Here is a 142,873-nt window from a genome sequence, read left to right as displayed (position 1 = left end):
CTTCAAAGGGATTTTCTGCCCGCGAAAGCCATAGAGCGTGTGTTTTTTTTTTTTTTCTTCTTCATTTGGGGTCTAAGGTTGGTTTGTCTCCACGCAACGGCGGGCGGCTAATGAGAACGCAACCGATTCGCAAGCAAACTTATTTTTCTCTGCAAAAATGAAGAGCTTTGTTTGTTCAGTATGAGTAACGGGGTGGACTGCTTTTTTTTCCCCCCTAGCCATTGTGACGACATAATGTGCATTATTATTAAACTAATACAGAACTGTGCTCGCATGCGTTTCGAGAGCATCAAGGGCTGTTGAAAACACATCCGTCGACACTTCACTTTTCAGGAGTGTTCATTTCACCAGCACATCTGATATATAGCAACTCAGAATGTACGAGTGAGTTACAAGCTTTTGGCTGCTGGTTTTAACATGCACCGTTTTTACGAAAAGTAACTCCAGCTGCTTAAAATATACATTCATGAAAACTAATATAAACATAATTAAATGCAAACTTAGACGAGCTTTTGTGTAGGCCGTGATATGCGTAACAAAACCCTTTGTTAGTGCACATAATGAATGTACAAACTAATCCAAAAAAGGTCGTTCCAGTGTTCGAGGCTCAGATTTGGTTATTTTAGGTTTCGTTTACAATCAAGCGCAAATAATTCATCATACAGTGTTCTTAAAGATGACCAGCAGAGTTTAAGCTAAAACCTTTACATTTTTTTTTTTTTGTTTTTAATTTGACTTCACATAAAAATGAAACCGTCTCACGTCATTCCATACTTGACCTTATTTCTTCTGTGAAACACAAAACAAGATTTTTGATTGTTGAACGTAATAACGAAGGCACCATAAAAGTGCTGCAAGTACCTCTCAGTTCTGTGTTAAATGTCTTTTAATTTTTTCTCAAATTTCACCGAACGTCTCAAATGAAATCTTTTGAGGAAAAATTGTATCAAAAACAAACATGTATCCCATCAAAACGCTAATTTGACGTCAGCGTTGAGATGCGCGCTAAAAATATGTACCATTATAATCAATGTCCTAAAAGAACAATTGAAGCAAAAGAGGAAATTTTATGCAAATTGCGATGTACATTTTTTTATTTTTGTCACGCAAAGCTGTTGTACACCTTTGGCAAACTTCTGTATTGTATTTCTTCGTAAAATAGCAGAAAGTACTTATATGGTGCACATTTGGACCTCGGCAGCCTTAATTTTATTGAATGGAACAGAGCAGCGTGAACATTGTTCTGAATATCGTCTTTTGTGTTCCACAGAGGTAGGTCGGTAATACAGGTTGATGTTAGTTGAATAAATTGACAATTTTTAATTTTGTGGTTGAACTAATCAACTAATCTTTCTTTTTTTGAATACATACTCCAATACAGGTTTATGCAATTATAACATGACTGTTCTGTATCTATTAGTCCTGTAGCACTCTGTACATTCCACATGGTGTTATGAATTATGTGTATATATATATATATGTATGTTTTGGGAGAATCTTATTTGATTGAAGCATTCTACCTCTTTGACATATACATGATGTAAACTACTCTCTTGCTTATAAAAATATAAATCTATATTTTTGGAGCAGTGTGTAAAGAGAACCTAACAACGTTAGAGCAGTGTTTGCTTTTCACAAACACACTGAATGGACCTTAAAATACAAAGTAGTGGGTTGTACATTATTCTTTTGCTATGTAAACACGATTTCAAAGACCAGAACGAAATAAAAGACTAATTTTGCTTTAGCTTCTTCGTTTTCTTTCATAATTTCCCTCAAGTGCAGATTTCCAATTAAGCCTTCTACGGTAAGCGCTGTTCCGGCTTGCCGTTCTGTGACAAAAATACCGCTTTAAACGGCTCCAAAAAAGTAAATTAAGTGGCAACGGTTTTCTCTCCCTGACAACCAACAAAGTGTGAACCGCAAAGTCGCCACACATTTGTGAACTGAAGTCTCGTTTTGAGTCTATCTGGCAGCAGGCGTCGGGCCGTGGGCGTCTGGAGACAGCTGTGAAAATGGCTGCTGTTCGAGTGACTGTTCGCAGCCACGAGTTTGATACGGGAAGTATTTCGAAATGTCAATTTATTTCTACGCAATTTGTTGCTCGTATCCGTGTCGTGAATTTTTTTTTCCTCTCCCCACTTTTAGAAAACTTCTAATGTTCTACTAAGACTTATAGCTGTCGTTGTAGCTGTCGTGGGTGTGATTATTATATTTAATTGAAACCGTGACTCTGTTTTCCAGAGCCCTTTCATTCAACGTATCACAGTATAATGTCTCTCTTTGAATACCCATTAAACTCAATGATCAACTCGAAGAAAATGGCAGGTTTCAAGGCTGCTGCTGCTGCACTCGTTGTAATGATAGTGCTTAAGTATCTGTGAAATGCTTCTGGAAAGCAGCTTGACATGTCAAAACTGTCACAGTTGTTCTTTCTATCATGTGCTTGATTTGAGCACTTCAGAAACGGATGAAGAAAATACTCTAGCCGCTCCTTTTAATCTCTAATAAACGGCTCGGAAGTGCGAGGTTCGGCCAATAATTCAATTAAACCTGGCCTCTGTGAAACGACTCCGTTCAATCTACAGCTCAAATGTTTTAGTGATTCAGAAACGTACACAGAGATTGAATTTGATTCTGTACAAATGAATGATTCGGAGTCGGTTCTCTTGAGTCGTTCGGTTCTCGGACAAACGGATTGTTTTTAATGAATCGCAAACATACAGTGCAACCATTGATTGATTGCTAAACGAATCACTGACTTTTTATTTTTGTTTAAATGACCAGCGTTGTTCGATTTTATGAACAAATCATCGAGGCTTACACGAGCCAGTTTTTGGTGAATCGAAGACATGCAACACTGGCAGTGTCTTCTTAAAGAGATAGTACACCCTAAAATTAAAATTCTGTCATCGATTACTCAACCTCATGTTGTTTGAAATGCATAAGACCTTTGTTCATCTTTGGAACGCAAATGAAGATATTCTTGATAAAATGTAACAGTAAGGTTTTACCGCGATCTAAAAACATAGCAAGGACATCGGAGAAAAAAAAAGTCCTGAATGTGTTCTGAACATGAAGGTTTGGAACGACAAGAGGGTTAGTTATTAATGACGGAATTGTAAATTTTGAGGTTATTATCCCTTTAAACTTAAAAATATGCTTCTTATTAGACTGTTCTTTAGTGAATAAAAAAAGCTGTGTAATCAGTGTTGTCTAATTCTTTAACGCACAATTTATGAAGTGAATCAAAAACATGCAGCATAATGAGTTTCATCTGGTTCTCAAATGCAAAATTCACTCCTATGGCAGTACTATTGCCTACAATTAAATCGTATGACGAGTGATTTTTTGTTGTTGTTGATAGTCAGATTCTCTGACAAATTACTGATCAGGAACTATCACTGTAGTCCGATCCCCAACGAACTTCTAATTTTTGTGAATCATAAAGGCATAGCATGACTAGCGGTTGTCTGATTCTCAACTGAATGAAAAGTATTAGCCAGTTCTGTTTCCTGAATCAGAAACACAAAGTGTAGTTTCCTGATGAATGAATTGCGTCAGTGGAAGTCCAATTGTCTAATGAATGAGTCTTATGTGACCGTTTTTTCCAGTGAATCAAAAACACACAGCACGACCAGTGTTAGTCGTATTTTCCAATGAATGACTCTTATTGAGCCAGTTTTTGTTAGTAAATCAGAAACGTGCAACGCGGTCAGTGCAGGTCCATTCTTAGCAAATAATTCAAATTTTTCAAAAGCAATAATAAATCGGAGTGGGTGTACGTCTCTATTCCTCATTCACTTTCACTGTATGAGAAAGAGCAGCGTCAACATTCTGCAAAACTTCTTTTTTTTAGTTCCACGGAAGAAGGAAAGCCCTACGGGTTTGAAATCGCACAAAGATGAATAAATGCACTCTTAAAAATAAATGTGCTTCAAAGGTTCTTCACATCGATGCCACTGAAGAACCATTTAGCCAAAGGTTCTTTAAAGAACCTTCTTTCTTTTTAGAATCTGAAGAACCTTCTTTCACCACAAAGAACCTTGTGCAAAAACACGGTTCTTTATCAAGGTTCTTTACGGAACCATAAAGCTTCTTTTATGGGAATCGTGAAGCACCTTTATAAGAGTGCGTTGCCAGAATTTCCAGTCCTTACTAATAGTAAGTTCTGGACTCAACTGAATACATTAAACTCCCTTGCTCGTGTTCCTAAAGGTTCTCAATGGGAAGCCCATTATAAGGCAGTCTATTGATTATCCCAAGCTCAATCCATTATGAATAATTACTTGCCTTCATGGTGATTATGCACCCTGGGAATAATGAAAAACACGTGAGAAGGCAGCGTGGGCTCCTGTTGATCTCACGCCTCTATCGCTCTCTCTCTCACAAACACACGCGCGCACACACACACACACACACATATAAACCTCGATTCTCCACCGCAGCATTGCCAAAGGGAGCTGAGCTCTCTCTCACGCACATGTTCCTCTCGCAATGTGAGCTGCGATAAGATGAGATGACATTATCCGCGCATCATGCCAAACGACACGGACGTGCCGCTGTCGGCGTGCGCTCTGGGACGCGGCTCGCGCATCTCCCTGGCCACCGTCTACTCCTTCATGTGCGTTCTGGGAACCGTCCTCAACCTCCTGGTGATCTATTTGGTGGTGACGTTCAAGAAGCTCCGCACGGCCAGTAACGCGTTCATCGTCAACGGCTGCGTGGCGGATCTGCTGGTGTGTGCTTTCTGGATGCCCCACGAAGCCGTGGCCACCTCCACCGGGACTTTCCTGGTGATCGGCTACCAGGCGTTCAAAGAAGCGCTGCTGTTTCTGGGCATCACCGTGTCGCTGCTCTCCCACTCGCTCATTGCGGTCAACAGATACGTTTTGATCACCAAAACCCCTGCCGTGTATCAAAGCCTGTATCAGAAGAGGAACACAGAATGGATGATCGCAGGTTCGTGGTTGGTCTCCTTGGGCTCCTTGTTCCCGTGGATCACATCCTTTCGGTATCTGCCCGAAAGGTGCCGGGACGCTGAAGACGCTTCGTTGGCGAAGGGAACATCTGTGTCCGTTTTGTCAAGTCGGTTTGCGACCGGCACGCTTGCGTTTACCATCATCGGACAGACTTTGGTTGTGGTGTACTGCTACTTTAAAATCTTCCGCCGAGTGCAGATAAGCGTGAAAAGAGTCAGCATTTTGAATTTCCAAATCGTGAACAACCTTCCTTATTCGTTCCCCAGGAAGGACAAGCGACTCGGCTTTTACGTTCTCGCAGTCTGCTTTATTTTCATTCTCACGACCGAGCCCATTTTTTGGGTCCTCGTCGCGGGACTCTTCGCCCCGGTGTCCGTTGTGCTTTGGACGTCAACGTGGATTGTGTTCTGCACTATATTCGTGTCCAATCCCTTTCTGTACACTTGGAAGAACGAAGAGTTTCGGAAGTCCTTCAGGTCTGTGATGAGAGGAGACTTCTTGCGGGGCTCCACGGTTGGAGTCGAGCCCATCACCATCAATACTATTTCTCACATCTTCCCCAGACAAAACAGCCGCAGGGCATTTCTGGGTGAGATGAACTGAGCTAGAGCTGCGAAAAAGCTTACGACTTGTACTGTGGCCAGATTTCGCTCGTGCCTGTCCAAGATGCTTCTACAATCTGCTGGTGGTTTTTTTCAGTCACGATGAGCCGCATGTGATTTACAGTGTTTTGTAAAGATTTTGTAACAGTTTTTTTTGTGAAGTGGTTTTTGCACAATTGTGACGGCTTCACTGCCACTTTTTAAATGAGAGATGTCTATGAATGTTCAAATAAACGAGAAAAATCGCAACCTGTGTTGTTTCTCATCTTTATTTTTTGTAATAATTGTCGATGATTAACTTATTTTCTTAATTTGTTTTAATTTATGAATTTATTTTAAATATTAAAAATGAATATTGAATATTTTGTATAAAATATTAGCACGTAATTTTAAAATATTATTTTAATTTAAATATACTGCATTTATTTTTTTTAGCATTTTATTTAATGCATAAAATGTTAAATGTAGTTTATCGTTTTGTATTCATGGTGTATTAAAAATATTATATAAAATGCTTAGTTTATTTAACTGTATTTTATGTTTTAAATGGCGATTTCTGTATATTAAATTAATATACATAAAATGTATACAATTATGTAAAATGCTTAATTTTTAATAGTACATTTTATTTTAAGAGCCAGTTTAAAATGTCAGTTATATATTATATTTAATTTTGAACAAATCTACGTGAAGAACATTAATAGTTATATTACATGAAATGCTTAATATTTTACATCAAACAGCTTGTTTAGAAAGTATTTTTTATTTTAAATTAATCAGTACTGTGAAACAATCATGATTAATAATATTGAAAATGTTTTTGTGTACATTACATATGTGTTGTGTTTATTGTGTATATATATAAACACACATACAGTATATATTTTAAAAATTTGATTTTATATTCATATTTAATATATTACCATTTTTCTTAAATGTATAGCATATGTGTACACACACATGTAAAAAATATACTTATGGTTAATCGTTTGACAGCACTAGAATTAATATTCATAGTGCATTAGTCATTTCTATCAAAAGCTTACTTTTTACTTAACAGCTTGTTTAAATGTCAGGTATGTTACTGTATGTTATATATTTATGCATCGGGTTATCACATAATTTAATAATTATAGATATTAAGTACATTAAGTAAGCCAAATTCTCTTATGTTTGTTTTTAGTTCAGCATTGCACATAGTCGCAAGGACATCTGCCATGTAGTGAAGTTCAGCGAAGAGAATGGGTTTTCTGAACCCTGTTGACACGGTGATAAGTTACATCCAGCCATATCCGCACTTAAACTCGCTTACATAATCTTCCATCTCTATTGTTAAAAACCTGAGCAAGCATCTGTGCGGGGAGAAAGGTGACACTGATTTGTTGGCTCCAAGTAAAACAGTGCAAGTGAAAAACAGCATTAGAAAACACGGCACTTTTATAATCATACTAACGTCTTTTATTGCATATGTGCCTAAACCAATAGCACATATATTTAAATGGATAGATTACGTTATAAGGAGCAAATAAAACCCTTCGGTTAGTCGCATCACCACAGCTTCCAGCTCCGGGAGTTTTGCGGCTTCTTGTAGTTTCAGCATTTCTGGGAAAATAAATGATCTACCCACGTTTAAGGCGGGAGTTATTTTAATCTGCACTGGCAGTTCGTAATGGAAACGTTTTCTTCGAAGTGTACACGAAGTCCTTTCCTGTAAAAGGGGAAGAACCCCTTTAGGACAGCAGAGGGAGCCTACGGAGGGCTGGGGAATTCCTCCGTGGTTTATTTGGAGAGCTGAGGAGGTGGACTCCGATCCCTTCCCCTTCTCCTATAAATCAGATCCAGAGCTGAATGAAAGAAAGAAAGCGGATTAACTCAGTTCTGTTCACTTGGAGCTCTTTGATTGTTCTTCAGGACAGCATGGATCCAGCTTTACTCTTGACTCTGCTTCTGCCGGTTGCCGGTGAGTTTATACATTTTCTTTAGGCTTTCTTGCAAATGTCGGTGTTTTAACTACGTATGCTAAGTAACCTGAATATTTTAACATATTTTAGTGTCTTACCATCTGCTCTTCTTGTAGGCATTGCAGCTTAAGGGTTGTTATAGTTAACTACAACCAAACATTTTTGTCTTAATCGTTCAAAAAATATATTGTAGCTACATTTTCATATAAAAAAAATTCAACATGCGCATCGCTATTAAAACTACTACTAAAACATTAACAAAACATGTATGCAGATTTGAGCATTATAAAACATGTTTATTTTATATAAGACTAACTGCATATTATTTGATATGTTTACATAATTGTGCATTATAATGTTTACACTTCAATCAGTTGCTTTGTAATTGTGTTCATTTTTAATTATCGATGCACAGAAATTCTAATAATGTCATAATTGTAGTACTTTATTGAATTTTGTGTGCAGTTCTATATCTCTTTATGATTTAATTACATATCAAACATAATTTGCACAACTATTTTAAAAAAGGGAACACTTGTGTCTCTTAACTAGTTGGCATGCATTTTACTAGAATATTAACCATTTATTAGTAGTAATGAAGCACATGTTAATGCCTTAGTCTACATTACTACATTCCTAACCTAAACTTAATAACTACCTTCCTAACTATTAATACTATTAAAACAGCAAATTAGTTTTTTTGAGGAAAAAGTGAATTAATAGTGAATAAGTCTATTCTAAAGCGTTACCATAAATAAGGCTTACTGATGAGTTAGCGTTCTCTTGAATAGTTGTTTCCTCTTCACTGGACCTGCCGCCCCAAGTTCTGTTCAAAGTGGGCGAGAGGAGAGAACTGACCTGCAACATGTCATCTTGCCCGGAGAAGGTGAAGTTTGTTTGGACCCCATTAGAAGACAAACCGATATTCGCTACTATCGATTCACGGGACAAAGCATCTGTGATGGTCTTCGACAGTGTGAGGACGAATCACGAAAACACCATACTGTGCAAAGCAACCTGTGGGAAACAGACAAAACAGGCCAGAACAACTATTAAAGTTTATTGTGAGTTCCTTGTATGTTCTCGGTTTCATTAAAACTTCAGTAGGTTTCATAATGCACTGTTAGCAGAGACCGGGGTAAGTTGTCACACATTTTACTCCAGTAAATATTACTCAAAGTAATTTATGAGAGAGCATATATGTGATCCTGGACCACAAAACCAGTCTGAAGTCACACGGTTATAATACAACAGTGCATTTTATGGGTCAAACTGATTGATTTTTCTTTTATGCCAAAAATGATTGGGATATTAAGTAAAGATCAGGTTTCGTGAAGACATCTTTGATTAGTAATATGCATTGCTGAGAACTTTTTTGTACTTAAAGGTGATTTTTGCATCCCTGGAATATAGATTTTATATTGCCAAAATAATGTATAACAAGAATGTCAATATCAATTAAAAAAATGGTTTTGTGGTCCATATGTAAAAATGTTCTGGTCAATTTGTGTAATCAGACATCCAAAACCAAAGATATGTGACGCCTGGCTCCCGGTCTCTTTTATTTATTTATTTTGTAATGCTACATATGAATCACACATATGCATGCATTTTATGATTTGTTTTTGCTTGTTGACTAATATTTAAATCTTGGAATGCATTTCAGCTTTTCCAAGTAACCCGGTTATATCTGGATATGATAGCTTGAAAATGGGTGAGGAAAACACCTTGCGCTGTGAAGTATCTTCAGTATACCCTTCGGAGTTCCTTACAGTGGAGTGGCAATACGGAGACCAAGTTCTCAAGAATTACGAGGAACATTCCAAAACAGATTCATTTCCCTTTAAATTCACACCTTCTAATGAGGATGATGGGAAGGCATTAACGTGCAGAGCATCACTGGTTATGGATGGTATACCAGCTGATGAGATGACCAAGGAAACCTCTGTACACACAACAGTTCTCAGTAAGCTACACTTGCATGCTGTATATTAACATTAACTATTTTTTAATTAAACCCAAAACGGATGTGGGAATTATACTTCCTCTCTCAAGAAGATGACCCCCATGATCATTCGTTTTTCCCATTGCTTTCACAGCTGCACCGCATAATGTTAAAGTATCTGGAGCGACCGCCGTCCTGCTGGGATCCAGTTTAACTTTGACCTGTGAGTCCGAGGGCAAACCGAAGCCTGCATTTACATGGATGGTTCTTAAACCAGATGGCCGGTCTGTGGAAATGGGAAAGCATCGACAGCTCTTCGTACAAGACGTGTCCTTAGAGGATGCTGGTACTTACCAGTGTGACGTTAGCAATGATTTGGGAAGTCAAAATGTCAGCGTTTCAGTAGTCGTTCAAGGTTAGTGGTTCGTTTAAAGGCATAGTTCAGCCAATGAATGAAAATTCATGCCATTGATCATTGATTCATGTCGTTTCAAAACTATAAGACCTTCGTTTAACTTCAGAACACAAATTAAGATATTTTTAATGAAATCTGAGAGCTCTCTGAACCTCCCATAGACAGCAATGGTACAACCGTATTCAAAGAGATATAGTAAGGACATTAAAGTAGTCCACTGACAGGGAAGAGAAGAAAAATTGTTAATTAAAGTTATTTTTGTTTTCTTTGTGCACAAAAAGTAGCTTCACAAAATGGTAGTATCCTTGCTATCTATGAAGGGTCAGATGATCAGCCTCTCTGACCTGAGTTCAGTTAAACAAAAGCAAAACTGCTAAAAAAACATGAAAATTTTTTATTTTGTTCCCATTTAATCAATTGTTAAATTTCTTGGCAGCACCTCCTATGGATACCTTCATTGTAGCAAGTCCACAATCCACTGTGAAGGAAGGAGACTCCGTGAGCATTTCCTGCAATTCCAGCATTGTTCCAGTGACACAACTGGTGCTCAGCAGGAGGGTTAATGGTGTAAAAACTGAGCTAAAGTCTAGTGAAGGGGCAGAAACATCAGTTACCTTCAATTCCGTCAAGCTGACTGACTCTGGCATGTTTGTGTGTGAGGCTTTCAATGATTATGGCAGTCAGGAGACCATTCTCAATCTAACTGTTGAAGGTAAGACCTTGTACATCTGGCTTTAGTGGTTAATGCAACATTCTCCCATAGGTCTGCTGAGCGCAGTTATAGTGTGCATTGTAATAGTGTGTAAAAGTACAAAGGCAGAATCAGTTGTAGTCTTTTATCTCTTAAAGACACAGATTATTTAAATATGAGCTTGAAGTTTAATACTATGCAAATTAAGTTTGAGGCACTAACTCAGTTTTTTTCTTCCTTCACAGCTTATTTGCTAGAAGTGGCTCTTCAACCGGAAGGAGAGGTTGTGTTGGAGAAAGGCTCAGGCCTGATCCTCTCCTGTCAGGCTTCAGGTTGTCCTCAACCCAAGTTCTCCTGGAAGAGTCTTTCAGATATGCCAATCCTCAGGCAAGTTAAGACAGATGGCTTCCAGTCCCAGCTGGTTTTCGATCAAGTAGAGTTGGAAGATGAGGGAACTTACCTTTGTGAGGTCACATGTGGCTCAGTCAACAAGTCCAAAGAGACAGAAGTAAAGGTTTTTTGTAAGTATCTGGAAAAGTTTACCATCCAGTCTCGAGTTTACATAAAAAGCAGTTTGTAGTGGGAAAGGACCTCAAACATTATACTAGTCCTCAACTATGGACCTCGAGATCCAGTTTAGCTCCAACCCGAATCAACCACACCTGAATAAGCTAATCAAGGCCTTCATGATTAGTACAAAGTCGCAGATAGATGTGTAATCCAGTATAGCTAAACTCTGCCAGAAACTGTATCTTAAGGTCCAGAGTTGATGGTCCTTTACTAAATAGTTGGAGAATGTATGATCAAGTTTTCAACATTTGAAGGTAAAATATGCTAATTTCTGCATCAGTAGCATCACTAGATGATTTGATTTGATTTCCAAAGATTTAAAAATTTCCAAATGAAAAAGTTTAATAAGAGACTAAAAGTATGAAATAGAAAACCATTAGCGTTAACGTCTCAGATTTTGAGTTTCAATTAACCAGCTGTTTAAATGCGAGTCATCCGTGAGGAGTAATTCAGTATTTTGAAATCTTGTTCTAAAAATAGCTCGTTTGACACTGATTTGATGCAGGAAATGAAGCATTTATTATATTTTCCAGAATGGAAATGAACAAACACTTGAGAGGTTATCGAAATGGATAATGCTGTCAAGATTTAAAAGTCCTGTGATAGAAACGTTATTGCTTTTGAGGTCATAGAGACTTCCATAAAAGGTTGTGTTGCTCTCGGCGGAAAACAACTCCTAGAATGTGTACTCTTAGGGAGTTTTGCTTTGTCTACATTACATGTTTTACTACATATCAACTGTCATCATTCAAGGTTTTCCTTAATTGCGTTGTATTTATTAGTCGTGAGTATTTATACTTGTTTCATTTTTTCTCTTATCAGCATTTCCAAAAAGTCCTGTTGTGAAAATGTCTGGATCTTCTCTGGTGGGAGAGATGATGAAATTGACCTGCACTGCTCTGGACGTTTTCCCAGCCAACCTTTTCCAAATTCTGTGGATGGACGGAGAGCGAGAAATGCATTCAGAAACTGGGTCATTTTCAAGTGGTAAAATAAATCTGACTTCAGTGTATTCTTACCGGTTAAAGCCCGAGGATCAGGACAAACGCATCACCTGCAAAGTTTTTCTGGAAATGCGTGGTGTGCCAACTACTCAAGCAGTAAAGACGGCATCTGCTACACTGTCCGTTCATTGTAAGTCAATGCATTTCTTTGTTTCTTTTAAATATGAATTTGGGTTTTTAAACATTTTCGTTTTTTACAGATCCCCCGAGAGCAACCAGGATTACTGTGAGCCCACAGATGGAGTTAAAGGAAGGAGAATCTGTGACCATTTCATGCCTTTCCAACAGCTTTCCAGTGGGGCATACAGTGCTGAGCAGGGTGACGGATGGCATACAAACAAAGCTTATGACCAGTCATGGGCTTGAAACAGTGTTAACCATCTTTGGGGTTGAGCTGGATGACTCTGGCGTCTATGTTTGTGAAACTTCCAATATGTATGGAAGCCACAACGATAGTGTGGAGATTACAGTGAAAGGTAAGTTTACCAAATTACATCTGGTCAAAATTAATCAGCATGTTGTATCATCTCAAATATCAACAGTTATTTGAGATATTTGAGAAAATTTAAGAAAACTTGCTCTCTATTTTGCATTGTTCTCCTTTCTATAAAACAAATATGTTTTATACAGATATGTGTTTTTTTTTCTCTTATTAAGTTGATCATGTCTAGTCAACTGACAATTATTATGTCTCTCTTATCCCAGCACCACCCAGGAATACAACGGTGGAGATCTTTCCATCCACGGATGTTCAGGAGGGGCAGAATATCACCATCTGTTGTCGCTCCGTGAGCTTCCCTCCTGCTACGGTGGTCCTCAGCAAGCTGGATGGAGAAAAAAATGTCTACTCTCTTGATGGTGTATTCCTGCTGATCAACCTCACTCCTAACGACACAGGCCTTTATCAGATCAACGTCACCAATGACCTGGGTTACGAGACTGAGCTTTTCAATATCAGTGTGATGGGTGAGTAAATCTGGTTGCATATCATATCAAGTTAATGTGTTTCTGAGTACACTGACTACATTATGTTTGAGAATTAGCACCATATCCTAACCAGACGTGACACAACTGGTCAGGTTTTGCACAAATTGACATAAAATCCCATTTAGTGGGAGAATATTTGATGCTTAATGTGAAGTAGGATTTTGGACCAATGAAATTTCACTGTGGTCAGTACTCCCCAGGTGCAAACCAAAACTGCATTTTTGTGACATTTGATAAGGGAACAAACTTGTCATGTGATATACGGCATCAATTGTGTCGCTTCACTGATCCCTGACATAAATTGCGTCGCTTCGGTGCCGTTCACAACTCCTTTCCCATAGCCTGATGGGCCAATAAAGTGTCCATCAGATGGATCTCTGTGAAAGTAGTGGGTCATCCTGGTACTTTTTGCCTTTTTGGAATTTTGGAAATATTACTCATATTCATTATTTTATTCAGGCTGTATGCCACATTAAAAGTTATGGTACAAACCATAAAACACACTGTACTTCAATCCATCACAGTCTCATTTTCTTTCTTGTCAAAAATTGAATGTGGTGCTACCCTGAGGTACCATGTCAAAATCCGAGGGTAGATTGACAAAATGTCTCAGAGGTCCTCTCTATTGCGATTTGTTAGCACAAGCAAAAAAAAGTATATTCACAGACATTCTACAGCATATTTCCAATTTGCCAATCTCTTTGACTTTTCGTTACAGAGAAAAGAGTCAACCCTCCATTAGACTGGAATGACTTTCTAATGCCCGCGATTTGCCTGGGAGTTGCTTCTGCTCTGCTCGGTGTTGTGGTGTACGTGTGGAGAGCTAGGAAGAAAGGATCATACGACCTTACAAAGTGCAATCCGAGCACTGTGTAGACTGTGTTTACATTCCATGGACTGTTTTGGAAGCAGCTAAGCTCGGCTGAACTGTCTTGTCAGGGCCCAGGGCCACCCTAAAGCGAGAACTGCAGGTGACCGAATTCATCACCTTGAACATCAGGTGCCAATAACCCAGCTTGATGGGAAACTGCATTCTCCGCAGTCAGAGACAATCAATGTGACAGTGATTTGCCATGCATCCCATGAGAAAAGAAATCGAACCGGAGCGGTTTCTTTGTGGTCTTTGTGTTGGGACGTGTCAGCTGTTTTTGAGACCACCTTGTCTGCACTTAAAGTGTGAAGTGTGAAAGTCTAAGCTTGAAATACAAAGGAAAAACACTGTGAATCGTAGCTTTAAACATTTTATCACTACATGAAAATAACCACCAAGTTTTAATTGTTTTGTACATTTTAGATGTCCATAAGAGTCTGATGTTCCGAAGTAGATATTTTGTCCTAAAATTTTTATAAAATGCTTTCAATTTAATATTTATTAAACTTGCAGCTTTCTGTCATTTGATCCCGGGGAATATTTTATGGGAAAATCCAAGGAAATTTCACTATTGCAGGAATCCACAGCGTCTGTTAAAGCTTCACTTTCTCTTTTGATATTTGATATCTTTTTCTCTCATTCAATTTCTGTTTAGCACAATAAAGATGGGATGATTTGGAAAGGCATATTCACACACCAAGCCATTTCTGAAATTCCAACAAGACGGGAACAAGCTGAAACGAAACAGGAACTAGCACACCTTCCAAAAATAAACCACTCCACATTTGTGCCTCCATCCTTTCAAGTCCAATCAGACCTTCTGAATAACACCCCCATCTAGTTCCTATTTTTTTGTCCTGCAAATTAAGACCAAACGATTTAAAATCGAGTTCTTTGCTCCTTTTTTAGTGTCTTATATTGATTTTTTTTTTGTCAGGGTTGCTATAAAAGGCTGTTGCCATGGTGACCATCCAGAAGCAATGGGAAAGGGGGGTGGGTCGTGTTTTCATGTTCTACAGGGAAAAGGAGAAGCAAAGGTGCGAATGAAACAGTGTTCTCTCAGAAAGATGGAGGGCCACTCGCCCGCTTCTTTTTTTAACCTCTTCATATTAAATTTAGGACAATCTTTTTGAAGAACCAGCAGCAAGTAATGTTCTTACTTCAGAAACATTGCAGTATTTTATCATACTTATACTTGTAATACTAATATTGGTCTTTGTTTTGACACTATACACAATACATATGTTTCCAAAGAGGCTACTGTTTGATTTAATGTGAGTAATAAAAGTGACGAACGACTGAAATCCTGAATTTTCAAGTGTGTTTTCCAATATAACACTTACCACGTCCTTATGACTATTGTACATGAAGTGTTTTCGAACATGGTGATTATGTGAGAATTGTGTGTTTGCAGTGTAAGCGCCATCCTTGTGAACCTACTATCAGAGTAATTGGATGATGGTCAAGAACATCTCATTCTTGTTCTCAGAGTCTGTTTGGTGACATCTGATTCTTACAGGTGACTCATGTTTTTGGGAACGCTTCAACGGTGATTAATCTTATCTTGTTCAAACCCTGTACGTATCAGGGTTTCAGACAGTTTCAGACAGTAATGCCGTTGACTACAAGAATCAAATATTTAGGAATAAGACTTTTTTTGGTATTGCGTGGTACAAATGTTGTTTGCTTTGAGTAACAATTCCTGGTTCATTTTTAATCGAAAAATGACTCCTTGATTCACTCACTATGTAAATATGACTCAGATTCAACATATTTATCTCCAAAACCATGATTCATTTTCATGTTCTTAAGATCTCATAAGAGAGATCTGGTTATCATTTAGTAAAATTAAGATGAACAAACTCCTAACACTGGCCTGAATTTATTACAAACATAAATGGTGCATTAAAATATGGCTTGTTAAAAATGGCTGTTAAAAATCCAGCAAAACAGTGCTTTTAAAACCAGTTCAGATGCTACTGAGTTTAGCGCCAATGAAAACTCTGAGGACACATAATGTTTCTTCAGCAGAACAAGTATATTGTTAAAGCAAAATCCTTTGAATGTGCTGTAGTTCTCTTCCCCACAGTTTTCAATTCTGTCAAAAGCGAAACATGGCACAGCTTGACTATGGTCTGCTATAATAGATAGTGGGTACTTTCGTTTCAGACCAGAAACCATCTTATCAACCACATAGCAGCATACTAAATCCACTTATAACACCTTAGAAACTGCCTAGCAGTGCCCTAGCTGATAATTTCAAGTTCATTTTCCTCCAAAGCACCCTTAAAGTGAATCACAATATCATCGTTTGCTTGTTTTTTTGTTGTCTATTGTGGTAGACCCTAATAGTTACAGTATGGTTTTTGTACTCTGTTTGCTTAGACGAGGGTAATGAACCACTGCAATGACATTTAGCACAAACCCGAGGACGAGCAAGATCGATAGTTTATACAGCTTGCGAAACCAACATTACTTTGAAAGCTTTCTTCTGAAGAGTTTGTGCAAGACTGTGACACATTCTAACCCCCGGGCCCCTAAAAGCCCCTGCTTATGCAACCCTCCTGTGAAAAAGAACAGCAGCAATGATTTGTGCAGAGTCCTGTCTTTTTTAATCACTTAAAGACACTGGTATTTCCTGGTTCTCAGCTGCTGTTTGTACACTGATCATCTCTAGAGCGTAGCGGCTCCGAACGCCTCCACGCCAGCTTGTTTGTTTGATTGCCGTTTAAAGAAAAACAGAATATTTATGGAGATGAACCCCCTGGTTCAGCAGATGGCGTTTGACCCGGGGTCTCTGCGTTCTTGCAGCGCATCCTTTGCCGATCAGCAGCTTTTTTACAATGTCCCCAGTGCTTTGTCTTTTCCAAGAGATCTGTTGTGTTTTTATTGCTTCTCCTATATGCATTTGCATTATAGATACACACAAACAGATGCAGATAAACACTAAACGGCACACAGCTGAATAACAGGTCTATCTGCATATTAAATGGAAGACGTTCTCTTCCAAGAAAAGCAGTCAATAACATGAAGAATGTTTCATTTGGCTGGCAAGTTTATCGGTGCAGGTCAGAGGAGGATTCTTTCATCACTAACAGACTGTTTCATGCTGACTCCCCAAATGTTGCTTTTGAACTTCAGACAATGCTGAGGGATGTTCAAATTCCATGTATGGCTTTGTAAGACAACGTCCAGATTGATGCAGTAACATTAGTTTTGTTGGCAAAAAAAGATGTAAATGTCAGTCTGGGTATATGACTATGATTCGGCCTTAAGTATGCATTTAAGAGATGCACATAGAAATGCTTTACTACAGTAGCAGCAACACTGGTAAATGAAGATGTTATGAATAGCCTATAAAAGTATAGCTAAACTGAACGAAATTGTATACTTAAACCATTCGAAAATAGATAAATCCAGCCAGTAGCTAATGCTAGTAGAATCTAGACCCATAAACTTTTAGGGCTTACTTTCCTTTAAAAAATGATTTTATCTGCGAACAGCAATTTCCTAAATATAACCACATATTCTGTACAATTCTAGAACCAACTCCACTTCTGTTTTTACTTGAACTCCTGGATTTCAGAGCGACGAGCCCGGCTCGCAACGAAAGACAAACGCGGAACGCCACTCGGGCATTAAATTGTTTATGCGTGTTTTTGCCGTTATGATTTGAGGTGTAATTAACAATATAAGTTTCACTTCGAATTTAGGTTAGGTTAAATCATTTTAAGCAACAGTAGTTATTCCTGCTTTGCTTTAATAACAGCTTACAAACTTCGCCGTTATGTAATGTGTACTCACGCACACACCGGTCTAGCCCACAGCCTATAGATAAGCATGCGTGCCTACATATTTACAAGAGTGGTCTATTTTTAATTTCAGAATGACCTCGAATATCCACTACCCTCTCTGAGCAATGCATAAACACCTTGTGAAACGTGTGTGTGTGTGTGTGTTTCACCTCGACACACTGGAAACATCAAACGTAACTCTTTCCGTTGGCATTGGCATTTCTCCAAATTTAGTGAGGATACGCATAATGCATTTGTAACATAACATGTTAAAAACCTCACGTCGTTCCACAGGAAGCAGAGGTTGACTCTATCAGCCTTGACCACAATACGGCCGTGTGACCTCTCTGTGCACACGGTGTCCATCTTCAAGACAGTGATTATAGAGACACGCTCGGTGCGAAGCTCGAGTTGCTAACCTCAGCACAAACCCTGCCAACCGGTACAAACTGCGCTTGAGTTGTTCAGCGACTGTGACGCTGCGATCCCAAGACCCGCCTGTCAGAAAAACGCTTTTCGAGTGCTCCTAAAATACTTTTGACCCCGTTTATTGGTTTTAACCAGAACTTTGGAAAAATTGGGAAAACTCCACACATACCAATCATCATTAGAGATGTTTGATATTATTTCTGTTTGCGTTTGAGGAACGTTCAGTCTCTCAAAGCGTATACTTTTGGAAGGAGACACTGTTATTTTTCTAACCAACTGGACTTTTGACTCGTGCGCTTAGTGGGACGATACACCAGACTTGCATTGAAAGAGCTACGCGGCTTTTGAAATAGTAATGGTAAGCAAACCAGAAAATAGGATTATGGCTGCCATTTTAGGTACAAATCTGATTTTGAAAAGACCCGAGAGTAATAAAAAGTAATAATCTGTGAAACAAAAATGCTTAAAATAACGCTTGAAAATGATTATTTGTTGCAGCACGTGCAAAAAAGCCTGTTCAAGTCCCTTTAACATGGGAATGTTATTCAAAAACACCCCCCCTCCGGCTTTCGCACCCCACTGGCTCTCGCTTTCTTTCTTTTTATCGGATACAACCCGACCAGAACAAACATTCGTATCTTCCTCTTGTTTAATTTACAGTTAATGCAGCCAAATAGAGGCCTCTCGCGTTTAATGTTTCACGCTAGAGACGGTCCAGTTCAAACCGTCTCTGTTATACATCCCCAAACCTACGCGATTTCGACGTTTGTGTTCTTAGCTTGCGTTCGTTTTCTCATGCAAATAAGCAGCCGTGAGATGAGATCACGACCCCTGGGTTTTGGTGAAACTTGGTCAGACTACAAAGTCCTCGTGTTTTGGCTCTGTAGACGCTTCTGAAAGGCGGCTCACACCAAGCGCTAACTATAGCCATGAAGTTTTAATCAAAATAGCTCCCTAAAGGGAAACGGTGACGGAGAAAATGCGAGAAGGGAGGGAAACGTATATTTCAATGCATTCTTTTGCAAAAAAGCGTTGCATTCCAGTCAGAACGCTTCTTTCGTTTTTCAAAGCCTTTCAAAGCCAGAGAAACTTTGTGTTTGCTCACAATGTCTTTGTGTTTTCCAGAGAAACTTTGGCTCACGAAACCCTTGCGTTTTGCAAAAAAAGTTGCATTCCTTTGCCGAAGAAATTGTGTATTCCTCACAAACATCGTGCTCGGTCACTAAACTTTTGTTTCTCAGCGAAACCTAACAAACCTTGAGCATTTCCTCAAGAAATTTAACGTTTTCAGTCAAAAAAACCCTTCGATAACCTTGAGTTTACTCTCAAAACCTTTGCATTTGCCCACAGAATGTTGCTTTGCTCGCAACGCCTTTGTGTTTTCCACAGAAAATTAGCGTTCGACCTCTGTTTTTAGCACGAAATGGTGCATAAAAAAATCTGCGTTCCCCCAAGAAACCGAGTTTTTCTAAACACTTTGCACACACTTTTTTCAAAACCCGTCGTTTTTCAAAGAAATGCTACGTTCGTTGCATTTTCTGAAGAAACTATGCATTCACCGGCATATATTTAGCGTTCCCATGAAAAATGAGGACCTCGGTTTTCTCAGTGGAAGCGACATTTTCTTGGAGGGACTCAACTTTTGCACGAGAATGCAAAAGCACTGAAATAATTTCTGTTGCCATAACGAAGAAAAATGAGGAATATTTTTTTTCCCGCGGGTGATGAACGTTAAACACATCGTTAGCCAATCACGACCCGCCTGAGCTTAAAGCGCTAGAACATTTAAAGCGGAAGACCACAAAACGGCAACTTCTTATTTGAAGTCTAAACAAAACGCTATCGTTCTTTAGCGCGACGGCGCCTTCAGTTCTTGATGTGAACGGGCCTTATCTGAGGAAACGTTCAGTATAACTAATTTAAGGATTATGCATGGTTTTATGCATTTTGTATCCCACGTGCATTTGGAGGAACAACCAAAGAACGCCCAGGAGGAACGTTTTCGTACTTTTTATGTTGTCCTTTTATGTTAGGAGATGCTGCACAAGTTATTCCTCGCATTAACCACTAGTTAAACTGCGTCTGGGAGGTTATTATTAGAAAGAGCCTCGAGTTGCTGATATTTCCCGGGCCAACAAAAGCCCGGTCTTCTCATGCGTATGGATGAGATGAATGAATGAGACGCTCCATGTCTTTGACAACCTCACTTTGAAGCCTCCCCCGGGCCCTTTAAGACGCTCGCGATTCAACGCGATTGTTCGGATCGATTTTTAACACGCGTCCAAACGTCGATCCGAATCCGCTCGCGTTTCAGCCGCGCCAGGTCCTCGTGGAAGTCACCGAGCAGCAAGAAACCAGCCTCTTTTTTTTCTCTTTTTCAGATGATCGGCGCTATATAATAGAAGTGTCATTTCTCGAGGAAAGCATATCGCGAGTGTCTGGCGATCGTGTCACACAGACTGCGCTCGAGCTCCCATTCCCGTCTGCTGAAGCAGTTACCATGGGAACACCCTTTTTTCCCCTAGCATTGAGGGAGCATTGAAGTGTTGTTTTGAAGTATTTGAAATGCAGGTCTTGCACAGTATAGCGTTTAGTCCCTGTTAGTGTCTGGGCGTTAAAACTTGTGTTTCACTAGCTGTCGACAGCATTCAGATTAATGCTTTACAACTGAATAACCAGGTTGTTTTATTGTTTTTTGTTAGGCCTAAGTCATTCATTAGATTTGTTAGTTGTGTAGATGCATTTATTTGTCATTTAGTTTAAAGTTTAGAGGTATTAAAAAAGACCACACGTTTTTTGTAGTAATTTTTTGTAGTAATTTTTGTTTCCTGTAACAACGGGAATAGATCTTTATTTTTCTTTGTAGAATTTTTTTATTTTAATATTTTTTACAATGAATTTATTTAGGCTTATGTGTTATAATGCTTCAGAGCAAACATTTGTTGTTATAAATTCAGTTTTTTTCTACTAAGTTTTCTCAAATCTGTGCCTAACTGTAATAGACCTGAGAAAAGAGCGACATCTGGTGGTGTTTTGTCGGCTGACTTTTAAAATATATTATACCAGATGAATAAATTCACACAAAATATTACTTATTTGTAAAAGCAGAGCACTTCTGCCTCTTCTGTCGACAGAAAATATGTCCCAATATTTAAAATATAAATTAATGAATTAAAATGCTCATAGTGCCCCAACTGATGCGCATTCGTGGAGCCTTATATAACAGTTCTTAAAATATTAAAATGTTAGTTCATTTAACATATTCATGACATCAATGCAAAAATACACAAGAAAATATTTATGTAAATTTCTGAAAAATAAAAAAAATATATTACATTACGTTACAGCTGTGCATCCATGCATTTGTTAAAATAATATTCTTAATAGTCAGAACTAGGAAGTTTTTTTTTTAGAAATACTAAGACTTGACTTCAGTAAGTAGTCTGTATAATTTCAGCTTTTTATATATATATATATATATATATATATATATATATATATATATATATATATATATATATATATATATATATATACACACACACACACACACATATACATACACACACACACACATATATATATATATATATATATATATATATATATATATATATATACACACACACACACACACACACATATACATATATATACACACGTGTGTGTGTGTAAAGTTATTCAAACAAACTGTGTGAAAATGTCATGAAGGGATAATTAATGATATAATTGGATTATAAGACAGATATCTCGCCTGACCTAGCGTGAATGAACGTTTTACTGCTAAGTGAAATGAAACGCGCGAGTATTTATTCCGCGGCCGAATGAATGAACGAGGAGGTTTCTGCTGGTTTAGTTGAATCCTGCTCCGGGTCAGTGACACGACGCACGCGACGTCAGGGCTCCCCGCCGCCTCGCGTCCAGACGCTCGTGAAGCCGCAGCGCTGCCCGACGGCTACCGGAGACGCTCGGCGGAAAAAATGCTCCCGCTATCCATCAAAGATGACGAGTACAAGCCTGCCAAATTCAACCTGTTCGTCAAGATATCGGGCTGGTTCAGGTAGAGACGGCAAAATACTAAACATTTCACTCAGTTTCACGCGCAGCCGTCGGCTAAGGCGGTTAGCATGCTAGTTCGCTCGCGAGACTTCATTATAAATCAAAACGGGGTCTTTTAAATATAACAAAACGTGTTTTTTTTAACACGGTGCTAAAATGTAACTTAATAGCTGCCGTAAAGAAGCATACGGCTTCTGTTATTATTATTATTATTATTATTTTTCTCAGCTTGACAGATGTTAGCAGGACGAAGTAAACATTTGACACAATCTATAACACCGTTCGTCTAACCTCATAAAACGTGTTTAAAACGCACCCCGCGACAAAACCGTGCTATCGGGAGATTTTCTCATTTGTCATTTTATTTCGATAAACCACAGCAGTGTTTTTGCTTAGCTGTGGGTTCAACAGCCGGTCTGTCCGGTAAGGCCACTTTATAAATGAATCGGTCTCAAAGCACTTTCTTCTTTTGTCTTTATGTGTTTCCCCCCCAGATCAATCCTTGCCGATAAAACCTCTCGCAATCTGTTTTTCTTCCTGTGTTTGAACCTGTCCTTCGCCTTCGTGGAGCTGCTGTACGGCATATGGAGTAACAGGTAACAGTAGGGGGCCAAACACAGGGATATGCCACGTAGGTCTAAATGTGGGATGAGCTGGCGTGCTTTTGTTTTGGGCCCTGGCTTCTGTTTGCATTGTTTTGATTTGGGGTTTCTCCTGTAGTCCTCCTCGGAGTGAGATGGGCTGTTGGTCAAAGGTTAGCAAACACAGGATGTGTCTGGAAACCTATTAAGGTGCCTGTCTGTTCTAGACAGCATGCTTCGGGGGTCTAGGTGTGTTTAAAGGTTCGAGTACGCCTCTGATGCCTGAATTATATACGTTTTACTTGGATCTCACTTGGTTTCGAGAGAGAGACAGCTGGAATATTTTATATATGACTCTTGTGGGGGAAAACCCGCTGATAAAAGGAAGTGGTGTTAACCATTTCTATGCCGCTGTCGTATACGAACAACTATGTCTTTCCATATGGGCACTGGCACAAGGGGATGTAAAATTGTTTAATAAATTTGTTAATAACATTTATATTGTGTATATAATATATAGCTTACAGTAGTTTGTAGAGGCAGACTGTAGTTTTAGTTAATGTGATTTTAGTTGACGTTAAAAATACAACAGAATGGAGCATTTAAGTGTTATGCAAATGAAAGAATATCATAATTTTATTCTTGTTGTCTATTATAATAATTTATTTAATATGCTGTAATAATGTAATAATATTATACAAAGAATTACACAGTCTCATGAATCAGAGTGCAGGAAGTGAAGATTTTTATTATTATTATTAATAAAGAAATAATAATACCACTAGTAACAAAATAATAAAAATGGTTTATATATATATATATATATATATATATATATATATATAATGCTGTCTTTCATTTAATAATATTATTAATTTAATAAATTTATATTGTACAAACAGCAATGATTTGTTATTGTTATTATTAATTACTCTACTAATAAAACACTTATGCAATTTGCCTGTTTAAATCATTATAAAAATATCATTGTATCAGTAAGAGTATAACAGAGTTATTACATTCTTCTTTTATTTTTTTTATTGAATGTATTTATGTTCATTTATTCAAGTAATGTAATTTTCCATAGTTTAACACATTCAAAGCTAACTTTCAGCAAATCTCTGTCAGCATGAATGAACCTTTTGGGCGGTTTTATTTTTGCCTGTAAGTGAATAATGTCTAACAAAAGGCCCTGCGTAACGCGACCGACCTCGATACTGAGCAGGATGTGTTTCTCAGGTTTCCTGATAATTCAACACTTCCCTTTTTTTTTTTTTTTTTGCGTTGGTTTGATTCTCAGTTTAGGTTTGATATCGGATTCCTTTCACATGTTCTTTGACTGCACCGCTCTCCTGGCAGGCCTCGCGGCATCAGTCATTTCACGCTGGAGGTCCAATGACTCCTTCTCATACGGGTGAGAGAACATTACGCTTTTGTGGGTAGTATACCGATGACACACGTTTCCTAAAAACGATGCATTCGCTTCTGCCTGGGTAGCGCGGACAGGAAACTGCGTGTCGTGGGTTTCATCACTGGGTTGTTAAGCAAGTGCACTTGTTTATTTTTGTAGGTACGTCAGAGCAGAAGTGCTCGCGGGATTCGTGAATGGCCTTTTCCTCATCTTCACCGCCTTCTTCATCTTCTCAGAAGGAGTAGAGGTGTGTGTTTGAATAAGATTACAGTACGGTACGCAGATGTTTTCTGTTGAATGATGGCGTCTCGTCTCGTCACCAGAGGGCGCTGGAGCCTCCAGATGTGCACCACGAGCGCCTGCTCCCGGTGTCTATAGCAGGGCTGCTGGTCAATCTCGTAGGAATATTCGTTTTTCAGCACGGAGGACATGGACATTCACACGGCGGCGAAGGTAATTGTCTTGCATCAAATAAGCATATTATCATGTTTTTAATTAAAAATATTCCCCCTCAAATTTTATTAAGATTCCGGTTTATGGGATTTTTTTAATCGTCGTTTTAATACTCGGCGAGTAAAAAAAAAAATCACAAAAAAAATATTGTAAATTTATAGAAATAGCTAAAAAAAATCCTAGTTGTTCTGAACTTTTGATCAGTAGCGTATATATAATTTAGAAAAATAATAATAAATAAAAGAAATCTTTAATTGTGTGTGTGTGTAAAGCACTGAATGGTATCAAAATAGGAGAATAAAGTGTCATCTTAGCTTAAATAGAATCTGTGTAATCAAATCGATGATAATCATAAGAAATGAAGTGTCCCTAACTAAGCAAGCCAAAGGTGACATACCTCCCATCTGTGACAGAATGGAGAAAAAAAAACCTTGGGAGAAAGCAGGCTCAGATGGGGGGCCAGTTCTCCTCTGGACCATTTATTTTTTTTTCTAACACATTTTATATTAAAATGTGTTATAAATGCTATAGGTATACATATCTATGTGTATATTAGGCCAAGTTCACACAGCAGCAGAATACTGTTGTCAATCTTGCGTTCGAGTCTTTAATACGGTTACGTTCACACACCGTTTGGTTATTTATGTGTGTCTCAACCGCATTCTCTAACCCAACTTATACCTGTAGTTTTTCCAGACTCACTACCGTATTCTCGAATCTCACACGCTCGTGTGATCAGAACCGGACTGGACAACTAGTTGTCTTTCACGCCATATAGAGAGAGCCTCTCTGCCACACAAACATGCATCTACCCTGCGTTACGTGTTTTCATGTGTGTTTTCGTTAACTTGCGGTAAAGGAGTAGTAAGCTGCGTGTCGTAGTTTCATCCCGTCTGTTTTGTGCTCAGCGCGCGATTCCAATACTCTGCTCTCCGCCCAAATTTAAAGGTGCTATAGAATGGATTGATATTTTAAGTAGTTCTCCGCTATGTGGCTTAAGAAAGGGTAAAAAATCTCCAGAAATAGTCCGTTACAACCGTAGGATGTGTCTTTAGAACGAAATGATTTTTCATTTCAATAGCATACATAGCAGGAAAGAAACACAGGGAGGAAAATTATATATTTATATTTATATATTATATTTCAGTACTTTCTCACGCAGTGATATCCTTGGGTAATTATACAGTATATAACATGCAGGCATCAGGGAGCCGCTGTTAATATGCACGTTCTGTAACATGATGTTTATTTCCATAATCTGCCGTTTTCACTTGTTACCTGCAGAGCTTCTGATGATTCAGTTGGCGGCGGGTATGTTATGCAAATATCGGGGGCGACGCTTCACCATATACAGAACTATTATTATTTAACTATACCAAGTTAAATAGAGTTTTGCATTCTGTGGCACCTTTAAAATCTGCTGTTGGTTAATGAAAGCGTGATGTTTCACTCACGGCTAAATTGCACTCTTGATTTGTCAGGAAGTGATAAGGTTTCAGTTTTGTGGACGTCGCTGTCCTTGATATTACTTCGGTCATTGTTGCTCGGTGCAGACCATATTCTAAACACAAGAATGAACGAGACATTTAGAGACTCACAGCTGTTAAGAAAGTACTTTTGTCAATCCCAGATACAGGACTGACAACCGTTTTCTGCTAATATGAATAAATGTACATGTATTTTTATTATCATATAAAATAGGGTCGTCAAACCGATTAATCACGTCTACAATAAATGATTGCAATTATGTAATACATGTATGTGTACAGAGTCTATTTATATTGATATATAAACGCATACGTAAATATAGTGCTATATATTTATGATATTTAAACATTTTGGGAAGCGGTTAATCACGATTAATTAATATGACAGGCCAAATATAAAACAAACTATAATATATATATATATATATATATATATATATATATATATATATATATATATATATATATATATATATATATATATATATATAAGACTGCATATAAGTATTTTTTATATTACTATATATATTAATGATCATGATAAATTGAATCAAATGTTTATTGTGTGTATATATATATATATATATATATATATATATATATATATATATATATATATATATATATATAAGTACAGCATTCTATAAATATATATTGTATATTCACAAATATATATTTAGCGTTCTGTGTGTACTTAATTATTATTTGCTGAAGTAAGCTGCATTGTTAACTTATAGACTTGTCCTCTTATTTTTAAGGTCATGGCCACAGTCATTCTCTATTTAATGGCAGTGTGGGACATGGACACAGTCATGGAGGCCACGGCCACAGTCACGAGTCCAAACACGGACACGACGATCACGGACATTCACACGGAGGACACGGACATTCACACGGAGGACACGGGCATTCACATGACGATCCCTGTGATGGTAAGTCCTGCCTTACCTTATTGATTTGAGTGCAGTTTGTTTTATGACCATTATAATGCATCAGATGTGTTCCTCATGCTGTGTGAAAATTGTCTGTGTCCTCAGATGACCACTTGCACACACCGGGAAAGGGCTCCAGCAAGCAGATATTACAAGGTATGTCTGTTTTCTATGTTTGTTCTCCTCCAGATGGCACTAGAGATCTCTTTTGTCGCAATGTTTGCCAGGCACCAGATATGAAAATATTTACAATCATATCTCTCGGGTCTAGACAGCTTTTTCCTCTTGTAGGTGGACAATGTTATGAATTCCTAATAGATGAGGTCCTATAGTCATCATTTAAAAAAAAAAAAGAAAAGAAATCTGAAGTATTTTCTTCATTTAACTACTTGAAATGAATGCTCTGAGGTGACTGGATGATGGACTTTTATGTGCAAACGACCACCCCAACCTCTAACCTTTGACTCGGGGCAAACGGGTTAACTCTGACACCGGAGCAAACGCGGTACACTGTCGCTTTAAATCTCTTTGTCAGAGCTTGTGTGGGAAAGAGCAGAGCGGAGAAAGTAGTTTGTCCCCTTCACCCTGGCACACACAGAGAGAGAATGGATCCTTTGGGAGGCCTGCTCAGGGGAGAAAGAGCGGGGCACGGAGGGGAGGACCGTGTAGAGAGGGGGAGGGGAGGAGAGGAGGTGACAGTGCAAAAGGTTACGCCGCCTCCATCCAAGCCCAGGGACCTCTTCTCCACTCCCTGTGATGAATCGCAAGTGGATCTTACCAGCCTCCTGTCCTGAGGGTTTTCATGTCTGTTTTGGCTAGGTTTATTACGCTTGGCATAATTATTAGTATTAGTAGTAATAAAAGGAATATATTTCTAATAAAAAATATATATATATATATATATATATATATATATATATATATATATATATATATATATATATATATATATATTTTTTTTTTTTTTTTTTTTTTTACATCTATCATTTTAATTATTTAGAAAAATGTATTATTAATGTTGAGGTTGTTATTGTAAAAACAGATTATTAGTAGATTCCTTGGAGAAAAATTGGTAGTATTATTAAAGAGAATAAGATATTTTAAATCCAATATAAATGCTTGCATATGTAGCATTATAATATTTCTTTATGTATGTATTGTTTTACAATACCATTAATTGTAGATTAATTATGGAAAAGTAATGTAAATCTTGATTAATAATAATAATAATAATAATTAATATTAGCTGTAGTATTACTGAAATGAAGATATTTTTAATGGAATGTAAATCTTTTCATATTAATTTTTACTATATTTTTAATAATTGTTATAAAAGTTATTATGCAAAACTCTATTTAAATTTATTAATTGTGTTCCTGATACACGTAACATTGTTTTTTCTTGTTTGTACAGTGTGAGCTGTGAGTACTATGAGCAGTAGGCCAGTATCACTATTAGAACTTTACTCTAAACACAGCCACTGTTTCTAAGGACACAAAGAGCTCCAGCATTCTTCTTATTTTTCTAGTATTTGTTTTGACCACATTTGGACAGGGACTTCACTTATTAGGCAGTTTGCTCCATTACTGCGGTCGTGCTTTCTGTAAAACTGAAAGTAACCGCACGTATGTCATCTCATTCTGAGGGAAGGAAAGGACTTAGTGGACCGTCTCGTAGCGTGCCGTCACACCACAGTCCACAGCTATTCTCCAAGAGTCCAGGACATGTCGACTGACTCACTCGTGTTGCTTTTAATATGCTAGAGCATGATATGGACATTTAGTCAGGCGGGACGGTCCTGTAGGTTGACCGTTCGTTGAGGGATGCACTCGTATGACCTGTTTGTGGAATGACCTCATCGGTTCGAGGGTTACCGCTAGAGACGGTATCCAAGACAGCGGGATCGTTCCGTCCGCAGCAGTCGTGTTTAAACATGGGTACTAGCAAATGTTATGTCCTCATCCCAGACACAATATTAAAGGAACACTCCACCTTTTTTTTGGGAAAGGCTCACTCTCCAACTCTTATAGTTGAATTTTACCGTTTTGGAATCGATTAAGCCGAAAGGTAAAATTCTATTGAAATAGGAAAAATAAATGTATTTTTAATGATTTGTAATATTGATGCAACAATTAATTATTTTAAAGTTCATAATATTAAAACTAATCCATAATATATAAATATTAATATACTTAAATATTATAACATTTTTATTTAGCAATGATGCATTAAATTGATCAGAATTGACAAAACATAAATATGCCTATATACATGAATTATAACAATATAAAAAAATTATTATTATTAGAATCACATAAATTAAAGTCTAAAATATATTCAAAAAGAAATAATTACTGTTTTTCCTATATTTTATACTTAAAAACTTTTAAACAGTAGTGTGTATTTTTATTTTTGTAGATTTTGTTTACAACAATAAACGTAAACCCTCCTTTTCTCCTCATTTCAGGAGTTTTCCTCCACATTGTTGCGGACACGCTGGGCAGTGTCGGCGTCATCATATCAGCCATCCTAATGCAAAAATACGACCTGATGATCGCCGACCCCATCTGCTCCATGCTCATCGCTCTTCTCATAGGAGTGAGGTGAGTACGCTATTATAAGCCCTGACCTCTGTCGACTCGACTCGAGACAATCCTCCACCCTCAAACCCCACCCAGAAACCCTCAACAGCACCTAACACACATCACACAAAAGCCACTTCACAGCGCCCTTCACCAAGAGCCCCGTGAAGCCGTTGGCGCTCCAGCCTGGTGAATTACAGGATACACGCTCCGAGGGCGGAGGCCAGAGCGCTTTCTCAACATGTGGCGAACCCAGCATGCGACTCTCTCTCTCATGTTTTTTTTTTTTTTTTTTTTTTTTTTTAAACAACTCCAGTCAATAGGGAAAAATATTTAGCATTGCATCACTTTATAAACCTGTCCGTACTCCTGAAAATGCCGTCAGCTGCTTTTATGGTGGTGAGCGTGCTTTATTTTGTGTGTGATGTAGGTAAATGTATGTAAAGGCTGTGGAAATTTAAGCATGTTTAAATTGCAGATGTCTTGTGGTTACTGTGCTCCAGTGAAGAGGCACCGTTCGTGGCCCCTTTTTTGCAAAATGCACGATTCTGAGCAAAGCCTTTCCCGCATATTCATCTCGTCCCTCCAACCCCCCTCTCTCTCCCTCTTGTCCGTGTTTGAGGCTTTTCTTCTCCTGCTCTGGAATGTGGTGGCGATCTGTGAATGTTACTCCAACAAAGGCATCTTTTAAGATGGATTTTTCCCTTCTCTTTGTTTCTCAAAAAGGGGGGCTTATGTCATCGAGACCCAGTCTTGGACATTTTTTTTCCCCCCTCTTCTTCAGTTTTCCATGCCGTGGATCCTGAGAATCGAGAGTAGGGCTAAGATTGTGGATGCTTTCCCACATTGCACCTGCGTGACAGCGTCTCGGTCTCATTCAGGTGCAATCTGGAGGCCGATCAGGGATGGCGCATGTACAAAGGTATCGCACTAATATGGAAAGCCATTAAATTCCAAAGCAGATAATTAAAAACAGTTGCAAACCAGGAAGAGCTTGTTAAAGAGCTCGTGAAGCTTAAGATGCCTCGTTCCTGTGGTCCATCTGCAGCTGTTTTGTCTTTTGACTGATTTTGTTATGAGTAGACGTATTGGTTTACTGAGACTAATTCTGACTCTTCTCAGTATTAAACACTAGCATATTGTACAATGTACACTACTGTTTAGTTTTTTTTTCAAATGTTTTGAACCAAGGCTGCATTTATATGATCAAAAATAATTTTTCCCTTGATGCAAAGTTAAATTTTACTGTAATCAGGGATGCACGTACATTTTTCAGTCTGGTTCTCGTGAGAGTGGATCAGGTTTTGTCCACAAGGCTATTGGTGCTGTAATTTTTAAATAAAAAAACAAACACATTTTTATAGGAATCTAAACATTTTCAAACCTAAAATGAGCTTTTATTTTGGCAGGTTGCCAGAAAGTACATGCACTGTTTTGTGAAGTGCGTCAATAAATGAAATGTCATAGTTTTTTGTTTCGCTCTAAAACTGGCAGCGCATAGCCTAAATAATTTTTATACAGTTGTTATTATTACAGTTAGTCAGCCTAAAATGGTGATTGCGCATTAACAGCGGTCAACCATGTCGGTGAACAAACATATTTACACAGCACATTTTTTTGCCCACCCATTTATGCAATATAATCTTTTATAACATAAATGTCTTAAAAATTCAAATAATTTTTTTCCACTCAGTACTATGTACTATGCATTGCATTGCAGAATAAAACTATGGCATTCAATATTTCCGTATCTGCTGTATGCTGCAGAAATGGTAGTATGCTAGCAAGCTATTCCAGACATCACCCAAGAAAAGTGATGTGTTCTCCAGAACTGGGCTTAATGTGTTTGGGGAAGCACTGCTGTTATGGATATAGATTTATTAAACACACGATACGCCAGTGTGAAAGATGGTACCGTGGACCATAGCATGAGTTCATCTGCAACTCTAGACTCTCTTACGCATTTGAACTTCATGCCTGTGTATGCCTGGCGCAGCAGAATCATTTATCGCTCGAGCCTTGAGAGAGAGAGAGAGATAGACCATAATCGGCCGCGTGGAATGTCTGTGGTTCCTCGTCTGATCGTTAAGATGGACTCTGCTTTGTTTGGACAGCGTTTTTCCCACGTACCCCTCATTGTGAGATTGATAATCTCAGGAGAGCGCCTCGTTTTGATCCAGCCGTCTTGCTCGCATTTTGGATGTTTGACCTTTCGCTAGGATGATGGACCTCTCCCTCATCAGCCGCACCTGAGGCGTGACGCATTTGCGCCGGACTCTTTGCGAAAGACCCCCCTCCGTGCGCTAACCGGGGCGTGTTTAGCTAAGGCCTCTCTGGGTGTGGTAGGCTTGTTTTAGGGGGATATCTGGATACGGCTGCAGTGGCGGTACCCTGTGATTAGCTGGAGGGAGCGGAGGAGTCCTGCTGCTGTGACCTACAGCAGTCCCCCACCACCAGAATCTTCCAAAGACCGCTAATCGCTTTGGGTCCCAGCCTAAAGCCCGAGGAATGGGCGCGTTAAGAGCGTTAACAGTAATTAACATTTGTTCTGGCCATTCTAAGCTGGGCCTTTGAGGATGGATTCATTTGTCAGGCCTCAGTGCAAATGTGTTTAAACGGCTCTCTGAAGCTGTGTTATTTTTTTGACCTACTGTATTTTTTAAACATAATGCACTTTAGCACTGAGCCGGCCGGTGGCTACTTAACACTGTGTTTTTATTTTTTATTTTTTTTTGCTAGTTTACAGCTTATTTGTGCAGGTGGGGAACAAGACCATGTACATGCAACACTGTATTTAACAACCAGCTCTGTATATAGTGAGCTATGTTAGTTAGGGCTGTGTCTTTTAGTCTCTGATTTCCATTGGGATTTACTTCATTTTCACTAATTGCAGGTTATTGTTTGAGCTACTTGAATTGGTTTCATTTTACAAAAAGCAGTTATTATTAAATTTAAAATGTAGCTTTCAAGGTTCTAGCTTCAAGTCTTAAGTTTATGTGGCAAATCTCTCAAAAGTAATTTCATCCCTAAATTAGAAGAGGAGGAGGTTATTAAAAAATATCTATGTTTGAAATTAAAATCTTTTAAAATGTTTTGAGATATTTAATTTGGTTTTACACCAGTTGTCTTGTACATTCAGACGGGACCTTTCGTGACTATCAACTATGTGGGATGAAGATTTTAGTATTAGTGATCATTTGTAGAGCTGTTCAGAAGATATTTGAGCGTTTGCAGACTCTATAAACTATAAAACGAGCTCTTGAATCCAAGCAAACGTTTTATGCACAAGACCTAATAGCTATACAATCCTGTGGTTATGGCCATAGCTTGAGTGCAGTTGGTTCCTAGCAGGAAAGCGTCTAAAGCTTTTTGTGGTGGAATCCCAATAATTGCTTGCCCTAGAAATGGAAAAGTTTTGGTGGGTCCTATTGCATGTAAATCTCAAGTTAAATGTACCTGTTCTAATTCCCACCGCTTCAGACTGAGACCTCACTACAGTCACCTCATTCTTGCGGTATTCCTGGTGTTGTAAATGTTTCTGTGCTCCAGTTAGGTGCTCAGGTTGTCTGGGGCGTGATAACCAATCATTTCCATGTGGTTTAGAAGTGTGCTTTTACGAGTGGATGCTTTTTGCCACGTGACTCCAAGATGTTTTCCTGGTTTCCAGAAGAGTGCATAGGTGATTACTAGCGTCCTTGCAGAAATATTTGATCCTGATTGTCACCCTGACCTGGATGGTGACTTTGTGTCTATGTCACTTGCCAGCTTAACCTTGGTGCTCGCACGTAATTGTGTTTCGGCCAGCTGAGTCACTCGTGTAACTGCATTACAGAGTTTTCAGGGCAGGTTAGTCGTCAAGCCTCAGCGAACGGTGAGTAAGAGCGCCTCCGTTTCACTGAACAGGAAGGAGTGGAACAATAGTATGATGTCAGAAGTCTGAGGTACCCTCATCCAGTACTTTCCTGTTTTCATTTTATTGTCCAAAAGAGGGACACAAACACCGGTTACTGAGAGGAATGCACAGTGGCCAGTTTTATGATGCCCTGTCATAGTACATTGATGGAAACTTGTGCTAATTACTGAAGAACCTACAGAAAGCTGAGATCATGCTACACTTAATCTAAAACTGTATTTTTACACTTAAATTTGTTTTAAAACTATATATATATAACAACAGTACATTTTTCATATATATATATATATATATATATATATATATATATATATATATATATATATATATATATATATATATATATATATATATATATATATATATATATATATATAATTCTAATTTGTCAGTGTACCAGACTTGATACATTTCATTTTTCAGGTGTACTAAAGCTAATAGATCCAAAAAGGGACGAGACAGACCAATCAGGCTCCTGTTTCATGTTCCTATATGGATTCAGTATAGATTACAAGCTTGTTCACTTGTAAACATTGCTTGGTCAACCACAGTCATCTTGAGGGAGGTATTGAACTGAAACGCTTGCATGCGTTGCACTTTAAACACACCACCTAATGTTACTTGACCACAAAGACTGCTGAGTAGTCAGTATCACTATAGATTGGTCTAGAGCATAGTGCTTATATTGATATTACTCTTAATATAGGGCAGTGAAAGTCTCGAAGCCTCACGGGTCAAGACACAATTATTGTGAAATCAAAGCCTTGTGAGTAACATTGCTGTTTTTAAGTTTTATCAAAACAAAGTTGGAACAAAATATTTTGAAGGCACACACTGTTGCAGTTTTTCAGAGTTTTTAGCAAGGTCAGATGTTGTGAAACGTGTCTTTTATGCCACAGTTCAAATGAGACAACGATCAGCTTCTCCACTTTGGCGTGTCCCAAACTGAGGCTGGGGTTTCAGGGAGGAGTTCAGGAGAACATGGGGGTGATAGAGTAGATTAGGGACCGGGGGAAAAAGTCCAAACCAAGGAACCCTCTAATGGTTCCCAGATGGAGCAGTGGTCAGGCCTCAAATGTTTCAAGGAGCACTGATGACTTTGTAAGATGCTGGCCTAGCCAAGACCGAGCTTTGATGGGGCAGAAACGGCTGACTGGTTAGGAGAGAAATAGTCCTAGTCCTTTCTTAACCGGTCAACCGTTTCTGCCAAGTGATTCTTCAGCAGAATGAATGGGTTTGGATGTCTGTCCTGGTGTGCTCAGGGTTGTTTGCCGGCTCACACACACTACAGCTGTTGGAATGACATCAGCACAGTATGTTACTCCACCCCGACCATAAGATGGGCACGTTTATGTTGGACCACATTAAGCATGCCCTGAAATAATCCGAATGAAAAGAGTTCTTGTTTGTCATGATAATGACAGAATTTCCTCTCCTCAGCTTATAACATGCTCTAACCGATTCATAACCAGTGACGTCTTTATGTGTGGCGTCCTTTCCTGTTGCCAGAGTTTGCCTAGTACTTGGCGCTCCGTTGAGCTCATGTCTCACAGAACGGTGACTTATTTCTCGCCTCCCTCTTTCCCACAGTGTGGTTCCTCTGCTCAGGGAATCCATTGGGATCTTGATGCAACGGACGCCTCCTTCTCTGGACCATACCCTTCCTGAATGCTACCAAAGGGTGAGTCATTTCCATCTTCTGGATCCTATTTATGAAAGCTGGCTACTTGGTCAAACAGAGTTAACCTGGGATATCAAATGGAACTGTTCACACCTGGTATTAAGGTGCGTTTTCATCAATCCCATCACAAGTGGACAGTTCTAACACTAAGGTTGCACATCTCTGTAACTGAGACAATGATCCGCATCTTGACATGTAGCCAAAGATGCAATACATTAGATACATATGAAGCAGCTACCGATGCGATTCACTTCTATTACAGTCCAGTGTGATCTGTTTCTGATTTAATTCAACACAATACTATTCAGTACTTTAGGATGCAATGGAAAAAATATGATGCTATGCAATTCAATATTGTACAGATAATTAGATTTTCTTTCTTCACTTCAGACAAATAGATATGTTAATCTATATTCTGTGACTCACAGGACATGTCTTGGTCTCTGCAGTCTAGTGACATTTCATATTCATGTAGCAGCAGTACAAACAGTACTGCTGCTACATATGAAATATTGGTCACAAATGATTAGTCACTTTCTAAATAATAAAACTATAGCACATTGACTAATTAAATATATAATCCTTATCCTGTTGCAAGATGGCAGTTTCAAAACTTTTGGCCGAAACAGTTGTAGATAGCCAATGATGGTCCAAGCACTCTACTGAGCAGCAGAACCTTCTCAGCTTTGTTTGCTAACTTCTAATGTTCCTTGCAGGTCCAGCAGCTTCAGGGTGTCTATAACCTCCAAGAACCTCACTTCTGGACCCTTTGCACAGACGTCTACATCGGTACACTCAAACTCCTCGTGGCGCCTGACGCTGATTCTAGATGGATTCTCAGCCAAACGCACAACATTTTCACACAGGTGGGGACTATTTGAAAACACAACTCTACAAACTTCATCTTGCTTGATGAGAGATGTTTCCATTACATGATCCATTAAATTTCCATTACGTGATCTTTTCTGCCCTGTGCCCAGGTTGGCGTCAGACAACTTTATGTTCAGATTGACGTGGCAGCCATGTAGAAGTCTGCCACACTTCTCCTGATCTTTGGGAGTCCCGGGACCAAAGGCCTTCTGTGCTGCTGTGGGGAAATTCTCCACCTTAACCCATCTCTTTTTGGGTTTCTGTCGCTCCACTTCCATCTTGGATCAAGATGGAGCTGGTGCAGTCCAGCAGTCTGACTCCACTCTTGCCAGAAAACAACTGACCAGCTGCAACAATGTGATGCTTTGAGGGGAAACAAGAACTTGCAACATTATTGCACCCTCTCGATCATTTGAACTTTTTGTATTTGAAGTTCCCCAATTGCTTTTGATTTTTATGATCCCATCAAACGGTTTATTTTCCTCATAATTGCTGACCTTTCCCATCATCAAAATGGGATTTTAATTATCAGTGGTATGAATGTGGAGTTCAGTGGACATTTGTAATAATAGCAGTATGTGATTTATTGACTCTGTTTTTGGACTCTCGTTTTTTGGTTGTAAAGAGGTGCAGAATTTGTTCGCCAATGCCATTATATAAACATAAATATTTCTCTGCATTTCTTAAGTGCCTTTTTAAAAACGATCATGGACAATCGCTTGGATCATGTTTGATGGTCAACATGAATGCGATGAAAACTGGATCTTTATGACCTTGAGTTCTGTCTACAATTAAAACATTCCTTTGCATTTGTTTTTGCTGTTTACATATGGTGTAAAATCTGTCCTATAGACGCAGCTGTTTTCATCCATAAGTCAGATGAATGAATTGAATGGAAATCAACAGCTTCATGATTCCTCCATGAATGCACAAGAAGGTCCATTAGGAGGCAAGTCCAATATATTTGCAGTAAAATGGCAGACCTTATGGTTTATTTCAGTAATAGGTGGAAACCGTTAATCAAGGTTGATCCTGTCTACACGCAGGCCTACCAGGTTAAATGACTTTTTCTTAATACAAATAAATCATCTTTTACTTGGCTTTAGTTGTACTTAAACCAAGTTAAATTAAAATGAATTCTGCTCTGGAATAGGTTGAATAAACAACATGAACATTTACACTTACATTTAAGAAGGCTTTAAAGGATGAAGAGTTTTGACATATGATTTACAGGACAGTATTATGTTGTTGTTTTTTTCTCCAGCATTTTAATGCTGGGTAGAAATAGTGAAAATATGGGTAGGGTAAAAAAATTAATTTTTTATTTTTTTTTACCTTTTGTAAGAATAAACCATGTTTCTTTGGTTATGTGATGTGTTCTGCAAATAAAACACACACTTAGCACAAGCAAACATGTAAAATATCTTAAAGGGGAAAATATCTTATCATTGGCTAATGGCATTGAAAACCATATCTCAGTATTGCATGAGTCTTTTGTCAACATAATCAAAAATAAAATGGTCATTTCCAGACAAAGCAATATGAAATCATTAACTTATAGTTTGATGCAACTGTAGTCAGATCTAGTACTTTCAACTTTCAAAAACTGTGAACTCTCCAAGACACTGTGCCTCCTTTAACAAAACAAAATGGTCCCACCGATGCTCAGACATGATCTGGGATGCCATTAAAAATAAACTATCCACTTGTTCCTTATGCTGGGAATCTTCTGATAGCTGTAAAAACATGAATGAGCCGTTTAAACCAAAAGCATCTGCCTACTGTATGGAAATAATGGGTATAATCAGATAATGTGTAATATTCTTAAAATCTATTAGACAAGAACAATTTCTTCTGTCGAAGGTGTAGCCAACGATATATACTCACTTGAACCAGTAAATGTTTAATGAAAGTTGGTAAATCTTAGGCTTTGCACTTCAACATCAGTATAAACCAGATGCACATCTGTAAACCAAATCATCTCTAAATGCAACACATGAACTCAAATTTGTCTTTGTATAAATAAAGCAGAGGCACCACTTTCTGACAATAGCTTTGTTCACTTTATATGCAATTCATGCTGACAGAAATGAAATGAGAGACTACAAACAAAACCACAGATGTAGATGAAAACAGTCAAACCACATGTAGGGCGTCGATGTGATCAGTGGCGACGAAATGAGTGTCTTTATTTTACGAAAATCAATCTTCATCCATTATGACATGCTCAAAGGAATCTTAGCTTCTGCTTTTATCTTATTTACATTCTTGCTGAGAAAGTTCCATTAAGAAAGGCTCTTGGTACTGAAACATTATGCCAATTTTGAAGAAAGCTTAATTTCAGTGGCACTAATGCAACCCAGATGCAGTTGGTCCACAATAACCTTTTCCATTTCCTCTATTTTAATTCCATCATTTACTTTGTTTGACAGCAAGAACATGACTGCCACACGTCAAAATAATCGTCCCACTCCCAATCTAAATCTTGTAATGAAATTCAACCCTGGCCTGACCAGTGCTTAAAGGTTAAAGTGGTCAAATTTGTTCTGGAATAACAATTATGTCATTTGCGTGCTCTCCTGACCCTCCGGCCAGGAGCACTGGAAAAGGAACTTTTTTTATGAAGAGCAGAAGCTTCTTGGATATCAAGAAATGTATGTGGAACTATCGGTCATCTTCAAAGTCTTCAATCCCTCAGGACCGCTGAAGAGTTTCAACATGTCCACCTCCAGAGGGTGAAGGTGTCCGCTGATGATCATTGAGTGAAGTGGTCCTCCCAGTTCACTCGATGCCAACTCTTGCAGTGTACCAGAACGGATGGTCTGGTCCTCAGCTCCGACCCGAGCCAGACCAACACACACCGTGTCTTCAGTCATTGCTGCATTGAAGGAAAGAACACAGGATAAACCATGAAACCAAAGCTCACAAAGCTTTCAATCAAATCTAATCCAATTTTCCATCAATGCTTGCCAGAGTTGGCCAGATGTCCAGATGGTTTAACTACAAAGTTCACAAACGTTTTCATGCATTTTAAAAAGATTTGCAAGAGTTACCCAGTTCTTCAGCCCGATCCCGTCGGTTCTGTAGTATCTCCAGGAGTTGCTCAGATGCCTGAGCGACAGTCATGTATCTGGGAGGCTCGTAAATCTTTCGACCCCTAAAAAGCGAGAGACTGGTAAACTTGACAGTGAACAGTAGTATCTGGTGTTTCCTACCAGGTTGTCTGGATCCTGGATGGTGTTCAAATTAGTTAATGCACTGGAACCTTAAAGGATTAGTTCATTCCTGAATTAAAATTTCCTTTTAATTTACTTACACATGTGTCATCCAGATGTTCATGTTGGTCTTTCTTATACTAAATCCTAATATTGTTTTGGGAGTCTCCTACAATAGGTTTACATGCATGCAAGATGAAAAAAATTGTGGAGCTAGTGCAAGTGGAGAATTTGTGTTTAAAATGTATATAATTTTTTCGTTTTTTAAAACATGACAGATCATTTGGCTAGCTTATTCTTTGGCTGGGATCGTGTAAAACTCTTACAATTTTGACGTTTAACCCTGTCGAAAGTCCACTATATGGAGAAAAATCATCATTTTCTTTTTTTTAAATAAAGAAATAAAGAAATGAACATCTTGGAACAAACCAGTGAGTAAATTGTTAGGAAATATTAATTCAGGTGTAAACTAATCATTTAGGTTGCAGTTGGTCCCAGGAGATTGAGCAAGTAGGTGGCCATTAATGCTATTTACATCTGAGCTTTAGAGTTAAATACTTTTCATGCTTTACTTAAGATGCATTAACCATTAATGGACCAACAGTCCGTCCTTGATGAAATCAGTCAACTTAAGGAAGTCGGAGACATGCTTTGAATTTTTTGGGGGCCGTTTCCCCTTCCAAGCAATGAAGGGCACCAACCTCACTGGACAAGCATCTGACTGTGACCAAAATCATGCAGCATATGGTTATTCCATTTCCGAGTAATGGTACAACAGTGCCAATAAATCTGGGAGACATTAGCACACTTTCCAGCCTTAAACAGGGAGCATGCACCAGGCCTAATGCTCATCTCCTTATAGCGTACATAGTGGAACACTAAACCCATTTGGGGTTTATGCGGATTGGATATAAAATTACACAAAGTGCATGACCAAGGGGGGAGATAATTACAGGACACCACAGAGAGAGCAAGGAGTTAACAACCGTCTTCTACGACAAGAAATAATTCAACACCAGTGAAGGTTTTTCCGAAAGACTTCGAGTTCAAGTTTGAAACCAGACGACGAAGTTCACTGTTGCCGATGAAACATATTTCTGAAGGTTTTAGATGGGAAAATTATACTGTGGCAGTTCTGGAGGCGGCCCAGGGAAGGTCCATGATAACATATCATGCGTCCAAGTCAAACAAGCTGCCACGGTTTTTACTTTTGTTATTTTTTTCCAACTCAACCAGTCTGCCCCCCAGCAACTTGCATGAATGTTAACTGGAAACCACTAAACGACCCTCCTGGAAAAGCACCACAGACAAGATATAAATCAGCACAACCCCACAGAAAATCAGAAAGTGAGAGTCTTACCTCATTAAATTCTCCATGGACTGCTCTTTGACTTTGATATCTGCGAAACAAGGGAGTTGTAAGTGTTGTACGATACAATAAGCTTGGGTTTTATAAACTAGGCCTCTCTGGATGTTACTGTCACATCATAAATAGCAGGTCGCCCCTCCGTCTGGGGCTGTTAACCCCACGCAGTCTGGAGCATAAGTACATTTTCAGACTGCACCTGAGAGGGCCTCATATTGAGAACAAAGACAAATGTATAAATCACGACTAGTCATGTTCTCGCTCCATGTCTGCATCGAAAGTGTCTACGTAAATCCTCAAATGTTCATAAATAACAGACCAATCAGATAAAAGTTCAAGGCTAAACTTCAGACACAGTAAAATGGGACAATTTATTTCTTTTCTACTTTCTTTATAGATGCAAATTTGGTAACCTCAAAACTGATTTGCTTGCATTTAAGAATAGCAAAAAAGATAGATTGACAAAAGATTCAAGTAGGCTAGATATCAGAAAACAGACCAAATTCATTGTAAAATAAGACCAGCAAATTTACACAGAACAACCACCCAAGCAAATTTCTGAATAAGGAAAAAATAGAAATGGACAAACTAATATAAAATTAATAATTCATTATTCATTTCTTAATGATTTTTGAGAAAAACAGAACCCAGAAAATTTTCATAAAATTCACAATTAATGATACTATATACTAAAACAATTTATTTGCAAATTTAATGAAATAAAAAAATAAAATAATGAAAGAAAATATAAAGCTGATGTAAATCCATAAAAATGGAATAAATAATTGATTAAATTAATGATATTTGTAAAACAAAATAGTGGCTGGAGAAGCAGTGTAGTGAATCAAAAACTGAAAAAAAAAACCCTTCACAGACGCTACATTGGACTAGACTTTTTTGGAATTACAAATCGAATTTTATCTTTGAATTTAATTTAGAAACACTAGCAAATAAATTGACCAATATTTGCCAGCTTGATTAATAGCCCGCGTCTTGTTAGCAACGTTATGATGAATGGATGCAGTGTATAGTCCCTGTGTTTTGTCTCTGTGTGTGTGTGCTTTTGTTGTGTCTGCAGGTTATTGTGTTAGATAAGCGCGCTTGCGGCCAAGGGTGGACAAGGGAGGTGTCCGATCCCCGCCTTCCTCTGTTTGCTTTTGAATAATGAGGTTAATAACCCTGATCCCTCTCTTGCTCATTTTGTCCTGGTTCTTGCTCTCTAACTCCTCAGCTGGGAAGCACCTGGGGACTCCCGCCCCTCCCCCTCTGTCCTGCCAGCCAATAAGCAGACAAGGAGACAACGATTTTTACCAACATTCATTACCAAAGATGCCTTCCAATGGGAAATCCCACTGGTACCTTGGAAAACGGGGGTTTATTAAGAGTTGTCTGGAAATCTCCACGGCACAGATATAAACGTAAATTATTTGCGACCATCTGCCTTGGGGGGTACCAGAGCGTTTGCAATGGGCTCAAGTTCAATGTGCGCCCCGAAGGGAAATGCCTATTTGATGGGACGTCAAAATAGGGCGGTCGTCTCATCTGGTTTTGACACATTCATTGCTACTGTGACATGCTTAAGGACGTGAGCCAAGCGACAAAACGGAGAACCTGCAACATCATATAACTCTCTAATTAGAATATCTTGTCCACAAAACCTCAAAGGAAGCGCTTACCCAGCAGGCACAGCGTGTGCAGGCCCATGTCCCTGTTCTTCTTGATCTTATCGTAGAAGCTCTCAGGTCTCCATGTGTCCGTCCAAAACACAATAGACACCGTCTCCCCAAAGTTGTACAGCTAAGGAGGAAAATGCAACCACGTTCATACTTTATTTACTCACACTAGCTCTTTTTTTGCATTGGTTCAAGAGTAGTCAGCTCTGTTCAGCCACCGACAAGGTGCTTCCTGTTATTCAGTAAGCATGACATCATTCTGAACACTAGAGTGCTGCACAGCTGACACAACAAAGTGACATTACAGCAAGCAGACTTGTTACTGGTTACTTTAGATCGTACAGACTCTCTGAAGCTTATATTAGTGAGATATGAACACATAGAAGTCGTCCCACATCTTCCAAATCCAGGGGTGTCCAATCAGGTTCCTGGAGGGCCAACGATTTCCAACACACTTTCTTGGACGTTGAGTCTGGTTTAGGTGTGTTTAATTAGGGCTGGAGCTATACTCTGAGGGTCAGTGGCCCTCCAGGAGCAGGTTTGCATCCCTGACCTTGATTACGGAGGTCAACTAGAGACGTAGTTGAACAAACCAGTGGTGACTATTGGCATCGCTCACCCAAAAATTTAAATTCTGACATCATTGTGGTACTCTCGTGAATTCATATTGACTGACATGGAAGAGAAGAAACTGTTGGATAAAGCTACAAAAAATTACAAATGGAACCGCTGATGTCACATGGACTTTTTAGTGATAGCGTCTTTTCTGGGTCCGAAAGAGGGTCAGAAAGATTTTCTTAATTTGTGTTGAATGAAGGTCTTACAGGTTTGAAACGACTTAAGGGTGAGTAATTAATGAGAAATTTTTAGTTTGTGGACATTTTTATTTTTTATTTTATTTTACATTTTTTCTTGCATGTCATGTGCAATTTGTCTTTTGAGCATGAAAAATGTTTTTGTCCACACAATGAAAGTCATTGAGTTCCAGTGTTTTTGTATCCCACTGACTTTAATTGTATGAACAAAAGCAGTTAAATCATTTATCAAAATATCTTTTGTGTTTAGCAGAAGAATGGAAGTCAGTCAGGCTTGGAACGACACAGTGACAGAAGTTTCATTTTTGGGTGAAATACTTTTAAATTCAGCATGTAAATGTGAATGAAAACAATGAAAATTCACCTTACCTATTTTTAATACAAGCTGATCATACTGCTACCAGAATTGATCCACGCAATTTTGAATCAAAATATCATAACGCGATCTACCGGTGGAACGTCAGACTTCTCTTTAGTGACATACTCTATATTATCGCCAATCATTGTCTGTTTAGATCACACTTTTTCTTTCAATATCCTGCAAGACCTCTTTCAGATCTGCATCTATCCAATCGACAACCAATAAATACAACCAAGTTCCCATGAAACTTCTTTTTGTTTTTGATAATGCATTTCACTAAGACATACGTCAAAATGTGGAAGATAAGATCGGTCACTACTTTCCGTCACAAAACGAATCCTTCCAATACATTCTTTGGAAACAAAGCCAGATGTTACTGGTAACACTTTGGGTGTAGAAAGTCTCAAGTCATGCTTTTTTTGCGGAACCAGTTGTTGTCGATGGCTTCCAATTAGTGCATCTTGACTCGACCAGTTACTGCAGTAAGCGTGCGTTAACCTACCAGGTCCCTCCAGCAGCTGCGGCAGATGATTTAGGACCTGCTTTTCCTGGCTAAATAATATCCTTTAGAAATGGCACCGCTGATCTCAGATCATCTGAAGACGCCCATCGTGAGCTTAGGGCGGCATCTGGGGCCTCTTGGTACACAAAGCTGCCCTGACAGGTCAATACAGGGGGCTGTTATTGATGGCCAGTAGGCTTCGTTGATAGACTCCGCTGGGATGCCTACAGCACAAAGGCCTTAATGCCGTTTGATCATTTCCACGAGAGACTGGGCCTGCATGATGCACATTGGCGAAGTACATTCTCTAAATAGTGCATGTTAACAACGACACCGTAGGGAAGATGCGGTCGCATTACCGAATTTTCGGCAAAATTCTGAAGGCAAATAAGGTCTGTCAGTAAACGTGTAGTGATGTACCAAGCAGAAGTCACTTTCAAATCAAACTACTTTCTTTTGGTCAACGCAGTGAATCGCTTTGAACCAGTTGCAAAATCTGCATGGGAAGATATATTTTGCGCTAATAGTTCCAATAATGGTAAACTTGGGCCTTACCTGCAATCCACAGCAGCCCACCGCGTTCATGATGGAGGCATTGTGAATAACGCGATACTGAATCCCAGCATTCAACGCTCTCAGAACCAGGTCGCTGTGGGTCGTTGCTCTGAAGAGAAGAAGAATCTTTCTTACTACTGTGTTGCGCCGTTTACAATGTGGAAGTAATCCGAATTGCGCCAGAAATGCTTATCCTTTCGATCTTGGGTATATCATTAAACTTTATTAAACCCACACATTCTTAAGTGCAGGAAAATAAGGAGTCAGACCCCCATTCCCCTCCCGCTATGTGGGTTTCGGTGGTTAGGCTGGAAAAACGCTGGAGCCAAACGCGGCTCGAAGCTCAACCGTGACTAGAAGCGGCCCGGGACGAAAAAGCGCGACGTAATTAGCTCATCACTTCTGGAGGATTTCCAAAGTACCCACACCTCAGACATCCACATCCCACTTCTCGTAAGAGCGATAACGTCGGAGCCCTGAGCTTTGGTGCTCAACCACTCTGTGGTTCTTCAGGCACAAATGTCCCAAATAATAGGAAACATTTCCATTATTTATCTTCTGTTAGGCTGCAGAGAGTGTTTTCCGAAAAAAGGAAATTTATTTTGAGGAGAGCATGCTTTCAAGTGCACTTAATTATAATTGAGGAGTTTATCAGCCAAATAAGTCTGAACATTTCCAGTAATTTATCATATCATTTCTTTTCCAAACAATGAAATGTAACTTGGACTGGCCAGCGATAAAGCTTTCTGATGAAAGCCTGGGTTTTAGGTTTCCAGATGAGTCACTGCAGTTGTGGGATCGTGGCATATGTGATGACAAGTTATGGGTGAGTCAAAACAATGGTAACATGTGGTGCATCATGTGACAAATATGCATAGAAACCTCATAAATGAAAGCTGTCAAACTGTACTGTCAGGAATCCTTATTGGTGGATAATTTAGTTCAGGATACGGAGTAAATACATATGGAGTAAATATGACTCTGGCTACTGTAGATCTTGAAGCAGTTAGTTAGTCTTACCCAAAAGGATCACCAACCACTAGAAACGCCACATCACTGACATCTGCTCCCTTCAGGATCTCATCCGCCTGTTGTTCCACCATATCTCTGTCGGCCAGCAGCAACTCGCGCCCATAATACTCCTCCTGAGACAAAACACAATGGCACCATCAATCTGAGTATGAAACATCAGTATTTCTGATGAACATATATTTGAACTTCACATCTGATTGTACTAAGTATAACTGAGGATAATAATTATATTTTATTCATTTAGCAGATGCTTTTAAGCAAACCGACAAACAACAAGCAACATTATGAATAAGAAACCAAAATTCTTTATGGATGAGCTAAAAACAAACGTGCTATCTCTATGCTAAACATTTTTAATTTCAAAATAATATAATTTCTTATTTTTTTGTAGGCACAAAGTGTCATCGTGGTGAAAAATATCTTATTAAAGTCATATGTGTATTAAATATATATATATATATATATATATATATATATATATATATATATATAGAGAGAGAGAGAGAGAGAGAGAGAGAGAGTATACTAATAAATAATATATTTATTTAATATACTATAACATTTAATTATTAAAAAAATTATTAAAAAAAAAAAAAAACATTTGTCCACCAAATAATCAGTGTGGTGCAGTAAGTTGTCCATTTTGTTGTGTCATATTAAACAGGAAATGACATCACAGAAAATGACACCTTTGTAGTTTAAGGGTTACATGTCAATGTAAGTAAAGTTCTTTAAAATATAATATTTTGAGCTTTTTATGACGAAACACTGCAAGTTCAGGTCAAATTCAGTAACCCCCTAAAACAACATTCACAATGTTCATGATTTGCAATAGATATGTTTGAAAATGTTTATTAATATTTTATTTTGAAGTATTAAAGCATATTTTACGTATTTGTAAAAAGTCTAAAACATTTTTTTTTTTGGCACGTGTGTTTTAAAATACATTTTAAAAATAATAACAATTTTATAATTTCAGCCATTATTTATCATCGCACAGAATATTGCAGAATACTTTTAGTTTCTCCCTGTCTGTGATGTATATAGAGCTGTCAACTGTCAGGATTCAGATCTTATATGTTTAATCATTCACATACCAAAGCTTCCTTCCCGACGGTCAGTATGGACGTGTAAGCCTCCAAATAAACGCGACTACACTGCCGGACGATCTCTAAACCTTTAACAGTGATGTCTTTACAATCGCCCAGACCAAGACCGATGAAATACAACATCTCTAAACCACAGATGACAGCGGAACGCACAACGGCTAAACCATATATGTATACACGCTTTAACACGCAAAAGAGCTGCCTGACGAGATACTATTATGTTTATATGACGCTGAAAAGCTTGCAGAATACATTTAGCTCTTCACCGTTCTCTGTTACTCTGCACTCACATGGCGCCACATGCAGCAACTGACAACCGGCTGCCGTAACGCGTAGTGTAGTTCACGACAGTGTCGTACTGTAACCACAGCAACAGAATAAGCGGCGATGATTGCTGGCTTGACTAAATCACTAAATGTAGTGTGTCTAGGACGTATATAAATCCTGAAATATATTATTTACAGACAATCTTTTTAAATATATGGGCTATATATCAGAGCTTTATATATATATATATATATATATATATATATATATATATATATATATATATATATATATATATATACATATAGCCGTATATGATGTGTCTTTGCGTGATTGAAAATAGTCCAGACAGCTCATAAAATTGGTGTAAAATGAAGCCTGGGCAATTAACGGGGAAACTCTCATTAACCTTAAAACCACACATATTGTGTAATTCATTGCAAAAGTCTGGATAACTGGCAAGTTCAGGGCTATTTGCTGTGCTGTTTTCGTTTTATTTACTTTGTAAAGCCGTCAGTTTCACCCTCAAATTGCAGAAAAAAACCCATTATGATGATAAATGCGCACACAATCTTTTCCCAAATACCACAGAGTGCAACTTTTTAAGACATTCTTGGTTGTTGATTTAAGTCTTGTGCAGCCCTCCCAGTTTTTTTAGGACTGTTTATGGATTTATGATTGTTTGGAATGCTTAAAAAATGTGCGTAAACCTTTATGATAAAGTGTAAAAGATTTCCTCGTGTTATCTATTGATTGAAGCTGTTGTAGATTCATAGGCCTCTACTATGATTCCTAATGTGAGTCGGGATTAATCCATGGTACTTAATAACCACGGTTTAGCAGACCTTGAGCTTGACCTGTTTTATTTGTAGGTTAATAGGCTGTGAATTAGGGTGAGGACCTTTTGTTACACACAGCTGATACCTGTAATGAATGAACACAAAGTGCAGTCAAAGGTCCTTAATCTAAATATAAGGCTTACAAGCCCTAAAGGCTCACGGACCATCTGGTCTCCACCCCCAATGAACTTGTAACGTGAAGTCAAACAAAGACATTTCAGTTTTTTTTAAGGCTGTCATGTACTGGTTTGATTGACGTGTAATTATTTAAATATGTTAGCTTTATTTAGGAGAGTAAAGTAGAGTGGACCAAGTGGCTCAGAAGTCACATGGCGGCCATCTTGGTCTGTTTCCAAGTGCATCTCCTAAGAATGTTTTTTTTTCTCAGAAACTGTTTGTGAAACGCAGGTTTAGAGGTGGAGCTCAAACGTTTTACAAAGGGAATGTAAGGTTTTGTGAATGAAAGCAAAGTTTTTTTAGTTGAATATGAAGTTTCTTGGGGAATGCAAGCACTTTTGAGTGAACACAATGTTTCGAACACAACATTTCTTGGGAAACATTTTTTTAAGTGAATGCAGAGGTTTTTGGTGGAGAAGAAATCATCATCATCTTGAAGAAATGCAACGTTTATAAGTGCAAATATTTTTCAAATAAATGCAAAGTGGAGTATTTGTATCAAATGTGTTTTTGCTGAAGTTTTATGTTTCCTATCGCCAGATCACTTTATTTGTTAACTTGTTATTTGTTGTTATCATTTAAAATAATATTTAAATAAACTATTAAAAATATAATTTAGTAGTACAAAAATAGAAGAGAGGAAAAATTGTTTAAAATGCGCAGTAAATATAGTCTAATGTATAGTATATAAAATATATGTTTAGTATATTTTTAAAAATGTATTAGAAGAAAATACAATAAAAAAAATAGTAATACAAATAAAAGTACTTTAAGTAAGCTACAGTGTTATATTGTCATCATAATACAGAAGTACACTGTCATTCTTATGCGTACCGAGCTCTTGCTCTGTTTACTAAAGTTGCAGACAGTGCATCGAGGCGCCGTTGTTTACCTCAAATCAAACTGACGTGTTAAACACATCTCAGGCCGAGAGGTGTGTGTGCGAAAACGTATGACTCGTCTCGAGGCCTCTCCAGTGGAGCTTCCTCACCATTTGTAAAGCGCAGAATGGACTCCGTCAGTCCGCATTGTGCCAGGCAGAATGGGCTTAGTGGAGCCTGGCAAAGAGAGGTTTTTTTTTTTTTTTTTTTTTGCGCTGTGGGCTTTGGATCCGGTGCTGTCCATTCCACTGCCAGCGCTGCTCGCTGCCTCCCAGCTCGTTGCTACGGCAACCGGACCAGGCCAGCATCTGAAAACAATTTGGTTCTTAATGAGAATTTACTTTGCGCAAATGGTGGGAAAATTGGGGGTGGGAGAGGGCGAGGAGAAAGGGGGGAAAGAAAGGAAGGAAGGAATGAGGCGCCTGGATCTCGCATGCTTGTCTTGAACTTCTGAGGAAAGCTAGAGAAATATCCAAAGTTTTATTGAGCTTTTTTCTGCTTGTGTTGCTTATTGATTTAAAAATCTTTCTGAATACATTCGATTGGTGTCGTATGAGCCCGTATAAACATGACAAAAACTGAGATCACTGTTTTTAAATATTCCAAATCATAAGTGGTAAACATCATTCTCGTCCACTCGTTTCTGAGTGCAACATTATGTAATGCGTCTCTTGATGTCCTGTGTGTGTATGAGGGGCATTCAGTTCTCCGATGGATGGGGAACGACGCCAGCTTCTGCTGGGATCCCCCCTTTGTACCCATCTCCCTTTTCCCTCATTTGTTTGGGCCCAGTCAGCCAGTAGCAAATTGTCCCAGCAGAAAGAGCCAATCTGGTTGGACTGTGGCGAGAGAGGGTCCCTACAGAAAAAATTAACTCTTTGTCTGTGCCAGGGTTTGGTCGGACCACCTCTGCATCAGCTCAGAGGACCCGGCGCCACTGTAAGACCAGAAGGGGCATGAAGGAGTGGAAATTTGGGGCGTCTTTGGACCAATAAGTTTGATTCCCGAATTAGTCTTGGTGGGAACTAATTGGGTGTATGTCACAAAACATGTCTGGGTTGCATTTTAAAGAATTTAGAAATTAAATTGTTATTTATTTCATTTTTTAGACAATTGTTGACGTACAGTAAGAGTACTGAGCTTAAAACTGAACGGAAATCAGGTCACATTTTACCTCCAAATAAAAAGAAATCTAAAGGAGACAAATATTTATACATTTTGAATTTAATCAGGTGTGTGTGAGAAACAATTAATATCATCACTTCTTTTAGCTTCACCTCGGAGTCATTTTCTTTTTTGTTTACTTAGTCACTGTTTTATCTCAAGACTTAAAATACCAGCTCTGTGTTATCTTGGAACCCAAAATACGAAGTGAAGTTTGTTTGCTTAGCGATATAAATTATTAGCATACATGACATCATAGTTTATGCTCTGTCGCTAACGCCTTATGATTTTTAAACCAACACAAAACCCCAAGGCCTTTCTAAATGCACACAAACAATCTCACAAACAATAAATATCTGATAATGCCTAGATCTGGTAAAATAAACCAATAACAGGAAAAACGCCCCCCTGTTTCCTATTCCTGTGCCCCGGGCGTGAATATTCCCCCAGCGTCCACTGCCTTCTCCCACGATTCTCGGTGGGAAGTCTCTGGCTCCTTGCGTACGTCGTCGCTGCGAGGCAGACATGTCAGGGGAATACCGAAGAATGTCTTTTTTGGGGTCTGTTGTGTTTTCACTGCCCACCTTTTCTGCGTAATCCTCCCTCTGGTTATACATAGCTGACAGCACGAAGCTCTGAATAGCAACTAATAACCAGTGGGACAAGAAAGAGAAAACGTCTGCTGATCCAGAATAGTTACGGTCTGCTGCTGTGAATGTAAGTCATGTGTCCAAGTAATACAACTCAAGCTACCATCAAAACTTACTGAGATGTTTCAGCTTATGAGTTTGGAAGTCATAATGTGCGTCCAGTTGATGCGGTCGGGGAAAAAATGGCCACGTTGGGTAATTTTCGCTATATAATGCTACATTTAGGATAACAAAATATGCATTAGATGTATAATGAATGTATTTTTTAGCATTCTTGAGTTGCTATGGGGAACGCTAGGACGCTAGTAACTTCATAAACACAATTAAATGAGACAAGTTTCATCACTAAGTCTTTGTCATTAACAGCAGAGCACAAAAAAAGACAAAAAAATTATGTACAAACATAGTCATTTACAGTTAAAATTGATTTGATCCTACCATGATTCTTTAAATTGCATGCCTCCAAATTAGAAAGTTTCAAAAGCATGGCGAAGTGATCACTATTTTTAATCAGCATCTGTACACGAAAAACTAAATTCTTCACAGTTGAAACTGATTTGATTCTACTTAGTTCCTATTACTGGCTCGAAACTTTGTCATGCAAACCACTCATGTTCACAAACTCAGCAAAATATCGCAAACATTGTTGCAATTTTTCGTCAACATCGGTACATGAAGAAGATGTACAAACTAAATTGCACTATTGTCATTCACAACTGAAACACATTTTTGAAAAATGATTAGGTTCTACCATAATTCTTTAAATTACAGGCCTCCAACTTTGTCACATAAATCACTCAAAAAAATCATGTTGTTATTATTCATCATTGTCAGTAAAAAAGCAAAAAAGCTTGCACACTAAATAATTTCGTCGACATTAACTTTTACAGAAAATTATGACCAAAACTGATACTATTCTGACACACAAGGGAGGTCAAATTCTGAACCTTGTAAATTATCATTCCAACATGACTAGAAGGCAGCATCAGTCTAGGATTTCGTAAATGTAAACATATGAACTTTCTGCAATTTGAGTGCAGTTCTGATAACATCCAGAAGGTGTGAATGGACGAGCCCTGCTTTATTCGTACCTTGGGTAATCCCAGCATTTTGAGACATAGTTTGATGCGTCAGGTTTCAGATGCCTCAAAATGAATGAGCATGCGTTATTAAGGATATTCACCATGTCTAAACAATGTAAGGTCATGAACGCGATTACACTACAGGGTTTTTTTTTTGTATTGGCCTGGAAAAGTCTGAAGTGACCAGGAAGAGCCTGTGGAATGCCGTCCGCTTCCAGTCAAGGGATGCACTATCCAGAATGAGTCACTTCCTCAGAAGCTGACCTTTGTCCCGTTGAGTGTTCCCTACAAATGCCATAGACATCGACACATCCTTCCACTAAAAACCCCAAAGTAAAAGTGAGATTTAACAGTTCGCCGATGTTTCGGATGTAAGGACTCAAACAACAAAGAGACGCAATCAATGCCATGCCAAGTGCATACCTAGATTATCAGGTCCAGGATGCTGCCTCAGCAACTGTTGGAAAGTCCCATTATAGTGTTCGAACGCAACTTCAAATATTTTGCCGTATTGGGAAAGTTCCTGAAGAAACAGCGCTCACCTGATTTTGGCGGCAAATCAATGTTTGCTACCTCAAAATACAGGACTCGGTGGCACCACATGGCAAAGCAACTGAGGGAATGTGTGTGTGTGTGAGTGTTGTCCTGCACGGAGAGCTCCTCTTAGCATTCCGTGTAGTCTTCATTTCCCATGCAAAGCCCTAGTGTTCAGTCCATGCCTCCTGAATGAGCTCCTTTTGTGCGGTAATTGGAGATCGTTCTGTGCGGCTAACAAAGAGTTGCTGGGCCTCTCTCGTCTCTCTCCTCTGCCCCACTCTCTATTTTCCTGCCATCTTTCTTTTTTTCCTGTCCTCCTCATTACGCCCCGTTCTCTTATCTCTTGTGTAACGTATTGCGTAAAGATAGTTCAAAGCGTCTGTTTTCTATCTTTGGAGGAGGCCGTGTGGTAGCGAGTGGCTTTCGTCGCAATCTTAGCATTTATTGGATTGGTGTTCCGTTTTTGCGGTGCGCCATTTCCCCGGTTGCCTCAATCAACAGGCTTCTGCAATTTCAGCTGGATGAAGCACAATTCCACAATCCCAGCTGACCAAACATGGGGAAAAGCAGAAGAATCCGGTTCGAGTTATGCCTTAAATCCGTTTCCGAACCCAACTTAATGTTTGCTTAGCAGGCCTTGCATGGATGTGAATCAGAGTCCCAGACGTTGAGGTTTTCTCTGTTGAAAATACATCATCTTTTTGGTACTGATTAAAACGCCAACCATGGAAAATCCACAGAGTACACTCTGAAGTACCTTAAGAATAAATAAGTACACTCTTGACAGTCATAATATAAGTGTTTACTGGAGCTGTAGTTGTTGACCCTCAAGACTTATGACGCTCATGCCGCTATTGTTATTTTTATTATTTTATATGTATACATAGATGCCTCATTAGTGTCCTCTGTATATAAGCTGGCCTCCATTTCGTCAAAGCCGGTCCTTGAACACTTGATTTCAAGCTATATATCTGAATATATGCAATCGACTTCAGCAGATGATTTTAATAAACGAACACGATACATGATGAACCTGTTAGCAAGGACAACATTAAAAATTTGCATATTTTAAAACCTGTAATATTGAGCTCTTTTTGCGACCAGAAACTACACGATGTTCACGGAAATATAATTGTTTTTACTGTGCGTTTACCCTACCATCCAAATAAAAACCTTTTGGGCATTAAAGGGATAGTTCACTCAAAAAACTTTAATTGTGTCATTATTTAACTTCATGTCGTTCCTTTGATCATCTTCAGACTATTTTAACAATGTTGTAAATACCTTTCTGGGCCTTGAATGTTTCAGTTGTTTTGCTCTCTATGCAATCTCTCATATTTCATTGAGAATAACTTTGTTTGTGTTTCAAAGGTGAAATTTTGTCTTGCAGGTTTGGAACAACATGAGGATGAGTAATTAGCGACAGAATTTTCATTTTTGGGTGAACTATCCCTTTAAATCTGTTTAAGATGAACATAGCCAAATTGGCTAGCATCTATGAATAAAAAATGTAGATATTAACAGTTTGATCTGGTGTTAGATGTTGTTTGACAAAAAACTAATGTTAGCAACAATAACTGCATTCCCTGTTGAAGAAAAAACAGCATATGATGGTTAGGTATGTTTAGAAGCTGAGATGCTGGTTTGAGCTGGTTTAAGTTAGTCCTTTGCTGGTTTAAGCTGCTCCGACCTAACCAGTATATGTTTTTTTTTTCAGCTGAGTTATCCAGCAATGTTTAACATATTTAGCCGCTAACGGTTGCTAGATGCTAATGCTAACTTGGTCAGCAATATCTATTGGTCAATTAACTCTCTTGTTCAACTGTTAGCATCCATATTTCTAGCCATGAGACTCCAAAGATGGCGATGGCTTGAGTTTGGGAGCATCTATGTGGCTATTGTCTCACTAGCTGTAATCTCCTCCATTATGATCCTAAATCATTAACCCACACCAGTCAACAGTCTCTTCACAGTGACTTATTATAGTGAGTCATTCCAGAAACAAGTAAAAAAAAGAAAAGAGGCGATCCTGCTTGAATTGAGTCATGTTTTTCACCCTCCGTAGACTGCATCCATGTGGATGTAGATAGTATCACAGCGTCATTTAGAAACGTCTCAGCTGGTTGTAGCGCTAAGATAAGAGCGTCTGCTACTGTCGGACGTTATCTTTCAGACCATCCCAGGAATGTCACTTCCACTTACACAGCGCATCTTTTAAACGCGGCTGTTCAGCAGAAGTCGCAGGCTGTTGTTTAAAAGATTTTAGCTCACTTTCAGTGCTTTGTTCTTGTTTACGCTCATTCTCTGAGCTGCATGTGTGTGTGTGTGTGAGTGAGTTTGTTTGTTTGTGTGGTGCGGTCAGAGAATGAGAAGTCCTAAATGATTCAGTTTCCTGAATTCGGGACAGTCTGTTCAAAGGAAATTCAAGTACATTGTAAATAAACAGTACAGTGTCTCACTGACATTGTAAGCTGGCTAAAGCGAAGCGAGGTTTCCTGTTCCTTTGAGCTTCACAGTGTTCCTGCAGACATTTACATTAAATTAACTTAACTAGATTCATATCTTTCTTTCTGAAGACGTGAGCAGTTGCTGAATGTGTTTTGACTGGTTGCTATGGAGTTGCTAGCGTAGTAGCTTCTTATGTGTTCACTAAGGTTTTTTCAGTGGTTGCTAAGCGGTTGCTAGGGTGATCTGGTTGGCTGCTTACCTGCAATGAACGCCCACCTTAAAATCTCTATGGTGTTCTAGTTTCTTCCGTTTGACTTGGGTCCTGCATTCAATAAAAAGGGGTTTTTCACCTGGTTTGTATTTTCTTTAAGGTCGAAACAGGAAAGCCAAAAGCATGCTGAAAACGCGCTCTATATTTATCTAATGAGGAACTAATTATTGCAAGCAATAAAAAAAGGAAAAATAGAACAAATAAAATAAGAAATGCATGCATTCTATAAATGAATCAAATGTATAAAACACTGCATATTTCTCACTGCGTCAATCAAATATATTTAAGAGGCAATGAGAATAAGAGCAATGAAATAATAGGAATATTAGATTTAAGAGCTGCCCAGATGCAATATACTCTTACACTGATGTTTTCTTTCTCAGCTGTTTGCTTTCACCTAAATGACTGTTTATAGAGATACTTGCAAAGACATTTTGTGTATTTAAACGCTCAAGGCCTGCAAAGCGTCAGAAATAACTTCATGTGCGCGCACACACAGCAAATTTAATTCCTTTTCTCTGCCGATTGCATTTCAGTGTCTCAAATGGGTGAAAATTACCATTAACTACTCACCCTCATGTCATTTCAAACCCATGAGCAAAAAAATAAGATATTTTTGACGAAATCAGAGAGCCATCTGACCCTCCAAAGACAGCAATACAACTGAAACGATCCCAGGTCCAGAAACACATCCATGTCTGGCATTTTCACTTTGGGTCGCACTAACTTTGAGCTGGCTTACCGTCACATGAGCGCGTATGTTCCAGTGACAGATTGGCCCACTTGTGTGTGTAAAAGCACTGCATGACCTTTGACCCCTGTGTCTGGAAACTGCCACAGTGTTACTGTAACGGCAGCGCATTGCGGTCTGGGATCCTGACCGCTAAACCCTGCCTTTCCCAAACATAAACACACACACACAACTGATGTGCTGATGTCTGCAGCCGGCAGCGGATAAGAAGCGAACACACACAAACAATTACATACAAGACCTTCTATAGCGTTTCAGTTTTTACGCGATATCTTCACGCTGTATGATTAAAGTTCATATGCCATGTTGCAACTTATTATATTTCTAAAGTTCATCCAGAAATCATCATTTATTCACCTTCATGTCGTTCCAAACCATAGACAGAATCTCCGAATTAAGCTCCTCTGTGTTTGTTATGAACACTTTTAGACACATCTCGACTAGACGCGTCCATCTCAAACTGATGACTGATAACTCAGAAAGGGTTTACTGTTCTATTAAAGCCCTATTTAAGTTCTCAGATGTTTTGTTAGTTTATGACCGATGCCATTCATGAAGAGGCACCTGGCTGAGAAACTGTGAAATCGATCTTCAGTGAAACGAATGATGTTTACCGGATTGTGTGTGTTTATTGTTTTTATTGTTTTAATCTTGCACTGAAAGTCTTAAAAAGCAATGGAGAACCACAACAATGGATTATTCTGTTTGTCGAATCAACAAGCTCTGGACATCTTGCAAAAGAGTGTATTAAGCTAAATTGATGGTATCTTTTGTTTAGGGACAGCTAATCAAATTCAAGTGAACCCTAGAGTTAAACTTATTTTAAGCTTACTTTAATGGGTTTTACTTTACAGATGTTAGGTTTTAACTTAACGCAAACCCGCAGCGGGTTAAAAGTCATTAAAAAAGAAGTGATTCAATCAAGTCCGCTACAGGAAGCAGTATAGCACTGAACTATGCCTTGATGTCTGTTATCTGATGCAAAAAAGCAGTCTGCTCTCACAGCACCAAAATGATTTCTGTCTTCTCAACTGACAACCTTCAACCTTTAATTCAGTTAAATTAAATAGATTTTATTTTATTGCATTGATTAACATTAAAAAAATTTTTTTTGATGGTCCTACTTTTTTCATCAGTTCATTAAAAAAATATTTTCAATAATAAATGATGTAAATAATCATCAATTTATTGGATTATCAATACATTTTCATCATCCAATCAGTGCTATTTATAGCATCGAGATATTATTAATAATAATCAGTATGCCTTTATTTTAATTTTAAATGTGTTATTTTTACATTCATTTATTTTACATTAAGATGAATTGAAATGTTGCCTTGGCAACTAGCTGAAATAAAAAAGGATCCTATACTTTATTTCAGTTTTAGTTAACTGTAATGAGCCTGCACCGCCATATGTGACTCCGACTATTGTCCTCTTCTCTATACCATCATGACAAACAGCATCTTTTGTTTTTCCGCCGTCAGCATCTGGTCATTAGCTCTTTCCGTTGTCGTAAGAGCGAATTGAATTTTAATGACCAATAAGACGCTTTAATTATGGCATGTTTACATATCTGCTGCACAGACCACGCCCCTCTCTTTCTTTGCTGTTTGTTTGTCTGAAAGATTTCCACCGTTGATAGGCTTGATTGTACAGGCGCACTCACTTACGAACGCCAGGACACACACACGCAAAGTATCGTTCTTTTCACTTTCTATCTTAGGTCACTCGAGCCACTTCCGAGTTTCCATATCCCTGGTTTGTGTGAGTAAAATGATCACGACGTCCCTTTTCTTCTCACTTCAGTTGCTCTTATCCCAGAATCGGAGGAGGTATAAACAGGGGAACTCCGTCTTGGATGCAGACGGGTTTTCCATCACAGTATTCCCTTGTACCTGATGCACTGCTGCTTCTTTCTGTTTTCACCTCTTTCTTTGATTAACAGCGTGGATTTCAGCTGCGTGGCTGTTTTCCGTTCTGGGTGTTTGCTCAGACCCTTTTAAATGTGGTATGCAGGAAAAAGAGACAAATAAATGATAAAAATCTCTTCCGCAAACATTAATGACCAGACTTACATCCCTTGATTGTTTCCCTTTTTCACTATTTCATAGTTTGGGGGGAAAACACCTTTTTATCGGCCCTCTCTGATTATAAGGCTGGTCTTTATGTTTTATACACACAAACACACATACATTTGTGTGATAATATTCACAATATATTCATAACTGCTACTCTTTGCGAGTCTGGGCCTCAAACAGCATTAAAAAGTCAGATTGATTGAATGATTGATTGATTATCAATGCATCTATTAATTGATTTATTAATTTATTTCAATTAATTTATTTTTGATTATTTTATATACATAGATTTATTAATAGTTACATAGAAATACTATTTATTTATTTAATATATGAAGGTATAATAATAATAATTATAAACAGTATAATAGTTTATTTTTATTTAATATATGAATGTTTAACAAGTTAAATGGCAGTACATTATTTATTTATTTAATATATAAAGATTTACTATTATTTATATAGATTATAATTGTTTATTTTATGATTTAATATATAAATGTTTATCAAGTTATATGGCAATAATTTTTTTAATTTAAATGTTTAAAGTTATGTGCCAGTACAATGTTTGTTTATTTATTTAATAAATGTATAATAATATTTATATTCAGTATAATGGTTGGTTTGTTTAATATATTATAAGCCAATGCACTATTAATTTGTTTATTTTATAAAGGTTTAATAATAGCTATTTGCCAAATACCAATACAATAGTCATTTATATTTAATTTATTGTAAAGTTTCGTTTTTTTAATACTGATTTTTTCCACATAAAGGTTTAATAACAGCTCAATGCAATTGTTTTATTCATTCATTCGTTGCATTCATTTTCCTATATTTTGTTCAATAATAGTCATATTCCAGCTGTTTGGTTGTTATGAGTCAGAATGCACCTGTGAATCAGTCTTTCTGTGACATAATCATCTGTTCTTTTGAAGGTTTGCTTCTGTGAAGAAAAAAAAAAAGACCCCTCGTGAAGAGGAAGATTCACTTCATCCCAATGCTTTTCACCATCATTACTCACAGCCCCTCTCTTTCTATCTGGCTTTTTTTTCGACCCTCTCTTTTATGTCCTCTTCAGAAAAAAAAAGAAAAAAAGTTGCCTCTCCGCTGTTTTTCCACAAATGCCTCTCAGGGAGGCCTCCAGGAAATGACCATTTAGAGGCATAAGCCATTTTTCCTCTGTCAAGAGGCGTGCAGCTGATGGGAACTATCTATAGATGACTTCAGAGCCACGATGCACGTCACATCTCCAGTGTCCTTCGACGGCTCATGGCTACAAGGCACGCATTGTCCGACGCATCCCACCAACCATGACTAAGATTATCAGGAAAGACATCAACATTTCTGCACCGTGATTAATTGAAATGCAACGCACCGTCACAGAGTTCTGCGGGTTCTCGCTCGAACTGCGCGGGCAGCTCATTAGTAAATTACAGGCTCCGGATCCGAGCGAGCGGGGTGGGAGTCTCCTCCCTATGGGTGTGCTTTTGCTCGCTCCAATTCAGCGAAATCCCATTTCCATTCCTTTAGCACGCTTGGTTGGATCCCTTAATACGCCGCCCACCCTCAGTTTCCCCCTAAAGGAGCCTCACTCCGAGTGCCCCATCACTAACAGCCCTCTGATAACCAAATACTAGGGATCCTTCATTCCATGCCTTCCCACATCTTCCCTTTTTTGTCTCCTTGTCTTCCCTCTTTCTGTTTCCTTCCCTCTCGAGAGTTTGAGCTTTATTAATAGCCCCGCGGTGACCGTTGGGTCCCGCAGCAGCTGGAAGAGTCGCCCAGACTAGAAAAACGGGCATGAAATTACTGTGGAAATACAGGGGTTTAAAAGTTATTTAATTGATTGATTGGCTACAATATCGTTCAGTCAGCAACTGTAATTCAACAGAAGACGTGTTTGAAGCATTAAAGTGATTCAAGTATAAAGCTAGTCTAGAGTTAAGTCTAAGGCTGGGTCTAAAGAGTTAAGGTCCTTGCAAACTAAGTCCAAACTTTTTGTATGCGTTTTAAACTAATTTTGTCGTATTTGTCATCTGTCTTTTCAAAATGTTTGCTACGTGTGCTAAAGCGCAGAACCTGGTCTGAATTATAATTTTTTTTTCCGGTGAAAGTTTCGGGAAGCATTATTGATTATTTATTAACAATTTCAGACCTTTAGTCTCATATTAAAGGTACCGTAAGATATTGATTGACTGGGGTATTAAAAAGTGGTCACATTAGCACAATTTTAGCGAAATTGTAAAGCAGCGTAATTGTTTTACAAAATTTGAGATTTTGTAGGAGTTTGTACATTTTCATGCATAAGGAAACGTGAACCAGAAGTCTTGCACATTGACAAAAAAAGGCTTAACACCACGATAATAAATAAGGTGGATACTTTTTTAACAAACCTGAGCTCATAAAAATACGTACCTCTGTGCACGTACGTTGATAAATGTACGTATTGTGGCTCAATTGTGCTGGAAATACACAACAAATCCAACTCTAAACCTACACTATAGTGTTTACAAATGCAAAAATGATCTAAAAAAGCATTTGTTGATGCAACCGTGCCATTTCAGCTTCCCTTTACACAGATGTGAACTGTTTTGTCCAGTTAAACAGGATGCACACTAACCAACCGTCTATGAAAACTCATAGATATGAAGCTGGATATGTGTGATGCTAACGTTCAAAAGCATCAGTTTTCGAATATCCCAGCATAATAATATTGCTTTGAAGTCATTACTGAAGTCATTCAAGTAATTGCCGAACATTATTGTGTGAAAAATAATACGTTTTACTGCCTCTAGTGTTCATTTCTTTTGGGAACTGCAGTGATATGTACTTATTGGTACGAATTTCGCGTCTCGCTAAAAAGTGCACCCAGGAACGTTTTACGCCATGAGACCAGGTAACAAATTAATGAAGTAATATTCAAACCAAATATGGTACCTACAATGAAGTCTTGAATTCTGTATCCACTCAAAGGCGAATAAAAAGAGTCGTATTTTAAAACTTGTGCCAGGAACAGTCGTAATCGTTGTCATTGCGCATCGGTAATAACGGCAGACGGATGCCATTGAATAATGATGCCGGGACAGATAAAGATGCCGTACATCTGGGCTGGCTGTGTGCCTGCATCCAGTTGGAGTGTGGCTGATTAGATTTGGACATCATTGATTATGCGGTGATTTCATTAAAATTCATAATCAGCTGAAATAACATTGTGGCTGGCTGGTCCCTCGAGATTAGTGCTAATTAAACAAAAGGGACGCAAGTAAACAAATCTCCCCACTGAGAAAAACAACAACAACTAAAAAAACAATGACAAAATTAGCATTAGTATTTTACTGGTTACACTTGGACTTGCATTGGTTTCATTGGAAACCGTAAAGGACGTTTTTGTTTTTCAGTGAGCTTGTCTATCGCGTGCTACGTCAGGTTAGTATGAAAATCACAACTTAGCTAAAGCCTACTGGGAAACGAGTCAGTTGCGTTTCTTTGTTTCTCAAACATCCTATATTCTCCGCAGGACCCTCCCGCGAGCTCCGTTCTCTTTGCATGTCAGACCTCCTGTGTGCGATGTAGATTCAACATTGATGGCTGCACGGATGATTTATGCTCCTTTCATACGCAGCATATGTGTTTTGTGAACGCTGACGTTTTTTGCTTCAGGTTGAGGCGTTGATGACTGGATACACAAGCGCTTTGTGTCAAGCGCGTTCTTTCATATTATAATCAGCTTTCCACTCAAACAAATGTCAAAAATATGTAAATTATGTCTGTATTATCTGTTTAAAGTGCTGTATCGTGGTCATTGGGCTCTTAATGATGAAACACGCATTTATCAAAACAAACCTGGTGAATTATTAATGAACTCGATGTTTTGTTTGTTTTTTTTGTACCAACGTCTTCTAACGGCTAAAAATTGTAGTTGAATGAGCTTTTCTCCTGTATGTATAGAATGACAAGTCTTTAATGTATAGGCTGAATGTTAATTCTACGGCTGAGCATTAGCCATGAGGCTTCGTTTCATAAGCATGCGTAGACATTGGGTTAAAAATGGACGTTGGGATGAAAAATTGTGTTGCTTATATTAGAGTTGATGGGACACCAGGTGGCAGATGGATATTCCATAATTGAGCAATTTGAGTGAAATATATACACTTGATGAACACCTTTTAGTGGTCACACATGGTATATTTCCGAACAAAGTGGAAAACATTTTCAACGAAGCCTAATTTGTTTAGTTTGCCAAGGTCATGGGTTCGATTCCCATACTTGACATTTACATACTTCGTGTATTCTAAGCTATAATTATCACCATAAACGTACGGTGAAAATGTTCATGGTCAGTTTATGGGAAGGTTGCATATGGCATTTTTAGAAGCATGCAGTTACTCCAGTGTAAAGTTTACTTTTGGATATTCCCGGGATGTGAACCCTCGTCCACCTGGTATATGGCACTGGCCACATGATTATATGACGGGACAGGGAAAGGCTTTTGTGTTGGGGTTGTGGTGCTGGATTATACCAAAAGGAACCGAGTGTAGGAAACCAGATTGGAAAATAAGAGGCAGTCCTTCAACAAGACGGTCATTACAGCTGTGAGTAATGGTTTAGTCATCTGCCATGCATCCTGGAACATGTATCCTTTAATGTGCAACACTCAAGAATTCAGTCTCATAGGGTTATAATGGAAACTCTGTTGTGTTTTAGCGTGCAAATGGACTTGAAGATGCAGGCTTGTTTTGACCTATGCTTGGGCGTAATATTGGATTAGGCTAAGAGGAGAGTGCTATAGCTACAAGAAGCACGTCTGTGACTAAAGGAAAGCTTTAGCTTCTCAGCAGGGAGGCTCAGGCCGTTATCTGAGCAGTCAATCTGCAGGAGGAAATTAGACAATTGGTTGAGAACTGGGTGTTTGTGAGATTCACAATAATGAGATTTCGCCTCTTTTTGGCTTTAAGTGGTTAAGAAGATGTTATAGAATATAGAACCCATGCCATTTTTATTTGAGTTTGTTTATATAATATGTTCAATTAAATTCTTGTTTTTTAATATATGTGTGTTTATATATCTGCATCCAAAAAAAATGTTTACATAATGGGTGTGGGCATATATATAAATATACACATGTACGTTATATATTTAAGAAATGGATGTAATATATTTATATTAATGAAAAGCATGCTCACTCAGGTTGAAATCAAGAGACTGAATCAGCCATTGCACAATATTCCACTTTCTTATCTTCAAAAACTTGTTTTGGATTATCGTTCACTGCAATTTCAAAATGTATGCACATTATGTAGTATATAAAGAAACACATTAATGCAATTCTTACAAGAATTGCATTCATTTATTTGACATATGTCATATATGTTAAAACTATATTTATATAATACTGTATTCATTTTATTCAGTCTTCTGTCATCTAAGCCTCTGATATATCAATATATGCATCAGAGCGCTGGGTCTGGGACATCGTCATGCATCTAGATATTTGTATCGAATTGTTCAGGAACAGTGTTGTAAATACAACTTGACCACCGATGTCCGGTTGTGTCCTCTTTTGGAAGCACAAAGTAGTTTCACTTTCACAACGAAACACAGCGTCTCCAGAACATGGCGCCCTCAGCAACACTACAGCGAGAATAAAAGTTATTTAATCTTTGCAGCTTTTCGGGATCTAATCTTCAACAATTCACACTTCATTTCTTTCTGTGATTTAAGTGCATCATTGGGATATTTAAAGTGCACTTTTTCTTCTACTCGCTCTCTTTATACTACAAAGCATCATAGTAAAACTAAGTAACATTAAGTGGCCCATATTTGGAATAGCCTGATGAAACAATAGCTTTGTTTCAGTAATAACAAGTAACTTGCTGACTTCTTTTTTTTTTAATAATGTGAATAATATTTCAGTAAAAAAAAGAATAACTTGTTTCTACTTTGTAGACTTTAGAGACTTGAGGGACTGAAGAAAAGCGAGGAAAGCACGTCCCGGACTCGTAATGTTTTTTCAACGGTGTCTCGTGGACGCGCCTCTCCTCGTCATGAGAGAAATCAAAATACGCACTACTGTCTGCGATGTATATCTGCTGCGGGAAATGGCTGTTTTCACGTGTACTGACTCACATAATACTGACTAAGCCACCGCGTCCCTCTTTTGTTGTTCATAATGCATTCGCTGGTTTTGTTTGCATCGACCGCCCTGGCAGCTGACAGTCAGCTGTTTGAACAGCTATTGTGGATTAGATCTGATCGTCACCCAGCGCAGGCTGTTTGCTATTAGGTTAGCATCCAGCGCTTATGCTGCCCTTGATAAACAGTCAAACCAATTCTCAAGGGATGATCAAGGTCAATCTTGGTTGATTGACTGACTGATTGATTTGTGTGTTATTTATTTATTGTATCTGTTATTTTTTTATATATTTATGTAAACGTTTCTTTTAGTGTTTGTATTTTATTGCTTATTTGAATTGTTTTCTTATTTTGTTTTATGTTAGCTGTTTGACAGTTTATGTGATATTTTTCTCTGCTTTCCATTATTTATGTATTTTTGCATTCATTTATTCATTTATTAATCATTGTTTATTTTAATGTATCTGTTTTAATATTTTATTGATGTTTCATTTTCAATTATTTTTAATTATCTAATTGTTTATTATTAATGTTATTTGTGTTTATTTATTTATTTTAGTGTTTTTATTTTATTGCATTCTTTTTTATTTATTTCATTATCAATTTATTTATATTTTATCTATTTTGTGTATCTTTTTTCTCTTCAATGTTTCTGTTTTCACTGTTATTTTTTTAAACTTAACTGGATTGTTTGTTTAATCATTTTATTGGTTTTCATTGTATGTTTTTATTTTAGTATCTTTTTGTTTATTTATATATAACATTTATTTGTTTAGTTTTTTATTTATTTCACTTGCTATTTTAGTATCTTATTTTCTTTTTTTTTTAATATCAGAACATCATATCAAGCACACTTTCGAATTTCAAAGAGATTGCCTCAAAACGACAGATCAGTTCATCTAGATGAAAGGGTGCTGACATGTTTACCTTGCTTGTCCTTTGGTAGACTGACTTGTTCCGTTGTTGCAGCTGAACTGAGATGAGTTCTGAAATTTGAGAGGATAGGGAAATCTGTAGGTCAGTGGTCAGCAAATGATGGTGTTTTGATTTTACCCAGCTTCTCCGATATCTTCTTACGTAACGCTGGCCGAATCGTGTGTGTGTGTGTGCGTGTGTGTGTTGCGTCCTGCGTTCCAAACACAAAGTCTTCTATTGTTCAGATATCTGCAAAGCCTCTGTAATAAACAGGTCGGCAGAAAGGCTTAGACTGAGCTGAATCACGCTGCGGCCGGACAACAAAGAGCAGGCGGGTGGCTTTCAGACTCTGGCCTCCACGCTTGTTTCACTTTCCTCCGGCCCTCATTGCCCTGGGTGTGTTTGTGCTGATCACCATGAAGTTACACCGACATGATTTTACATGCTTTTCACTAGACAGATTGTAGTGGGCTTGGCCAAGAGTTACGACCAATGTAATGCATTCAACGTGCATTTAAGAATTTCTACATTTAAACGTATAGAGTTTTGTATTAGACATATGGCCAAACAATATATGTGTAAATATATAAATATATTTTAGTCATGAATGTACAAGGATTACCCTATTTATATATACATATATTTTAACTTTATAGTATCTTTAACCGTATATTTCAACGTATATATAATTATGCCTAAACATGCTTATATCAAAGAAATGAACCTTGCTTTGATGATTAAAAAATACTTGTAAGGTTTTCATACTAAAAAGCATTTTGCCGTAATAATTATTAAAACATATTCATACAGAAAAATTGTAATATATATATATATATATATATATATATATATATATATATATATATAAAAATCTTAATGCTTGTCAATACAAAGTTTCTCTCACTGCAAAAAAAGGTCATAATTTACGTCTAATTCTTCGTCCACACATCTGGCCGTGCAGTGAATAGATGTCTTGAGGTGTTCAGCTTCGTCTTGCTCAGTGAACCTGAACAGAAACAGACGAGAAACGCCGTTCTTCGGGACACATTCCTCGCTGCTCCAGCTGGGCATGTGGAACTAATTACTGTCGGGGAATTTACACAACAAGTGAAACCCAGAACATGTGCTGTGTGTCACGGAGCCCTGGCTCAGGTCTGACCCACCTCATCTCATGAAGATGCGTACCAAAAACTTGTGGTATAGATTTTTTGGGGCGGGTTTATGCTACGGGACGGATAGCTGTCGGCTAGAGAGTATCATATATACTCGAAAACTGTGTACATGCACGCCAACAATTTTCTATTATATGCACTATTATACTATTTATAAGCATTTTCATGAGACTACTCTGGCTTTCAACGGACGGGTCAAGGTTTTGAGAACGAACTGTTTCACTTTAACGGTTCGACCTGCGGCTGGTCTGTCGTTTGCGAAGCCGTTTAATTTTCCTATCTCTCTTTTCAAACAAATGCGTCTGGAACAACTAAGAGTTATTTGTGGCGTGTTTTAGGCGGGCAGCGTGACCTCGGAAACCGAATATAGCTGTCCTGCTCGCTTTCCCTCTTTCTAAGAACAATGTATTTCTTTATCGGTCACTTTTCCCACATTTGTCAGCTAAATCATGTCGTCCTGTGTAAACCCCTGGACGGCCTTGTTAAAATAGCAGCGTCATGTGTGTGTGTGTGTGTGTGTGTGTGTGTGTATGTGTGTGTGTGTATGTGTGTGTGTGTGTTGGCTAGCTGTAGCCAGTCAGTTCATTTGTTGTTCATTTGTTGTATCCTGAGATCATATTCCCCAGGAATGCTTTATGAGGCCCGTTTAATGTAGTGACTACAAGTTACAGCCATTTTTATCACCCGTGCCTGAAGGGGCACCAGATCTTTACAATTTTTAAAAGACTTTCTGTTCTGCAAGTGGCCTACATCTGGATTATTAAAAAGAAACTGTTGTTTCATTATTTATATAATTGATTTTATTATTAAACCTATTAAACCTTTATTATATGACTAAATATTTTAAATTTATTTGTAATTAAAATATTTGAATTATAAATGTATTCGTCATATTATTGTTTACATGTTTAATTGTTGTTCTTATTACCATTTTATAAATACATTTAAATCACAAATACTATCAAAATTAGGCATTTATATAATCATTTATACATAAAAATAATTTATTAATACATTCTGTTATTTAAATATCTAACTGTTGTTGTTGTTGTTGTTGCTGTTGTTTATTTAAACAATGTAAATAATACATAATATTTTTCATTATTGCTGTTATTATTATTAAGTATTATTATTAATAATAATATGATACATTTATTAATAACACTTATTCTATGGTTTAAAGAGCATTTATTTCCTATAATGTCATTATGTAATTCTATAATTTCTACTACTTGTATAAAAATAACTATAAAAATAATAAAAGGCTCTAACACACTTTTTTAACAGAAAATAATATGTGTAATAATAATAATAATAATACGAGCTGGACATTTTTACTTTTTTAATCCTAAAACATTGCATTTAAATGCATTACTATACGTTTTTAAGTAGGGAGAGTTAAATGGATATTGTTTGTGGACTTGTTTTCAACCCAGAACTCTCAGAGATTCATGCGAGCCATGCAGTGGAAACAGGATTTGTGATATTTTCTGCGTGGGTCAAACATCCTTTGGCTCCACCGCTCATCAGTTTGGCTCTAATTGTGAAGCTTTGCGATCATGAAATGTGAACTGCAGCTGCAGGGGAAACTCTCGCATACTAAGTGCCGAAGTATCCACAGATTTCGCGTTGACTGACTTATGCGCGAATCGTGCACCACGCTCCGGAACGCTTTCCACGGAATGTTTCTTTAATTGTCCGTCGTAATGGCCGAAAACCATCCGCGTTTAGTCAGGAATGGGAACGAATGGGGCGCAGAGTCGACGGGAAACACATGGCATGTTAGGTGAAAGGCTGGGAAGGGGAAAGAAGCAAATGTCACGATCTCTCTGTGAAACGTAGCGCAACCGCAACACACACATCACGTGTGGCGTCGGCCGCTCAGAAATGTTTTGAAGGACTTTCTTAAAAGACACAACGAATTCCTCTGGCCCCAACGGGACTATTGGCTTTCCTGAAGCGGTGAAACCGTACCATAGGTGAAGTCAGAGAAACACCATTAAAAATAATGCGCCATCTTCAACTTTGTCCCCAGGCGCTCCAAAAAATATACAGCTGCAGGATTTCTCACATGAGGGCCGAGGAGTGTGACCTTTGACCCCTTGCAACCTTGACCTCTCGATCTGATCTTTGAAGAAGCCGCTTTAATGAGAACAATCGCTCTTGAGGACGTGTCTTTAGGATTCTGTGACTAAACAAATAACACAGAGAGACAGGTAGTAACTTATTACGTATAATCTGGAATAAAGTCTAGTTTTGTGCTCATTAGATGGCTATACAGCATATTCCAGGATTGTTTTAACACTTTATCGACTTCCCATGACCACATTGATTTTTATTTGAATTATGACTTAAGGTCACTGCACACTGAGTCTGACATTTTTGTGTGCGTTTTTCACTTTTTCATCATCTTTCCTATCAAAATGCATACTGGATTTAAACTTTATGTCGTCTGATGCTCTTTTACTTAATATATTTACTTTAGATTTTAAAAAGTTGTATATTTGCATGTTCGTGGTTCTCTGACATTGGCTAATAAGCAGAAGGCAAAATATAATTTTTTTTTCCCCCAGTAATTGTTTTACTTTGAACCACTGCAGTTCCTTCACAACCCCAGCTTGGAAAACTTGGGCGTAATAATGTTTAATGCACTTCATGTTGTTGATAACAAATGGAATATACTCGTAATAAACAAGTTAAGTCAAAAGTAATCTAAAAGTAATCCAATTACATATGTGATTACATTACTAACTGTGTATAATTTGGAATCAGTAACTGACTACATAACAACTACCCAGACAAGAGACCCTAGTAATAAACTATTACTATTACTGCCCAAGCAACCACTCTGAAAACTAGAGAAACCACATAGCAATGCCCTAGCAACCACTCAGAACAACCAAGAAACCACAGAGCAACCACTCATAACACCCTGGCGACCAATAACAATGAACCGAACAATCACTTCAGAGGATGTGTTATTAGCGTTCTGCAACTGAATACCCTAGCAACCGCCCAAAACACCCCAGAAACTGTATATTGATGCCCTAGCAATCACCAGAGCTACTGTATATTGATACCCTAGCAACCATGCAAAACATCTCAGAAACTGTATGCCTATACCCTAACAACCACCTAAAATACCCCAGCAACTGCATATCCATACCCTAGCAACCACCCAGAATACCCCAGCAACTGTATGTTGATACCCTAGCAATCACCAATGACACATAGGTATGTATATATGCCAAATTTGACCTCTCTGGATATGTTGCCGCATTCGCCATTTTGGAACAGTCAACTTGGCATCATTCACTATAATAATCAATGATTTAAAGACATACATGTGTGCAGTACTTGCTATAGTAGATGCACATATGTCTTACGTATCGCAGCCCATAGAAACAGTTGCTAATGCGGTATCTACGTGTATATATCTGTCCTAGAAGCCACAGAGTAGCAATGCCTTAGCAATCAAACAAATAGGATGTGTCTTAAAGATTTCCTGACTGAACACCCTAGCAACAGCCTAACAACACATAGAAACACCCTAGCAGCCACGTGACAACACACCGAAACACCCTGGCAACCAACGAAATAATGACCAGTCACTCTTGAAGATACACATGCAAGATGCCATGAGTGAATACCCTAGCAACAACCTAACAACACAAAGAAACGCCGTAGCAGCCACCAACAAATGAACAATCAGTCGCTCTTGAACACTTGAACTTAAGCAACCACTCATAATGATATCAGAACACTAGCAACCTCATATCAACACCCTAGTAACCACAAACTTTTTAGTCTGTTTTTTCCCAAATGATGGTGATCAGACATGTGTTTTTCTTGTTTAACATCTGAGCGAACGCCATGGAAGAACCTGGGGGTGAGTTCACACGGGATGGATGAACAACGACGTACTTTCTGGGGTGACATTTCTCAAAACATATATATAGCAAAATGCAGATCACTCCTAACTGGACGTATCCACTAATCCAGCTATGAAGCTGTAAATCCCTGACAGATCAAAGCAATTTCCTCACAATAGTCCTTTGCTCTGGAAGACGCAGGCTGCTGGACCTGTACTAGGGCTTTAGGGGCCACTGAGAGCAGCAGACCCGAACATGAGATTAATGCTGAGCTGAAATTAGGGCAAATGGGGGGTAGGTGAGCGGTCATGCCTAGCCAGCCCACCCGGTTCAGCTCATGGTGTTTGGGGTGAGTCTGTTCACAGCTGGGACATTCCCATAGGAAGAGACAAAAGAACACAGGATATTGGGTTAATCTGAATTTAGCATGATGTGATTTATTTGACACCATAACACAAATCAGATCTATTTCTATAATGAACTATAATTAATGGTATGGTTTATATTCAATCTCTATATGTATTATTATTAACCAACAATAATATAATATTATTATTGTTATTATTATTAAATAGTGCAACTGTGTAAAACATATATAGGCATGCATAGACACACAAACACACCTATTTATTTATATTTCACCTCTATATTCTAAATTATTTGCATTTACATCTATATGACTTATGAATATTTACAGTTATTTTTATTAATTATAAATATTATAAATTATAATTTATAAATATTGCTTGTATATATATATATATATATATATATATATATATATATATATATATTAATAATAATATTACTAATAAATAATTATTTGTTATGTGTGCGTTATATATAAATACATATAATATAAATACAACAGATCTTTTTATAAAACCCTGAGAAAAAAATCTAACTTTTATTTTATTATTGTGTGTAGAGAATTACGTTTAAAAGCTATCACATTATCATCATGAGAGTGTTTGAACCGACGCCAGCGTTTCCAGCATATTGTTTTGGAATGTCTTGGAGAGCTTTGGATGCTGTGGAATAATAAGAGGCTAATGAGACCGAGGGAAGAAGGGGGAGGGCATTGAAACTGGTGGGCTGAACTGCAGAGAGGGGAGAATTGACTCTCCGGTCTCTCTCCAGTCAGAGAAAAATTACCCTACAGTCCTCCACACGAGACTCCAGCGATGCGATAAATACCGCACCTTTGATACATGCACCTTCGATATCTGGCCACATCGCATAGGTATTGCAGGATTAAACGATCAAGACGTTTGGTCTGTAATTTAAAGGTAAGGTGAACTCTTCTTACCAGACTTTAACTTTCTAAATGTCAAGCCACAGCGATCTTAAACGCCAGTGAGTCTTAGTTTTACAATAAAGTTCGTAATATCGCGAATGGCGTTTATATATTACCGTAACGGACGAGTTAAATCGCGAATACTACTTTTTCGTTGTAATAGTGGCATCTCTTGTCAGGTCGTAAAAAAATCGAAAATGTCATAATTAGTATTCGCCAAAGGATATCGCGCATTCAAATAACAAATATCCTATTTAAAATCTGACACGTATTAATTCGCGCCATACTTTTTCGCTCCTATTTCCACGTGAAGTTATTTTTTTTTTCTGGCGTGCAAAAAGTTTTTTGTTTATTTATTTTTTTTAAATCCCAAAAAGTACATAAGTGCCATAATCTTTTACATTTCTTCCATATTTGTTTTTTTTTTTTGTTTTCCAAGTTGGCTATTTAGAATGTTGTTTTACGGTATAGCACTTTAATCGTTTTTATTTATTTATTTTTTTTATTTTTTCTCTTGGTTGTGGCATCTTTTGCCTGTCCTCTAAATTTGACATTGGCCACATTGCTATTAAGAAGAAGACTCTGAAATTCCAGAAGCGAACACTAAACATTCGAATTCGTTACATTTTAGCGGGATTATTTAAAATTATTTCTCGAATGTTTTCTTAACCAATCAAACTTCTTAACCAGTCGTTTTCACGTTTATGCATCGCGAATGGTAAATGACATATTTTAAAAAGTTACGTTTTCTAATTGTTTTGTCACATTTAAGTTTTCAGTGAAGCTGTGTTTATATGTTAATGACATAAAGTTAATATTATGGTATTATACCAACATACCGTTCTAGTGGTCTAATTTACCGTTATTCATTTCTTTTAGTGTTTTCATGATGCAGTTGTGGGACTTGTGGACCACATTCGTCCTCTCTAAGGATTTTTACCTGACTTGAGAAAAGCTTGCATACATGACATCATACTAAGAGGAGAACTGGATACCCAGCTTCCCAAGTCCACCAGCACCCCTCTGTGGCCTGTGGTGGGTTGCACGTTGGATTTAAAACTACCAAGCCAGTGCGAACCATGGATGACCTAATCGCCAGACACTACAACTTCACTGGGAAATTTCGCAAGGTCGACAAGGACCCGGGACTCAGAGCGGACTCTGTCGTTTTCATCATCGTCTGCTGCTTCATCATCCTGGAAAATGTTCTGGTTCTCCTCACCATTTGGAGGACCAAGAAGTTCCACAAGCCCATGTACTACTTCATCGGCAACTTGGCCTTGTCAGACTTGCTGGCCGGGGTGGTGTACACTGCGAACATCTTGCTGTCGGGGGCCAACACGTATAAGTTGACCCCAACACAGTGGTTCTTCAGGGAAGGGAGTATGTTTGTGGCTCTGGCCGCTTCGGTGTTTAGTCTCTTGGCCATTGCTATCGAGCGACACCTGACCATGCTGAAGATGAAGCTCCACAACAATGGCAAGACCTGCCGGGTCTTTATGCTCATCAGCACCGTGTGGTTCATCGCTGCCATCTTGGGTGGCTTACCAATAATGGGTTGGAACTGCATCGAGAGCATGAACAACTGCTCTACAGTCTTGCCCCTCTACCACAAGACCTACATCCTCTTCTGCACCACTGTGTTCAGCGTCATCCTCATGGCCATTGTCATCCTGTACGCCCGCATCTACGCCCTGGTCCGCACGCGGAGCCGCAAGCTGGTCTTCCGCAAGGTCGCCAACGGCCGCTGCAGCAACAAGAGCTCGGAGAAGTCCATGGCCCTCCTGAAGACCGTCATCATTGTGCTGAGCTGCTTCATCGCGTGTTGGGCGCCGCTCTTTATTCTGCTTCTGCTCGACGTGGCCTGCCAGATCCGCACTTGCCCGATCCTCTACAAGGCCGAGTGGTTCCTGGCTCTGGCCGTGCTCAACTCCGCCATGAACCCTCTGATCTACACCCTGACCAGCAACGAGATGCGCCGGGCCTTCATCAAGATGCTCCACTGCGGTGTGTGTGACCAAGCGGCGGGCAAGTTCTCCCGGCCCATCATGGGCGCAGAGTTCAGCAGGAGCAAGTCGGACAACTCCTCCCACCCCAATAAGGACGAGCCTGAATACTCGCCCAGGGAAACCATAGTGTCTTCTGGGAATATCACCTCTTCTTCTTAAAGGGACTTTTTGTGTACATTTACGTCTCGAGTGTGTGTGTGTGTGTGTGTGTGTGTGTGTTGGTGTGCAAGTGAGTGTGTTTGTCTAGCGCGCTCGTTGTTTGTGATCCGTAACGGTAGTGGAAGGCTGGGAGAAACCAGGATTTGTTGGAAGTCTTGGCTTGCGCCTGCATTAAAGACTTCGTCTTCTGCGGTTCCTGACAGATCGCCTGAACTTTTCTGCAACTTAGGGAAGCACTTAACCAACCATTGTTCAGTTTTTTTTTTTCTTTTATCCCTGTCAAATGGAAACATGTAGACAAGCACTTTTCGGGGAATTGCTCCTTGAGAACCAACATAGGCATTACTGACTCTGTCTAAAATGGATTGATGTGAAACATACTAGCTTGTTATGGTTGTTTGTACTACATTTTTGAGATTAAATTCGAGAAATGCAGTCAAGAGGAACTTGCATTTCTTTGAGTTAACCCTATTTGGTATTAGGATGTTATTTCGCCCCTGATCCAGAATGTATTTTGTATATGTATTTGTTTTTCTTCACCTTTCAACAAATAAACTGTTGTTGTAGAAGAGTGTGCGTGTACATTAGCTGCCAATATTAATTTATATTGAAACAGTTCCAATAAATTTGAAACTCGGAGGGATGGAAATAAGTGTTGTGTTCATTAATTGTAAATATATTTTATTCGTTTACTTTGGTAGTACGCCATGTATCATAGCTCGTGCACATTGATCTATCCTGCAGGGGTAGTTTTGTCTTTGGTGGGTTGCATGGCACCTCAGCTCTAATGAAGTCTTTTTTTTTTTTTTTGATGGGATGGAAAGGTCTGAAGAATTTAAGATTAATGTCTATGTGAATTTTCTGTTGGCATGTCATGATACAACAGACTCAATGTACAGGCTTGTATTTATCCATCTGTTCCTCATATATACAATCAAATCATGAGCCAGTTTATCCCTGTTCAGTGTTGCACATTGTAACATCTAGTCCATGCGTTTGTGTTCTGTTAGTTGTTAATAAATATTGTTGAAGAAAAAGCAATCAAGAGTTGTGATCTGTTTTCATTTCAACTGACACAAAATGTATTGCTTAGAATTAGTTTAGAATCGGTTCCAAAAGCTGGAGGCCATTTTGAAAACATGCAATGCAGAATTAAACTTGTAACTCAAACCTGAGAAATATATATTTTTTTCTTTGAAGCTGAAGATCTGAAGCTCAAAGCAAACCTGCTTAAGAATCTTTTTATGTTATTTCAGTAATTAATTATTCAATTCAAATAATGTTGGTGATGGTATTATTTGCTATTAAGGAATATTTATACGTAATAAATGTGTAAATAAGCAAAACAGAAGCATTTTAGAAGTGGTCACTTCTGAAGACCACAAAGGACGATAAAATGCAACGTAAATGTGACGCTGGTTTCTTCACGCGAGCAAAAAAAAATCTCATATATGAGCAAATAGCGCCACCTACTGGAAAACCGTTGAAATTGGATCTTCTTTAGCTTCAAAGATTTTCATAAACGTTAATAAACCACCCGCAAATCGTAAAAATGTACATACATACACAAATTTGCAAAAAAAAAAAAAAACAGGTTTACATTTAAATGCGTGACATTGTATTGCGGTTTTCTGACACGTTCAGTTTCACGATTTTCCTTCAGGACACTGCTAGGGTAAGCACTTTGCTTTTTTAATTAAAGTATTGTGTGTCTTTAATCACGAAGCGCACATTTACCTTTATACATCCATACACGTTTAAATCTAAAACTAGATGCTGATTCATGAACGTGTTATGAATCAATCACCCATTTGCTTACAACTTCACAAATAGGGAATGCAGTGTTGCATAAAATCATTTTCCTACATGATTATTATTAAACTTTTTTTTTATCTAGTATTGTTATTATAATAGATATTTAAAAATGAGCTCACTTAAATTGATCAGTTTGAATCATAATCACTTATGATTTGATTACTGATTTTATTTAAAACTCTGATAGGCTATTCAAATTCTGATATTCGTAAAAATCTAAAGTAATTACTAAAATTATCACAACAAGTTAAATTGGTGGGAACAAATATGTCTCTATAACTCAATGATGAAAACATTTTTTTTAATCTTCATTGAACCAAAGCATTACTATGACAATCTAACATGCAAAACAATCATTTGAATACGGTTACGGGTTCACTGTGTACAAATCACGCATGATAAGGTATGAATCATGGGTAATTATGTCAGTATGTTAGTTAAAACACACTACAGTTTTTTTCATGGGTTCATTGGGTTCAGTTTTATTGATGTCATGGAATGGGCCTGCATTGCCCTGCAACAAGACTTTCTTTTACATTTATGCATTCATAAAATGCGACATGTCATTGTTTAAAACGGCTTACAGTATTTCGGTAAGCGAATACATCTTTGTTTGTGCCTTCATATACTCCCTCGCACATACAATAGAGGAAGAAACTGTCACCAAAAAATGCAACCAAACTCTTTACCCACTTTCACGGCGATGGTAAAGCAAAGCATCATGGGACCGCGAGTCCCTTTCGCGTAATTGCTCCATTTTTGGTGGCTATGGCTGTGGCGCAACAGAACTACATTTTCCAGAATGCCATTTTCTGTACATTGGCTCATGTTATACATGGGGGAATATGAGAGCGGCGGAGGAACCGAAAGCGACAGCAGAATCCCTGGCGATAAGTATAACGATAAATAGTGGTCGTGAGATGGGGGAAATTCAATGCCAAAACACCCAGAACAGGCTGTCGTAAAAGGAAAATCGCATTTTGGTGTTCTGGTTTTTAAACCTATAAATTTGGCGTGGACTGGGGTAAGGCACCTCCCTGCCTGCTCTGCGCCGGGGTGTGTGCGTGTTTTTCGGCTAGGCTTCATCGCATCACCGCTCTGCAGTGTGTTACTGGAACCGAACTGAGGTGCCACGCCGCCGGTTACAGCTGCCCTGCGCCGTCGGCCGATACTATGTCAAAAACAGAGAGAGACAAAGTAACACTGCGAATCAATCCTACTGACCTATGCAATGAAAAAAATGTCAACTTTGCTCTCTAACAGCTGTGGTTTGTAGCCATAAAGAAGTGCAAGTGTGCCGAAAAATATAGTGGAGCGATTTTTGTGCCTGTTATTAAAAAGGTGAGGTAAACAATTTGCATCTCTCTACCTAACTTTCTTGAAGAAAATTGGGTCATACTTTATATTACATTGTCATTGTTGCAGTGCTACTATGTAATAACGTAACTTAATGTTATTTTTTAATGTTAATAACAAACTTTTATTGCATAAGCTCGTAATTAAACAGGTTGTTGTAATTGCTTTTGTTAACCCTTTATTTATCCGTTTATTATTTAGCTCCTTAGCTTTTCAACGTGTTACACTGGATTGTAAAGTGTTACAGAAAATGTCAATTCCTGCAGATAAAGTATGTGATTTTTTTGCCAATTAATGTGCATGTTTAAACTGCCCAATCACATTGTGCAAAGTGGACTTCGGGACATTTGTCAAGTAATTAAGTGTTTGCACTGCAAATTGCTTGGGGAACAAGTGTGCATCGGGGTACGTCCAACTTCACAGGAAGTTGAAGAGGGGTTATTACCCACAAGCCATTTTGTACCACCTTGAATATGTGCACTTCCCTACTGTATAGCATGTCAAATGAACATTGTGATCAAATATGCAGAAATTATGAAACGGTAGGCAAAAATATCCAAAATTGATGGATTATATCTGCTGACATTGTGAGGTGTGCAGACAGGAAACTTTTCAGTCCCATAAGACCTATTAAGCTGAGGAGTTGTCAGATTCAGAAAAGCTGACAAATAAAAATAAAAATGATGAGCCGGGTAGCTCTTTCCACATGTAAGCTCTATATGTACCAGGAATGTTGGTCCCACTACTCAATTAGTCTATTTTAGTCTACATATCAAGTCTATATTAGTCTGTATCTAATCTTTTTTCAAATCTAGTACAAATTCTGATAGGATGGAATTTTTTAATTATTATTTAGAGTAATGGAAAAAAAGTGCTTTTCATGCTGTTTTAGAGCATGTAAAGCGAGATGATTACCCAGAAGACATGACATTTTCATTTTAAACATTAGTCATTTTTTGCTGAATTAAGTATTTGAATACATAATACCATATTTAATTATTACATACATTTATGTTTTAAAAAATATGCCTGATTGTAGTGTTGTTATCTGTGACTGATTGTCCCAAATGACCAAATCTTGTCAGGTGAAGTGAACGTCTGTCCCCTGCTGAGTGCGTAAGGTGCACTGAACATTAAGTAGAGACCGCAAGAATCAGAATGCAGATAATTATTGCTTTTTAAAACAGGTTTCCAAAAACTCCCCTGTCAGCCATTGGTTTGCTGAACAGATAGTCCCACCCTAAAGTCCCACCACAAAACAACAGTGTGTTTAGACTTTCTGTGGGAATCAGCCTACAAATGGTTTACTTATTGTTGTTTCTGTGTTTAAATTTAGGATAGAAGGAAGTATTTGGGGTTTTAAAAATACATATTTAACGTTGTTTGCTAATAATGCTGATTGTTGTGTGTTGTATGGTTTTTATTGCTGACACACTCAGAAAGACCCACTGTGACAGTCCTAAACTTCTCTTATTGTTTTTTTTTGTCAGCAGCTTTGAAAAGCAGCGCAATAGGCAGCCCGCATGGAACGAGCAGGAAGCATCCAACTTGATATTCCGGACTTCAGCAACTCCGTCCTGTCGCATCTGAACCAGTTGCGAATACAGGGCCGTCTATGTGACATTGTGGTCAATGTTCAGGGCCACAGTTTTCGTGCCCACAAGGTGGTCCTCGCCGCCAGCTCACCGTACTTCAGGGACCACATGTCACTGAGCGAGATGAGCACCGTCTCCATATCAGTGATACGCAACCCAACCGTGTTTGAACAGCTCCTTTCATTTTGCTACACGGGACGCTTGTGCTTGCAGCTCGCCGATATTATCAGCTACCTGACGGCAGCCAGCTTCCTTCAGATGCAGCACATCATTGACCGTTGCACCCAGATTTTAGAGGGAATCCACTTTAAAATCAGTCTGTCAGATATGGAGGAGGAGCTCGGGAATGGGGCCCACAGGACCGCCAACCAAACCATTGAGTCAGGAAGAGGTGGGACCGGGCTAGCTGGGTCCCGCTCCCTTAGTCCCAGGCATACCGGTTCCCGATTGATTGGCAATACTGGGGTGATTAACATCCGTGATGTGAGAGAAGTCCGAGAGATAAGCCCCCCTTGGGAGTCCATGAGCCCCCAGATAGTGGAGCACAGTGGCATTGGCTCAGAGGAGGTGGGAACTGGGAAAGAGCCCATTCTCCGTATTAACCGAGCCGGGCAGTGGTATGTCGAGACAGGGGCTGAGGTGGAGAGAGGTGGAGAGGAGAACGTGCGGATGGTGGATGGGTTTCGGATTAAGACGGAAAGGATGGATGAGTGGATGGGGGCGGAGACCCAGGCGTCGGCGGAAGAGGGCAGTGGGGCCGAGGAGGGGCCAACGGTGATGATTGACACCTCAGGACGTAGCACACTGGTGCAGGAAGGAGGAAGAGGTGGGAAAAGCTCCCAGCCGTCCAGTAGCTTCAGTGAAACAGAGAGGTATGTAAAATCTTTCTGAATTTCACGTTCAAGGTCAAAATTGAAAGCAAAATCTTAGTCTTATTGCATGCAATTCTGCACTTATTGCAAAAACACGTTATGATAAAAATGTTTAATGGTCTTTGAAAAGCAAAATGGTCCTCCACTTCAGAAACAAGTATCTGTTTCACCTAATGTCACCAAGACCTCTTAATTTTCAACCTCTCCCCTTTAACAAATTATGTGATTAAATCAGTACTCAATACCATATTGAATAAGTATCCTGTTCTACTCTGCATCAGATGTATGCTGGATGTAGTTGATTATAAGGTTTGGGAAATCAAGGTGTGTTACATTAAAATGTGCTTCATTTAATCCAGTAACCCATTTTCTTCTGCAGACAAGGGTCCTGTAAAAGGGGTCAAAGATTGAACCCATATATTTTCTTTCAGGTTTAGTCCAACAGGAAGCGTGGTTGTGATGGCTGATCGCCAGAGAGCCAAGAGTGAGTCTCCAGGAAGAGTTGACGATCAGAGACACCCAACCTCACAGGTAGGGCAACCTTAAAACTAGATCAAGACTTGGCCCTTGGTTTAACTTTTAGATCTCAGTTGAAGTAGTTTCAAAGGAATATCAGTGGAGCACACCTTACCGAGCAAATAGGAAGCTTTAAATTGCCTGTTGTTGCGTAATACTCAGAACAGGTGGTGTGCCTAATGGCATTTCAATTTGGAAAAGAGGTGGGAATTGTGAAAACAAACCATAACCTCTCACCTTTGCCTTATCAGGGAGAGGAACAAGCCGTGTTTGACATGGGGGGATACGAGGAGTACCTACGAGAACAGGTAGGTGACCGGTGGTTCCGCTACAACCCCCGTCTCACCTGCATTTACTGCTGCAAGTCCTTCAACCAGAAGGGCAGCCTAGATCGCCACATGCGCCTGCACATGGGCATTACCCCCTTCGTTTGCCGAATCTGTGGGAAGAAGTACACCCGCAAGGACCAACTCGAGTACCACATCCGTAAGCACACAGGAAACAAGCCCTTCCATTGCCACGTCTGCGGCAAGAGCTTCCCGTTCCAGGCAATCCTCAACCAGCACTTCCGCAAGAACCATCCAGGCTGCGCCCCGCAGGAGGTGTCCCACAGTGCCTCACCCGAGACCACCACGGTCACCTCCCGTGGAGGCCAAAACGAAGATGAGTCGCCCTCCCAGGAGGATGCCGAAGGCAATGGTGGAGGGGGAGGTGCCGGCTCGTCCTTCGGGGAAGGGGTCCAACCTTCGGTATCCACCACTGGGCCCGACTGAAAGGCTTTGAAGGAAAACGTTACAAGTTTAGGGAGACACAGGACAGCGGGGTCCAACGGGACCTTTTCTTGAGAGCTCCCTCTGTCCCTTGTCTCCCACCATCCACACTGAAATTGCAAGTTGGAAGGAGTTGAGTGATCAGGAGGTTCTCTCAGCTGCTGTCAACGAGGAACGGATAAAATAAGGGAGAGTCTTCTGCGTCCTACTTGGACAGAGAACCTCTATTTTTTCCAGTGATAACAAAGATGCAAGGAACAATTTGCTAGGAATAGTATTCTCTAGGGATTTATAAATGGTATTTCCGCTTTAAACCGCATCTACCTTCACCATACAAACTGAACAGGACATCAATATATGAAGACAAGCCACACTCCAACAACCTCACACACCACTGGATGCAGTGATTTTTGTTTTCTTTTTTTGTTTTTAGTCTTTCCTGTCTTTTATATGTTACATTTTTTTATATTTTTGTACTACTACAGATCTTTCAGGATAAACTAAAAGAGAAGCTCTAGCTATGATTTGGTCAAAGTGCATCGAAATTGCCAAACTTCTCTGTGCCAGAAGATGAGTTATAAAATGAGAGGACATCGTAGTCCTTCGCTACTTTGCCTTGAGACAATCTTGATAAATTAACCTGGGGCTAGACTTTGCACTCCCCAGCCATGGCAAGCTTAGGAAAACGGGTTCAGTTTTTTATTAGGGACCCTCAGGTCTGACCTAACATCAGATTCTTGATTTATTTTTATTGTTTTGTGTTAAGTGCTGATCCGGCCTGCCGTAGAACCGAAATGCATTCACAACATGACATACAGCGTGCTCATAATTAGCCTCAATGCAGTGAAATTGTAGGTATAGAACTTCGGGTTTGCAACAAGAAACCAGTCACGTCATATTATTTTACTTTTAATGTTGGTGGAAATACTGTGATTTAGGCACGCTGGTGAAAAGACGAAGGTAAAGTATAGCAGTGACATATGTATTTATTTCACATTTGATTCCCGTTAAAGCCTTCATACATCTCCGAACTCAACAACTCAGCTGCTGAATGTTGACGATACAGTGATATAAAATACAGGAAATCTTTCAACCTCAGATAAGCTACAATAGACCGCTCAGTTACCTCTCTCTCTCATCACTACGCAATACCGATCTGTCGCACACAGATGCGTGGATGCACTCAGCCGAATTTTATGTTCAGTGTTTATTTCTTTTCATACGTTAAGTCGCTCGTTGACATTCGCAAGTCTCACCAAATTGTTTTACTGGTCTGGCGATGTTTTGTTTGTAGGAAGGGGGAAAGGTGTCCCACAGAGGACGTAACCTTCTTCCGTTTTCTTGTTAAGAAATTAGTCTAAGGCGGAGACGAACCAAAAAAACGGACTTGGTCGTCGATGCTGTTTAGGAAAGCAGAAATCGTATGTCTGTGATGACTGGGAAATGCCGAAATGCCACGGAATGACTTTTGAGTGTAAGATTTCCCTTCATCTGATGGAAGGCACTTTAACCTTGGGGTCAAGTGCCTTTACACTTGGCTTATAAACAGATGTTTCCAGCTGGTGCTATGACGTGAATTTACTGAAGCTTTCAGTAACCAAAGGAACCGAAATTTATTGTGGAAGATCTTAAGATTTAAGAGCGAAGAGGAAAACAAAAAGAGATTACATCAGGCACTTAAAGAATGGGTGGGGGTGTTTTTTTTGTTTCGTTATTAGAATATTTGTATATCTATATACATGTGTCACTTATGCATATTTAGACAAATTTATACTTATAACTATTCAGAGACAGTTTCTAGAACGATCAACAAAAGCAAAAGCGTTTTAAGTGAAAGTAAAGCTGTTATCATTTTTATAAGGCTGTGAATCACACTTGGTTGTGACAGATTTTTTAGGAAAGGGTTGATGCATATAGAAATCAGCTACTGATGTTTCCAATAGGGATTTTGTGCACCTCACTTCATATAAACGCAGGTTAGAACTTGCTTTTACCATTTCTCACATCTGTGAACACAGGTCAGCAGGTAAACACTTCTTATAAATATCAGGAACTCACTGTTTACTTTTTGTGTTTACCTTTTTTGGTTTGTACCAAGCAGATTTTCTTGGAATTCTAGCTCTGGGTAACTTGGGTCGACATATTTCACAAGTGCAGCAAAAAAAAAAAGAAAGAAAAAAAAGAAAGAAAGACATACATATGAACATTTCCTCTCAATGTAAATACCCATGCCTCAGTCACAGTGAAATACAATCCTGAAACTGTATAATTTCACGTTTGTTGTACAGCGCAGATCCCAGGTAAATAGAAGAGCATGTTAATATTGCTTTTATTTGTCAAAATGCAACCTCATGATAATAGAGAAGGGCAAATGATTTTGTCTGTGAACAACATAATCATAATCTAATATGTTATAATATATCGAGAAAAGATGTTTGTTTTATGGACTTTGCCTTTACGTTGAAATTTTAGATTTGGGGCATGGGCCTGTTTTGTGTATGCCAATCATATAAGGGTGATAGTGACTTAAATTATCTCTACGTGAATGAATTAATTGCAATTTAATAACAAGGGATCTATATCTGTAATCAGTCATTCCAGTTACTGTACTGCACATTTTAGCAGTCTAAATTTAATCATATTAATTTGGGTTTTAGGGCTAATGATGACTTTGAGCATGTTTTCCCTTTGTGCATATCTATAGTTGACCTTCAAAACCATGATGGTTGACCAACCTGCCTGTTCTTTTTTTTTTATTTTAAACAATATTATTCATTCAAATATTACGTTTGACTTTTGTATTTGATTTTAAGCTTTAAGTAACATGGCGGAGGATTAATGTGTTGCTACAGTGTATATATTAGGCTGTAATATTACATGTTTCTGTATGACAATACATCTACTGCAGTTTATTGGTATTGACTGAACAAGTCATTTCTAACCAAATTCTGTCTAATCTTAACAGTGTTACAGAATGTGTAGTTTCAAATGGAACGGGACTACTTTCGAAGCAATATTTTACTCATTTTCCAATTCCTAAATCTCTTTCAGATGAAGTGGTGCAGAATTATAACACACCACAACCAACACAGCGTCTTTTAAAAAGTTGTGAAACTCATACCCAATTGATTTTCACAAGAAAAAGCCGGATCCTGGACTTGTAAAGCAGTTACACATATTGGCAAAAGTGATCAAATTTGTTTTAGCGATTACATTTACCTCATGTTTTTTCGTTTGTTTGTTTTTCATGGTCTGGCTTGTGAAAAGTAATACAGTGCATGTCTCTACTTAGTAGTTTTTTTGGTTTGTTTTTTTTTTTTTTTTTTTTTTTGAGAAGACCGAATGACAACACTGAGCCATATCTTCAGAGTTTGTTCAGTCTCGTCACTCTGAAGCAAATACTTTGTACAAGCGACACATTTCAGAAGAGGACACTTCAATGCAAATAACCAACGTATATATTTCAACACTTACGTCTGTCTGAATAAGCAAGCAAACGTGATGCTTTGTCAAAACAAACAAAAAAAAAAAGTTGTCAGTTGTTTTCTTACCTCAAAAGAGTCTTTGTACAAGGAAACAAGAAATTGTTTTTCTACTGACCCTCAGTAGAAATTGTTTTATTTGCATGTTGTCTTTGTCTTTTGTAACGGCCAAACATAAAGACATTTCCAGGCATCTAAATTTGCACCAAGAGAAGCCAAAATATCGACCTTTACGATTTGTCTTGCTATATTGTTTTATCTTGCAAAAAGCAATATAGTCTGTAAAGTTCTTTCCATGTGTCTTATGAGATGTTAATCACTTTAATTTAAAATCTTACTTTAGAAATATTTTATTTTACATAACCATGAAATAAAACTAAATATAATAGGTATTTTATTGTTAAAAAATGTCCAAATTCCAAAACAATTTTTTTTTCTTAGAGATCAGTTACTCTAATTATAATAGCAGTATACTTATCGAAAAGTGAATGTTAAAAAGAAATTATATTAATAGGTGATTAAGTATAACTAAACAGTTTATAATTACTTAATATTTGAGACTTTTCACATTTAAAATGGTACAGGAATCAGAAAGATTAAGCATTAATAATGTGAATGCCATTTTCACAATAACCACTATGTTTTTTTCCTCACTGGCAGTGTGTCAAGTCCATTCTTCTAAATAGAAATAAAGCACTTTAAGTGTAACTGTGAAGGATTTTTAATTATGTTCTTTAAATGTATACTTATGTAAGCCCAGATTGTGTGATACTGCTAAACCCAAATTTCTAATATGAAAAAATAAACCTGTTTTATCCTTGTTCTGTGCCTGTACATATTGCTTTTATTTCTTTCATTTGTAAATCCTCTTTGTTCCTCCTGATGTGCTACTTTTCAGTGCTTGCTCGGTGGACTGATAAAAACAACACATTATGACAAATTTAACATTCATTATTAAGCAATAATGAAGAAACAAGGCCGCCATGTCAAGTTTAAAACGAGAACAATCAAAAACTGTCCTCGTAGTGTGGGACCCATATCCAATCCATGTTAGCTGCTCTCACAAGGATTTGCGACTCGGCCGGTGAAGATCAAGGCGTTGATGCTCGACTCCCGAATGAGCAGAAGGAAGGGCTGATCAGCCACAAAACTCTCCCGGAGGATGTTTAAGGAGCGTCCGGTAGCAACTACCGCAGTGGCGGCAGCTGCTTCGCTACCTTCTTCATTCACCTGAAAAATTGGAAAACCAGACCGTTGGCTAAGAAGTTGTGTGATCTTGTTACGCAGTTAGACTAATATATGTATGCAGACAATATTGTGTGTATTTTACCTCCAGGAAGGCCTTATGGTAGGCGTCGGAGATGTACAAGTTGGGCCCATCACTGACAACCATCCCTAATGCAACACAACATGGCGATATTGTGTAGATTAAACTCACTTTAGCCCAACCGTGAGCACAAACGCATACAGCAAAATTCCATCGCAATCAAGTCAAGATCCCACACACGTAGTCCATGTGACTTAAAGTGAACTACGCCTTTAAACATTTCAAAGCCAAAGCAATAGTAACAAGTATGATTGCGTACCTGGGAGACTGGCGTTTTCTGGACTAAAAAGATCTTCAAGGCCCATTTTCATCAGCTGCTCTTTGAGGCTAAAGTTGTCCTCGATGCGGAAACGAGGAATTTGCACAGCCACTGTGGTCTCTTTCATGGCTTGTAACCAACCCTCAAGTTTCTTCAGGTTCATGCTTTCCACCACCTTAATTGGATGCAGTCTTGTTAGGACTGAAGGAGAAGATCTTCGAGGACAAATGTTTGTTTATTGTTCATAATCAACTTACTTCCTGCAGGGTTGTACCTTCAGTAGGTAATATGAGCACCATTGTCATGTCAGCACCGTTGTAGGGCAATTCGAGGATCTTTACCTTGTCGTCCTTGATATCGGCATACTGAAATTTCCTCTCTTGGTACATCATGGGGACTGAACACTTATATGTGTCACTGACGTAAAAGTCTGACTTCATTACATTTAGCTTATCGAACTTGTGTTTCCATTGACCCTGGAACACAAAAACCAGATTTAAGTTCACAAGGCAGGAAAGTTTGGTCTTGCTCATGGAGGGCCACTTTCCAGAGTTTAGCTCTAGAACTCTTAAATATGTTTATTAAATTCCTGTGGCCCAAATACTATGTGGAAGGATGGCACTTGGGCCACTCCTGGGCCCTCATTTATAAAGCACTAATATTTATAACATGGAAAAGTGCTTAGCGTCACATCAGGGTCTGAATTTAATTAGGAGTCGTTTACAAGGCAAAGAGCTGAAGCCATTAATTTGCGCACAAGTTCATTTCGTATATTTTCCAAAGTGGCTCAAATTGTTAATTATTTGGGCAACATTTTATATGCAGTCCACTTTAGGCTCATAGCCACATTAGCCAGTACTGATTGTGCTATATCTTTGTCTAAACTGGCCCAGATACATTTTAATATAACTGGGCCACATTCGCTGAAACATATGTGGACCATATTTGGTTTAGTTTGTGCCACATATTTGCCACATTTGGTCGGCACTATTTGGGCCATATTCAGTTCCTCAGAGCTGGAATTATTAAAAGTAACTAGAAAATGACAGCTAGGCTAGTAGTTTTGTAGTTTTTTTCCTCAATGAGTAAAGGCGGTGATAAAAAGATGGTTCAATCGGAACATTTATAACAATGTGCTAAAAATGCAAAAGTTTGCACTTATGACTTCAGAATTTTCACACATTCATGTTTATGTAGTTTACATGAAGACGGTAATGACATTGTTTTCAGTCACAGTGTGCATTTTAAGGTCTTCAAAATGCAGTTGTAAATGAACGGCCAAAGTTTTGTGTTCAAGAGCCACGGTTCACTATTGGACCTAGATTAGCAGGTGTGTTTAATTGTTGTTGAATCCAAACTCTTTATAAGATGGAGAGCCAAAAAAATTGCATCTTAATTACAATTATCCCATGGTCTGTCAGAATACTGGATTCTGTTTAGCTGGCTCAAAGTACAGGTAGTTCCAAGTCAGTTTATTCATCGTTCCATATTATTATTAATTGATGCACACAAATGCACACATTGATGCACACAAACACTCAGAGAGAGGAGGTCGCAGATTTCTCTGCACACACACAAACACTGCGACTGTTATTAATAAAATAGCCTAGAGATACTAGATCATTTTTCAGCAACTATTTGTGAAGTTAGCTAAACAGTTACAGCTTGATCGTTTGTAGAGACGCACAGACGCAGATAACGCTCTCTCTCCCGATCGATAATTATTTCAAATAAATGGTAAAATTCATTCAAATAAATGTGATCTTACCGCACTATTAACTCTCTGTATGATTTGAAGTGAGCAGAATGTTAGCGCTAACGAATTGTAACTGACTAATTTTTACCCTTCCGGTCAAATATTGCGCTGCAAGAGCAATACTAGTTTTAACTCCTCTTTAACTTGGCAAATGAGCATGGAATGAGCGGGATAATCAACGGCTAGCTTCACGTTGTTTATTTAAATCCTTTAACGCACACCTAGCCGTTGATTCTCCCTTGCGTATCTTTCTGCATACCCACTTACTTTGAAGTAGATGGCGTTCACCAAGACTAATATGGTGTTGGAGTCTATTGAACCTTCTGGCAGGGTGTCTTTTATTCGGTTCTCCGTCTTGTTGGCTATCCATTCATTTATCGTCATCCTTGAAACTTCCGGTTTCTCCTGAAGGAAGAAACTTGAACGTTTAGTACAGGGTCAAGGATCAGATGATCTACATTTAAACACTTAAACCAATGTAACCTTAAAATCAAGAGGCAGCAGCTTGGCTCCATAGACCATTTCGCTGATTTGCTGGTAGGACTCGTTAAAAACAGTAGATTTGTCTCCAAACAAACGGTTTGCGGAGATCAATTCTGTCGTTTCATGCTTTTTGCGATATAGTCGACAGTTCAGCTTGGTGAAGAAGAAATGGACCTGGTCTGATGTCTTCTCCTTTATCGTACTGAACTGAAACACCTACATGTGAAGAACAGATAAGTTGTTGACCTTCTCCAGTGATAAATCTTTATTTGGAGTAACAATTACTTGACCTTACTTTCATGAGCTGCTCCAGTGTGGTGTTACATGCCCCTAGCTTCGTCATGGCGAAAGCTGTTGAGATACTAATTGGCGACAGAAAGATGTTTTCGGCGTTGGACTTTCCCTCAGCAAGCTGCTTGAAAAATGAGAGGGCGAAGCGGCTGTTGGCTTTGGACAGTTCCCACACCCGAGGGTTGGTGCCAGCTGGGATCTTCTCAGGTTTTTCAGTTGGTAGCGTTTCAGCAAGGGGGCTGCGGTAGATGCACATTGGCTCCAAAGGTAGATCTTTGGGCTTTACGTTGCAGATATCTTTGGATGCCTGCACCGAACAGAGAGCGAGTGCCCACAACGCCCACATATATGCCAACAACTTCATCCTGCCTAAGGTGAAATGGGACAACAGCCCAGGAAAAGTGGTTTAGTGCAAATTCTGGTGGTCAAACAAATTATGGAATCATTGTCTATAGCAAATTGGGAAGAATTTATTTTAAATCTGTACTTTGACTACTTTGATTTTTTTTTTTTCAGCGCTAGTGGTTACAATAAAATAAAGCCAAACTTAAATTACCATAGCTGAGCCAAATTTTCGACAATTTTTGGTTTGTACATTGCTACTCACAAAAGAATATTTAAACTGAATACTATTTCACTTGACTTACAGTAATCCACTTCATACAAGGATTGAGGTGAAAAGTTAAATTTTAACCCTGCAAACCACCAAAATGCTTCCTACAACTCAAATGCTCGATTAGGACATTCAATGCATTCAAACATTTTTCACGTACCTTGACGTTGTCGTATTTCCTTGTTAAACACCAGTTTTGGAGCTATGCTGTACCAAAGCAAGCAGCAAAGTGAAGAAAACACTCTTCTCTGGACAGGTCAGTGCCCTTAAGAGCACTGGAGTGACTAAAAAGATGAACGTTTACTCAGGACAACCTTTGAGCTATTGATTGGTTTTGTTAGGTTAATAACAAGCAAAGCAAATTTGACAGTGTAGAATCTGTTCAAAACATTGTTAAAAAGAACTATTTCATGCCTGAGGTAGAACTATTTCGTGTGTCATCAGTTGTTTTGCCGTTTGTTCGACGTTCAACACCCGGCTGCGGTGTAAAAAGTGCACGGATTTATAAGAAAGGCCACACAGGAAAGTGGTTTACAATATCATTTAATCATAATCCATGCCAGAATCACTGCTGCACATAAAATACATTTCTTATTAAATATTTTTTTTTTCAAGTTTTTCATTATCTAATTCAAAAATCCAGTTAGTAATACCCCCTGCCCTCTCAAAGAAGAAAAGCAATTGTATTATACAAAAATGCAATCCAAAATTTCACACAGTGAATTCTTGTACAAAGAAAAAAAAAAAAAGGTATTACAACTACATCCACATTGGAGAAATATTCTAAACATTCCTTAATGGAGTATAATATACAAACATTTACTTTCTTATTCAGGTTGAAGTTAAAATGTACCTTAATTTAAGCAGTCTATCATGAGATAACATGGGAGAAATCATCAAAAACAATTATATATCCCGATGTTAGGAATCATGGTGAAAAGACCACAATGCAACACCCCATCTCACGAAAAATATTCAACACATGAGTGCAAGCAACGAGTTACAGTGGGAACAAACATACAGAAATGAGGTGGACAGCACTCTCTTTGGACACACTTGAACACAAACACACAATCATTCCTTTAAATCTACGTCCTACAGCTAGAGGCTAAAACACTAAAGCCTGTACTTGTGCACAACCCTCATGTTTTCAAGTAACATCATGACTTCTCATAAATCTGTGTGTGTTTGTGCATGGCGCATACCTTCCCCTTTAGGCCGAGGGAGAATACGTACCACTAATCATTTATCTCTGTGGGAAAACATACGAAAGTCTTGGGTGTTTCAGGCACCAAGTGTTTAAATCATTTCAATCATTCCTATTTTTTCATGTTCACGACGTTTGACACCAATTAGTACTACATTCGTATTTTAAAATGAACCCTGAACATAGTCAACAATCACAATAAGAAAATTAGTTCCAGCGAGGAAACACTGAGACTGTTCATTAGACACTGATCATAAATACAACTCTCTCTTTATTTTTATTGAAGAAGTCAGCACTGGGTGGATGAACCTCACGAAAAAAAAAAAAAAAAAAGGAGTAGTCATTTCGCCTCAAAACTTTTTAGGTTTTGTTTGCATTGAAACCAGGCAATTTTTTAAAAATAAATAAATAAAATACTCATGACTGTGATACAAAAAAATCGCTATTGATTTCATAATAAAAACGTTTTATTATGTCTTACAAAACAGTACTATTCTGTTTAATGTCACGACAATAATATTCACAATTGTAAAAATTAAAGAGGCTTCAAAAATGGGCTCTCAATTCATGCATACTATTATTTTGGGGTAAATTGTGACCATTTTTTGACAGCGTTCACGAGATTCTTCTGGGTAAACAGTTTGGTTCCCTTTTCAAATCAACAGCGATTCCCATTGGCTCATGGGCGATCATGTAAATGTTGCTTTGCAACAATAGTTTAAAATGGTTGCTTTTCAAACGGCTGACTTCAAACGCGTAATAAATTGAGCCCTTCTGCAAAAGTTTACACAATCTGCGTTTCAAGGAAACACTCGGTTAGGTACAAAGGAGCCGTCAGGAATTGTATTAATGGCTTTTATGAGATCATTAAACCTTGATTTGTTTATCTGTATTATCAGTCTTCCAATAATATCATCAAACAGGAGAATAATCTGTGACACTTTCCTCTCTGAACATGGATTAAATTACGTCAAAATACACAGACTGTCCTTGTTTTCCTGTTCCAATTCAGAACTCTAACATCAAAAGACCACCATCACATCATGAAACATGCTTAAATACTCAAGTTCACTTGCATGAAACGTACACAAAATGGCTACAAAAACGAATGACCTGGCAATAGATTCCTTTATCTCAGAAAGGATAGGCAGTACTCAGTTCGGTGGCCTGAACGCCTGCAGATTTGTAGAGATCATTTAATATAAATGCTGACTTAGAAGACCGAGAAGAGTTGAATATTATAATTCGAGAAGGTTCAGCTACATCTAAACACCGAACTTGTGAATAACTGCACATTTGCATAAAAGGCACAGTCTTGAAGTCTTCAAGTCTCGAAACTGGTTAAACGACAATTGCAGTCCTGAAAAGAAAGAAAGAAAAAAAAAAAAAAAGCACAAAACATGATGTTTACACCCAAATACACTAAAATCAACCCTGAGATAAAGACAGAGGTGTTCCTTTAAACTGAAAAAAAAAGACGATGTCACCAAAGTGGACCTAGGACTTGCAGATCCTAAAAATACCTACAAGAGCGCTTTAACATGACTTTGCCTTTTTAAACCAAGCGTTCGTAATCCATTAAGTTGCTTCAAACCAACAACAAAAAAACCCTCAGTTTCTTTCAAACTAATTTTAGGTAAATTCATGCTATCCTTAAAGTCTACACTGTGCTTCACAGTGGTTAGCTAAACAAAGTTGCAATATCCAATCTTTACGATTGCTTAAATGTCCAAAGCTCACACCAAAGCGACAGCAATAATGAAAGTAATAAAAACAATAGAAATCAACTCCAACTTAAGAGAAGTTACACCAAAATAGGTGCTTTTAAGGTTGTGGTAGGATGTCTCAAGAGACCATTATACGCTAGCAGGAAAAAAAATTAAATAAACTCTTACTTAAAGCGAAATAAATGAGGCGGACAGTGTTTTGTAAGTGATGAGATCTCACCACCAAGGAAGCAACTACATGAAAGAATGCAAGTTTGAGATTTACAGTGCAAGTGTTTTAATAAACCTAATACATTACTGATCGTGGATTAGCGGATGGAAATATAATGTTGTGGACATTAACATTAAGGCAAATTTGCCAAGTCTTTGTCAACACATTATGTGTTTATTTTGACTAGTTTGATAATGCCGTCGGTTTTTCATCCTAAATCTGCACAGAAAGTGAGAAAATTGTCTGCAGGTTCTACAAAGTTTTACTTTTATACCCCGACATCTTGGCAGAATTGGCTGGTGGTGGGACTTTGAAGATCACTGGGATTGGCGTAACTGTTTTTGGTTGGGTCTGAAACAAAATTCCAGTTCCAAATAATGTGAAATACGGAAGTGTTCGTGCTTTTTTCATCTGAACAGATTTGGAGATATTTACCAGTGGTTGCTCTGTAGTGAACGGTTGCTGTCAGAATGAGTCCAAACAGCTGATAAAAACCATCACAATGACCCAGAAGTAATCCACACAACTCCAATGAATGTCGTTTCTTACAAATATGCAGTTTTTCACAAAAAAAACAACAACTTATTTCTACTTTAAACAGTTGCTTCTGGCCAAAATGTGTGTCCATAATCTATAATGCTTCCTCCAGTAAAAAAGCCCATCCTCTGTTGTTCTTCAAGTTTTTTTGTGCCATTATCATCTTTGCATATTTCCCTTTTCCTTTAAACGACTTTTTTCCCTGAAGAATGCAGTATTACAAACTTGTACTTTAGCCAGAAGCAAGAGTTTAAAACCTCTTTAACATGCATTCGTTTATTACAAGAAACTAATTTTTGCTTCACAAGACATACATTGATGAACTGGAATACTGTGGATTAAATGTGTATTATTATGATGTATTTATCTTCTGTTTGGACTGTCATTCTGACGGCACCCATTCACTGAAGAGGATCCATTGCTGAGCAAGTAAATGTTGATGTTACATTTCTCCAAATCTGTTCTGATTGTGTTCAAATTTTTGGTGAACTTTCTTTTAACAGGTAAGGATTCCAGACTAGTCCTACAGTCTCCTGCAAGACATGCGACTGTAAAACTAAAAAAAGTATAGGAGGCTCAGTTAATCCACCGATCAGTATGAAAATGAAGTGGAGGAGGACTGTGATGTACATGCCTGAGCCCAGCCTGTAGGGGGAATTCGATCGAACCGGCCCATCAAAACAACGTTTTTTAAACTTCAAAAGACGAAACGGAGAACGAAGGAGTCTTGAGGCGGCTACAACTGGATCAAAGCCTTTCTTTTTGCTTTGAATATACCCCACATCTTTCAGGATGAGAAACATCACATATACCAAAAAAACCCCAAAACATGGCTTGATCTGAAGATCGTAATTTCACTGACAAAGTGAAGAGCAGTATATACGCACTCTTACAACAGAATGCATCTTTATGCATTAACGTAGCGGCTTTCTTTCCATCCTCAGGATGGAAAAATGTAAATATACCCACTATGAAAAAACCAGAGTGACCTGGATTGTTAGTTCTATTCACGTCCACAAAAAACAGAGGCCGAATAATGCATCCCTGAGGACATTACAACAGAAAATGATGATTACGGGCGGTTCAATCCAAATCCCACAGGCAGTGTAGTGTAATATGCTGAAAACAATACAGGGGCCCTATTAAGACTGGAAAAGGCTTTTGGGTTTGTTGGCAACTGAGGTCAAATCAACATTCGGGCATTTCTATAACAGACAATAAATGTACATCGCAGCAACCACTCTGTAAAAGCCTAAATGAAGCCTAATGTATGAAACATGATACATAGTTTTAACCGTCAAAATTGGTTCAATATGCAGCAAGCCTGCAGTTATTGTAAAAAAAAAAAAATATCATCAATTTAAACACTGTAAACTCTGACAGAAGTGTAAACGCCACACCGAGCGCGACGAAGAGCGCAACTACCGAAAACGTAGCATATGATGATAAAAAAAGCAATTTTGAAACCCAAGATAGTGGATTAATGATAGTTAAAACAACATAACTGAGATCATGTTATATATGTTGGCTGACAAACATTTACGATTTTTTTGGATTCGCCCTGATTTGCGCGGCTATGAAAAAAGGCTCGACTCGGGAAGGAGGTGAACACAAAGCAGGAAGAAAATACTCGACAGCAGATAATGCTGTAAAAGGAAACTAAATCAGGGCATGATTGTGCAAGTCTGCTGAGGCACATGCACAGCGAATCCCACCCATATTTGCCTGATGGGTGTTTGAGGGTCATCGGAGGAAGCTAAGCGCTCAGGATTAAGCGATGATGGAGCGTCCTGCTTTAGAGGGTTTAACCTGGCATAATAGAGGGGCGGTGGTTGAGGAAGGTCAATTTGAGGTAGAAAGAGCCGGCTAGGAGTGGATGACTCCGTTCTTGGGCAAGTCAGGGCTGCTGGTCACCTGTTCGGAGCACAAACTGAGAGATGACGTCTTGCCGGTCAGCGAGGACATGCTGCTGCTGACGAGAGCGCAGTCTTGGACCAAACCGATGGAGCCATTTGAACCCTCACTACAATTAAAGAGAGAAAGACGATGAGAACTGTGATGTAATTGGTACCTAATTGTATACATTTCTTTTGATTTATTACGTGTATTAGTTATATTTCACCTAAGAGTGAGTGGATGTTCATCTCGTTGCAGACTGTGTTCGTCTTGTCCATTTTCCACCGAGACCCGCTTGTACTTGCCATCGTGGTTTTCCTGAAGGCAAAATAATGATAATAAATAACACTTCACCGAGTGAACAGAGACGGGAAAGTTACTGAAATTACACTCCACAGGAAAAAAAACACTACTCTTACAAATGACCTTGCTTAAAAATGGATTTTCTGCTCGAGGAATGGCCAGAGTCGCATGAATTATTCACCGGTAATAGAATATATTAATTATGAATAATTAATAGAAGCTCTATAAATTGCATGTCTCGTTTACCATGGCCATCTCCTGTGTCCTCATGACGATATCTCTCTCCACCTGGTGCAGCTCGAGACTCAGCTGTTCACTGGACAAATTCCCAGATGACCAGTCTGCTCGAGACGGCTGGGACATGACGGAACTCGGGTTCTGCCAAAAGATAGTGAAAAGATGAATCAACAACAGCAACAAAAGATATTATAATTCTAGTCTAAATTCGTTATTGAATTTTTTATAATGATATAGAATAACATTCTAAAGAATACCAATATTAATGCAAATAATTTATATATATGCCAATAATTAGTAGCCCCCTATTGAATCGGTTTTCTTTATTATTATTCTTCCCCAATGGGAGTCAATGACAGCCCTATGAACGGAATACAGGAAAATGCTGAAAACTGGCACAATTGTAGAGATGGCCATGAATGGAGATCTGACTAACTTTGGGGTCTCTTAAGACCAACTCTATAGCGTCACCAGCAGTTAAAAATTCAACACTGAAAGGTTTTAACTCCTGAACCCCAATGTCTAGAAAAATGAAACTTAGTACACCCGATTACATGCTGATCTCAATCAATACCTTAAGACTCCATCCATTACAGTAGAGGCCATTTTGAAAAGTACAGTATTCACTACTACTACACAATTTGGCTCAGATGATTTTTGGACTGAGCCGCACAGAAATAACCAAACAGAATTCTTTTACAACTATTGAAAAAAGCTATAGTGTTGTGAATTTAACAAGGTCGACCCAAAATTAGTTCAGAGGCTGTATCTCAGGCGATGATCATGAGAAGAAGAAGGTCATAACTAATTCAACCAAAATATCTGGTGTCTGAACTTCAATAAAGATGTATGCATAAATAAAAAATAAAAATGTGCAGCACAATGTGTTTTTCTATGCATTTTTATTTTAAAGCGAATATTTTATACTTTGATGTTATTTAGTTGTAGGTATGAACAAGCCTATTAAATGACAGCAGGGCAGACAGTCTCACCTCCAGGCCGCTCCTCTGTGTCTGTTGGCTGATTTGGAGGTTGACCTGCTGTAGCTCCATCCTCAGCTGCTCACGCGCCTGCACGGCAGGGGATAAACTGGATCTGTGGAATAAGCAGAAAACATTTCGCACATTTAGAACATTTCTAGAATAAAACTAAACTGAAAGCAAGAGATTATTGTAAAGGGTGGGGCCGGACGACATACCGCTCGCTGAAGTGCCCCTGAGATGTTTGGTGTGGCTGGTAGGAGTCACTGCTCCACCCGCTGTGATTCGCATAGGTGTAGTCAGCTTAAAGAGCAGACAAAGAGCGTTCAAAAACGCAGCAATAACCATGTTGCGCCATTAGCAATGTTGAGACAAAGCAGGAGGAGTTTACCAACTGAAGCGGTGTGCTTGGCTGAGTTTGGCAAGGGTGGCATGGGACTGTTTGGCGGGTAGCCTGGTTTAGACGTGCGCGAGATGGCTCCGAAACGAGACACGGTGGGCAGGGAGCCAAAGGGAATGATGGGGTCGTCGTCTTTGACGTCTGCCGCTCTGCGCTGAAGCTCCAAGCCGTGTGCTCTCAGACTTTTGCCTTTGTCTATATTTTGCTGCGAGAAGCGGCTACAGTTAGCTTAAGAATCTAATTTGAATGTGTTAATTATTCAGCATGCTATTATTTAAATGCATCCAACTTCAGTTTATTATGTAAGAATATTATTAGGAGCATGAACATGGAATAAGCCTGATTTATTAACAAAACTCACTGGTCTTCTGCAATATATATATATATATATATATATATATATATATATATAGCCTTTGGTTTGTTGGTTTCATTAGTACAAACTTGAATAAACAACACTGATAACCTTTAGTCATGGAACAGCCACTGAAAGCAGCGCAAATGACTGTGTGGCAGAAGCAGGACAAAATCCCCTTTGCAATCCCCCTTCAGCTTTAAATATCTCAGATTTACATTTTTTTAAGCTCACCTTCTTCTCCTTCCAACCATTTTTTGTGCTGTAATAATACCAAAGCTGAAGAACCCCAGCAGACTCCCAGAAATTGTAGAATAAGCATATAAAAAAATATTAATGCTGCCTCGCCATCACTGCCCAGAATCAATGCGCGTGATTTGTTAATAATCACTAGAAATTGCTGAAAATATAGTAAAACTGCCGTCTATCCTACTTAAACCTATTTAAACATATTGACAGCGTCAAGTTTATTGAGAGCTCCTTGAACCACGTGAACACACGGTGGCGAGATCAAAGCATGATCTCTGATTCTTAACGGCTTTGCTCTAAACATGCAAAACTTACTGTTTCCATGGCGTTCATGCCTTCTTTGGACTTTACATCCTTGCCGCCAATGTAGGAACCGAAGGTGTCACATGACCAAGGTGAATATGAGCCGGTGTAGTCCGGTTCCCGGAAGTGTCCAAAACTGTGGGAGTTGTCTTCCATGTACTGCAAAGAACACAGATGATAATGCCATTTAAAAAAAACAATATTAATGTGAATATAAAACAACAACAAATTAAGTTGAAAACTCTACAATATATTTTACTAAAATAAAACATTTCAGAATATAAGAAAAATATAAAGAAAATTTTAAATATTAATGTAATTTAATTACTGTTTTTGCTATACCACTGTATATTAACAATAAATAAAATGGTTTTTATATAATAATAATAATATATATAACATTTACATTTAAAACTATCAAAATGAAAATAAATAAATAAAATAACTTAAATACAAACTTACTACTTCACTAAAACAATTTTTTTTTAATTACAATACTAACATGAAAAAAAAAAAAAAAAAAAGATTTCAGAAGATCATTTTACAGTAACAGCTATTACCATTATAGTTTTGTTTTAAAACATTAAACCATTGTTTTATTTCGATTAAACTACATTTTGTTTAGTATTATTATGATTGTCTATGAAGTATTCCTCCTCAGGCTTACATGGCTCTGCCCCCTTACGTCCTGAGGGTAGCTGGGCTCGTACGAGTGTGAGGAGACGAAGGGCGACGGGGAAGCCACCTTCCTCTCCTCCAGCTGGGCCATGATCTCCTGTCTTCTGCGGTGCAGGTAGTCCAGGGATGGCTGAGGTCGCGTGTAGGCATTCTGGGGACACATAATTAGTAGTTACATTTCCTTCAGCTTTTAAATGAGAAGGGCACCATTGAATGACTGCAGGTAATGGAGCTTACCCTCTGGTAATTCCTGATCTGACTGGAGTGGTTATAGTTTTCTGACTCTGGCAGGTATGAAGCGTTTTGCAGAGGCAGCGGCGGGGGAGCGTCTGGACTCCTTCGCACCAGTTCCTCCCGAGGCGGCAAGGTTTGAGGATGGGCGTAGGCTGGGTAGCGACGAGCGTCGTGGTGTGAAGGGTAACCGTAATGGGAGCTGTGGTTGGCGCACTGTCGCTCTGAGGTGTAGGAGCTGGAATAGGAGTCTGCATACGGTGGCATGCCTGGATCCGGAGCGGGGTGACGGGCGTAACGTTGGTGCACGTGGTGGTGAGGGTAAGGATTACCTGATGGAATGAGCAAAATTAACTCTTTATCCATCTAGAAGTGCAAAACGTAAATGTATTCATTCCAAAAAACCCCAAGAACTTTGTTTTGGTACCTGCAGGGTACTGGGAGGGTTCGTATTGGGCGGAGGGTGGCAGAGGGCCTCTTGTGTCAGAGTAATAGCGTTCAGACTGGTGGGGTGAGTACATGTGAGTGACTCGAGACACCGCAGAAATGTGCTTCTGTCCGACTGCGCCGTCGCCAGCCACCCTGGAGTGGGAATTTATGAGCATCCCTGCTTTAGGGATGGATTCCAATCTGTGAAATTAAAAGATACAGGTGCATGATCACTCTGCGCTCTTGCTTTATTGAAATTAAAACGATTTTGACGCAAACTATGCATGTCCATTCAATGATTTATATGAAAAGTAAAGGCTTTCTGCGTTTTTATATCCACGGCAAGCCTTTTCATAGGAAAAGATGACAAATACGAAAAACGCACACAAATTTCTTAATTAGTGTGCAAGGACCTTAAATAAGTGTCGTGCATAAGTGTCAATATTGTTAACTAAAATTAACAAATCAAAACTTTTATTCAAAATAAGCTGAATTTCAGTACTTTAACTGATTTTAGTTAGTTTCCAATGCAACATTTTAGGTTTTCTGTTAAGTTCTTATATAAAAAGTATAATATATGACAAAGTTAAACTTAATAAAAGAGGGGTAGTAATAAAACAAATAAAACTGTAATAAATAAAATAGAAATAGTAATAAACTAATTCAATTGATAAAAAGCACACAAAATACTAACCCTTAAATGAATTTAAACTAATTATAAATACCTACACTAAAATAGAATGAAATCTGAAAATAAAAAGCCAATAAAACAAACAAATACTATGATTGTATATTAATAACTTCAATTAGATATTCTCATATGTGGTGCTAATAAACAAGTAGACTCACGAGTCTGGAGGTGAACCAGGTGCACTGAGGCTCCCAGAGTCCATCTTCCCTGCTTTGTGCGTTGGGTCATATGATGGGTCCGAGCCTCTGGAGACCAGGTGGGCCAAGCTGGAATCGGGTCCTGCAGCTAGGATGACGTTAGTGATGGAGGAGTGTTTCCGCGGGAGTCCCTCCATCGGCGGCCCCTCGTCAGGCAGCAGGCCGGCGCCGAGGTCTATCTCATTCAGCTGGGTCAGGGACTGGCTGAGCTGTCGCCTCATTCCCAAACGTTTATTCATCTTACGGTACCTGTCGGCAGAGAAGAGGCTGTGAAGCTGATGCTAATGCTTATTACGTTTTATTTAACATGCTTAAAGCGTTGCGTACTTTTCAAGCTCTTCTTGAGAGTGAGCGAAGGTGCAACTTGCTCCGCGAGGACAGCCGCCTTTTTGTTTCATGTCCCGACACATGTACGTCTTGTATTTGCTGTGCTGGGGTGGCTGAGGGAGGTGAAGGGGAGATAAGTTATGTGCTCATTTCTGTGCAACTTACATGATATGGAAATAAATAGAAAATAAAAACCATAAAACGACAAAAGCACACAAAACCATTAAACAAAAACTGTAAAATGTCAACAAAGAACTGAACTGAAAAATAAAAGCTAATTTAAAATAATAATAAATGCTGTAATAGTACATACCCATTTAAATATACCTGATGTATAGATAGTATTAGTAGTAATAGTAAGTAGTAAGTAGACACACAAATGAATCCATTCATAAACTCATATACTCCTGATGTACCTTTTTATTTTTGTCCAGCTTTTATAAAGGTATTAAAGCACACACAGTGACTGTGGTAACTTTAACATTTGAAAAAATATATGAATATGTCTTCGCCATAGTATTTTTAAGACATATTCAATGACAAAATATTTGTCTTTTAATTATAAAAAGATAAACAATACGGTTTTGAAATATTTTAACTAATCTAGGGCTGTAACTACGATTATTTCGGTAATCAAGTAATCTACTGATTATACAGATTTTTTTTTTAGTAAACAAACATACAAGCCTAACTTAGTAACTTTTGTATGACTAATGATAGGTAATAATTGGCTCAAAACCAATTACATGGTTTTATTGACCAACGCTGTTTAAATACATAATGTAATATACCAACACATAATATGAACATATATAATTACCTGGGCGCCAATGATCTGGTGACATTATAAATATTAATGTTAATGGCAGCATGCAAACTTAAAAAATGTTTATTTTGAAATTAAATTTATTATAAATAGGTTGATGTATTTTCCTGTGTCGGCAAAGGTTTATATATAAATGTTAGTTTGGTTGCGAGTGAAAACGGTGCTCATATATATATAAACAATAAATATATACGTAAAACTATTAAAAGGTTAAAATATTCATATTTTATGTCTGCAAACTAGTTACCGACCTGCTGCTGATCCCCTGCTTTTTTGCTGTGATTCTGGATGAAGTCCACCAGGCCGTGAACGACGGTCCGAACCGCTTCCAGCCCTTTGGCTAGCTGCTCCCACGTGGGCGCAGGGGCATCTGTTAGTGCAAAAACCAGCCAGAAAAATCAGACGTTGTGCGCTTTTATGAATGGCTACACTGACAGCTGTGCGAGCGGAGCATGCTGACGGACCTGGGCTGGGGTCGATGTCGGCCAGCAGCTCCAGATGGGGTCTGAGGCGGTTGAGATTGGCTGGATCTCCGGTTCTCTGAAGGGCGATGGTGAGCTCCTGCACGCTCTGAGCAAAGGATGCTGGTGTCTGCAGCTGAAACACACAAAGCCACGAACACATACTTCACATACCAGCACACAAAATCGACATGTTCTTATGCACCATGTGACGTCTGCTACACCCTAAATGCGTTCTCCGCGCGGGGAGGAGTGTTATTGGAGAATGTTTACACATGTAACACTTGGACATACAATTTCTGAATTCATTTTTTTGCAGACTCAAAAAAACTACAGCTCCACCTAGTGAACTCTTATAATAACAGCCTGAACGAGATGCGTTTGGAAAACTTAAGGTGTAATTACTTTAAACCACAATTTATAAACAAAAAGCCATTTTTTATTGAACGTAATCCACGTCTTCATCATACCTTGTCTATGATGGACTGCATATGGGATTTGTGTGACTGGTCACCGTACAGTAGAGATGACCACTGGTCGGGGGCGATACGCAGACCGCCCTCCATCGCGATCTGAACGATCTGAGAGTCGTGTTCCCTCCGGAGAGCCTCGTAAGTGCGAAACTCCTCCTTCAGCTGCATCAGGGAGGAATCCTCGTCACGTTTGGTCACCTGAGATTAAAACAAAATTTGATACTTAATATAAATTCAAAGGCAAATACAAAATTAAATTGGTACATTTTATTAAAAAGATTTTTTATCTACTACTAATAGCTTATATACAGCATTTAGCAAATTATATATATATATATATATATATATATATATATATATATATATATAATTAAGCAAAAAAATATATATATATAATAATATATATAAATTTTGTTTTGCTTTATTACTATTTTTTTTTTAAATGAAACAACTGGTATGAAATTTAATGCTATTTTTAACTAATTTATAATATAGATACATAGATGAAGTTATAAATCATATAAATTCTATTTTTCGTATTTTATTTCAATTTAAATAAAGCTTAAAGGGACCTTTGATACAGAAATAAATAATATTTTAAAGGAAAATTAAAATAGTAAAACAATGTTAGAAATAGATCCGAATATAATAAATAATTTCAGTTTTATTTTCTGTATTTTTAAATAAATAAATACAGCATTGATGAGCATAATTAAAACATAAAAAAAAAAAAAAAAAAAAATGTGAAAGAAAAAAAAGAGGAAGCGTAAAGACACCTTAAAGCAGGAGGCCCTGTAGAGGAGCTGCACTACGTGTCCTATGCTTGTTTTTGAGGCCTGAGGAAAACGTGGTTCGAGTCTCTGGACCACAAACAGGACCAAAACCTTCCGTGAGAGGGCCGAACCGTCTTCCAGAGCGAGCAGAACCAGTTTCAGTGCTTCTTCCTGCATAGCTATAAGGTGAAAACAAATTTTTTGTTAGTGCCCACAAATGATTATATAAGCCTGCTGTCACGATACGGTGGTAAAATCTCACCAGGGCCGAGAAACTGGCAGCCTCTGGCTCTGACGGCCGCCCACAGGTTAGAGGAGAGCTGCTGGGGGTTCTGGTGCTGGAGGATGAGCTCAGTGACCGTGCGTTCACCCAGAGAGCGGGCCGCCCGCATGGCCCGGATGCGGCCCTCCTCCTCCACCAGCTGGCAGTGAACCAGAGTCACCAGCTTCCTCTGCATGGGTCTGCTGAGAACGCTCTGAGCGGCGCCATTCAGCCCTGCACCTGCGTGGATCAACACCAACAAAACACAAACCTTTCCTGAGCCTTTTCATGGACCGCTGATTAGCGTGAGGGATGAGGAATCCCTTAAAAACCAATAAAGCATGTGCTGAAGACAAATGATTAATCGCGTTTTAAACGTTTGTGACTACTTAATGTATACCGCGTATATTTATTATGTATATAAATACGCACCCATGCACGTATGCATTTAAAAACCAATATATTTGTATATATTTTCAAAATATATACTGTATGTGTGTGTATCACAAATACATAATATGCACATACACACAGTACAGAGAGAGAGAGAGAGAGAGAGAGAGAGACAGAGAGAGAGACACAGAGACAGAGAGAGAGAGAGAGACAGAGAGAGAGAGACACAGAGACAGAGAGAGAGAGACACAGAGACAGAGAGAGAGAGAGAGGTTTTTTGTATTACTTCCTGTTTTTGTGGTGAAAGCGCAGCATATACCAAGCATGATAAACATGACAAATTTATGAATGTCCAAATGGTTGTTTAAACAATAAATAAACAACATTAAAAACATAAAAAATACTGAATAAAATAAAATTCAAGATATTTTGCCGCTTGTGATAAATGGCTCTCTCATGAAATGCATAACTGAATCAAAAGGGTGAAGTGAAAGGGCAGGGACCTCTGGTGTTGCTCAGGGGTTTGAGATAGAGGGCCAGGTCCTCCACACATGTGCGAGACTCCTCATAGTGCTTGACGTCCTCTGCAGCTGTCAGTAAAGTGACGGGGGGAGGTTTGGCTACCTGTGGGAGAACACGCACAACATTCGTCTGTTACCATACCGGAGATGCTTCTCATCCGCAGGGCTTTGACGGCATTCTTTACATAACAGGTCGTCATGTGATGAAGCTGTCAACATTCCTCTACGTGTACGCCATGTTCACACCCACAGACTCTCACAACAACATGTGATTTATCATAAAAGGCCCCATCATTTGGGCTGTCATAACTGCGATTTCACACTCGCACAAATAGCTGCATTTTTGAGCACGCGCTGAAGATTTCAAACTCACACTTTAATGTGGTGGAAAGATTTGATCATATAGAATTATTATTGCATACATGTGTAGGGAATGTAAAATGCATTTAAAAGAAATTAATACTTATTTAGCAAAAGTGCATTCAATTGATCAAGCATGAATATATAAAAGACGCTTGTGTTAAAGATTGGTTTTAAATGCATCACAAAAATATTAACTGTTTTAACACTGATAATACATTTTTCTGGAAAAGCAAATCAGCACATTAGAATGATTTCTGAAAGAACGACGACTCGCAGGAATAAACTACATTTTTAAAATCTGCTGAAACCAAAAACAGCTATTTTAAATAGTGATAATCTCTCACAACAATAATATATTTTCTATCAAATTAATGCAGCATTGATGAGCATACGATATTTATTTTCTGATACAAATTCTAGGACATTTTCATGAGAATTATGATAAATATGTTTATGTATAAATAAAATTTTTAACAAATCAAAAAGCTCAACTTTTTGAGCGCAACCAAAAAGGAAGAAAACTACGCCACTTTTTATTGAGCTGATATTTTAATGTTGAAAATGATCAAATGTTTGTTTTATTACACAAATACTGCACTGAGCAGAATGACATGAATAATACAGTTCTTAAATGAGAAAAACGCTTAAAATATAATTGTTTTTTGTCCTTTGTGATTGCGGTCTACTTTTTTGGAACCCATCCCAACTGAACGATACTTTATTAGTAAGAAATATGTGGCCATTATCTTTCAACAGCGACGCATTTCTCAACTACTTTCTGTTTTTGTTTTTAAATTTATTCGATTTTCATGCAGCTCATGACCTATGAACACCTGCAGATTTATCAGCAATTTCGCAACGTGGCACTTTCGTATCGCTATAATTCCCTTATTTTAAAAACAGCAGCAGTGAAGTTCATCGTGACTGAGGTCATCTGAAATATTCGCAACTAAACGATTACGTAACAGCTGCGACAGTCATACCCATCACGGCGCGTGCAGAATGAAGAAGTATTTTCACACAGACAACCCTGGGAAAGACTGGCTGATGTTGATTTAACTTCTAAGCCAGTTCTCTACTGGCTGATCGATGCGAGGACGCGGTGTGTTTTCATGCAATCGCACGCCGTCGCATCAAACCTGAAATCCAACCAGACCGGAACGATCGCAAGCTGATCTCCAGAAACCTGACGCTCCGAGCTCCACCTCTCCGTTGCCGTACTCGGCACGTTCTGCCCGTCCTCTCGATTCAGAAACAAGTGGATGCAGTAAGCGCGGTAATAAACACCTAAAACACAACTGCTGCGGTCGGGTTTTTTTTTTTTTTTTTGCCTGTTTGCCTCACGTTCTGATTGTTATCAAAGTCATTTGGAAAAGAGTACATTGTTTGAGAGACAAGGAACCACTGTGCTTTTACTTCCTCATCCTCACTTAGATTGAGGCTAGGGTGGAGGCCGCGACTTCACCCATATAAGGGAAACGGAGTCAATAAAAATAAACATGTGTGGTACAGAATGAATGTGCACTGGACCGTGGTGCTTTAAGGTTTACATGAGTTTTGCACGAGATTCTGTGCAGGTTTCGGTCACATGAATTCCCTGCACTACTGACAATTAGCTTTTTGGAATATCTTACCGCACCTTTAAGACAACTAATTTTATCACGCGGCCCCAGGTCAAGGACGCAGTGCTTGTTATTACGAAAAATATTTATTTTTATTAGCATACTTAATTTGATACAAATTTAGCATTGAAGGGATAGTTCACCCAAAAATTCAACTACTGTCCTTATTTACTCTCTCTCATTGCGCACAAAGAAAACAAAAATAATAACTTTGTTGAACAATTTGTTGTCTTGTTTGATGTTTGATGTGTGACCCTTTTTAGTGGATAAAGATAGGGCTGGGCGATATGGCAAAAAAAAATATTTAAAAAAATTATTAGTCGATATCGATAATTTTCATGATAAATGTCAATTTTTTATTTCTTTCGAGATGCTTCATTGAGGAAATGTAAAAACCAGACAGTTAATTGTGGCTTTAAACTATAGTTAGAAGACGGCAGACTCTTTGTTTTTGAATTCTTTACACTTTATCCTTAAATATAATTGTAATACATAAATATTTCTTAATTCTGCATGTGCTAATGAGTTAGACGGTTTCAAATCACAAGTTTGTGTTGCCTGATAAATGTCAATCATATAACATCTGTATTAATAATCTAATAAAATTGGACACAAATACCCACATTTCTGACTCGATAACATGGTGCAGTAATTGCTACTACAGTAACTCTATGGTAAATTGTGGTAAACGGTTCGAGTGGCTCGCTGCAAATGACTAGCGCTCTTTTGTTCCTCATTTGCCTCAAACATTACATCGAGGACTTATCGAACTCTCGTTATTGTCTATCGTTTCGACTACAAGTAATTTATTATATGTGAAAAAAAGCCCACAGTGGCTTCTCCTACAGCAGCAATTTCCATTTTTCGTTCATCAGGAAGTGCAGGGTTTATGTGCAAATGTTTTATGCGATATTCCAGTTTCGCGGATAAACTTAATTACCGTCTTTGGATGGAAACATAGCTAGTGCCTTTGTTTTGTCTTAGGATGCACAATGATAATGATTTTTTCTAAGGCACTTTTATAAAAATGACTCAAACGTCCTAACTGAACTATGGCCTAATCCTGACTTAGACTCAGCCCCGTCTGGGAAACCAGCCTTAAGTTTCTGGGTTTATACATTAAATTCCCACTGGATTCCACGATTCGGTCCGCGTTTTCTGCATCGTGGAAAACATAGGGCTCTAGGAACATTTTATTAAAAACGCTAAGCAAGTACCAAAAACAAAATATCGGTATTAGACTCAAAAAGTGGCGTATGTGCCTCTTAAAGCAAAAGAGAAATAAAAAAACTGATGCGACATCGTTTCGAACACAAAATTAAACCAATTTTCAAGAACTTTTGTTGAAAGCGAATTCGTTGGACTGCTGAACATCTGCTTGGTTAGCGACTAATCTTCACGTATCTAGCTATTTGGGATTTAGACTCACCTGTCCGCTGACGAGCTGCAACAGCGCTGTGTTGACGGGCAGCTGCTCAATGTCCGTGCTGATGGTGGTCTGGTCGAACGGGCAGGCCTTGCGGTGCAGTTTGTTCAGGCACATTTTGCACACGGTGTGGCCGCAGCCCAGGCTGATGGGCTTGCGGTGGCTCTCCTCGAAGGTTTGCGTGCAGATGGGACACAAAAGAAACTCGGTCCATTGCGGGGCTTGCACGGGCATTGTAGCGAAGCGCGTTCTGTGATGCACCGGTCCCCAAGATCTTCTCTTATTGCTGCATTTGTGTCTATGTGCGTTTTGTGTAAAACGATATGACAGTAAGTCCTAAAGGTTCCACTGGAACCGATAAAGCTCTTCCAAAGATCACGGTTCTTAAATATTTCCTGACATTGTGGCCGTTCAGCACATAGTGTGAAAAACATAACCTGAAAGACAAAAAAAACAAAAATGAGCACTCACATTAAGATTTTTATGCCAACAAGCCAAATGATCACAATCAGCTTCATCAGATCATTGTAATTGAGCCTTGCCCATTACTTTATTCAAATGAAACATTAAAAAGCATTTCTAACACTGAAGCTAAATTGAACCTCATTTATGAAACGGAACAATGTTTAACCGTTTTAATAATTATTTGTAACAATTACTCAGAGAATAACCAAAAAAAGGCTTCAAATTTGATAAACTTTCATTAAACACAAAAAATCATGCTATTTAAACTCAGCACATTAGCAGCACAAAAAAAAAATATTGCATGAACTAAAGATGAGAAACAAAAGATTTTTAAAAAAATTATATATTATAAAAATGCAAAACTACAAATAAAAATAGCCTAATAAAAACTCAATGTATTTATAAATTTCTCAGTCTTTTTCCATAAATTGATGCAATGAAACTAAAATGTACGAAAATTCCATTTATTAATAACACAAACATCTAAACAGTTTACAGTTTAATTACAGTAAATTACTTTCAATGCTTAAAGAAAAATATGTTTGAAAGCTAAAAAAAAATAATTAAGATGCACATTTTTTTTTTTACTTGGCTACATTTACGGTTTGATATTCTTTAAACAAATCTTTTGTTGAAAAAATGAAAACCATGTGAACACAAACACCAGTGAACAGAAACCTATGACTCATTTTTTTTTTTTTTTCCATTTTCGTCATCTTAAGACATTCTTATCACTGACCTGAGCACAGCAGGCTTATTTTGGTTATCAAAAATACCAACCAAGCAGGATCCTTCGGCTAATGTTAAACCTTTTGGGTTAAGCCTTACGACGCCTCTCCAGCTCTGTGAAACATTCAGTCCTGGGAAGTCCAGAACAGCAGCACTGACCTGACTCATCATTTATTACAGCCTAGTCTGCGTGCCGTACCTTACAGCTGCCTGAAATGGCCATTAGATAACCAAAACAACACGTCCACAAGACAGAAACGAGGGGATTTCAAGTGACTAATCACAACTAAAGTGCAATTCCTTCGACCGCTCCAGCGGGAGACATAATAAGGAAGCATTTAAAACTCAAATCAGGTTACGAGTCCCGAGATCTGACTCATCTGGCAAACAAAATCAACGTGTTTTCAGGAGCAGGAAGGCAGGAATCCTGACCTATAGGGAACAGAAACATGAGCCGTAACAGTTTCCGTCACATGCGCGGGAGTTGCACGCTCATGCTTCGGCGACAAAAGGAAGCCGAAAATAAAATCAGAGGACACTAGTCACAAAAACAAACATCTGTTTCCTTTTCTGAATGCGTCTTAAAAATCAACGCTGGGAACTGCTCTGATTTACACCCAGTCAGAAATTCATTTGAGCAAATCCTGTGCAGGTGTAAGAACCGCACACTTAAAAACTATAATTTTACAGAGTAATATAAATACCCATTTTAACAATTAAAAATACACACATATACATACACATATATATATATTATAAGCATGCCTTGTCTCACCTAACGAGTGCGTATGTGTCTAAAATTCAAATACATGCTGTTATCTTCAGCAGCCTCCCATGCAACTAAGGTACTTCCTCTTGTGGCAGCCATCAAAAGCACCGTTTTACACAAGCACACCCACGTTTTCTTTGTGTGTCATAAATTGTTTCATTAGTATCAGGATTTCTCAGTAACTATAATTAAGTTTGTTGGGGCGTTCGACAAAAGGAGAAGCTCTGTGGTGTGGGATAACTATATATAGCTCTCTACGCAAATACTTTACATGAAAAAAAAAAGTAAAAGTAATTTAAAAAAAAATCAAATCCATATAAAATCTAATATTAATAAAATACATGTTTATGTAAATATTTAAAAATCATTATATTAAATAATAATAATAATAATAATAATAATAATAATAATAATACAAATCATTTACAGTTAATTATATAGGAAAATATGCACCAGGAAGTATAATATATCAACTTCCAAGCATCTCCATACAAACAATTAATGCAGTGTAATCATGACTTGGAGACCTGTTTGTCAAGTGCATGTGACTAACTTAAAGGCAGTTGTATTTAATGTGCATCGTAAAGGTCATTTACACGCCTGACCTTCACTTTTGAGATTCAAAAAGAGGAATATTTTCAGATGCCAGTGCAGTCATGGAAAAAATTACCTATTTTCAAAGCATGCCGAGACTTATCTCTTGCCCTTTGCCTATTGGAAACCCCCTAAAGCAGGTTAACAGAGATTTTAAGCATCACTTAATCATGTAACGTTTAATTATACAACTCAACGTGATCCGACAACATATCAACCGCATTCTTTATATTATGTGCCAAGAAAGCACAATAAGCACGTGTGCATCATCACAATCTTGTCGGATTTAGCGGCCAAATGAAGTCAAACAAAATGCATAACCATCAATTGAATCCTCGGGAAACTCGTTGTCAATTATTTCTTGAGAAAATGTGATTTCTTAGTAAAATGTTTGCATATCATCAAGCCCATCATAACCGGAATAACAGAGACAAAGCCTTTTGACTTGAGCTGGATGTGGCTGTGATATAATAAACAGCTCGCTTTAAACTATAATTATTTAGATATTTTGCACATTTAACTAGCCAAATGCCACACGATGGTGAAGAAACATTACGTGTTTAAAAAGCTAGTCAGCTAGCAGGTTAACCAATAACCATTTCTAGACAAAAACCTAAAAATAAACGTTACCAATCTTTACCTAGCACCGCTGAATGTTTCCTACACATAAACATTATAACGCCCTGAAATGTTTAAGCTATAAATGTGTATTTGGACCGTTTCTACCGATTTGAAATTTGAATATTAAACAGCTAGCCGGTGTGCTAACAAAACAAAGCTTGTAGCCTTCGGCTAAACGTCATTTGTTCAGTTAAAACGCTTGTATCGCGAATCCCTTGGTGTTTGTAGTACTATTTCGCTAACCGAAACATTTTGAAAACACACAAACGTAACATTAACCGATAATAATACGTATTCTTACTTAATAACGTGCTCGTGAGCGTTAGCATCTATGCTAAGCCCGGTTGATGCATCTTAGGTAACGATTACAACGCTCATTTCTGATACTTTTAGGTGTTTCGGTCGAGTTACGCGCATTTAAAAAAAATACTTACTGCAGAAATGGACATTTAACCGTTTTAAAGTCGATTCCAATCAGCCTGATGTATTTCTAAGCTACATACTACACGCATTGTTTTAGCCTTTATATACGCCGAGTACATAAATATACGTAAAAGAAACGAAACCCAAAAGGACAGTAAACCTATATGATATAATAGGTACAACATGCACTCACAATATTTGGTTCAGCTCAATCTTCACAGAAGAAGGGCGAATTTCGCCTGCTGCTGTAATGAAAGTTTCTTTGGACTGACTGCCTGAGTCTCAGAGCTCAAGTGAGAGAAGTCCAGGATTGCGCAACCGGAGATCATCCGAGACCATCAAGATCATATCCTCCATGGAGTAAAGAGCCTCAAAAGATAATTTAGACGGCATGGTTGATGACTGATGCCGTTTAAACACACACAAAATAAGCGAAGTGTGTTTTAATACTCAGCCCACCAGTCATAGGTCTCTTTGTTTGGTAAAGGCTGAGGAGAAACTCAAGATGTTGTGTCTGAGCTTTTGTCTACATTCACAGCCATAAGCTTTGAGCAAAGGGTCTGTTTATGGTAAAACAGATCGTGAATCTATCATGTTCCAATACGGTTGCTAAGGCTCTCCATGTGGTGTTTAGCGCATTGGTATGCAGTCGCTAGGGTGTTAGGGTGGTTAGGCTCAAAAGGACTTAGATACTATTATGTAAATCGCATACAGTTTTGTCACCAGGTATATTTGGCAAGTCAAACATTTACCTACTAATTAGTTGACACAGAAGTCTCTGATGTTTAGATATTCTTAAGAGAAGCACAGCGGACAGCGATAAAACATGCAAAATGAAATTATATAAAAGAATGTAATTTAATTATGCGACACATACATGTACATGGAGCCATTTAAAAACATACAAAAGATGAAAACTCGAGCAGTGGTTCTCCCTCTGAAAAGGTTTTTCCAATTTAACAATAACATCAAGTAATGCAGTAAAACAAGTGAGAGTTAAAATTAGTAACAAGAAAACAATACTGCCTTAAGTGAGTCAATTCATAGAAGGCACTTGAGTCTGTACATGACACATAAGGAGTCATCAGGTAAACATGTAAAAGCTTCCACGTGAAATAACATTAAGGTGACGGGATGAAATGTTACAGACAATAAAACATACTTAAAAGCTTTCACTGAAAAGAGTCTGTACACTTAAAATCATGTTATACCATGTAAACAATGGAATGGTTGGTTTAAAAACAAAACATTTCTTGGCAAGCCTTTGTGTCACAAAGGGATCTGTTTGGAAAAACCCCATGATGCATTTTAGAAGAGCTTGGGGAGCTGGCGTAACCTACTCAGATCCAGGAAATTTCCCACTGACCCCTCAGGCTCTGTGACTTCCTGCGTTCTCTGGTTTTCGGTTAGCGAGGACCTACGCTGAGTCAGACCTTTCTTTGCATCGTTCTCCTTCTCTGGGTTTGTCCCGCCACGCATGAGCAGCTGCATTTTAGGCCGCAAGTTCTGGATTAACTGCTCCTGAGACTCAATGGGAGATATGCATACATTGGCGACTGGCTTGTTTGTGATGTTTTTGAAAACGGCAGCGCTATGGTCTTCACGGTCTTGCCCAAAGCTCACATTCTTGGAAGTTTCGTTCTGTACCGAACACCCGAGAGCCGAATCTACCAGGACGGCATCCTCCTGCTCTTCCTCACTGCTGTTTTCTCCTTCAATCAGTCCGTATTTCTTCATGTACTTACAGGTAGCTAGAGACATATTGCTGGGGGACAGTATACTAAGTCCAACGCTGCTCTTTTCCGCAGCAGGTCTTCTCAGGAGAATCATGCTGGGGTCTGGACGGGGGCCGGAGGATTGACCGCCCAGTGAGAGTCTTGACAGTTGCGAATCGCTTAAGTACTTAAGTGCAATGGCATTGGCCTCGAGGCTGAGGTCTACACTGCCACTTGGTCCCCAAATGCTGGTCCCCACTGGTTCAGAAAGAGCAAGTCTTGGAATCACTGCCTCTGGGTTAATGCAGGCGAGGGTACTGAAGAGGAAAATTATGTTAGACATAAGACTTTTAATCATAGCTTTGATAAAGCAAGGCAAGGCAAGTTTATTTATATAGCACATTTCATACACAATGGTAATTCAAAGTGCTTTACAAAAGAGGAAATAAAATAATTACAAGATTTAAATAACAATAAAAGAAATTAAAATAAAATAAAAACACAACAAAGCGATTAGTCATTGACAATGTCTTTACCTGGCACTTTCCACAGTAGCACGAGTCGTCTTTCCCTGCTCAGAGTCTAAGTCTATGTTCACCCCAAACTGTTGCAGCTGTCTTAATGTTGCGCTCAAGACACGGTCCTGATGTGGTGGACTGGATTTGTGCTTTGTTTTTTGAGTTTGGGGTATGGAAGATGTTGGCGAGTTCTTCGATTGATGGCCTACAGGGGACAGACTTTGTCTGTTCGGGACACTTTGTTGGTCTTTCTCTACCTTTTCATCCACAATTGCCGAGTCTTGCAGACGACTTTGTACTTGACCCTGCAGTAGGAATCGAGGCATAAAGTTAGTCTGAACATTCATAATGCGTCAATATATAGTTAAATATGTAAAAAAAAAAAGATAAAACTTGGTTCATACCAGTAGTTCTTTGTAAAATGTTGGGTTGTCCATTTCTTGGTTTTCAGACTGATTGTTACTCTGTGACTGAGAGTTATAATACATGCTAGCACTCTCTCCCAACACTGGACTCTGAAACATATGGGCACCGAAACCAGAAGACACACTGCCAAAGACAAATAAAACAAATACATCAAATATTGCATGGAAAAACAATAGTGTAATCACACATGAACAATTTCAAAAAATGGTTTACGGTTCATTATGGGTCAACACAGGGATCTTTACTTGGGTTTTGGAGATGTCGGAAGTAGAGGGGATCCTGTACTCTGATCTTCAGTGTAACAAAGTACATTTTCGGATCCAAGTCTGGAAGTGACTATACTGTCATTTTGACTTCCAGACTTTGGCTCCATCTTAGTTTGCCAATCCAGACTTGGGGCCTCATGTGCGTAGGCCTCCTCAGGGGTGTTCCAAAACAAACTAGCCCCTAAAAACAAACAGTAAACATGTTATGCATTGAAAGGAATCTGAAACAAATTCAGAAAAATGAAACCTTCCATCAAAGCACCTGTTCCTACAGCAACACTGACACTTGTTTGTTTCGGTGGAGATGTGGGCGTCTGATTGACTCTTTCCTGTTGAGGATCACGTTCTGCAGATGATACCTGAGGTGTTTTGCTCTGAGACTCAAGAAGTTTCTGAATCTGTTGAGGAAAGTCAGTTAACAACATGCAATGACAGGTCAACTTTAATACATTTGGCTTATTATTACAAACCTGGAGTTGAAGTAGCTTCAGCTGACGCTCTTGATCCATAAGCATCCTGTAGGCATCAGCAGGAAGAAGACCCATGGGTGTGTCCAAGCATCCTACCCGAGTAGACTGGACTTGGCAGCACTGGGCTTGACAGGGCGGGACTTGCTCAACGGACCCTTTGTTGGGGTTAACTGTGGGGACACATGGACCAGGTAAAGGAGAGTGGTGACCTGGAACAGCGGGGTGGCAAACAGGACTTTTAGTTGGAGATATGTGACAACCCAAAGACTGCCGAGAGGGCGAAAGGCAGTGATCCCCAGGTGGGACACTCTCAGGGGTGCAATGAAAACCACAAGGATTATGTGCTGCAGTGGGATACGCTGGTGTCCCTTGCCAGGTGTTGTTTTGATACAAGGGAACGTGACTGGGTTGGTTGATGCAACAGCTGCAAGGGTTAGCCGCTGGGGTGCTATGGAAGAGCCTGTGTTGGGAAGGATGATGAATGGGGGTCTGACTAGGCATTGCTGAGCTCTTTCTGGCACCGGCGTGAGCTGATGATGAGGGCCCAGAATAAATCGGCTGAGGTTTGGTTGGGAAACCTTGGGAAGAATGCTGCCTTTGTTGATGAAAAGAGCCATGGGGTGAAGCAGCATTCTTTGTCGAGGAAGACGATGAAGATGATGATGCAGATGATGCTGACGAGCCTTCTCTTGATCTTTTCATTGAGGGCATTGATTTACGATTCACATTGGGTTGTGGTGTCTGTTGTCCCGGATTATGATGTAGTTTCATTTTTGGCTGGGAGAGGATGGGAGTTAAAGGTCTTCGGATTGGAGGAGGTCCTGCAACGCAACCCTGTTCTGGAGGTCTCAAGATTGAGAGGCCCTGGTGGGCAGGGCTAGTACTTCTCCGCCTGACATTTGAAAGTCTATGAGGGACAGGAGTCGAGTCTTGCGTGTTAGCCACACTCCCATCCAAAAAGCTGCCATCTAATACCATTGAGAGTTCTGGTACTGAAGGATGAACACGTCTAGTCTGAAGAGAAATATTTGAAATGGAAGTTACTGGGTGTGAAGTTTTCTTACAAAAGATGTACATAAAGGGTGCAAGGCCACAAATTAACAAACCTGCTGACTGACAGGATGAGGGTTTGGGGACGGCCGAGGAGAGAGGTCTTCATCTTCTACACCTGAGTCATGATCGCTGATAGACAGTTTATTCTGTGGAGCACCTGACGATGCTGCAAGTGTTGTCCTAAAAGGGACAAAGAGGATATAGTGTGTCATATTTCCTCTTGCTAACATTATTTTGTATTCTGTCAAATAAAGCAAATAGCCAAAGATAAACATCAACGTTTGTGTCATGCTTTTAGAGAAATAAAAAGACTGTACCCATTTAACACGGTCTGGGAGAGAACTTCCTCAAACAGCACAGTTTCCTGATTTCGGTTCTCAGCGCTGAGGTCAAATTGTAAAGGTCGTGCTTCTGAAGGCTCTACATTCTATATCAGAAATTAAGTAGTATAACTAAAAACTTTTAAAGAAAAGCAACCCTAAAAATGATTTAGTACAGTATGTTAGCTAAGCAATAACTCTAACTCCAAAGACAGCTCACATCAAATGTAAAAACACAACTGCACTAGAAATACACTGAAATATCTGATTTGACACAAACTTGCTGAGTGAGGAATTTATTCAATAAAACTGACAATTTGATGGCAAAGCCATAAACAGGCTAACCTTGTAAAGTGTGAAGGACTCTGTGCTGGTGAGAAGTTGAAAGCTCATTTGTTGTTGTCCGACACATGGCTTACACTGGTAGAACTCAGGATCCCGGTGAGTCAGGGAATACAGAACCACCAGGAAAGCGCCTCCCTCCGACATCACTCTGGAAAAATAAAACCAGGAATTGATTTATTTTAATAAATAATTTCTTAATTTATCATTCTATAATCAGACCAGCATTTGATTACATCATGAAAAGTAACATCTTTGGTTAATATTGTATTATTTAAAAATTATCTAAAATTATTTAATATTCTATGGTTCCAAAATCAAATTTCTTTTCAGAAGTTGAGAAATTTGTCATAACTTGAAATATTACAAAAACATTTTTAATCAGAATAACATACAAAAACAGAGACATTTAAATTTTTTCTTTAAATTTGAGCCCTTTTGAAGGTAACCGACTGGCAAAACAGCAGATGGATGGGACACTCACTTGTCCTGGAGGGCGGAGCTGTGCAGGTACCTCAGACACCACGCCCACACAAGGGGATTATGGATGTGTGTAACACCACTCATCCATCTGCCACAGGACAACAACTATTACACACTTACTCTGAACATCTTGCAGGACTCCAAGTATGTAATTAATAGGGCTAAATTATAATACCTGCCAGCAGCCCGTATAAAGCTGTAAGAAATTCAACATTTCTAAACAATAAAAGTACTTACATTCCTACTAGCGGCAGAGTGTAAGCCTTGGGATCAGATTCAAGTATGAGCAGAAGTTTCCTGGTCTGATCCATGGTAAGAAACCTGAGACAAAATACGTCACATTTTAAAACAACAACAAAACATGGCCATATAAGGAAACAAGACAAGTCCTTACCCTCGTTTCCTGCTGTTTTGGGTCACACCTGCGGGGCTGCTGAGGTTCCTGGCCAGTGCAGTTGGGATGATGGGCACTGCCCGGACAGGGTTGGCATCTAGAGTACAGGCCAAAGTCACAGCCGCCCAAGACAGGTCAAAGGTGAGCCTGTCCATGTTCTCGGAGCAGCTGAGACGAGCTCGCAAGGTGAGGAGTTTGGACAACTCCAGCATCTCTTTACTGCAGCAGCAATGTTGAAGCATCTGAAAAATGAGATGCGCAAATAAGCATTGGTCAACAATATAATCTTCATGTACTTAAATATATATATATATATATATATATATATATATATATATATATATATTCACTAATTAATTTTAAAATTAATATATCTTTCAAAATAGGGCAATATTTAATGTTTCTGAAAGTAGCCTCTTATAATACATTAATAATAATAAAAGTAAAACATATACATACACATACATACACACACACACACATACATAAGTCTAATATGCTGCACAATAAGTATTTATCACAGAAAACAGTTGTGCTGCATAATATTTTTATGGCAATCATTTTCTCTTAATAGAACGTTAAAAATATTATTTATGACACCTGTTTTTGTAACAATTTTAGATGCTTTTCATACATTCTTGCATAATAAACTTAATTTCTTAAAAACAAAACAAACAACAAAAAAAGAGCTCAAACTATTGAGTTAACTTTTTTTTTTTAATAAAACTTAAAATGTACTAGTTTAAAATAATAACACATCCATGGTTAAATTAAGAACTACTCAAACCAAATTAAGAAACCAAGAAAACCATGGCAGATGGGAGCAGTGCACCACACTAACAATCACCCGTCTCTAAGGAACACGGTCACAATCAGGGCAGCTGTTACCGACAGGTTACATGGTGACGTTGATTACCATTATGTTTTAATACGTTGCCACAGAAACAGGAGGAAAGATCCCCAGCTGTTATGTGTTAAACATGTGCTTTGAGCAATTCTCAGCTCGACTACCTTAAACGAGATGTTCAAATCCTCCCTCGAGTGCACTGTGCTGCCAGTAGCATGCTGGGCTTCAAATACACATGGCACAAGGATGTCTCCGGGGAGCAGGGCAGTTGGTGCTTTCCCAGGAAATCCCGTCTGCTCTCTGCCCGGATCAAAACGATCTAGCGTTATCACCACACCTTCCTCGTCTAGGAAAAGAAAATATTAGTTAATATACAGATGCAAAATCTTTAAATATCAAACAATCATTATAGGATGTCCTAACACAGGCTCTCAATACTAACCACCATCTACTGCCAGCGTCCCGAGCAGGAAGCAGAAAAACCGAGGCTTGCTGGTCTGTCTAGCATGGCGGTGAGCTAAACGTAATGCTTTTTCCACAAGTAACAGTCTAGGATTCCTGAAATACATCAAATGAGCCATAAAATTAAAGTAAAAAAAAAAAAAAAAAAAAAATAATAATAATAATATATATATATAAAAACGTATATAAATGCTAAAATTAGACCTAAAATTAGCAAAAATAACTGAGCACACACACCCAAAAATGTATTTGATTCTTATTATAAATAGGCTAACAATGATAAACATACAATAAGTAGCAATAAGGCTAAATGCAAAATACAATTTGCCATCTCTAACACATATCATCACTCAAGAATATAACACTAATGGTGACATAAAATGTATTAAATTTACTAAAACTGAAATAAAATTGAATTCAATCTAAATAGAGCTATGACAAATTATTAAAAGAAAATGATAAAAAGTTAAAAAATTAATGAACAATAATAGTAAATTAATATAATACTATAATCAGGTGGGTTGCCTGATTTAAGAAAAAAAAACCTACCATTGATAATTTTATTAAAAACAAAAGATGGTTCATCCAAAAATATAATTGACAAAAAGATTTACCTGTAATATGAGAAATGCAGACTGACAACATCCCCGCTGGGAGTTGGATCCCAGAGAGAGACTTTAGATTTTGGGAATGTCAGTGGAGTAAGGACATTGTCTGATGACCTTAAAAACATGAGGGGAAAAAAACTTTTATTGAACAGCAACAAATAGATGAACAATACAGTTTTAAAACCATGTACAGTAGTTACCTGAGGTTTTGAAGGGATTCTGCTCTAACACTGTTCTCCAGGATGTGGGCCGGCAACCCTTTAAAATCCACTTGTACACGATTCATCCTGTCGAAATATTTCTCTTTTTAATAAACTAAAGCTGCAATGAATCTGCTCTAGCACTGAATAATACACTACTAATGCGTTTTCATAACATCTCAGACATGATGTTTTGGTGAGTTCGGCAGATTTGGTGACTTAGCTTACATGCTAACACAGCAATACTTCTAAAAACACTTAAAAACCTTCAACATGCAGTCCAGAGCTTCTTGTAACTCACGTAGGGTGTATAATATCGTACCTTTAGGCCGTCTGAACGCTTCAAGCATGCCTTCGTCGTGTTTTTAATCGAAACACTGCAAGTCCGGCTGGGTGTGAGCGTGAAGACGGACCACAAATGTGTTAAAACCGTCCTTTCCAGCCCTTCGAGCGGCACTAACCGCGCCAAGTCGTGTATAGCCACCCGCGCGTTAATAATTGAACTCGTTTAGCGTGTCAGAAAACGGAGAAATACCAGTTGTTGTCAATAAACAATGAAATCCAAGACGAAGGCATTCAGCAAACGCAACAACTCAAAAATAAATTGTGGCGCTGTTTCCAGGTTCCAATGGCGGGGCGCTGCAGCAGCGGCTCAGCCAATAGGAATCCGCTTACGATCGACGCTCGGCCAATCAGAAGCGAGGAACCGGGCCCGCTTGCTCCCTGAGTGTTTTTGAATGGCTAGAATAGATATAATAGAAGTATATAGTTTACTATTGTACACGTGGATTCAATTTTTTTTTAATTTTCTCATTGAAAACCCTACAATGTCAACAGTATATTTGTGCACAGCTTCAAATGCCTTTTAACAAAATCTTATTCTGATTTCACGGATCAACGCGAACACACAATACAAAGATATATCATAAATTATTCTGCACCCAAAATTGCAAATTTGTTGTCTGAAAGATGAAGCGATTCTGCTGAATTTTGACGATTTTGCTGATACGTGCGTGTGTGTTTGAATTATCCGAGTTACGTAGGAACGGGAAGACCTACGATTAAACCATAAGCAAAATGTTAATTATCATAATTGTTTGATTTAACGTATTTTTATTTAAAAAATGTAATTTTACTATTCCTGCATTTTTTTGTATTTTATTTTATAATAATTAGGATATGGCTTTGCTTTATATATTATTTATAATACATGTATGACAGTGATGATAATAAGTTATTTAATAATTTAATTTATAACAACAACAACTATTATTATCATCAGTAGTAGTATTGTATTTGTTAATTGTTGTAATCATTATTATTATTATTATTATTAACGATAGTAACTTGTATGATGATGATGATGATGATGATGATGGCGGTGATGAAGTGAATGGATGAAGGCTCCAGCCCCCTCATTCCTTCACCCGCCGTTTCCGCAGCAACAGGGAAAAGATGGCAGCCCTCGCGACCCTCACTCAGGTAATAGCCGCTCAAAGCGCACGTTTTAAGGGAGCAAAGAGGGAAAACGCCGGCACGCGGAAACGAATCGAGGAACCGCACACGAACCAACCCCGTTACTTGCGCCACCGCGTCGTTTTATCGGCATTCAAAGCGAAAATGTCCCGGGCCTCGTTAATCGGGCTCAGATTGCTAACCGATTAGCTCGCTTTACATCGCCCGCCTGCCTTTAAACGCGAGAAAACACCGTGCAGGTTTCAATGAAATTCGCAACGAGCGTTCAGCAGCGAGGGCGTATAAAGATAAAAACCGTTTCTGTGAATGATAAATGCAGTAGACGGAGTTTAAGGTAACTAGCTAGCCGCAATATATCAGGATGCATCCTAAGCTTTATAAACTAACTGTCAGGGCGCTTTATATATAAAGTCGTCATTTCAGAATGCGTGCGTAGCGCAATAATAAAAGTTCCTAAATGGTAATGAACAACATTCTGGTATAGATATGAGCTCTAGTGGTGTATGTGATGAGGGGTGTTAAACCGCTAGTTTAGCTTAGCGGTCATGGGAATTAGTGAGCATCAGTAATCTCACTGTACTTGCCTTACAATGATTGAGTGTATGTTAAATACAGCTACGTGCACAACACCTATTAGAATTATAATGGGAAATAAAATTACTTTATTATTATATTGCATTTTAGCGTTTAGTATTATTTATACGTAAACTCAAATTTTATACAAGTGCATTTATTATTGTAGTATTATTTACATTTATTATTTACGTGATATAATAGTTATGCATATTTTGAGGTAGTGTTTACTTGTTTATTTTCAGTTTCTAGTTGATTTTTAGTTAGGCATAGTATTATTTTCTTATTAGTTTCTTAAAATAGTTTTACTTGATTTTTGTTTTAATAAGTTTTAATAATGTGACTATACTGCCTTATTAATATTAATGGGTTCAATTGTATGTTAAATACGCTTCATATTTAGAATGAGCTTTTACTTTTATATTCTCGGTTTTCATTTTAATTGTTAAATTTATATTAATTCTGTTTTGTTTTTTGTAGTTGTTTATGCATTTGGGTTATATTTAGCTTTTATTTATTTCGATTTAGTTTTAGGATTTTTAGTGTTCCAATAAATTCAGCTTTAAATCTATATTTTCAGTTTTCATTTTAATTGAAAGTAAAATTTGTACATGTTTTATTTGTTGCTTAAATTATTTTGGTTTTAAAAATGCCAACTACTTAAAATAAGTAGTTCTATCTAATATTTATATTTTATTTTATTTCAGCTTTATATCAATTAACAATTTTAACAGCTCTAGTTAACAACAATAACAATTGCGCTGTGCATTACATTACCTAATCATAAAACAAATTATTTTTCAATAACATAATTTTTCTTTCTTTTCCTCTCGCTGTTAGCTGTCAACCGGGAACCCTGTATATGAGAGCTTTTACAGACAAGTAAGGCCATAATTCTTGACGAAACGTATTTGTTTTTATAATACATCGATCTTTTCTACAATAAAAAGCCATGTTTTACTCACTCTTTGAAGGTGGACCCAGGAAACACCGGGAGGGTTGGACCTACAGAGGCTGCCTTGTTTTTGAAGAAATCGGGCCTGCCTGACATCACTTTAGGAAAGGTCAGCGTTCGGCTAAAAAAACCCATTAGGAAACGATGCTTGGAAATTCGTAACCCATAATACCCTGTCTGTCTGTTTTCAGATCTGGGATTTAGCTGATCCGGATGGCAAGGGTTTCTTGGATAAACAGGTAAAGCTGTAAGAGTTTGTGAAAGCATCGAACCGGATGCTGACTTTGAATCGCTTGCGGTTTGTTTTCAGGGATTTTACGTCGCTCTTCGTCTCGTGGCCTGTGCGCAGAGTGGGCACGACATCAGCATTTCCAGTCTGAACCTCCCCGTTCCCCCGCCGAAATTCGTAAGTGTCTGTGCTGAGAGCTGATATCACGGTTTTCCAGGCAGCATGAGCTCACAGGTTTCTGGTCTCTGTTCTAGAAGGACCACAGTAGCCCGTCACTGAGCGCTGTTGCATCAACCAATGAGAGCCACTGGGCGGTGCGGGTAAGAGATTACGAGCTTCTCATTGTAACAGCCTATTACAAAAGATTTTCTGAATGTTTAACTTTGTTTATTTTGCAGCCTGAAGAGAAGAACAAATTCGATGGTATTTTTGAAAGCCTTGCCCCGGTGAACGGATTGCTGTCCGGTGAGAAGGTCAAACCAGTCCTGATAAACTCCAAACTTCCCGTGGATGTGCTGGGAAAGGTAAGGTTCTAGTAGGTTAAGAGATCATAATTAAGATAATATTCGTTTTAAAACATAATGGTATTATAGTAATAATAAAAATAGTTTTTATAAACAATTAAATGTATTTATATTGATTTCAAACAACTAATTGCGGTTAATCACACACTAAAAAAAGTTTTTGGTTAAATAACATGTAATTGGACTGTGTATATTTATCATGTGTGTGTGTGTGTATATATGTATTTATTATGTATACATTTATATATTTCAATTTTCATTTTATTATATAGAAAAATATTTTATACAAACAACATATTCTTTCTAAATATATACAAACGTGTTTATATTCATATATACATACAAAATATGCACAGTACACACACACACAATATATAAACAAAAACTTTTGAATATAGATAGATGTTTTTATTATTAAACGACTCTGTCTGATCAGGTGTGGGATTTGAGTGACATAGACAAAGACGGACACTTGGACAAAGATGAGTTTGCAGTGGTGAGTAATCACTTTCTGTTATTTGATTAAAAGCACACTAATATCCCGCTATGTACTATTATTTTAGATTATTTAGAATATGCAGGATAGCTGTGGCATTCTATATCCTACAATGCATTTCATTTCTATTGTGAAGACGTAATTGCAATTTATAGCATCCTCGTCACTAAAGAAAAGTCATGATTATTTAAAAAAAACAAAACAATGATTTGTATTAATATTATACACAAACAAATCTTACTTGTGTCTGTTATTTTTATGCATGTTACATGAAGTATACATACAATGAGAGAGAGAGAGGGGAAAAAAAACAAAAATAAAATCTTAATTTCTTCTTTTTGTGCAGGCGATGCATCTGGTGTACCGTGCTCTGGAGAAGGAGCCTGTTCCCTCAGTCCTGCCCTCCTCTCTCATCCCTCCATCCAAAAGGAAGAAGTCTTCAGGGTCCTTGTCCAGCATGGTGCCGGTGTTACCCGGCAGCCCCCCGCCTCCTAAAGACAGCCTGCGCTCCACCCCGTCTCACGGCAGCATGAATTCCCTAAACAGCGCTGGGAGTTTGTCCCCGAAACACACCATTAAATCCTCACAGGTACAGTTTTATTAGCGCGTCTTCATGTTCGATTGTGCAGAAGATCTGAAGAGGATCTGATGTTTTTGACTCCATCTTCAGCATTCGGTAAACTGGGTGGTGCCAGTCGCAGACAGAGGGCGCTATGACGACATCTTTCTCAAAACAGACACTGATCTTGACGGCTTCGTCAGCGGCCAAGAAGTTAAAGACATCTTCATGCAGTCTGGTCTTCATCAGAACCTCCTGGCTCACATTTGGTAGCTGCTTTCGTTTACTCTTCGCTTTTCTTCACTCTTTCTGTCGTGATCGGCACGCTCATCACTTCCTCTGTTGTCAGGGCTTTGGCGGACACCAGGCAAATGGGCAAACTCACGCGCGAGCAGTTCTCCTTAGCCATGCATCTCATCCAGCTGAAAGTCAGCAAGGGCATGGATCCTCCGCAAGCTCTGACTGCAGACATGATCCCACCGTCTGAACGTGGCACACCGGGACCTGTAAGTCACCGCGCGCTGAAATTTATCCCGAGCTTTAGGATAGAAGCCCGGAGGAAGTCCAGATCCATGTGATGTGTGCCGGCCTATAATATATAAGCGGTCTACGTCATCCAGTGTCGCTATCGGTTACAATATAATATCTCATTAAAATGTATTACAAATGTTACAAATTAATAAAAAAAAAAACGCAATAAATATGAATATTAAATAAAAAAAAAACTTTCATACTAAACTAAATAAAGTGGCAAAAAAAAATTAAGTCAATAATATGAATTTTTCTTTAAAAAAAAACAAAACAACTTAAACACTTTTAATCTTCTAGGAACTAAATAAACACTACAGTTGCAGGCAGGCAGACAGGACACAAAACCACACGCATTAAAAGACGAGAACCGACGATTAAACAAACAGAATCAAACTGGAACTTAAATACACACAGGCATTGACTAAACTAATAAGACACACCTGAAGACAATGATACAATTAACAGGAACAGAAGGTAGGGCACACAGACAAAAACAACAACAAAGGTGTCCACATGTGTGACACACACACACACACACACACATACTACTACTATACTGCTTTCTATACAGATCTTTGCTTGTTTTAGTAGAATAGTGTATTGTGTAGCAGTGTTATTATCCCTTATGTAAAGTGCTTCCTGTTTTTGTTTTTTTCCCCAGAGTCTGTCTGGTTATATGACACCGGTGGGCTCTGACATGGCCGCTCTGACCGAGATGCGCCGGGTAAACAATCTCTCTCTCTCTCTCTCTCTCGTTCCACGTATTTCAACTTAAGCATCATCTGTCATATTTCATTTAGCAGATGAATCTGTCATCATTCACAATACATCAAGAGAGCCACTAACGTCTTATCACAAGCGCAACACTTCCAAAAATATCGGAAATCTTACCAAACAATCTTCTGTTCCTTTCCATCCACATTTCAATGCTGCTGACGTTTAATGCCGTTATCACTGGCTCAAATCAGGCAATAATGTTCAAGTTATGGGTAGGTAATATTTGGGAAAAGCCTGAACAAATGCTTTGGGTGGTCTGTTGGCCGAGACGTTGAGTTGAAAAGCATTTGTGAGAGATCCAGTGCTGTGAAATGGTGACGTGTCTTGACTTCCCCATGTTTTGAGCGTCAGAGGTGGAAGACAAGCTGGTCTCTGCTCCCGTGTGGTGGCTCCTTGCTGTTCTCTACCCTTGTGTGTGTGTGTGTGTGTGTGTGTTGCTGTGCGTGTGTGTGCTTCACACGCAGCCGAACTGACTTTGTGCTGGACCCCCTCATACAGGACAGCTCCAGCTCCGTGGGTTCAGGCGAGTTCACCGGGATTAAAGAACTGGATGATATAAGCCAAGAGATCGCTCACCTGCAGAGGTAATGCAGCACACGTCTGTGAGATGATGTTCTTCTTGTTATTTAATAAATATAATAAGGAAGGAAATGAATAATTTAACCAAAGGCTCATTCGATTGATTGAAAGTGGTAGTCGAGACATTTAAAATCTTAGATGTACCATTTTAGTTAAAACTGTTAAAAAAAAGTACAAAAAAACGCAACAAATTTAGGTTTTCTTTTTTAATTTCACTTTTTTTCCCACAAATTTAATGACGTTTAAATACATGTAATAGAGTGACCAAAAATACAATTTCAAAATGTAAACGTATGTAAAATATATATATATATATGTATATATGTGTGTGTGTATAAACTTTAATGATGATGAGAAATTTTGGAATTTACACGAAAATTACTAATACCGAACTAAGTAAAGCACAATAAAAATACAAATATGCATAAAAAAAGGTAGTGAAAATCATAAAACCTAAACTATAATTACATAAGTCAAAAACATATTTTCAGAAAATTAATAAATACTATGATGGTATTTAAATATTAAACAAACACTGTCATGTTTTACTCCAAAATCAATAAAAACAGGCAAAAGCATAACCGAAATACTAGACGTTTAACTAAAATTTAAAGTGAAAGTAAAAAATAAAAACTAATTTAAAATACAAACTACACACATAATAAAATTATCTTCATATTTTAAGTTAAAAAATTTGTAGACTGTGTCACAAACACTATATATTAATTAAAACAATACATTTATTTTTATTTTCTAAAGTTTTTAAGTCTTTTTCAGTGATGTTGAACTTGTGGAAATGTGCATGCAAACTGTTTTAATTTAATGTTTGTCCATGTGTGGAAATGCTGCTGCGTAAATCTTAATTCTTCCGAAACGCACTCAAACAGAAAAACAGTATTTTCCTCAGGTACTTCAATATTCTGCCACTGTGCAAAGTGTGAATATTTATTTATTTTTTTGTGGTTTTAAAAACGATGCAATATTAGCTTTCGATTTTATTTTGAGGAGGTACTGATTTCTTCCCCCGGGTATGACCTCTTCCCGTCATTGTTGTCCATTTTTCTGTTTGGCTGACCCCACCGAGTCTAGCGTATTTGTCCTTTTCCAAACAGTTGCCTTATAGATGACCCTGAACAGACTCTCATGCTAACATGCACCCTTCAGAGATCGTGGAAAGGTACCCGAGAGCTCTTGGTGGTGGATGAGTTTCCTTCTCCCTAGCAAACCCTTATCTCGTCTCCGTCCCTTCTTCACAGTTTAACGTGTGTGTTTTCTTTACGAAATCTCTTGTTTCACTTGCTTATTCATGCTGCCTCAGCACTCTTGCTTTCACACACTGGGATACACTCAGGTAAAACCTTCTCTTGGCTGTCACGGTTTTTGTTTTGTGTGTGACAGATTTTGTGTGTGGAGCAGGCAGGTATGAGGGGTGTTTTCTAGTTGCCAGCGGTTGATAAAGGTTTCCGTGTCTTGTTTTATCATGTCAACAGGGAGAAATACACTTTGGAACAAGACATCAGAGAAACAGAGGAAGCCATCAGACACAAAACCACAGAAGTTCAGGTAAAAGCTGGCAGTGAAATGATTAGTCGTTATTTTGTTATTATCATTAATAATAACATTTTTATAATTAAAAAATACATATATTTTACCACCAAATCAATTAGATTTAAAAAGAATTCACATGTATTTTTTTTAAATAATGAAAGTAGTTAATATTAATGATATACTTAAAAGCAATTTTATTATGTATGAATATTACTAACATTTGTTAAGAATTGTAAGTTTTTATTGTGGTTAATGATAAAAATTTGGTAAAATATTTAAAATTGTAAAAGTAAATATAAATTAATATATTCCATGTTATATAATTTGTAATTACCAGTGTATTTTTAAAATATACTGATCATTGGTATTATATTAATTAGTTTTGAGTATTATTCATATATAAAATATTATTTCGTAAATATACATTTTTTGTTATTTGTTACATTAAATATGAAATACACAGAGTATTTTAGTATGAAACAAATTTAAATAATAATTAAATAACACAATATATTTGCATATATTTTTATAAGATATTTGTTAGATATTTATACTTAAATTCTAAAATGTTAATACTTAATGTATTTTAATATATTATAAATTAAATTGCAATTTTTTTGTATTAAAGCATATATATATTTTTAGTTATTTTGTTTTATTGTTTAAAGGTATGTACATTTATAAATAGCATGTATAAATATCATGATTAATTGCATCCAAAATAAGTTTTTGTTGTCTTTTAATATATGTTTGTTATTTTGTATGCAATTAATCACGATTCATTGATTTAACAGCACAATTTTTTATTCTTAATTATAATTGTAAAAACGTGCATGAAGTTATTAATACATTAAATCAAAATGATTTTATTTGTTTTATGCTGTGAAAATATTTTTGAAATAGTGTTAATAAATATTTTATGTCGATTGAAAGGAAATGCAGAACGATCTGGACCGAGAGACGTCCACTCTCCAGGAACTCGAGGCGCAGAAGCAGGACGCTCAGGACCGGCTGGAGGAAATGGACCAGCAGAAGGCAAAGCTGGAAGACATGCTCAATGACGTACGGCAGAAGTGCCAGGAAGAGTCGCAAATGGTGGGCGAAAACCTGAAAAAGAATGACAAGATCCTCGGTGAGGATAAACATTAAACGCATCTTGCCTTTTTCTGTTTAGATCTCATCCCTTCAGTCCCAGATCCACTCGCAGGAGTCGGACCTGCAGAGCCAAGAGGAAGAGCTGGGCCGAGCCAAGGCTGACCTGAACCGCCTGCAGCAGGAGGAAGCTCAGCTGGAGCAGAGTCTACAAGCGGGCAGGATTCAGCTAGAAACCATCATCAAGTCCCTCAAAGCCACGCAGGACGAGATCAACCAGGTTGTGCCCTCAGAGCAGTTCATATTCCGACCACTAGGGGGTGACAACACAAAGATGTCTTTATTTCAAATTGCCTTCATGCAAATATGCCGTTAGAAGGCAGACGCTAGAAACGGCTTTATCTAATAATATCAGGGAAAAAGAAAACGTGCTAAGTAGCGTTTAAGTATGTAATAGATGAAACTGATGTGCAGGCTCGAAGCAAACTCTCCCAGATCCAGGACAGCCAGCACGAGATCAGTAAGAGCATCGAGCAGTACAGCAGCACCCTGAACGGGACCCACGGGGGAAGCATGACCAACCTGGCCGACATGAGCGAAGGCTTTCCAGAGAAGGAGAACGGTGGTTTCGGGGCCATGGTGAGACACATCTTATGTTGATGGTGTTTTAAAGAACCTATTCGTTGTCATGAAAGTTAAATTACATAATTGCATAAATTGCACTTTGCATCTGAACTTGGATATGGATATATATATATATATATATATAACACACACACACGCATCATCTATCTATCTATGTATGTATAGTATGTGTATAAGGCTAATTGTAATAAAAATTGGACTGTGTCTTATGATGTTACAGCAAAAAAAAAAACTTGAAACAAATAAAATGAGAAAAATGTACCTTCATACTTGGTTACAAATAGCGTGAGAGGTATATCTTTGGGTTTTTTTTACACACCATAGGACACATCAACCATATGTACACACGGGTAGTTGACAGATAAATGTGTCCTATAGTGTGATGTTAAAAATGAACCGCTATCATTAAAGAAAAACCTCTATCATGCTATTCTAATATGTTAGCAGAAATAAAAAAAAAAAGATACAGATACGTCACACTACAGGACACCGTACAATTTTTATTTAGCAATTAGCCATATACACACACATACAATATAGATTTAGAAAAAATATTTACATGTATATATTTATGTTCTCACCCTTTGTATTATATAGTAATATTTTTAATATAAACATGACACTTTTAAAAAATACATATACATGCATGTGCATTTATATACACTTAATAAATATAAACCGTACACTCATATGTTATCTAAACACTTATATACAGCCTAAGTAAATCATTATTAAAATGTATTTTCTATATAACCTTTTTTAATTTTTATATCGAGAAGCGATCAAGCACACACATATACACGTGTACAGTTATTTTTTTTGTAATTTGACATAGTTCTTAATGATAAAGCTCACTCGTCATCCGCTTGCGATTGAGTTCCTGTTGACGTTCTCCGGTTTCTGAGAGAGAACTTTGCTTAGGTTTCTTTCTGAATTATGGCTTGCATGCAAAGGTACAATTTGGAAAGCCGGCACTTTTAACAGAGCTTCTTGTGTTATTTGGAACAGCTGAGGCGCTGGCTTAAACTGCACATTGCAGGCACAAAATGGCTGAAATGTACATCTCAGGGTGCTTATTTCAAAATAGTTTTTGTTTGCTTTCTTTTCTCGTCTGAGCTAGATGTTTTCAGCTGGGCCCCAAATATAGTGTTGGCCCATTTATTAGACGACTGGGTTGAAAGCCATATAAAACGAGTTCTACAATGTCTTTAAGAAAGAAAATACTCTTGCTTTTGAACATGAAACGTATAATTATAGGTTCAGTTATAGCTGTGGGCAGGAATGAACCTTTTTTTTCAGCCCCTCTTACCTAAAACCTCCTGTATAAGAGAATATCAGAGAAAGCAAACATCGACGGTCAACCATTGTTTGATTCAACCCATTACAGGAAGACCCTTTCAAGGTGAAGCCCACGGTGTTCAACAGCGCCCCGCAGGAGATGCACACAGACCCCTTCCAGTCTGAAGACCCGTTTAAAACAGACCCATTCAAAGGTAGGCCGTGTATTTATGTCGTTCCCTTTTGTTCTGCTCGCATTAAATATGGACGTTATAGTAAGCGTAAGTGCAATGTGTTTAATTTCAAATTCCTGTTTGCTGGTATTTGTGCGGCACATTTTTGGAGCCAAGCTTTTGAAGCCTTTGTAATGCTGCTAAACACATCTCCTTTTGTGTTTGTTTGTTACAGGAGATCCATTCCAGAATGATCCTTTCTCAAAACAGACCTCCGCAGTTGCAGGTATCCAGTCCATCGAAATGCACGAAGCACATCTTCAGCTCTACACTTTGGGTTATCAAGAGAAAGACACCATCTTTTCTGCTTGCTGCAGTAAATTGCTATTTTTCTGCACTGAACAAGTGAAATTTGGCATATGTTTTCAGAGATGATAGACAAGATGGTATAGAATAATAATTTAATGAAAACCTAATTTTGATCAAAAAAAGACATTCAACCTATTTTTTTTTTAATTTCCTGAAAATGTCCCAGTCCGACATCCAATGGGTTTAAATAAAAATAAATAAATAAAAAAATATATATATATATATATATATATATATATATATATATATATATATATATATATATATATATATATATATATATATATATATATATATATATATATATATTTTATTAATTGTTATATAATATAAACCAATATAAAATCTAAAATGTTTTTCATTATTGGTGAATATAATTGTTCCCCCATTAGAAAAAGTGCCGATGTTTCATTTTCTTTAAAGACACCACAGATCTCGCCCAAAGCTTCATGGTGTTTAAACATTGTGTTCATTTACCTTGGCACAGTTCTCTCTTGGTAATATTTGAGGCTTTCGGTTCCCCAACTCTCATAAAATTGGCCTAAAGATAGCTACACGATAAAATGATATAATGTAAATGATGGTATTCAAATTCAAGACTTTCACATGACCGTAATCTGTAAACTATTTTAGATCCTTTCGGTGGAGACCCTTTCAAAGAGACCGACCCATTTAGGACCTCCTCTGAAGATTTCTTCAAGAAACCCGCTAAGCCAGACCCCTTCAGCAACACCGACCCTTTCAGCAAAAGTGCAACACTTCCCTCAAAGGTACCTGGAAAACCATCAACATCACATCATTCCCTTTATTCTCTGATTATCTCTGAACTATATCTCCTCTTTTGTTTGGTAGAGTCATCATTTTTCAAGTAATGACCCTTTCAGCTCCACCAGCCCCAAACCTAAAGGCCCAGGTATGGCGTTTGCACGCGTCTCTCACTTATTTAGCTGAATCATAACATCTCTGCCACTCCCTTTCTTTGAAGATGCTGTGCAAAGATCCGTTTCTTTATCTCTGCATGCAACAGAACTTGAACCTCTGAAACTGATCTGGTATCAGCTGAAAATGCCTCGTTTCCCTCCCAAGCACCTTGAGGGACATGCTTAGGGTGCATTAAACTACTCAAGCAAGATAATACTTTCACACCTTGTGCCCAGTGGCCACTTTTTTTTCCCCAAAGGCCACTTAGAGAGCAGTACGAGAGAACATGTGTGAAGAAGCTGTCAAAAGAGTTCCCATGCAGTACGTCCGCTCACAGGCCCCTTTGGCTGCCCGAGTGACGTGAAATTCCTCTGCTGTTTCAGTAAACAGTTAAAATGCAGCATTCGGTTGCAGCATTGTTGAACACTGAGGCGATGCCAGGAAATGCTCAACACGTTTTTTTTCTTTCTTTTTTTTTTCCGAACCTGTAGGTTGAACTTAAAAAAAAAAAAACCACAAAGACAACAAAGCAAATTGATGCTTTAGAATATTTAGAAAAAAAAGATTATGTATTCGTTTTTATATTTATATAGTAAAATTAGAAATAGGTCAGTAAAAGTAATCACCTTTGATCATGATATTGTTTAAAATAAAAATGTTAAATAAAAATAAAATAAAAACGTACTTTCAAAATTATCTGTCACTTTTTTTGGTAGTTTATTTTAAGTGAAAATGTTTTATATTCTAATAAAAATGGATAGAAATTAAACTAAAAATAAGTCTGTAAAAGTGCCTCAGTGAACTTCATATATATATATATATATATATATATATATATATATATATATATATATATATATATATATATATTTATATATTATATAAATAAAAATTATAAAATGTGGGTTTTTTTGGGTGGGTTTTTTTTTATTGGTACCATTTATGAGTATCACTTGTACAATTTTTTAAACCCTTTTAGTGACACAGAAAAAAGGTAACTGAATATAAGATATCAATTTTAATATGAGAATTATGCTAACATAGTTTTTACTTTTTGACTTTTTTTTTCCAGATTTCTTCGGTACTCTGGACCCATTCGGAAGCAGTTCGTTTGGCAGCAACAGCGGATTTGCAGACTTCAGCCAAATGTCAAAGGTAGTGAACACCTTTTACTTTTGCATCTTAAGTGTAGTGGAACTTCACTTTCTCACGCTTTTGCAACATGACATTTGTAAGATGTGGTTTTGATTGATGTCCCGCTCAAAATTTGAGCGGTTTTGCGCCTCGTGTCTGATATTGGTCCACTGCTTCTCCTTTCCGCTGCGATTTAAATTAGGGCTTTGTAGACGACCCCTTCAGCCGGAAACAAGACATGCCAGCTCTCCCGCCCAAGAAAAGCATACCGCCACGACCCAAACCACCCAGCGGTAAGCATTTAACCTTTATCTCAAGACCCAAAACCAACCCCTTTTCAGTTCATATGCAACCGTATAAGGCGTTGATTTCTAATAGGTAAACCTAAAAACTTAGTTAACTGTTGGGATAAATGAAACGAAGCCAAAATACGGCATTTAAACGGCAAGCATGAAAGACCTGGAGAATGTTGTTTGGGTGGATCTTTCTCTTTGTTTTTGACACTTGCATTTAGGAAGCCAAATCTTCAAAGTGTAACATCACCACGTCTCTTTTAACTAGTTGTTTGTCAGCGGTGAATGCAAAACGGCTTTGAACAAGACCTTGTTGACCACAGCTCGCTTTTATTAAGTACAAGAAAACCGAATTTGGTTGGGACTATCGGTGATATCTTAAGACTTCCTTTATCGGTTGTCAACAGGACAACCTTAATACCTTTGCTTAGCTTTTACATTTTTTTTTTTTTTTTTTTCTCCATCCAACTCCGAAACGGTTCACAAACAAACCTGAACCGAAGATAAACTTATCACTTGGAGAAAACGAAACCTGCGCCGTTTCCTCTCTGCAGCCAGCAGTTGGAGGAAAGCCGAATCTGTGCAACTCACTCTTTTTTTTTTTTTTTTTTTTTTTTCTTTTTCATAGAAACATTTTATTTCATCCTAGGAAGCAAGGAAGTGCTTTCCTGGTGTTACCGAGGTTTAACATTTGGTGTGGAGGTTGGAGAAGCAGGGTTTTTGGGGGTTTTTTCGGCGCACTTAGGGTGGTATAGCTAACATGCTTAGATGATCTGCGGTTAGCCTGAACTGCCAGCATCGTGTGCTGATCTACACACCCCTCCCCACTTCCTGTGTGTGTGTGTGTGTGTGTGTTTACACACTTTAGTGGGTAGTGTGGCCTGATTGCCACAACTTTTTTCATGTTTTACTCTTGTTGTCCCCTCAGAAACACATTTCATATACAGCTGAACTATGTGTATCCCATAGTACATTTTTTTTTTTTTTTTTTGCCGTTGTGTATAACGGCAGATTATATAAAAAGAAAAATTCTAAATGACTAAAAAAAGACGTTGTTTTGATAATTAATGTATACGTTGGATCAGGGAAGGCTGGAATTTTAAAACCCAAGCCAACATTAATTAGTTGTGAAATTAAAAATGTATTCATCTTTGTTAACGTAGCGTATCATTTAAAGAGCATGGCTTGTTTTTGACCTCTTTCCCTCAGCAGGGTGGAGTCTTTTTGCGGTTTAGTATTCCGTTTACTGACAGAAAGAAACTGATTGCTGGTCTGGTATAAATAACAGCCCTATTGAACGTGCGGTTAACACCTTTAGAGGAACCAGCAACCAGTTTAAAGTTCTCACGAGTAAGTGAATGCCAGTCTCTGCAAATGGTGCAATAGACGAAAAAAAAAAAAAAAAAAAAGAAGTGCGCATAAGCATTTTTTAATTCGAACTGCCTCGCTGGTTTGTGATTACTTTACTTTCCTTGCGCATATTTCTATAATAAGCAGATTGCTTGAGCAAGGATTCTACTTTTCTATAAGACATAACAGCGTGTGGAGCTGTATTTAGTGCTCTTGTTGGGTGTAGGTCTCGACTTATAACGACACTGAACTTTGGGTTTCTACAGAGTTACCGCATCATATACGCTTGAACCACTGTGGGTTCTTTGGTTGCGCTTCGGAAGGATATATGCAAACGCTGATTGTTTGATTATTAATTATTTACTGTTATTGCATTAGTTAATGATTGTTCAAAATGTTCTATTCTCACCAAAACTGCATTAATTAAATTGTTTTTTTTAGGTAGCCTAAAAACAATGTATAAAAATGCTTACAATTTGAAATAACAATATTCTACTTTCATTTTTTTAAACGTTACTTATTCCTGTAACGCAAAGCAAACATTTCAGCAGTTGTTACTTTCAGTGTCACGTGATCCTTTAGAAATCGTTCTGATATGCTGATTTGCTATTCAACAAATTTAGCTGACTATTTTTGTGAATTAAAAAAAAAAAATTTCAGGATACTTTTTAAGTTCAAAAGAACATTTATTTGAAATGTCATATATTACAATATTAATTATGGTTTTTTTTTTTTAATTATGATATGTCTTAATCATTACACATTTATACGTCATATGCTACTTAAACACTGGTTTTCTTTTGTTTTGATCGGTGGGTTAGCGGTTAAAAGATCTGGATTGCTAACCAGAAGGTTGCAGGTTGAAACCTCATAAATGTGGTTTTGTGAGCTACAGCTATGTTTTTCTGTTACCGTTTAGAAAATAAAGCATTTAGAATTCATGAACTATTATAAAGTTATACAGAACGTGTGTTTTGTCATTTAGCGTAACAAAAACCGTACAAAATGGCTGGGTTTAAACTGCTGTTTTTCAACAGGTAAAAGCACTCCAGTAAACGTGCCCGGATCCGCCGATTCGGCCAAGACGAGCGATCCTTTCCAGCCCTTCAGTGCCGACCCCGCTGATCCGTTTCAGAGTAAAAAGGGGGTGGGAGACCCGTTTAGTGGCAAAGACCCATTTGCTCCATCTGCCTCAAGTAAAGCCTCTAAAGACTCTTCATTGGGTTTTGCAGACTTCAGCTCTGTAAGTTGAGCTTAGTGATACTCTTCTCTTGTCCGGTCCACTTGTTTCTTTCCAAAATCGAAAAAAAAAAAAAAAAAAAACCCACCAACAAACCAAAAAAAAGTGCTTTCTAGCGATCATCAGTGAGGTTTCCTAGAGCAGAACGCACCATTGGCTTCTGTATCGCTCAGTCTGTCGCCTTGTGCCGGCTACTCATTTATTTCCCTCCATGTCTGCAGTCCATCTATCTGTGATTAACTCACCAACGCAGAGAATTCTGGATAATAAGCCCTAATCAAACAGCCATCATCTCTATCTCTTTCAGTGACTCAAATACAGTTGTTTGTGATGCACATGGCTATGATGTCATCTGTCGTTTTTGCTCAGCATTTGCATGGGCTTGTGGGAAGAGGAGCGTTCGCACTCGGTAATACCAAGCGCTCTCGGCTAAGCTAATGTGGCTTTTTGCTGTTCTTCTGTGACTTTTTTTGTTTTTGTTAGCTTTTATGAAAATGTCTTGTTTTTCATCGGAAACACTATTCAGGCTGCAGTGGTCATTCACAAGCAGTCGAAGTAAGGCCTTGGTTTGAATGTGCTTCAGATCAAGGTGAGCTCATTTTAGTTTGGTGGGGAAAAAATGTAAAAACCTGTGCATAACGAGGTTAGAAGTGATATAGCAAGTTATCAGATATTTTTCTTGTAAATGTCAGTGACCTACAAAAAACGCAAGTGTTAAGCGTTACTATGTGCACAATGTCAGAGTTTTTTGCTTTTTATCTAATGGAAACGCAAGTTTCCTCGCAACCCAGAAGTTTAATGTAAAATGTTGGGGTTTATGCTAAGATGTATGTTATTGTCAGCATTTTCGCTTAATTGTCTGCAAAGTAGACAATCTAAATGACTCCTGAAAGAAATCTATTGCGAATGCATCACAAATGATGTTTTGCTTAGACATCCGTGTTTGTAGTATAATCCAGTTTCGGAATATCAGTATTTTCGTCTCAAAACTAGCTCGTTTTTTTTTTTTTTAAACACAAACTGTGTTTATTGTTTAACCAATTTGTCCATTGTGTATCTTCTTCTTATTGTCCAAAGAATTTGGACCGTCTCATGTTTCTGAAAATTATTTCTCGATTTAAAAAAACAAAACATCATTGTTTCTAGTATAATCCAAGTTCGTAATTTCAGTATTTTTCTCTCAAATGCTGTTCATTTGAACAAAAGTCAATGTTCATTGTTTAACCAATGTCTACTGTCAGTATTTTAGCCTCGTTGCGCGTAAAGACGCCCACTTGATTGTTTCCTAACAGAAAAGTTTGTTCGCTTAAACATTATTTTTTGTTATCAGTATGATCCTGCAGCACGGATCATCTAATTGGCAACCACAAGAAACGTACATTTCGCCAACGTCCCAAATGTTTGTTCAGTTTGTAGGATTACCCATTTCTTTAAAGTGCTTTTGTTAGTTCGTTCTTTCTATCTTTCATCAACTGCTCATCCTTGTTACGGTCTCTTTCTAAACTAGCTCTGGTTCTCAGCGTTCTCTTATCAGCCATCAGGGTCATATTTCAAGAAGTGTGGGAAGCTTGTATTGACACATCTGCCGTGTGGTCACACTTCCACAAGGTAGTGGAACAAGTGTAATTATCATCTTGACCTTATCTCAAACAATGTTTTTTTCAGCTCACTTAATCCTCATGTTTGAAATCGCACAGAAGGTTTAGTAAACTCGGCCGCGAGGTCCCGTTTCGAAGTCGATTGGGGCGATCGTTTGACGTGGGAAGTGTCAGTATCACTACTCAGCTCTCAGGCTGTTGTTTTCCTCCGCATGGGATCACTCTGAGCTCCATACTGCAAATTCGCTTGATCCTAGAGCCACAATGTTTGACGTAGCATCATCTTCATCCGCCCTGCCTCCTGTCCTTAGTATCGCTGTACGTGACTTGGGTGCAACAGGCCTGCTAAACCATCTCTGATTGTGTGACCAAAAGCTCAGTGGAAGAACGATAATTTCATCGCTTACAATGAAAAACTATACCAATGGTATTATAACTTTGTATCTTCAAAAAATAACTGTAAGTACCTTTTTGTATCAAACAGTTAGTTTTAAAACTAATTGTAATTGCGCTCTTGCTGTAGTTGATGCATGTGATATTACAAAGAAACGAAAAATCGTAGTTCCCATTTTCTGAGGCCTTCATGGTGGTTTAGCAATGCTCTCGTTCACCTTCAGTCAGCTTAGCGTGCATGTCAATTTGCATAAATTTACGCCTATATATCACTGTACACGATTTGAAGCTCTCAATTGAAAATGCTTTGTAATGTCTTTTCCTTCTGTCATATCTTGCTGCACGAGATCAATGCATGTTCATTTTCCTGTCCATGACATCATTCGCTATTAACGGCCAATTAAAAAGGTCTATCATGTGTCATCAGTGGTAGTGGTCTGTTGGTGTCCAGTCAGCTTTGTGTGCGTGCGTGTGTGTGCAAGTTCGGTGGATGGTTGCGTGGTAGTTTGGTGTAAATCTCTTTTGTTTGTTTTTTTTTGTAATCCATTCCTCTCTTGCAGGAACTGAGCGAATTAAGGTAAGATCTGTCTGAAAATGTGGTGAATCTTTCCATTTTGCAATCACAGATGAAGATCACTGAATAATTTGACAGAAAATGCATGCATTTGTACACGTGCAAGACCAGTCTATACACTTTTAACCTTTGTGCTGTGCTGAAAATCCTTTAATTTGGTGTATCCATTCAAAAATGCCTGGCCTTTTAAAAACTGCTTCTAAATGTCTCGTAGTACATTATCACCAAACCTTGGATTCAGCCTCTTTGTCAATTTCTTTAAATTTAGCGCAGGATTTGTACTTCTTTTTAGAGCTGATTTATTGTAGGCTTCTTTGAACTGAAGATGTTTTATTTGCAGACAATTTTGTCAGCATTCACTCAAAAACTGAGATGCATAAGCTTATTTAAACCGTGCCTATGATCAGTCACTTCCAAAGAAGAAATACAAAAACTATGCTAACTGAAAGAAAAGAAGTTGGCGTCAAGATCGAATCCAATCTTTGGTAATTAATTGACATCGTACAATTTCTATGCAATTTATTTTTGTAGGCCGATCATTTTTGCTAACCGAAAAGTATAAAAAATAAATTTCGTTATGTACTGTTTGAACAGTTCAGTAACTTTAACTAGATGTTTTGGGGGAAAAGGTTCAAAATTAGCAGAACACAACACAAGGGTTAATTTGATTTCGTTTAATGTTGAATCTCTTGTTAGCAGATATTGATCAAATAGATTTCGGTGTTGTTGCCAACACTGAACAGATTTACAAAAATCTAAGCTTTCAAATGATCTTCCACTGTTTGGACAGTGTCTCACTTTATTGGTTGATTCAGCGTCAAATTGGTGCCGCTAGTGGCACAGAAATGACACACTTTTTTGATAAAATGGGGCAAAGACTTAGCTGAGATTTTTTTTTTTTTTTTTTTTTAGTATACTTAAACTGGATTTCTAAAGCAAAGCACCGCACCGATCAGTTCAGACCACAGCTTGACCACAGTGATTCACACCATTGTTCAATCCCCAATTTGGGACAAATGGCTCTTAACGTGGCGTGTTCCTGTTTTTCCGGCCCAGTTTGGGAATGAAGCCCAGCAGATGGAGTGGGCGAAGCGGGAAAGCGAGAGAGCAGAACGAGAGCGGCTGAAGAGGCTCCGCCAGCAGGAACAGGAAGACCTGGAACTGGCCATCGCTCTCAGCAAAGCCGAGATGTCCAACGCCTGACCGCCTTCCCCCTCAGCTCCACCCCTCTGTACACTACAGCGACGATTGTGTGCGTGCGTGATGGACCAAGATAAAACACATGCAAGACCGTTAAACCTCTGTCCTTTTGTGTTCATGTGCAGGAGGGCGGCCTATGGTTTGTGACTCAGCTAATTCACTTCACATGCACTGCATTAACCTCTCAGATGGACTATATAGTTTATTTAAAGTGTATTTGTGTGTGTAAATGTGCATCGACAGAGCCATGGACATTCGAAGACCGTTATCGGTCTCTGCAGATCATAATCTCCGCTGGTTGGGAAAAAAAGGGACTGAGAAACGGCTAAGAAAGTTGTTTAGATCCCAGGTAGGGTCGAACCAGAAACTTGAATTACCGAGGCTACACTCCCTCCCTCGAGCCCTTGAGCAAGGCACTTAATTCCAGGTTTCTTCCTGAACTTAATTGCTGTGAGCGTACTGTAAGTCGATTTGGATAAAGAGCATCTGCTAAATAATAACTTTTACTGGCTCTGGCTGCAGTCAGTACGGTACACACTGGAATTACAGCAGCGCCTGCAGACTAAACGTCTGTAGGGAGCTCTTGACATGACGTAAAGCTGAACGAACGGCAGTATGGTTCTGGAAGTGTCGTTTTAAAGAGCTGTTCGATTCAGAAGTGAACTTGTTTTTTTATTTCTGTACTGTTCGGTTTTTATTTCAGTACTGTTCAGAGAAGAAGGTTAAGCAAAGCTTCTACAACTGCACTGATTTTAGTTAGTTTTTAATTTTTTTTCCCCCCATTTTAAAAGATTCAGCTCATTGACACCACTGCAGGACTCAACAGTAAGGATTTTATTTGCGAGAAATATTTTATTTAAAACATTTTCTCGTATTAATCGTTCTATGTATCATTTAGCGATTGTTTTATCTATCATTCTATTTATTGATCTCTTTATTGTTTGTTGTATTGTGTATCGTTCATTCTTTTGTTCTGTAGGTTCTTTTTGTTCATTCTCTTTTTTTTTTTTTTTCGTTTGTTTGATTCTGTCCTTCAGTCAACTCTTCATTTGCTCGTCCTGTCAGTTCACTGTGGACTGATGTACAAGATCAACAAATCTTGTACATCGGTCTTGTACAAATCTTGAGATTGTCGTTGGCCTCAAACACGTTCGTACCTTTCATTGAGTTCTGCACTGTGGTATAAAATTTGTTTGCATAAATAAACAAGCACCTGTACGAGGGAAGAGATAAATATCTACATTTTTTTTTTTTACTATTTAGATTTTCATCTTTAATTTGTCGCTGATTTTGTATCGGCATAATCTCCATAAACCCTGCCGTTGTGCTATTTAGTAATATCGCTTTGAACCTGTTAATAGGCCCAGATGGAATGTGTTAAACTCTTTCACGCTTCAAGGCAAATATCCTCAGAACAGCTTCAATGTGTTAAAATGTTAAACAGAGTGGGGATTACTAAACACCTGTTGGTCGCTGAAAGCACAGTCGGTTTAGACTAAATTAACGTAAATTGGCAACGTACATTTTCTTTGTTTTAGTTTTTTGCGAATTCTGGCGCAGTAGATACTTTTTAAAAACAGCCAATGGTTTATTGATTGCTTAGCTCTAATTTTGGTGACCACAGCGTTTTGGTGATGGTACTTCCCGGCACATTTCAAACCTGTTTTTGAACGATTTAAATTTCGTACTACGTAACAATACATTTTTTTTGTGTGTGTGTGTGTTATGTACCTTCTGCTGTTTTTTATTATTATATATTTTTTTCTGGTACTATAATTGTTTGGGGTTTTTTTTCTAACTCGGATCGTTGGAATAGCCATTTTTTGTCGGTCATTACAGGTAAAATTGACGTGCATAATGATTGACGCTCATCTCCAACATTGTGGACACAAATGTTGTGCAATGTTAAGACAAACAACTGTGACATATCCCAGTACACTGCTACGTCATCACTCTGTCTTTTTTTTTTTTTTTTTTTTTAGTTTTTTTTTTTTTTTTTTTTTTTTTTTTTTTTTTCTTTTCTTTGCTTTCAATCAGCTTGTGTTGTTTTGACCGCAAATACACTTTTTTGGTCATGTTAGTGTCACACTAAACAGTGTTACTTTATTCAAAATATGTAAAATGTATTCGATGGAGCCTAGCTCACACTGAAACTCATGCGGTGCTTCTTGAACCAATTTGTGATTCCAGTACTACACTAATCTACAGTCAGTTGAGCGTTTTAACAAAACCGATTATCTTTAGGACTTGAATCAAAAGCTGTTGTGTCCTAGACGCAGATAAAGTCAATTCCTGGCCGATTTAAGTGTTTTATGCTGTAACGTAAGTCGGGAACGGGCTTATTTCATGTGTAGGGGTTTGGCATTTCTGCCTTTTACTGTTACAAAAATAACAAACGGAATAAACTTCGCAAACATTTTGTTAGCGCTCCTGTTATGCTGTATTTGTCCTCTATACCTCCTTTGTGCAATAGTTTGTATATTTTATTTGTTGTAATAACTGTAAATTCATTTCATTTTTTCATATCCTGTTTTATTATCCATGTTTTGTCTTTTTTATTAATGAAAGTGTTTTTTTGTTGTTGTTGTTGTTCTTTTTATAGTTAGAACACTTCCCATAAAACTCAAGCTGAACGCATTCCTTTTTGGCCTGCCTTTAACCCTCGCCTGTGTAGATAAGACAGATATTAACCCGATAGAGAAATGCATAAGAGTACACATAAACCATGTATATTATGTGTTATATTTGTCCTATGAAACTGAGTAACTGCACATGTGTAACTCTAAACATTTTAAGGATTTCAGACTGCATTGATTAGTGATTTAGTGATGCTTGGATTCCTTTGGAAATGTACATGCTCCGTATGTTGTCCCTTGATTTCACAGAATAAACAAGATAACATTTCAGACGCATGTATATGTCGCTCTTCTATTCGATTCAGATGTGTTTAAGAATATCAAAACCCACATACAGCATATTTAAAAAATATTTGCATTTAATTGTGTATGTATTTATATTGATAGACATTCTATCATAAAAATACAAATTTCATATATGAAAGTAACATGAATTTATTTGTATGTATAAATTAGTTTTCTTACATTACAAAAATACGAGCTAAATGTAATGTAAATGTATAACCTTTATATGTTAAGCTGTCTAAAGTAATTTTGCATACTTATCTTAACTATAGTTAAACATGTCTATAGTTTAACCTGATGTGTACTTGAGGGAAACTGCCTTAACGCCTCAACCAATGTCAGTATCATTCATACAAATGAAGTGTGGCGTAAATCTCCAAAATCTGATTGGGATCATTGGATTTTGTGGTTAAATTGTGTTTTGTTTTCTCAGTAGACCTAAGGTGCAAAAGCAGGCCAAGGTTCTTGTATGATACTGCATATTAAGTTACTTTATTGTAGCTACTAAAATCGGAAATCCAATCTGAATGCAAAAGGATTGAGTCATACTTGTGTAACTTCTAGTTTCTCGAGGGCTTCCTTGAAGCTCAGTGGAACTTCATAAAAACGATATCCTGAAACATAAGCGAACCTGCGTGCGGAATGTTAACCGTAACAGGAAATTCCGAGATTCGGTATTTACTTAGTTTGTGTGCTAGTGAACTTTAGGAATGAAAACTGTGGAAATGGGCCAAAGAGCCTTCCAGAATGGACTCCCAACGTTTATTCCACGTGCTTCAATATTTATTCCTTTTCTAATGTTTTTTTCTGTGAATGCTTGATGGAACTAATCACCAGTGTACGAAAAACGTCTTCAACCCTGGCGAATGTCTTGACACTTTCCTTACTCACGCAGGGGGATCTTGGGAATAGGGGCTGCATGTCAAGTGAGACGATCCAGGTGTGCCAATAATGCTCTATTGTGTTTTACCA

The 142,873-nt window shown here is 38.1% G+C and overlaps 11 protein-coding genes across 22 annotated transcripts in view; 7 read left to right on the top strand and 4 right to left on the bottom strand.

The window, feature by feature from the left end:
• The window catches only part of cdc14ab (cell division cycle 14Ab), a 38,290-nt gene extending 36,543 nt beyond the window's left edge, over positions 1-1,747 (top strand). For all 4 annotated transcript variants that reach the window (XM_043223062.1, XM_043223060.1, XM_043223061.1 and 1 more), the window contains one exon: positions 1-1,747. This exon is cut by the window's left edge and continues 563 nt beyond it. The gene's annotated coding sequence lies outside the window, so the exon portion shown is untranslated.
• Positions 1,748-4,343: 2,596 nt separating this feature from the next.
• gpr88 (G protein-coupled receptor 88) lies at positions 4,344-5,833 on the top strand. The gene has a single exon (XM_043222329.1). The coding sequence runs from the start codon at positions 4,539-4,541 to the stop codon at positions 5,583-5,585; it is 1,047 nt and encodes a 348-aa protein (XP_043078264.1). The 5' UTR covers positions 4,344-4,538; the 3' UTR covers positions 5,586-5,833.
• A 1,557-nt stretch (positions 5,834-7,390) lies between these two features.
• On the top strand, positions 7,391-15,332 carry vcam1b (vascular cell adhesion molecule 1b). 2 transcript variants are annotated; one of them, XM_043223206.1, is made up of 10 exons: positions 7,391-7,544; positions 8,337-8,609; positions 9,212-9,511; positions 9,645-9,905; positions 10,342-10,617; positions 10,842-11,117; positions 11,989-12,300; positions 12,371-12,646; positions 12,876-13,136; positions 14,684-15,332. In XM_043223206.1, the coding sequence occupies exons 1-10, from the start codon at positions 7,433-7,435 to the stop codon at positions 14,689-14,691; spliced, it is 2,355 nt and encodes a 784-aa protein (XP_043079141.1). In that variant the 5' UTR covers positions 7,391-7,432; the 3' UTR covers positions 14,692-15,332. The 2 variants fall into 2 exon arrangements, with proteins under 2 accessions (XP_043079141.1, XP_043079139.1); XM_043223204.1 differs by having other exon boundaries at positions 13,876-15,332.
• A 6,783-nt stretch (positions 15,333-22,115) lies between these two features.
• slc30a7 (solute carrier family 30 member 7) lies at positions 22,116-37,029 on the top strand. Of its 2 annotated transcripts, none has more exons than XM_043223097.1 (11): positions 22,116-22,311; positions 22,805-22,906; positions 24,192-24,305; positions 24,462-24,549; positions 24,626-24,755; positions 27,001-27,174; positions 27,280-27,330; positions 29,642-29,777; positions 35,260-35,350; positions 36,067-36,216; positions 36,331-37,029. In XM_043223097.1, the coding sequence occupies exons 1-11, from the start codon at positions 22,232-22,234 to the stop codon at positions 36,376-36,378; spliced, it is 1,164 nt and encodes a 387-aa protein (XP_043079032.1). In that variant the 5' UTR covers positions 22,116-22,231; the 3' UTR covers positions 36,379-37,029. The 2 variants fall into 2 exon arrangements, with proteins under 2 accessions (XP_043079032.1, XP_043079033.1); XM_043223098.1 differs by having other exon boundaries at positions 22,297-22,311; positions 24,197-24,305.
• A 1,339-nt stretch (positions 37,030-38,368) lies between these two features.
• dph5 (diphthamide biosynthesis 5) lies at positions 38,369-47,166 on the bottom strand. The gene is made up of 7 exons (XM_043223099.1): positions 46,837-47,166; positions 45,728-45,852; positions 44,708-44,816; positions 42,478-42,598; positions 40,796-40,835; positions 39,274-39,377; positions 38,369-39,098 (listed from the first exon to the last, which is right to left on the bottom strand). Exons 1-7 carry the CDS (start codon positions 46,969-46,971, stop codon positions 38,866-38,868), a joined length of 867 nt encoding a protein of 288 aa, XP_043079034.1. The 5' UTR covers positions 46,972-47,166; the 3' UTR covers positions 38,369-38,865.
• A 24,054-nt stretch (positions 47,167-71,220) lies between these two features.
• On the top strand, positions 71,221-74,596 carry s1pr1 (sphingosine-1-phosphate receptor 1). The gene is made up of 2 exons (XM_043223775.1): positions 71,221-71,379; positions 72,267-74,596. Exon 2 carries the CDS (start codon positions 72,467-72,469, stop codon positions 73,553-73,555), a length of 1,089 nt encoding a protein of 362 aa, XP_043079710.1. The 5' UTR covers positions 71,221-71,379; positions 72,267-72,466; the 3' UTR covers positions 73,556-74,596.
• A 1,497-nt stretch (positions 74,597-76,093) lies between these two features.
• On the top strand, positions 76,094-84,795 carry zbtb37 (zinc finger and BTB domain containing 37). Of its 3 annotated transcripts, none has more exons than XM_043222460.1 (4): positions 76,094-76,711; positions 78,217-79,193; positions 79,625-79,724; positions 79,961-84,795. In XM_043222460.1, the coding sequence occupies exons 2-4, from the start codon at positions 78,250-78,252 to the stop codon at positions 80,480-80,482; spliced, it is 1,566 nt and encodes a 521-aa protein (XP_043078395.1). In that variant the 5' UTR covers positions 76,094-76,711; positions 78,217-78,249; the 3' UTR covers positions 80,483-84,795. The 3 variants fall into 3 exon arrangements, with proteins under 3 accessions (XP_043078395.1, XP_043078393.1, XP_043078394.1); XM_043222458.1 differs by having other exon boundaries at positions 76,098-76,711; positions 78,220-79,193; XM_043222459.1 differs by lacking the exon at positions 76,094-76,711 and having other exon boundaries at positions 76,723-79,193.
• On the bottom strand, positions 84,064-89,006 carry serpinc1 (serpin peptidase inhibitor, clade C (antithrombin), member 1). Of its 2 annotated transcripts, none has more exons than XM_043222461.1 (8): positions 88,851-89,006; positions 88,082-88,442; positions 87,787-88,002; positions 87,571-87,708; positions 85,805-86,023; positions 85,548-85,722; positions 85,292-85,356; positions 84,064-85,191 (listed from the first exon to the last, which is right to left on the bottom strand). In XM_043222461.1, the coding sequence occupies exons 2-8, from the start codon at positions 88,439-88,441 to the stop codon at positions 85,012-85,014; spliced, it is 1,353 nt and encodes a 450-aa protein (XP_043078396.1). In that variant the 5' UTR covers position 88,442; positions 88,851-89,006; the 3' UTR covers positions 84,064-85,011. The 2 variants fall into 2 exon arrangements, with proteins under 2 accessions (XP_043078396.1, XP_043078397.1); XM_043222462.1 differs by having other exon boundaries at positions 88,082-88,446; positions 88,851-88,998.
• A 211-nt stretch (positions 89,007-89,217) lies between these two features.
• rc3h1a (ring finger and CCCH-type domains 1a) lies at positions 89,218-110,708 on the bottom strand. Of its 3 annotated transcripts, none has more exons than XM_043222419.1 (20): positions 110,563-110,708; positions 106,772-107,205; positions 103,340-103,460; positions 102,444-102,683; positions 102,185-102,360; positions 101,406-101,606; positions 100,939-101,071; positions 100,726-100,844; positions 99,649-99,761; positions 99,283-99,570; positions 98,432-98,634; positions 98,011-98,336; positions 97,763-97,924; positions 97,108-97,254; positions 96,180-96,393; positions 96,007-96,091; positions 95,801-95,903; positions 94,818-94,949; positions 94,495-94,586; positions 89,218-94,395 (listed from the first exon to the last, which is right to left on the bottom strand). In XM_043222419.1, the coding sequence occupies exons 2-20, from the start codon at positions 107,000-107,002 to the stop codon at positions 94,239-94,241; spliced, it is 3,243 nt and encodes a 1,080-aa protein (XP_043078354.1). In that variant the 5' UTR covers positions 107,003-107,205; positions 110,563-110,708; the 3' UTR covers positions 89,218-94,238. The 3 variants fall into 3 exon arrangements, with proteins under 3 accessions (XP_043078354.1, XP_043078356.1, XP_043078355.1); XM_043222421.1 differs by lacking the exon at positions 110,563-110,708 and adding an exon at positions 108,738-108,756; XM_043222420.1 differs by lacking the exon at positions 110,563-110,708 and adding an exon at positions 107,973-108,370.
• A 511-nt stretch (positions 110,709-111,219) lies between these two features.
• Positions 111,220-119,089, bottom strand: stil (STIL centriolar assembly protein). Its single transcript, XM_043222231.1, has 17 exons — positions 118,796-119,089; positions 118,474-118,560; positions 118,280-118,387; positions 117,646-117,761; positions 117,368-117,549; positions 116,357-116,598; positions 116,200-116,283; positions 115,964-116,050; positions 115,483-115,630; positions 115,135-115,244; positions 114,871-114,997; positions 113,765-114,778; positions 113,557-113,692; positions 113,274-113,475; positions 113,007-113,151; positions 112,621-112,907; positions 111,220-112,401 (listed from the first exon to the last, which is right to left on the bottom strand). Exons 2-17 carry the CDS (start codon positions 118,557-118,559, stop codon positions 111,678-111,680), a joined length of 3,798 nt encoding a protein of 1,265 aa, XP_043078166.1. The 5' UTR covers position 118,560; positions 118,796-119,089; the 3' UTR covers positions 111,220-111,677.
• Positions 119,090-119,895: 806 nt separating this feature from the next.
• eps15l1a (epidermal growth factor receptor pathway substrate 15-like 1a) lies at positions 119,896-141,886 on the top strand. Of its 2 annotated transcripts, XM_043223351.1 has the most exons (26): positions 119,896-119,955; positions 121,363-121,404; positions 121,497-121,586; positions 121,669-121,716; positions 121,788-121,883; positions 121,961-122,026; positions 122,105-122,230; positions 122,667-122,726; positions 123,073-123,315; positions 123,397-123,554; positions 123,635-123,791; positions 124,478-124,540; positions 125,092-125,177; positions 126,491-126,523; positions 126,663-126,735; positions 127,654-127,815; positions 127,895-128,092; positions 128,287-128,451; positions 129,845-129,950; positions 130,144-130,194; positions 130,911-131,047; positions 131,130-131,190; positions 132,271-132,353; positions 132,535-132,625; positions 135,013-135,218; positions 138,837-141,886. In XM_043223351.1, exons 1-26 carry the CDS (start codon positions 119,929-119,931, stop codon positions 138,981-138,983), a joined length of 2,775 nt encoding a protein of 924 aa, XP_043079286.1. In that variant the 5' UTR covers positions 119,896-119,928; the 3' UTR covers positions 138,984-141,886. The 2 variants fall into 2 exon arrangements, with proteins under 2 accessions (XP_043079286.1, XP_043079288.1); XM_043223353.1 differs by lacking the exon at positions 126,491-126,523.
• Positions 141,887-142,873: the final 987 nt, after the last annotated feature.

This window comes from Puntigrus tetrazona, chromosome 22 (genome assembly GCF_018831695.1).
Source record: "Puntigrus tetrazona isolate hp1 chromosome 22, ASM1883169v1, whole genome shotgun sequence".
Lineage (NCBI taxonomy): Eukaryota > Metazoa > Chordata > Actinopteri > Cypriniformes > Cyprinidae > Puntigrus > Puntigrus tetrazona.
This window is presented reverse-complemented; position numbering and strand designations above follow the sequence as displayed.

Excerpts from the sequence above, each read along its gene's own strand:
- gpr88 (XM_043222329.1), top strand. The coding sequence starts at position 4,539 with ATGCCAAACGACACGGACGTGCCGCTGTCGGCGTGCGCTCTGGGACGC.
- vcam1b (XM_043223204.1), top strand. The coding sequence starts at position 7,433 with ATGAAAGAAAGAAAGCGGATTAACTCAGTTCTGTTCACTTGGAGCTCT. Across the intron at positions 9,906-10,341 it reads CGTTTCAGTAGTCGTTCAAG|CACCTCCTATGGATACCTTC; the intron begins GTTAGTGGTTCG and ends ATTTCTTGGCAG. Across the intron at positions 12,647-12,875 it reads TGTGGAGATTACAGTGAAAG|CACCACCCAGGAATACAACG; the intron begins GTAAGTTTACCA and ends CTCTTATCCCAG.
- slc30a7 (XM_043223097.1), top strand. The coding sequence starts at position 22,232 with ATGCTCCCGCTATCCATCAAAGATGACGAGTACAAGCCTGCCAAATTC. Across the intron at positions 22,907-24,191 it reads TACGGCATATGGAGTAACAG|TTTAGGTTTGATATCGGATT; the intron begins GTAACAGTAGGG and ends TTTGATTCTCAG. Across the intron at positions 35,351-36,066 it reads TTCCTGAATGCTACCAAAGG|GTCCAGCAGCTTCAGGGTGT; the intron begins GTGAGTCATTTC and ends TGTTCCTTGCAG.
- dph5 (XM_043223099.1), bottom strand. The coding sequence starts at position 46,971 with ATGTTGTATTTCATCGGTCTTGGTCTGGGCGATTGTAAAGACATCACT. Across the intron at positions 44,817-45,727 it reads GTGGTTGGTGATCCTTTTGG|AGCAACGACCCACAGCGACC; the intron begins GTAAGACTAACT and ends TCTTCTCTTCAG. Across the intron at positions 40,836-42,477 it reads GCACACGCTGTGCCTGCTGG|ATATCAAAGTCAAAGAGCAG; the intron begins GTAAGCGCTTCC and ends CTTGTTTCGCAG.
- s1pr1 (XM_043223775.1), top strand. The coding sequence starts at position 72,467 with ATGGATGACCTAATCGCCAGACACTACAACTTCACTGGGAAATTTCGC.
- zbtb37 (XM_043222460.1), top strand. The coding sequence starts at position 78,250 with ATGGAACGAGCAGGAAGCATCCAACTTGATATTCCGGACTTCAGCAAC. Across the intron at positions 79,194-79,624 it reads AGCTTCAGTGAAACAGAGAG|GTTTAGTCCAACAGGAAGCG; the intron begins GTATGTAAAATC and ends ATTTTCTTTCAG. Across the intron at positions 79,725-79,960 it reads AGAGACACCCAACCTCACAG|GGAGAGGAACAAGCCGTGTT; the intron begins GTAGGGCAACCT and ends TTGCCTTATCAG.
- serpinc1 (XM_043222461.1), bottom strand. The coding sequence starts at position 88,441 with ATGAAGTTGTTGGCATATATGTGGGCGTTGTGGGCACTCGCTCTCTGT. Across the intron at positions 85,723-85,804 it reads AAGGTACAACCCTGCAGGAA|GTGGTGGAAAGCATGAACCT; the intron begins GTAAGTTGATTA and ends CATCCAATTAAG. Across the intron at positions 85,192-85,291 it reads ACCATAAGGCCTTCCTGGAG|GTGAATGAAGAAGGTAGCGA; the intron begins GTAAAATACACA and ends CCAATTTTTCAG.
- rc3h1a (XM_043222419.1), bottom strand. The coding sequence starts at position 107,002 with ATGCCCGTGCAAGCCCCGCAATGGACCGAGTTTCTTTTGTGTCCCATC. Across the intron at positions 97,255-97,762 it reads ACGTAAGGGGGCAGAGCCAT|TACATGGAAGACAACTCCCA; the intron begins GTAAGCCTGAGG and ends TGTTCTTTGCAG. Across the intron at positions 96,394-97,107 it reads GCATGAACGCCATGGAAACA|CAAAATATAGACAAAGGCAA; the intron begins GTAAGTTTTGCA and ends CGCTTCTCGCAG.
- stil (XM_043222231.1), bottom strand. The coding sequence starts at position 118,559 with ATGAATCGTGTACAAGTGGATTTTAAAGGGTTGCCGGCCCACATCCTG. Across the intron at positions 118,388-118,473 it reads GAATCCCTTCAAAACCTCAG|GTCATCAGACAATGTCCTTA; the intron begins GTAACTACTGTA and ends CATGTTTTTAAG. Across the intron at positions 112,402-112,620 it reads GCTACTGTGGAAAGTGCCAG|TACCCTCGCCTGCATTAACC; the intron begins GTAAAGACATTG and ends TTTCCTCTTCAG.
- eps15l1a (XM_043223351.1), top strand. The coding sequence starts at position 119,929 with ATGGCAGCCCTCGCGACCCTCACTCAG. Across the intron at positions 122,027-122,104 it reads AGAGCCACTGGGCGGTGCGG|CCTGAAGAGAAGAACAAATT; the intron begins GTAAGAGATTAC and ends TTTATTTTGCAG. Across the intron at positions 123,792-124,477 it reads AACGTGGCACACCGGGACCT|AGTCTGTCTGGTTATATGAC; the intron begins GTAAGTCACCGC and ends TTTTTTCCCCAG.